The 144,179-nt window shown below is 36.8% G+C and overlaps 4 protein-coding genes across 4 annotated transcripts; 3 read left to right on the forward strand and 1 right to left on the reverse strand.

Annotated features, from left to right (window-relative positions):
- Positions 1 to 13,979: 13,979 nt before the first annotated feature.
- Positions 13,980 to 21,652, reverse strand: LOC149844126 (calreticulin-like). Its single transcript, XM_090002072.1, has 14 exons — positions 21,521 to 21,652; positions 17,219 to 17,326; positions 16,936 to 17,128; positions 16,573 to 16,831; positions 16,435 to 16,491; positions 16,177 to 16,224; positions 15,942 to 16,028; positions 15,806 to 15,863; positions 15,639 to 15,706; positions 15,444 to 15,539; positions 15,311 to 15,355; positions 14,487 to 14,519; positions 14,341 to 14,412; positions 13,980 to 14,235 (listed from the first exon to the last, which is right to left on the reverse strand). The coding sequence occupies exons 1-14, from the start codon at positions 21,615 to 21,617 to the stop codon at positions 14,224 to 14,226; spliced, it is 1,233 nt and encodes a 410-aa protein (XP_089858198.1). The 5' UTR covers positions 21,618 to 21,652; the 3' UTR covers positions 13,980 to 14,223.
- A 21,671-nt stretch (positions 21,653 to 43,323) lies between these two features.
- On the forward strand, positions 43,324 to 43,863 carry LOC149844127 (uncharacterized). The gene has a single exon (XM_090001037.1). It carries the CDS (start codon positions 43,324 to 43,326, stop codon positions 43,861 to 43,863), a length of 540 nt encoding a protein of 179 aa, XP_089857163.1.
- A 10,070-nt stretch (positions 43,864 to 53,933) lies between these two features.
- On the forward strand, positions 53,934 to 115,929 carry LOC149844128 (uncharacterized). Its single transcript, XM_090000334.1, has 25 exons — positions 53,934 to 54,292; positions 58,437 to 58,517; positions 60,906 to 61,005; positions 61,221 to 61,305; positions 61,445 to 61,494; positions 61,602 to 61,667; positions 70,800 to 70,879; positions 76,716 to 76,775; positions 80,163 to 80,262; positions 80,350 to 80,427; positions 81,362 to 81,429; positions 81,555 to 81,623; positions 81,712 to 81,789; positions 81,867 to 81,962; positions 82,382 to 82,452; positions 82,910 to 82,987; positions 83,113 to 83,206; positions 83,350 to 83,448; positions 109,333 to 109,538; positions 109,635 to 109,749; positions 113,930 to 114,061; positions 114,146 to 114,253; positions 114,433 to 114,539; positions 114,623 to 114,721; positions 114,804 to 115,929. The coding sequence occupies exons 1-25, from the start codon at positions 54,248 to 54,250 to the stop codon at positions 115,303 to 115,305; spliced, it is 2,667 nt and encodes an 888-aa protein (XP_089856460.1). The 5' UTR covers positions 53,934 to 54,247; the 3' UTR covers positions 115,306 to 115,929.
- Positions 115,930 to 119,354: 3,425 nt separating this feature from the next.
- LOC149844129 (outer envelope pore protein 16-2, chloroplastic-like) lies at positions 119,355 to 124,469 on the forward strand. The gene is made up of 7 exons (XM_090000335.1): positions 119,355 to 119,477; positions 119,582 to 119,633; positions 120,238 to 120,312; positions 120,456 to 120,487; positions 121,862 to 121,895; positions 123,490 to 123,557; positions 124,326 to 124,469. Exons 1-7 carry the CDS (start codon positions 119,355 to 119,357, stop codon positions 124,467 to 124,469), a joined length of 528 nt encoding a protein of 175 aa, XP_089856461.1.
- Positions 124,470 to 144,179: the final 19,710 nt, after the last annotated feature.

Consider the following 144,179-nt stretch of genomic DNA (forward strand, 5'->3'; position numbering starts at 1 on the left):
GTGCAGAATACTATTCACTCTATAGATTTTGAAGGAGAATCGTGGGAAAGACCTTTTTTCAGGATCTTCTTTCAAAAGATTCGCAATGTGGAGGTATGTTCACTAATTTGACCCTTAGTTTTAAAGTAGGGGTGGCAAAACCTGACACCACCCGCCAACCCGCCTCTTAGGCGGGTTCGGGTTGGGCTTAAACTAACCCGTTTATTAAACGGGCCGGGTTCGAGTTAGGGGTATGCCAACCCGGCTGACCCGTTTAATAAACGGGTTAGGCGGGTGGGTCAACCCACCAACCCGTCGGCCAACCCACCAACCTGTTTACCCGACCCAACTCGTTTATTAAACGGGTTGGCGGGTCGTGTCGGGTTACCCGTTTAATAAACGGGTCGGGTTCGTGTTTGCCACAGCCTAGCCATTTAATAAACGGGTCAGGTTCGGGTTGAGGTATGCTGACCTGCCAACCCGCCGGGTCGACCCGCCAACCTGACCCGATTGCCACCCCTATCCTAAAGTATCTAACTCTAAGAAACTCTCTCTTTATTGCTTTGTTCCAAATGAATGGTGATAAGGCTCCTGGGCCTGATGGGTTCATGGATTGCTTCTTCCAAGTTTTATGGACCATTGTGGGTGATGACATTTCGAAAGCCATTCCTGACTTTTTCTTGAAGGGTCAGCTGCTTCGAACGCTACCCACCTGGTTTGCATCTCCAAGTCACCACATGCTAATTCTTTTACCGAGTTTTAACCTATAACCTTATGCAATGTGTTGTATAAAATTCTTCCATTTGCGATGAAAACTTATTACCGGGTGGATTGGGGATTTTTGGAAAAGGGTCTTTTCCGCTTGGGATTCCATTCAGATTGGATTCAAAAAATTATTGTGTGTTTTCACTACTAATTTTTGCAATCTTATTCAATGGGTCTTCGAGGGAAATTTCCCTAGTTTAAGGGGGATTAGACAGGAGGACCCTCTTTCCCCATACCTTTTCCTTATCGTAATTGAATGCTTGGAGCGATGCATTCAAGCAGATATCATTGACAAGCATATCTAAAAACTGATCATTCCCAATGTCGTGATCCTATCACTTCGCTCATGTTTGCTGAAGATGCATTGTTTTTCTGCAAGGCTAATAAGTCCATTGTTAGCCACTTCAAAACCATTCTGGCAAAATTTGAACAGTTTGTAGGAATGAAGATCAACCCCACTAAGTCTCAATTCATTCCACTCAATGTCAATCAGCGAGATGGTGAATCTTTGTGTGCGTTAATGGGCTAGAACCTTGGATCGTTACCCTTCAGATACCTTGAATTACCGCCCTTTTCAGGGACTCCTCAAGGTGATTGGTGTTTGGATCTTCTTGACAAGGTGAGAAAGAAGCTGGATGGATGAAAATCGTGCACCCTTTCGTATGCTAGAGGATCTGTCTCATTAAATATGTCATGTCTAGCATTTCATTACACTGGATCATGTGCTTGAAGCTGCCTACATGGATTATCAAGCAATTTGAGAGACTCTTCTGCAATTTCTTATGGTCTAATGCAAGCCTACTTCCAAAACTTCATCTTCTCAAGTGGAGCCATCTCTGCCGACCGAAAATGGAAGGAGGCGTTGGTCTTTGTAGAATCAAAGAGATAAATCAAGATCATCTTTCTTACTTAGGGATTTAGTGTATCATAAGTCTAGATGGCCTAGCTTAATGTGCAACAAATATCTCGAGCCGAAAAAGTATGTAGTATTACAAGACACTTACAAGAGGCTTCTATGCTTGAAAAGGCATACACTGGGGTTGGAACAGAATAGCAAAGGATATTCATTGGCAAAGTGGCAATGGTGCTCATGCTAAATTTTGCACAGACCCTTGGAATCACCATAGATTTGTCGAAATTATATCTCCAGAATAGTACAGCCAGATATTTTATGACTTATATCTTACGGTCTTCGAAGCTTCTTCTCTCTATCAAAATATGTATAAGATATGGAACTGGCTAAATCTATCGATGATGACCCCACCAACCATATTTAGCTTGACTGACACTCTTCTTTGGAACAACCAAGACTGCTCTCGAGTATCACCCAAACAATTATGGGAGGCCTTGTGTGTAAAATACTACAATGAGGATTCATGGTGCCAACATATTTGGCCTAAACATTACCTACTGAGAGCAGCTTGGACTTTGTACTTGACCTATAAAAATAGACTAGTTACCTTTGACAGACCACAATGGGTTGAAATTTTCATTGCCAATTATTGCTCACTATGTTGTGTTTGTGAGGAAAATCACCAGCATCTTTTTCTCCAATGTCCAGTAGATAGCTTTTGTGGGCTAGTATCATGGGGAAATTTGGAAAGGAGAAACATCTCACTCTCATAGGTAGTTCAAGCAATGAAATGGTGGTTTCAGGTTCCTTTCAAAATTGCTTAGTTATGGGAATGTTGCATCAATCCTTTCACCTAATTATTTGGTTCATTTGGAAACTTCGAAATAAATTAGTTCATGGAGAGGAGGTCTCTTTATCAGAGGTGACACGCTCTTCATGGACTATCTGTAGGGTTCCTCCTCTAATTGGTACTTTTGATATTTAGTTTTTTTCAACGCCTATGGGCAGTCGTACCAGGAATACATATGCCCTACAAGATGCTTCAAGGCACTATTTGGCAATTGGTGCAGGTCAGTACCCTGAGAACCTTCTGTATCCTCATAAGGAGCTCCTTTAGTTGATTCTCGAAATGAGGTGTCCCATATGGGTTCACTCTAACAACAAAAGATGTACCTCACGCATGACAGCAGCTCAAGGAGGGCAGTCTAGCTTTCAAGGTCATCAGAGAAAAAGGGATACCATCTTACAACAGTGTCGCTTTTAAGTGAGTAACCCGGATATGATGGTGTGTATCATTATGAAATTCATCGTAAGAGATGGGGACTACATTGTATGGAAAGATAAACCCCCCTATGAGCATGTCTGATTGTAAGAGGAGCCTTAATCTCTCAACATGATAATAAAAAAAAACAAGACAAGCTGAGAGAAAGAAAATGAACAAAACTGTTGATTTTGCTAGCACTAGCCATGACAATCTGACTATTCTTGCAGCAATCCTTAACTTAATAGAACATTGTATTATTGATGTTTCTTATAAATCTGAATTGCATTCAAACTTTGGTGGAGATCAAATCATTCTCATAAAATGTACTTGGTAACATCTTTGCACTATGACTAGAAGTAGTTGACATTGATGTTATAATTTTAGCTTTGCTTTTAGGTCGCATTTGAATGTATATGTTGATTAAGTAGGTTGTGATTATTATCTTCAATTGCATGTTATGGGTTCAGGGATATTGAATTTTGTTCTTAATACAAGCAAAATAGAAGCCGAGAAGATACAATTAGAATAGTGGGAATTTGATTTATGACAGGTCTTGAAGAATCTAAAGAATTATTTTGTTTCATCATTTAAGAAGGGTGTTGAAGTGATATTAGATCCTTGTGATGAGATTTTAAAGTCACCACCTTTATAGCTAATGTTTTTTGTTATTTAGGTGTATATACATGTTTTTCCTCATGACAATGTTATAGATCATGGTTTAAAAGCAAGGAACCTTGGATGGCTTCTGCCTGTTCTAATATTTGTCTTTATTGTTCTTATAACATGTTTCTATATATTTTTAGCATATACCACATCAAGAATCACAATTTTGTTTCGTTCATCTCTCATCAAACAAATTCAGGCAACAAGTAGAGAAAAAAAGCATGAACTAAATTGTTGCTTTTGCTAGCACTAGCCATGACATCCGAACTATTCTTGTAGCAATCCTTGGCCTAATAGAACATTATACTGCTGATGTTTCTTATAAATCAAAATTGCATTCAAACTTGGTGGAGATTAAATCATTCTCATTAAACTTACTTGATGAGTTCTTTGCACTATGACTAAAAGTAGTTAACATTGATATTATGATTTTAGTTTTGTTTTAAGGTTGCATTTGAACGTATATGTTGATTTAGTAGGTTGTAATTATTATCTTCAATTATATGTTATGAGTTCAGAGATATTGAATTTTGTTCTTGACATGAGCAAAATAGAAGCTAGAAAGATGCAATTAGAAGAGTTGGAATTTAATTTAGCACAGGTCCTTGAAGATTCTGTAGATATATTCTATGTTTCAGCATTTGAGAAGAGTGTGGAAGTGATATTGGATCCTTGTGATGGTTCAATTCAAAAATATTCTTGAGCTAAAGGTAATCGTAAAAGATTTTAACAAATTTTATGCAATTTATTAAGTAATGCAGTCATGTTTACTTTGTAGGGACAAATAGCGGTTCGTGCATGGGCAAAGAAAACAAGCTCAAAGAACTTTATATTCTATCTTAATAAACATGGACAGACTTTCAAATGGTATTGTTGTAATAGTAATACCGATGTGGACTTTTAATCTCTAGAAGATGATCCTAAAGAGCAGAATTTGATTAAAGTTATAGTTGAAGCGGATGATGGATGATACAGGTAAAGGAATCCCAAAAGACAAACATAAATCAGTTTTTGAGAACTTTGTTCAGGTTAAAGAACTAGACTCCAAAAATTCTGTTAGCATAGGTTTGGGACTTGGAATTGTTCAATCCTTGGTGAGTTTATGATTTTCTTATTTCAAGTTATAAGCATTTTATATTTATCTAGAACTCTATAAATGAATGTAAAATTTTAAATCAATGAATTTGGTTGGATGTCACTTTATTCATATTGTTTTTTCTTTAATTTGTTACAAAATTAATATTTGCATTTCTTATTGCTATATGAAAAGTATAGATGTATCTTATATTTTATTTTAATGAAAATTTGACTCTTTTTTGAAGTGTGTTTAATGGGTGGAGAGATTGGCATTGTGGACAAAGAACCAAGTGTTGAAGATACTTGTTTCAAGTTTAATATGATCATCAAGGCCTCATAGAATTTAGTTGATTCTAAGTTTGAAAGAGAAGATGACAAATTCCTTGGAGTTCACATAATAGATCAACCACATTATCAAAACACCCTTTTCACAGATGAACATCAGTCATTGTTAAGTTTTTGAATCCCATCAAAAGTTAGTGAGTTAACATTTGGTGAAAATTTTGATCTTAAAGTCATTCATGTAATATTACTAATTAAAGGCGAAGGTAGGAAAAGAATTATACAGAAGTGGATGGAGAAGCACGGTTTACAAGTATACACACTAGACCACTAGAAAAAATTGCATTCAACTCTTGAAATAATCAAGCCTAAAATTTGCCAAGTCAATTTCACAAGTTCTGATATTGTTTGCAATGATAGTTGTCGCATTGAGTTTGGTGGATTTAGTCGCATTGACTATGACGCAACTAGTTCTAAAGGTAAGGAAAGATAGTTTTCTATTACTACATCACACACTATGGATGATTGTTTAGCCTCTTCAATTATGAGTAGGGAAAATCTTCGGCGACTAAGCTTTAAAAGTAAATTTGCTAAAATGTTGATTACCCTTGAAATGGTGTGTGAACTTAGAACTGTGCACAATTTTAAGTAACTTCATTTATCAAGTTCAGAAATCTGGTTCTAAAGTTGTTTGGCTGGCTGGTGTAAATACATTAGCCATCATTATAGATCATTTAAAAAACAGTCAGGCCCCAAATGATCTTATATTTCACAAACCTTTACATGGTTCTCGATTATATGCAGCAGTAAGGCTTGTAAATGACTTTGGCAAATGAAGTAGGAGTAATCAAACAATATAAATGTCTGACAATTTACAGGATATACAACATAATGCCAAGTCTTATATAGGGATCCACAATCCATTTCAAGTAATGCACATCCAAGGTCTCACACTAGTAAAAGCACAATAGAAAGGAATATAAATAATAATAAACCTTTGAATGACTTATAAATCTTAGTTGTTGATGACAATCTTGTATTGCTTTATTTAACGATGGCAACTCTTGTTTGCTTGGGTGCCACTGTGAAATCTTTCAAGAATGGTGAAGATACTTTTTATCTAGTTTGTACATTTTTATGATGGTTAAATCATCTTGGTGAAGAGAAGCATAGTAATGTAGAGATATCATAAGTTTATGAGAAAAAGCACTGTGATATCATTCTCGTGGATTGTGAGGTATGGACTTTTTAACATTTTATATAACATATTTAATTTGTTATTGTGTTGTTTACGTTCATTTCTCATGAACTTTATATGTTGTCATACTTTGTTAGTGATATTTGGTTAATTGTTGCTAACTTTGCATATATAAATATGCGATCTTTAGAATTTTATTTGTTAAGGAATTATAAACATAGAAGTATATTAATTGTGTAGTATGTGATGTGTGCTTATTTCTATCAAAGTGTATGCACATTTTATGACCAGTCTTAAGTTTTGCTTTTACTACTACTTTATAATTGATATACTTCTATGTTTATAATACCTTACACTTCTTGCCATATTTGTATAACTAAAATATGTTTAGTAAATTTGTTTACTGGTATGAAACAAGATTTTCATAGGTTTTTTTACTTTTTTTGAAAATTTCAACATACAGATGTGATCTAGACACCTGGTTTCATGGAAACAGACTCAATTGCGATATATAAGAAGGAATTGTTGCTTTTGGTAGTACTAGCCATGACAACCGAATTATTCTTACAACAATCCTTGGTCTTATAGAACATTGTATTGTTGATGTTTCTCATAAATCTGAATTGCATTCAAACTTGATGGAGATTAAATCATTCTCATCAAACTTAGTTGGTAAGTTCTTTATACAATAAGTAGGAGTTAACATTAATATTATGATTTTAGTTTTGTTTTGATGTCACATTTGAACGTATATGTTGATTTAATTGGTTGTGATTATTATGTTCAATTGAATGTTATGGGTTAAGGGATATTGAATTTTGTTTTTAACACAAGCAAAATCGAAGCTTGGAATTTGATTTAACATAGGTCTTTCAAGAATATGTAGATATATTTTATGTTTCAGCATCTGAGAAGGGTGTGGAAGTGATATTGGATTCTTGTGATGGTTCAATTCAAAAATATTCCGTTGTTAAAGGTTATCGTAAAACATTCCTACAAATTTTATACAATCTATAAAGCTATACAGTCAAGTTTACTTTGAAGGGATACATAGTGGTTCGTGCTTTGGCAAAGAAAATAAGTTCAAAGAACTTTAGGTTCTCTCTTATTAAACGTGCAAAAACTTTCAAGTGGGGACTTTCGATCTCTAAAAGAGAATCCTAAAGGACAGAATTTGATTAAAGTTATAGTTGAAGTGGATGACACATATAAAGGAATCCCAAAAGGTAAACATAAACTTTATTTAGGTTAAGAAAGTGGACTCCGAAAATTATGGTGGCATAGGTTTGAGAATTAGAATTTTCCAATCCTTGGTGAGTTTATTATTTTCTTATTTCAAGTTATGAGCATTTTATATTTATCTAAAACTTTATAAGTTAATGTGCAATTTTAAATCAATGAATTTGGTTGGATGTCACTTTATTTATATCTATTTTCTTTAATTTGTTGAAAAATTAATATGTGCATTTTTTATTTTTATATGAAAAGTATAAATGCATCTTATATTATATTTTAGTGTAAACTTGACTTTTTATGTGTGTTTAATGGGTGGGGAGATTAGCATTGTAGTCAAAGAACCAAGTGCCAAAGGAACTTGTTTCAGGTTTAATATGATCATCAAAACCTCAGAGAATTTAGTTGATTCCAAGTTTAAAAGAGAAGATGATAAATTACTTGGGTTCACATAATAGATCAACCACATCAACAAAACACCCTTTTCACTTATGGACATCGGTCATTGTTAAGTTTTTGAATCCCATAAAAAGTTAGTGAGTTAACATTTGGTGAAAATTTTGATCTTGAATCCAATCATGCAATGTTTCTAATTAAATGTGAAGATAGAAAAAGAATTATACAGAATTGGATGGAGCAGCACAGTTTATAAGTATACACACTATACCAATGAGAGGAACTACATTCTACTCTTGAAATAATCAAGCCTAAGATTTGTCAAGTCAGTTCTACAAGTTCTGAGATTGTTTGCAATGATAGTTGTCGCATTGAGTTTGGTGGATCTTGTCGCATTGACTATGACGCAACTAGTTCTAAGGGTAAAGAGCGGGAATTTTCTATTACTACATCACACATTATGAATGATTGTTTAGCCTCTTCAATCATGAATAGGAAAAATCGACAGCGACTGAGCTTTAAAAGTAAATCTGCTAACACGTTGATTATCATTGAAATGGTGTGTGAACCTATGTTAAAACTGTGCACAATTTTGAGTAACTTCATTCATCAAGTTCAGAAATCTAAGTGTAAAGTTGTTTGGCTGGCTGGTGTAAATACACTATCCATCGATAGAGTGCATTTAAAAAACAGCAAGGCCCTATATGATCTTATATTTCATAAACCTTTACATGGTTCTCAGTTGTATGCGACAGTAAGGCTTGTGAATGACTTTAGCAGAAGAAGTAGGAGTCATCAAACAATATAAACGTTTGACAGTTTACAGGATATACAACATAGCGCAAGTCCTATATAGGGGATGCACATTGCATCTAGTTCAAGTAATGCACATCCAAGGTCTCACGCTAGTAAAAGCACAATAGAAAGGAATATAAATAATGATAAACCTTTGAATGGCCTGAAGATCTTAGTTGTTGATGACAACCTTTTATTGCTTAGTTTAACGCCGGCCACTCTTGTTTGCTTGGGTGCTATTGTGAAATCTTCTAAGAATGGTGAAGATGTTTTTTATCTAGTTTGTTCATCTTTATCATGGTGAAGAAAAGCGTAGTAATGAAGAGTTATCAGAAGTTTCTAAGAAGAAGCACTATGATATCATTCTCATGGATTGTGAGGTATGGACTTTTTAACATTTTTACATAGCATATTTAATTTGTTATTATGTTGTTTACGTTCATCTCTCATGAAGTTTATATGTTGTCATACTTTGTTAGTGATATTTAGTTTATTTTTGCTGACTTTGCATATATGAATATGAGATCTTTGTAATTTTATTCGTTAAGAAATTATAAACATAGAAGTATATTAATTGTGATGTAGTATGTGATGTGGTGCTTATTTGTGTCAAAGTGTACGCACATTCTATAACCACTCTTAAGTTTTGCTTTTACTACTACTTCACAATTAATATACTTCTGTGTTTATAATTCCTTACACTTCTTGCCATGTTTGTATAACTGAAATATGTTTATTAAATTTGTTTACCGGTATGAAACAAAATTTTCATAGGTTTTTACTTTTTTTGAAAATTTTAACATATGGATGTGATCGAGACACTTGGTTTAATAGAAACAGACTCTTGGATCATCCAATTATGATATTTAAGAAGGATCTTTTAAGGTTTAAAAATCAACGGCTTATAATTTTCATAAATATTCAAGTATAAAAAATCATATTTCTTCATCCAATAGTCTATTCCTAGCAATTGGACCATGCCAAATGCATTTGCAGGGTTAGATTTACAAAAAAAAAAGATGAAAATCTTGATTCATACCAGCAAACATATTTGGTTGGTAAACATATTCCAGTCTGTCATGGAAGATATAGATTTTATAAGCTGAAGCTAACACTTGCATTTTTATATTTTTAATATTTATGTTTACTTGTTAGATGTCTGTAATTAATAGATATGAAGCCACAAGGAAGATCCTTAATGAAGAAAAGTACTCTTGGTGATGTGCACATCCCAATTATAGCTCTGACAGCCCATGCAATGACAAAAGAGATAATGAACCTCCATTTGATGAAATCTGCTGCTGAAAATCAACTTTTTGATGCCATAAAGAAAGGTTCCATGTGATTGACACCTTATAGCAAATAATAATTATTCCAAGGCTCTCTCTCTCTGTGACCGATCATGGGCAAGCACCAACCGGTCCATGGCTAAGGTTTTCCAAAAAGTCATTACATCATGATTTTGTTGTCATGTCAATTCTAGTGGCTTATATTGAAAAAGAGTGCCCTTGTTGCGCAATGTTTTAATAATAATACCATGTTCATAGAAGGTGCGCTAACTCCAATTGATGCCCTATGCCCTAGATAACTGCATCCATCCTACATTGCATGGATACAAGAGTGGCTACATGGAACACTACCCAATAATTTGAATGGCTGGATGAGATGCTCAACAATATTTTGCTTGCTTATTTCATAAATTTTAGAATGAAAACAAAGGGAGCTTTGTTATTTTTTTCTATTATAATGCTTAAATTTCTTCATGTAGGTTGCCAAATTAACAGTCCGTGAGTGTTGGTTTGGAGGCCTTCAGAATGCTACTCATTCTGTGACTAATACTCGCAACTCTGTTTTTGAGATTTGCTAAGACGAATGCACTGTGAGAAATTGCAAATCACCTCTTGATCTTATAACATGGCCGAAGCAGTTGAGTCTCCAATTGGCTGATTGTGCAAAAGTATGATTTTGTGATTCAGATGTGAGTTAGTGTAAATTACTTTGTGCTTGTGATGAATGTAACTATGATTCTTTCCAAGGAAGGTTGAAAGATTTGTGGTGGCATAGGGATTTCTTATGCTTAATATTGCAAGGAATGCATGTAGCAGTAGAAAGACAAAGATGGGTGTCCCTAGATTGTCGATTTAGGTAAAACAAAAAACTGACCCATTCTGTGAATGAAAGAAATATGGGTTCAAAAAGAGATGGAAAGACAGTGACTTAAGTTAGTGTTAGCCTTTATCATTTCTCGTAAAAATACAAAATGGTGCTTTTGTAATTGAAGCATTTCTTCTATTGAACTAGCTTATAGCTAAAGACTATGCCAGCCACATGAATCTTGTTTTATTATCCATTTAATATATTGATCATTAAAAGCTTGCCATTTGTGCTCTTAAGAAGTGTAGATATTTCTTCTTTCATTTGAAACGTGTTAGATGTGAGACAAAAAGCACAATGATGAGTTTTTTTGAAAAGTACTTTGAGTATGCAAACACTTGGATCCATTGGGATTCAAGTGTAACATGTACTCCCAAGAAAAAAAATCAAGGTTTTGGATTTGTCATTCCCCTAAAGTTCTTATTTGTTCCATTTGACTAAAGAAAATAAGAGCTGAGCAGATTTTCGAAATATCTAGATGCCAACATTTCCTATCAACAAATCCTTGCACTGAACTCTAAATTCTGTGCTCCCAGACTTGCTTAGCTTTCCCACTTTTGATTATTACACGTTTATCTCTAAAGTGGGCGAGTAAAATATCAATTGCTTCTCATCCATGATCAAAGCAAAGCCAGAAGATTAACAAGAAACAAGATTCCAAGACTGTAAATTTGAAGGTTGAGTTGCATGATGCAGTTCAATCTATTAGCAGCACATTATTTTCCAAAAGACTTCACATTTTATGAAGCGTCCTGTATCCTGGGCATTCAGAGGCATAGTTTCGAAACAAAATGGAAGTCAGAATAACAAGGGCTCCGTGTGGTTGGTAGGAACTGTCAGTGCCCTTCTCCTTGTGGTGGGACATTGCAGGTTCAAAACCCAGTGGTACGATTGAATAATAACTGGTGAGGGTCTGCCTAACAAGGAGCCCTAAAGACAATATGAAGAACAGGCAGAATCAAATAAGAAACGACCTAAAGACAAATATAAAAAGATATAAAACCAACATGTTACAAAAAAATTTAATTTTCTAATAAGAAGTGAGGAGTAAGCAAGTAGAAAGTGACAAGAAGCAAGAGGAAAACATTAATGAAGTGCAAAATAATCGATTTTTTAAATGAAGAGGAAGCGAGCTTCTCACGAAACGGAATTGAGTTTGCCATAAGTGGGTTTCCCAAAGCTTTCCCTCATTTTGGGGAAACAAAGAGTTATACGCTTTCGAAGCGCGAGCTTCTCCTTGTAGCAAGAAGCTTCTGATAACTATGTTCAGCAGCCATCCATCTTGGCACGTCTCAAGATGGGTGTAGTGTCCATCTCAACAAATCTTGAGACGAATGGTTATCAGCAGTTGGAGCTGCATCATAAGCATGCAATGCCACTGCATAAAAAATGACCTCTTTTCAAAAATTGAAGCGATCTTGTTGAGTAGTCTATCTTTTGATCGCTGGTGCATTGCTTCACAATATAACCTTTTCATTGTATGGCATTCACCTTGGGCTGGGTACATGTTAAAAACTTAGCAGCTTAAACCGACCTTGAAAGTCGAAAAGTTCTAGAATATTCAACCGTCAGGACCAAATCAGATCCGTCGTGATCCACATCACATAAAAATGTGTGCAGTCTCGTACCCAGCAGCCCAGCCAATCATACGTGTACACCCTTTTAGAGACCAGATAATATCAGAACTCTATCATGTGCTTGTAGTTGCTAAACTCTATCATGTGCTTGTAGTTGCTAAACTCTATCCAAAGTACTTTCCTAGTGTAACTCTATCATTACCTTTTAATTTACGGCTGCAGTTCATGGTACACTTCCAAAGTCATTTCTTTTTTAAAGGCAAGTTGGGGACCTCCAACAGTTATTATTCAACGTACCACTGGGGTTTAAACCTGCTACCCACCACTATGAGTCCCTTTTGGTTACATGCGTTACCAAGATGCTGACACAAACAATCATATTTTTAAATCTAGTAAATTGGTGACACCAGTTTGGAGAAAAGTTGCTCAATGCATCGGGAGACAGGTTGGCGATTTTCATAGCCATTTTCAGAATTGGTGCAAACATAGGTTTAGTCGCAATCAATCACATAGTTGGCTAATTTCACACCAGTTTCTGGCTTTATGCCAACCGATGGTTGCCGCAGAAGGCTGATAGCTTTCAATCGCGGCATATGGCACCCGCTAGCAAGCTGGATTTGCAATCCACAACCATACAGGACAATATATCACCAAAGATCGGAATTAGCTTGGGAATGAATTTGAGATTTGGAACATCCTGCAACAGATCCAAGGCACCACAAAATCATTCTAGGTTGGTCTTGTTAAGATATCACTTGGAGAGATTTGGAACATCATCATCATGCAATAGATCCAAGGCACCACAAAATCATTATAGAATTGTCAAGAATGAACCGAGTTGGTCTTGTTAACAGGCCACTAAAAGGGCACAATATCAGATCAATTACAACGCTCCGAAGATTTCTTTGCAAGTTCATGAGCAAATCAAGTAGCTATATTAGCCAGAGATTTTCTCTCAGCAGTTCTAGGGGGGTGTGGATAAGAGTATGGAAGGAGAAAGCACTGAAGCGGCTTCCAATCATAGCTCATTTATAATATGCCGGTTTTACCTACTACCAGAGAAAACTAATGAAAAAAACTCTTAATCTCTTAAGGAGTGTTTGACTGCAGGATAAAGTTATAGCTGGAAATACCCTTATCCAAGGGAAAAAGTCACTGGGCAACTTTTCCTCAAAAAATGGGAAGAAACTACCCGCCAACACAAAAGGTGAGGAAATTTTCATATCTATTTGACAGCATTGTGTGGTGGTCCACACACAACTGGCACATTCAAACACCACCTTCATTTCATACCCAAAGCCCAACCAATAATCTCATACATGCTATAGTTCAGGTTTTCATCATGCCGTTGACACGGGCAAAGGTACCACAAACTCACCACTCTTAGGTGCTACTTCAGGAAGCATTTCACCATCAACATGATCACACACACACAAACACACACAGAGGACTTGCATTTAAACATCAATCACCAAATACAGTAACAGAATCAGCAATTATCCTGGGGACCGCCTGGCCAAGGGAACAATCCACTAAGAGGGGAAATTCTAACCGGGTCAGTTGGTTTCCTGGTTCGGAGCCTACAGAGATGAGGATGAGCGCAAGTTGGTCTAGAAAAACCATTCCCATCAAGTAAATGACCAAGCCAAAGATACATTAAGCACCTAAAACCACATGCAACAAAAGTCGTGTTTGAATTCCACATATTGTGACAAGAAAAACAAAAGAATGGTAACCAAAAGATGATCAAAATCGCTACTAATTATTTATTCCTATCAAATTTTCTCTCATGGGGTAAGCCCCAAATTGAGGCATATCATTCCATAGATCCAAACTTTTTGCTTCGGGAGGCTCAAAGGCTAAGGCTCTAACTGTTATCTTTAATCTACCAAAACATGATGAGTAGATATAAGCAAAGAACTTCCACTGCAAAGGAAAAAAAATGAGTTACCGCTGCCGTCAAAACCAGATGCTGCTGGACATCGCTCTATAGTTCATCCTGAAAATTTACAACAGACAACCATCAAGCAAGAAGCAAAGAAACATTGGAGGGATTTACAGAGTTTTAGAAATTTAAACATGAAGAAAACACAGAAAGTATTACATGTTTGACATCCTCGGTTTCTGCATCATCAGCCTCAGCATCATCCCCATCGTCAGAATCATCTTTGTCATCCTGTTGAGAGATGAATGTGAGAACGTGGAGAAGGTTTTGAAAAAAAAAGATGCTTATCATCAAAGAGAACTCACATCAGAGCCACCGTCAGGTTCACTCTTGAATGCCTGTGAAAAAAAGAAGTGGGGAAGAACGAGAAATTTACAAGAAAACATAAGATACAAAAACATACAACCACCTTGATGGCTCCACCAACATACTGCTTAGTTTGATTTGGGAAGAACCTAACGGATTCCCGACTCTTCCCCCTAAACAAAATTAATGGGGTAAAATGCTGCCTAACCTAGCGTGTGTCAGAGAAACCATGAAAGGACACTTAAAAAAAGGAAAAGGTGAACTGCGGATGCTGAATTTGAAGCAGGGAAAAGCAGATTTGTCTGTTTTCATACTCCAAATCCAGAATCCTTAGCATGAAAAAGTCAATTGAATCTCTTGGTTCATCCCAATTTAAACTGAAATTACACATGGAGTGCAAGCTGCAGAAATAATTAGAGTTCAAAAGACGACTACGATGTGTCAAATATCCAAACAGGCAACCTGGATTGCAAAAAAGTTTGTTTCGTTTTACTTTTCACTGGAAGGTAACAACATATTACTATCCCAAAAACCAGTCCGCAAACATTATCAGAGTCTATTTTTGCTTACAGCAATGCCCAAGGATCTTGGTGGCACTGCTACAAAGTTATTTTATCATCAAGAAAGACCATAGCTAGATTGCATCATTCTGAGGGAGGATATAAGGAAGGTTGTACACAACATGGTGTTCTGTTTTGCTATTGAACAACGATGGTGGAAAACTAAAAGTTTACAAAAGAATTATTACGAAAACACAATGCAAGTTGCTAATTTGTATAACCAATTAGATGTTTAGAGCTACAGGAAAACAAGGTCACAATACCTCCTCTTCCCTCTTCTCTGACTCGTCAAACGCTGCTTTCTCAGCCTAGAACAAACCACCAAAAGAACACAATAACAATACTACAAGGGAAATAGGAAGGTGAGAAAACAGTGACTGGGGAGAATGATATTACATCTTTTAGCTTTCCCCATGTCTCTTCAGCAAACTTCTTTGCATACTCAGGATCATCAGTGACTAGTACATTGTCAAACAAAGTTCCCGACTTCACCTGGAATCACAACAATATTAACAGCTAGTCAGCTGATGACTGCATACTCATACACTCCACAAACAGACATGAAGAACATGATTTCAATTTGGAACTAACCTGCCACAACTCAATAGCAACATATTTCAAATTAGAGAAAACATAGATATCTGGATCATCCTTGAAGTCTGGCAAGCAAGAGAAGTTAGCAGCAGATTACAACACAAATCTAAAAACAGTATAGAGCAATCTGAAGAATAAGGAACAAGTAGCTAAGCAGGATGGACCTGGATTGTCAATCATGGGTGCCTTCCACTTCCCCTTGTAGTTGGGATTCTTGATTTTCTGTCAGCAAATTAATGTTATATTTCCATATCTCAAACTCTAGCATTATTTAAATTACCATAACAGAGTTCTACCCACCTTGGGCTTCCATGATCCCTTGTATTCAGGGTTCGGAATAGTTGGGGCAGTCCATTCACCATCCTCCCCATCATCCCAGTCTTCGGGCTGCAAGAGAAAAAAATATATAAATAAGTCAAAGGATTGAAAAAACTGCATGTGATATGAAAGATGATGCTTTCCAATATCCTCAGAAAAATGTATCCATTCCAAGCTACTATGCTTTAGAGACTATCCAGCATTCATGACGTCCTACCTTTTTGGCATCGGGATCAGGGATCTCCTTGGGGATGTCATCATATCCCTTGACAAGCAAGAAAATGCAGTTAGCACATTTTGAAGAATGGGTCCACCCACAAGAAGAGGTGCCATAAAACAACAAAGAAGAAACTACAAACAATTTTCCTCGAGATAGAAATTACTTGAGTTAAAATATAATGAGCAGATGCTCGTCATTCAACAATTAGCATGTCTCATTTGAAAATAACAGTCACCCATGAAACTCATATCATACCTCAGGCTTCTTATCTTCAAGGTCTGGAATGAATTCCTTATCATCCCAATCCTCAGGCTGCAAGCACCACAAGACTGACTGAAAAAACCAAATCTAAAAAGGAAAATGGTTTGATACATATGAATGAGATCCACCCACTTTTTTGGCTTCAGGATCCTTGATTTTCTTCGGCGGAAGGATGTCCCAGTCTGAATACAAGCTCCCAGATTGTTTTTCATTGTTGTCAATTAAGACATTGTATGTGGCATCAGAACGAATGATTAAAGTATAAACATGTGTCAATTGGTCAGTCTCACAAGGGATGTCCTTCTTTATAAGATGGTTCTTTCCATTATGTGTAAGAATGACATGAACCTTTTTGGTACTATAACCACAGATGTCAGGTCCAAACATGATGCTGCACATTTACCCACATACCATCAGTCAGCAATAATGCATAAGAATCAAATGGCCAGTGCCAGAGTGGAACTGACGATGGAATAAAATGACCAATGTTATCACCTGTATGGCGTCTCACCACCAAATTTCTTCTGATCAACCTCACCGCTGAGCAACTTCATGTATCCACCACCACAGTCAAGCTTCTGTTCATGCTTAACTGAGAACTGGAACACCAATGTCTTATCCTTGTTGCTGAACTCGGGAATCTCAGCAGATATGGCAAAGAATCTGTAGTCCTCACTTGTCTGGATACCTGCACTCAAGGAGGTAGATATATTCAAATCAACAATTCTCTCCGGTGAAATCCATGAAGTGCCAAAGTAACCTTTAGGAACAACAGTACCTTTGTCATTTGGATCTCCATTCCACTTTCCAGAGGTGTGATTCCATTCACCAGCCATCTTCTCATCTTTTTTCCAGTCTGAATTAACCCATCTATTTTCCCATCCATCTAAGCAATCATGATCAGAAGCATAGAAATGTTATGAATTGACGTGAAAAAGACAAGTTAGATAAAGTGATCAACTAATGAAACACCTATCCTATGTAACCGGAACACGGCACTTAGGGTGTCGTACCCATTTCGAAACGGGTACTGGTACCTGGACATGGCAAATGTTGTGTCCTATATTATATTATATATTTTCAGTATATAATATATTCTTTAAACATATAATATATATTTTCAGCATACATTTTAGATATATAAGATATATTTTAGATATATAATATTTTCTTTTTACTATATATTTAGCCATGTCCCTGTACCCACATTTTGTGGAATTGCCGTACCCGTACCCTATGTCACATGGGTGCAGGTGCGGGTGCGGGGGTGCGGCACTTTAAAAAAACTTGGGTGCGGGTGCGGCAAAAATATAAAAATTATATATATATATATATACATAAATGACCCTGGGTGCGTTGACTGCACCCAGGGTCAGGTTGACCGCATCGGGTGCGGGTGCGACACGGGTGCGGAACCTAGTTGGAGAGTCCCTGTGACATAGCCCACACCCAGGTGACATAGCACCTATCTCAAAGGAGTAAATTTGTTAAATGCAAATATAAAAAATATATATTCAATTAAATAAACAAATAAGTTATACAGAAAAATAGCAAATTACCACAGAAATAAAGTTTTTTTCTTATTGTTTAATATTTTAATCCAAAATATATCCTCAAGCGCTTATAAACATTGAAATTTGAACATACACATTTCTTTTTTTCATATCCAACCAATAATTATGGAGAGTTGGGAACAGCTCAGGCACCAAAGTATGGGCAATGCTCTTGAGACAATTGCTCATGCAGAAAAGACTCAATAATCTTGAAAAACATGTAAAAATCTTTCTAGACCAGGATTAGAGTGCACACAATCCTAATGGGAATTGGAAATATCTCCCTATGTTCATGCATACTATGTCACATGGGTGCGGGTGCGGGTGCGGGTGCGGGTGCGGGTGCTTTCAAAAAACTTGGGTGCAGGGCTGCGGCAAAAATATAAAAAATATATATATATATATATATATATATATATATATATATATATATATATATATATATATATATATATATATATATATATATATATATATATATATATATATATATATATATATATATATAAGTCCAAAAGTTGGACATAAATGAGCCTGGGTGTGTTGACCGCACCCAGGGTCATGTTGACCGCACCGGGTGCCGCACCCGCATCGCATAGCATCGACACGGATGCGGCACCTGGTTGGCCGAATCCCTGTGACATAGATGCATAGTATTGCTTCACTAACATTAGTTTAAAAGAGCAATCTAACTCTTTAATGAATGCTGACCTCTTATATGGTCATTTTTGTCTTCTTTCAAGATTTGCAATATAAATCCCCAAAAAGTGCACTATCATAAAGAAAGGTATAATCAAATGCCATTGCCACTTCATTAAGTTTCAGCCTATGTCACAGGGACTCTCCAACTAGGTGCCGCACCCGTGTCGCACCCGCACCAGCACCCGATGTGGTCAACCTGACCCTGGGTGCAGTCGCACCCAGGGTCATTTATGTCCAACTTTTGGACTTTATATATATATATATATATATATATATATATATATATATATATATATATATTTATTTATTTATTTATTTATATATATTTTTGCCGCACCCCCGCACCCAAGTTTTTTGAAAGTGCCACACCCCCGCACCCGCACCCATGTGACATAGGTTTCAGCATGAAAACCAGTTTTGTCAAGAAGTTATACAGTCCCATGCATTTTATCCTATTCGGTCCGCTATTAAGAGTTGACAGAATTGACCTAATGTGTTTTCTTTGTCTTGATAAGAAATTCTCAACACTTTGATGTTGGCTAAAAGTAGTCAAACCACTGCCCTTAAGATTATCCAGCAGAGTGCCTCGATTTTAATGTTTAGTTGTTGGGTTTTTTAACAATGAGTTCTTTTTGAAACATAAAATTTCAAGGGCCCTGAAAAAAGTTCTTTCAACTTATGCTCAAAAGAGACTTTTTCTGTCTGGTACCCCTTGGATCAAATTTTACATACACATACATGTGTGCGCATGTGCAGACACACACATATACATACATAGATATGACGACTTAATTTCATACCTAGTAGAAAGGTCATTTTTCACATTTATTTACATTTAACAAAAATTATAGAAAGGCATTTCAAAACTAAAATTGGCATTAATAAATGAAAATCTATTCATATCATCAACAGAATCTGGACCATGTAAATCTTAACACTAACATATAAACTTGTCTCCAAGCACCAGAAATCTCAGTATACCACACCATAAATACAAACAAGCCCAAATCAGAAATGGAAAGAATGAATGTGTAGCTTCAGAAAAAAGTTTGAGATCAATAGCACAAATTTTAGAAGCAGAAATGATATTATTTCCTCAACCGTTCTAGATGAATTAACTCCATGAATTTCAAATATGCAAAAGAAATTACTCTATGATGACCTACAGAAGGAAAAAAAGAAACTGTCTTTGCAAACCCAAACTAAAAGACAACCAGATCAACACGAGAAGACATAAAATAAAAAAACAAAATCATTCTCGATCAATTTTGTTCTTCAACACAAAGATTAAAGTTATCCACCTTATGATCACAATTACAGCCAGCATGGCACTTTCCCACCATGATGATTTGATGTTTGTTTCATTCATGGTGGGAAGGGATTACATCAGGGATGCTAACTCAGCACTTTCCCAGGTAAGTTGCATGAAACAAACAAGGCCTTAGCACAAAAATAGAGTTGTAAAACAATCTTAATTTCTTTCTTTAACAAAAACTCAAGATTGAGAGAGAGAGATCAACAAGTGAAGCAACATTTTACACGAATGTTAAACTTCAAAAAATGCCAGATCATTTAGCACAAAAACAGACTGGTCAAACGATCTAATTTCATAAATCATCAAGAACTCAATATCGAGAGAAAGAAGAGAGACTGAGAGATCAACGAGCGAAGCAACATTTTGCACTAAATTTAACGACAGAAAACTCCAGATCATTTAGCACAAAAACAGACTCGTAAAATCTAATTTCATACTTCAACAAAAACTTGAGAGAGAGAGAAAAACGGAGAGATCAACGAGTGAAGCAACATTTTACATGAAATTAAACGGCAGAAAATGCCAGATCATTTAGCACAAAAACAGGCTCGTCAAACGATCTAATTTCATACATCAACAAAAACTCAAGATCGAGAAAGAGAAGATAGACAGAGAGGAAGAGAGATCAACGAGTGAAGCGACATTTTACACGAAGCTAAATGTCATAAAACTCCGGATAATTTACCAAAAAAACAGACTCCTAAAACGATCTAATTTCATACTTCAACAAAAACTCAAGATCGAGAGAGAGAAGAGGACGGAGAGATCAACGAGTGAAGCAACATTTTACACGAAGTTAACCGTCAGAAAACACCAGATGATTTAAGCACAAAAACAGACTCGTAAAACGATCTAATTTCATACATCAACAAAAACTCAAGATCGAGAGAGATAAGAGAGACGGAGACATCAACGAGTGAAGCAACGTTTAGAACAAAAACAGACTCAAAAACGACCTAATTTCAACAAAAACTCAAGATCGAGAGAGATATCAACGAGTGAAGAAACATTTTACACGAAATTAAACGACAGAAAACACCAGATCATTTAGCACAAAAACAGACTCGTAAAACGATCTAACTTCATACATCAACAAAAACTGAAAATCGAGAGAGAGAAGAGAGACGGAGAGATCAACGAGTGAAGCAACATTTTACACGAAGCTAAACGTCAGAAATCACCAGATCATTTAGCACAAAAACAGACTCGTAAAACGATCTAATTTCACACTTCAACAAAAACTCAAGATCGAGAGAGAGAGAGAGACGGAGAGATCAACGAGTGAACCAACATTATATACATTTAGCACAAAACAGCCTTGTAAAAACGAACTAATTTCAACAAACTCAAAATCAAGAGAGAGAAGAGAAACAGAGAGATCAACGAGTGAAGCAACATTTTATACGAAGTTAAACGTCAGAAACACCAGATCATTCAGCACAAAAAAAAAGACTCGAAAGACTATCTAATTTCGTTCTTCAACAATAACTCAAGACAGAGAGAGAAATACCGTCGAATCGATCCTCGAAGAAGACTTCCGCAGAGATGGTAGAGAAGGAGAGCACGGAGACGAAGGCCAGAAAACCAAACCCTAATGTCGTCGCCATTAGAGAGGAGGAAACAGAATGAGGAGAGAAGTTGGAAGCTCGGGAAGGAGGACGCTACCTTGAGTGAGGCGTATTATATGTAGACGTCAGGATGGGGCCCACTCGGTAAAAACCCAATTGGAAAAAACTTTCGCATCCGTGAAAGAAAACAGAAGGGTACGATCATGCCCTAATCCTTTAGAGAAATGACATGCATTTTTCAGGGAATATTCCTGTGATAAAGTTTGACTTAGAAAAACATTGGAAAGCACGTGAACCATAAACGACCTGGGTTCGTACAAAATTTTCGGAATTACCCTTCATACTTTATTGTCGAAACAGCTCTTTTGATCTTCTTAAATGACCACGGCGTTCTTCTTAAAGGTTGTTTACATGTAGGGATATATTTGTCAATTTATAGACTGAATTCTTGTAATTAAAAAGAAAATAAATGAGTGTCTTTTTAGAATTTGTTAAGAGTGTTAACAGACTTTACATTCTGATAAGTAACGAAAAAAAGGAAAGAAAAAAAATATTGCTAAATCACTTTAAGGCTATAGCGTTCATTTTTGTCATTGAGGACAAAAATATCCCTTCCTTTTGTCAAAATCATAGAGTTAATACTGACATCCGAGCACCGAGCTAATCCTGACCGGGATTTTAAACTGATGATAGACGGCAAGGAAGCCATTGTGAAAATACAGGGGCATTATCGTCGTTCATGTGAACAAATTATTTTCAAATTAATTATTTTTGGTATTTTGGATAAGCAGGAGAGCCGTACAAATTTTGGATAAACGAAAATAGACATTTCCAGAAATTTTTTGGTGGGACCCAAAAGACGGCCATGTCTCGATCTCACCTCCAAGGAAAGATTCAAATTTGTAACAAACCTTGGTGGGTCCACATTTATAACACTCTTTTATCCGATGTAACCCACCTCGGTGGGTCCACCTTGACGAGACTCTTTTATCCGATACGGAAAGGTTAAAAAAACTCGAAATTACGACAAAAATTGCAAAACGTATTTATGACTTGCCTTTAATTAATGCTTTCGTGTGTTCTTGTTTCTGATTTTATATATATATTATACGAACAAGCCAAATTAACTACCGCGTTGGCTTTGCTTGCAGTACTTACGGTTAGGGGTGGCAATCCGGTCGGGTTGGCGTGTCAGCATACCTCAATCCGAACCCGAACCCGTTTATTAAACGAGTCGGCTGTGGCAAACACTAATCCGACCCATTTAATAAACGGGTAACCCGACATGACCCGACAACCCGTTTAATAAATGGGTTGGGTCGGGAAAACAGATTGGCGGGTAGCAGGCGGGTTGGTGGCCGGGTTGGTGGCCGGGTTGGTGGGTCGGGTTGGCGGATGGGTTGGCGGGTCGGGTTGGCAGGTTGACCCGCCCGCCTAACCTGTTTATTAAACAGGTCAGCCGGGTTGGCGGGTTGGCATACCCCCAACCCGAACCCGACCCGTTTAATAAACGGGTTAGGCGGGTCGACCTGTTTATTAAACGGGTTGGCTTAAGCCCAACCCGAAGCCGCCTAAGAGGCGGGTTGGCGGGTCGTGTCAGGTTTTGCCACCCCTACTTACGGTCATTGTTCTCGCAACATAAAACTTTGTGGGTATACCCTTGATCCCAAGTAGGAGTAGCATCTGCTCGATCTGGTTATCATAACCGCCTGAGTTTTTGGTTCAGTTTTTAATGGGCTCAGGTTTGAAGAGAAGATCATAGCCCGACCCATTGGCTCAATGTAAAGCGGTACTGGCACACCCCTTACTTTGCCTAATCTTAAAAAGCATAAATGCTTGGAATTATGAGTTAACGAGAGAATAGCAAGTTACCATGCAACTAATTAGGTAAATAGTAATAATTAATAAACAGTAAGTTCTTATCCAACTAATTAGATAAATAATAATAGTTATCCAAGCTATTATATAATACTTAATTTTTTAAAAAAATTATACTATAAAAAAATTAATAAATAACTCAAGCTCATCAAACCGGCTTTATAACTTGGGGGTTAAGCCGAGTTCATCCCACGTATGTAACAAGCCAGGTTTTGGCCCAATACTTGATGGATTGAGGCCTAAAATCATGACCCAAACCCAGTTCATGGCAGGTTGAGTCGGAGACTAATATTTTTTTTTTATAAAAGTCAAATCTCACTAATCAAGATAGTTATAACACCTTGTAAGATTGATTTTATGGTACTAGAAGGTGTACTGGATTCATGGGTATATATTTTTTTTTAAGATACAGATTCAGATTCATTTATTTGATATAATCTTGTAAGACAACTGACTTCAAACCCAATTAAGTTGTAAAAAAGGTGCCCCTCAAGATTGTCAGCCCCTTTTTCTTTGATGAATTTTCATTGGTCAGCCAATAGAAGAATGAGACAAAATAATTCAAAAAGATGACCCCCATTGACCATCAAAGATACCCTTGGCTAATGGAAGGTCATGCTACAACTCCCTCACATATCAAAAGTTCACCAAAAAATGTGAATGTAGTTTTTGCCATCTTTAAAAATTTCTGAAAAGAAAAATGAGAAAAGTGGAGTGGAGAGAAAAGCATTAGCTTGAAGAAGACATTGCAACAAAAAACAATTAACTTTTGAAGAGTTGAATATTGTGGGTTAAAAGAGTTTTGTGAGAGAGAAGTTGTGAATCAATTCTTTTGTGTGAGGTTGGAGAGGGGCGTGTGGATGTGCTTCCTCCTTGCAAATGATCCTTCGAATCCCAACCAAGGATGAGTCTTGGTGTCGTGGAGCTGGACTCAGTTGAACAAGGTCTAGACTTATTGATTGTTAGATGCATAGTTGTCGTATTTCATCTTGGGCGTCTTGTGATTGTTGAACATGCCTGCTTAAAGAAACCAGTTGGACCGTTGGTGGTGGAACTGGTTTTCCTGCTGTAGGTGTTGGATTTAGAAATCCACCGAAATAAAAGCAGGATTAAATACATGTCCTCGTTAAGCTGTTAAGATTAAAAACAAAACAAAACTTAATGCGAAAGCGATACTTGAATTCTTCAGGAACTCTCGCCACCTCATCTTCCTTAAATTCAACTTTTTCTGTAAAAAAAATATACTTGAGACTCTTGTGGTCAGAGAAGACTGTGATAGTTTTAGCATACAAATAGTGCCTCCATAATTTCAATGCAAAAAACAATTGCAGTTAGCTCTAAGTCATGTGTTAGATAATTTCATGCAGGAGTTCTCAACTGTCTCAATGTGTAAATGATTACCCTACCATTCTGCATCAACACGCAACCTAAGCTAATACCTGAAGCATCATTATAGACAATAAAGCCTCTTGAATCACTGGGTATGGCTAAAACTGAGGTTGAGTGAGCTTCTCCTTCAAGATTCTAAATTGTCACACTGCGATGTTCACATATACTTGGCTTCCTTACGCAATAACTTCATCATAAGAGCAGCAATTCTGGTGAAGTCCTTAATGAATCGTTTGTAATAGCCTGCTAAGCTCAAAAAGTTATGAACATCTATGACACTCTTCAGTGGTTTCCATGGCATTACTGCTTCTGCCTTCTTTGGATCTACCTCAATACCATTCTCAAAAATAATGTGGCCCAAAAACATTACTCTGTCTAGCCAAAACTCACATTTTGGTAACTTAGCATAAAGCCTATGTTTTTGCAGTGTCTCTAACATGATACGAAGATGAATTCAGTGTTGCTCCATATCATCATAATACACCAGGATTTCATTGATAAACACGATCACAAATTGATCCAGATACTGACGAAAGACTCGATTCATCATATCTATAAAAAATGTTGGAGCATTCGTCAATCCGAATGGCATCACTAAGAACTTGTAATGTCCATATCGAGTACAAAATGATGTTTTTGTCACATCCTTTGCCTTAATCTTCAATTGGTGATACCTATCTGCAAGTCTATCTTTGAGAACACGTTGACAGTCTTGGGTTGATGGAACAAATCTTTGATCTTTGACAACAGGTACTTGTTCTTAATTGTCACATGATTGAGCATTCTATAGTCGATGCACAATCGCAGAGATCCATTATTCTTCTTGATAAAAATAATAGGAGCACTCCACGGTGAAACACTTGGCTAGATAAAACCTTGCTAAAAAAACTCTTCCAACTGCTTCTTCAACTCAACTAGCTCGGCTAATACCATATAGATGTTGCTTTGGACACAGAAGCTCTATCGAGCACCAAATCTATCGAGAAGTCTACGTCTATCAATGGCAGTAAACCAGGCAAATTGTTAGGAAACACTATCGTGAATTCTCAAATGACCTCTACGTCATGAATCAAGGTTTTCTCATGGTTCAAGGCTACCACGTTGGCAAGGAACATCTGACCACCACAATGCACAAACTTAAAAGCTTTCAATAAAAAAAATGCCCTCACATCATTGGATGATTAAACAACACAAAACTCGACTATGGGCTGACCAAGTCTCTCTTGGCACTCTAAATTGGTGAAGTGCTCACAAAGCCCATCTATTCTGAGAATGACATCAAAGCTCGTAATCTCAAAAAGGATGAGGTTTGCTAGCAACACCTGACCTTTAATCAACACCATAACTCTGGAGAGATGCAGCACACACTATGTCTTTGCTCTTAAAGGTGTGGCTATCGCTACATAGCGGTCCATCTTGACTGTTGGATTGTCCAACAACTATGGCAATGCTTTCGACACAAAGAAATATATCACGCCAGAGTCAAACAACACTCATGTTGAAAAGTTGGTGATGTCCAAAGTACCTTCAATGACCCAATGACTGGGCTCGCTTCGTCTACTGTAATCGCCTCACACATGTTCCACAGTCCTCTTCTACTGTTGGGTCGGCTATGGCTATTGCAGTTTGGGAGGTTGCTGGAGTTGTATCTATTGTGGCAACAATTGTTGCTTTATGGCCATAATGTAAACAAACGCTAGTCTATCTAGGTCATATCATGCATTTGTCTCCGATTATTCAAATGAAGGTTGGTTTCTAGATTCATGTGCCTCTCACCATATGACATTAGTCTTGAACTCTCTATCCCTCAACTGTGACTATCTAGGTAGTGATATTGTTAAAATTGGTAATGGGACATGTTTGCCTATCTCTCATATTGATGGTTTTACTTTCTTTAATGTTGGTACTAATTTTGTTTTACAAAATATATTATATGTTTCTCAAATTAAAAAACAACTTTTATTTGTTTAGCGATTCACTCAAGATAATAATGTTATTTTTGAATTTCAACCATCTAACTTTTATAATAAAGATTTGGTAACAAAGAAAGAAATACTCTGAGAAACAACCAAGAATGGATTGTGTCACATCTAACTCAGTCCCGATAAAGCAGCCTATGTTGAATAGTGAACAACTACCTCACAGTGACATTGTTGGTTGGGCTGCCCGAAGTTGAGAATCTTTCATATGTGAGTTCTAAGTTTAGTTTGCCTTTTATTAATTGTATTGACTATAAAGTTTGTGATGCTTGTCAAAAAAGAAAATACTATAAACTTCCCTTCTCCGATAGTGTGCATGAAATTTCTAAACCCTTATATTTGATATTTGTTGATATGTGGGGATCTGCCCCAATCACTGGTACTTAAGGTTTTAAATATTATATTTGTTTTGTTGATGGTTTCTCTAGATTCACTTGAATATTTTTTGTGAAAAATAAATTGGAAGTGGCTACTATTTTCAAAAATTTTAAGCTCATGTTGAAAACATTCTTGGCTTAAAAATCAAATTCTTACAAACTGATGGTGGGAGATAATTTAAGGCCTTAGATCTATTTTTTAAGATCTCTGAGATTGGACATCAGATTTTTTGTCCACATACACAAGAATAAAATGGATCAATTGAGAGCAAACATTTACATATTGTCGAAATTGAGTTCTCATTCATTGCTCATGCACATGTCCCTACCTAGCTTTGGCCATATGCCTTCTCCACAACAGTACATTGATTAACTATTTACCTACCCCAAACCCAACTCTTAAATCTCTCATGAAGATTTTTCTCAACCAAGACCCTAATTACACCATATTAAAAATCTTTGAATGTGTGTGTTATCAATACCTAAAACCTTACCGAGCTTATAAATTAGATTACAAGTCCTCACATTATAATTTTCTTGGTTACAGTCCTAATTACCATAGATATTTAAGTCTAAATCTCACCAATCAAAAGGTCATTGTCACCCGCCATGTTATTTTTTATGAAAGCTCTTTTCCTTTCCAACACCGTCAACAACCTCCTTTAACCAAACCCACGTTTAGTGTAGAGACTTCCTTTCTCTTACCCATTACTACCCCTCCAACTATATCACTTGAGTCCCCTATTTCCTTACCTCCCTCTGGTATGTCACCCATAAAGTTTGCATCTACCTGCCCTTCCTCACCTCCTTCATTCCCTATCGTGGAGTCTACTACTTCACCCAAACCTATCCTCCTTGACCCTACTCCTCCCCCTTCTAGATGCACTTGTTATATGACCACTCGTGCCCAAGATGGAACACTTAAGCCAAAATTGTTTCAAGCAACCAAACACTCTCTACCTATTGCTATTCTCTTTGAATTATTCACTAACATTGAACCCTCTACTTTTAAACAAACCAAACCCCAGTCTCATTGGTGTGATGCTATGTAAACCAAGTTCTTTGCCCTTCTAAAAAATAAGACTTGGACTCTTGTCCCACCTGATCCATTTCAGAATCTCATAGGATGTAAGTGGCTTTCATCAAGAATAATGCATTGATTTTTTTGAGACATTTAGTGTGCTTGGTTGCCATGAGCTTTTATTAAGAAGAATGCATTGATTGTTTTGATATATTTAGCCATGTTATTAAGCTTCTTACTATTCGTGCAGTTCCTTTTCTAGCTCTTGATCAGTGATGGCTTGTTACCTACTTCATGTGCATAATGTGTTCCTCTATGGTTCTATTAATACGGATGTTTATTTACAACAACTGTTAGGATTTCGGTATCACTACTTCCCTTATCATGTGTGTAAGCTCAATCGAGCTCTCTATGGCTTCAAGCAAGCGCCTTTGGTATGGTACCAACATTTGAGTACTGCTCTTCTAAGCAATGATTTTATTGAATCTCGGGCTGATGCTTCTCTATTTATTTTGTGCAAACCTTATTTGACTGTTTATATGTTGATTATATCTCAAGATGACTATTTATATTTTTTGGTGATTGAAGAAGTTCAAATCACATATGGTCTTCTACTTTCAGAGTGCAAATATGTTATGAATATCTTACATCGCACATCCATGCTTAAAGTCAAACTGATCAACACACATATGGATCCATATGCATGGGTAACATCAGACAGACTATCTTTTCATTATCCGATACTCTATTGCAGCGCGGTGGGTGCACTACAATATGTGACTCTTACTCGTCCTAATCTTGCCTCCTCAGTCAATCATGTATGTCAATACATGTCCAACCTTTTGTCGATCAATAATGCAGTAAATAGGATTTTGTGATATCCATTATGGTCTTCTGATAGGGTAATCCACCTAGGTTTCACTTTTAGTCTTTTTAGATGCTAACTGGGTTGGTTCCAAAGATAATTGAAAATCTACTTCCCGCTATGTTGTGTATCTTGTCCTAACATTATTTCTTAGAATTCAAAGAAATAACATGTGATTGCTTGTTCTAGCTTAGAAGCCGAGTATAGAGCAGTTACAAAATGCAGCAAACAAAATTTCTTGGGTTCATGTTCTGTTTCGAGAACTATGTGTTTCTATCCATCCAACACCTACCCTCTGGTGTGATAATGTGTTTGTAACCTTTATAGTTGTTAACATGTTCTTCATAGTCGCAGTAAGCACATTGAAATTGATGTTCACTTTGCGTGGGACCACGTTGCCGAAGCTAAACTTTGGGTGTCTCATATTCTTTCGTCCGATCTCACCAAATTTCTACCAATGTTGCAGTTTCAGTTTTTACAATCCAAACTCAATGTTTGTCCCAGACCATTGCATTTGCGAGGGGGGTGATAGAATATCATACATAGATCTAATAATTAGGTATGGATCTAGCACCAATAATGTTAAAAAAGGAATCAAGAAGACTCAAGAAGTCCACATGAATCAAGAAGCCTTAACCATCAAGGTGTCCAAGAAAGGCAAACCAACTCAAGATTGTACTATGGGTCTACCATACACCAAAGACTTCTCACATGAAAATTTGTCCAAGTGTTCAGATTTCAGTGGGACTCCTCAAAATAGTGGATTCTTATAGGCCATATATCCTAACCAATTTTCTCTTGTACTATATATATATATATATAAATGGAGCTTAACCCTCACCAAGAAAGAAAAATGTTAAGATAAAGGGTTATGGATGTAGGATCGTTAAGATCTAAACCACATTAAATCATGTGTAGTATGTGTGATTAATTTTCTATTTTACTTATTTTCATGTGATTGTTTGGAGAGTACGCAGGAGGATGCTCAAGAGTTTGAAGAGGTAGAAGATCAGTCCTTAAAAGGAGCAAGTGCATGCTCTGAGGAAGAGGTTGTAGTGATGAACAAGGTTTAATGCTTATAGATAGGTATTTTCTTCACTAGTTATAGTGCAATATGTTTGTAAGATATTTGCGATCATATTCAATGTTACATTGAATCATACATTAAATAATCATATATATGTGTTTGCATTTATTCTAGTAATTTAAACTTTAAAATGTTATATGTGTGTGTGTGTGTGAAGCATGTATGTAAGATACCTATCTTAATAAGCAATTATTGATTAATTTGTCATATACATATTAAACATGCATTTAAGATAACTAGTATGAGTATAGGCATGTATTCATTAAATTATCATATAGTGTGTGTGTGCGTGTGCGTGTGAAGCATGCTTGTAAGATAAGTTTGATTCTTGCATTTTATTGATTAATTTAAGTGTGAATTTGAGTTTAGGTTTTAATTTGAATTTCAAACGAATTTTACATTGTGAATTGAATGTGTAAGATAACTAGTTTGTAAGATTATAATTTGAAGCTCGAGTTATAATTGAAATTGAATTTTATAAAAATGATATCTAGATTATGAACTTTGTATTTTGAAGAGTTTCTAATTAAATTTGGATTTTAAATTTTAAGCTTTGAATTTGGACTTTTAACTAATTTGAGTTTGAATTTAATTTTTAAATGTATTTTAAACTTTGAAAAAAATTTATTTTATTGATTGAATGCAAATTTTATAGTGATTGCAACACAAGCTTAAGAGTCGGAGGATCCAACATGCCTTATGCATCAGCTTTACTAGTTTCAAGCACATTCGTTGTTTTTAACACTATCAAAGCGAGTGAAAGTCTGTATGGATCAAATGCATTTTTAAAATTTCTTGGAGGTCATATCATGGAAAATTTATCTCATAGATTTCATTGTGCAATTATCAAATCTAACAACCAACACATTTAAGATATCTGATTTTGAAATGATCATCACCTTGAAATATATGGCACGCATCCCCGAATTGAAGTGCCATGAGGAGCTAGTGAATGCACCTCAGTTTAAAGATTTCAAGTACCAATGTAAAGTTTTATTGAGAGAACCTCAGGATGCATTCTGATCTTGCATAAATTATGCATTATATATATATATATATATATATATATATATATATATGCATGACCCATCCAAAGATTGCATTAAAAACCCATTCTTGTCAATATTTTTGAGAAACTGCTTTAAAAACAAAATAAAGCTAAAATCGAAAATTTTCAAGCCTTATGTGCATTTTTTAGTGTTTTTATTAGTTTAGGACATTTTAATTTGTAGTTTAATCAGTTTAGGAATTGTCAACTAATACTTTATTTGGTTTAGAAGTATTATTTTCTAAAAACTTGTTTTTTCTAAATAGTCATTTGAAATTCTAAAAATTAATTGGAGTTTTTATAGAAAATTGTGTGTCCTAATATTCTTTTTAGTATAAAAACTAAATTTCAGCCTAAAGGGGTGTCTTTTTTCTTGTAATTTATGCCAGCCTCTGCCTCCCTCCCTATCATCTCTCTTCTTCTCCCATTTCACTCTTGGTCGGTTCCTCCCTCGATTCTTCCTTCTTCTTTGTTTCATCTTACTTCTAAAATTTCCTATCGTTGGCTTCTTCTTATCCCCATCATCGAAGGCACATGCAGCCCGAAAAAAGACTATGTTATTCTTCTCAATCCCTCCATCGAAGGTAAACTACGAGGTTTGCTTCTTCTCCAAGTCTCTTATTGGTTTTTCGCATTTAGATTAGATTAAATTTGATTTGTTTCATTGCATATATGAAAAAAATATTTTCTCATCGCATGCATCATATTGTATTCTTTGCATAGTGCATAGCATCTAAAATAATTTGATTTTTGTTCTATTATCTGCAAATTAGACTAGATATTTATTGCATCCTTCATTGTTGGTAGTTTTTAACTTCTTTTATTTGTATTAAGTTCAATCAATTATTATCGTTAGAATGGAATTTATTTTAGTATTTTTAATCATTCATACATAGATTATAGCATTGTGTTTATTTCATGGAAAACAAAAAGTAAACTAATCACTTCAGGTCGTTAAAGTTATTGTTGTAGATCGGTTGATCTAATCGTAGGATCATATCTAACCGAATCTAAGTATTAGAGATCTTTGAGAAACATGATCAACCAGTGAATCAGGCTGACCAGATTCAAGGAGAAGTCACGGTTGATCTAGTCAGCCCAGATCATGCGTCTTATAGCTTGTGTGAATCCGATATGCCCAGACTACCATTGCAATCAACCGATCCACAGCTTGAGAGTATCTCAAAACCGGGTGCATGTGTACTTAGGATTGTTATTTGTTTTCCACATGCAACGTGTAGTTAAACTTATGGTTTCATTTGTTTCGTATTTAGAATAATGGTCATTCATAGTTAAATTTTTATTTGGTTCATGAGTAATTTTTAATGCAACTCATGTTTTGCATATTCATTAGCTTTGTGTCATCAGTTATTTTTTTAGTGTAGTTTAGTCCAGCCGTGTGAATCTTTATTTTAGAATAAATTTGTCTTTTGTTGCAATTAGTTAATCATACTCTAAGGTGCACTTCCTTTTATTTATTAGTTAGTCATTTAGATTAATTTAGCATTAGGATAATCAGTTTTGTTAAAATCACGTGTTTTTAGTTTAATCAATTAAGTTAGATTCATTTACATTATTGTATTAATTTAGTTAGTTTAAATTCACATTTTTCTTTAATCAAAGTTAGTTAGTTATTTTAGTTTGTTTCAAGATTAGTTAGCTATAGTTTTTTGGCATGTCAAGTTGTTTTTTTTTAATTAGTTAGTTTTATATTTGTTTCAAAGTAGTTAGTTTGTTTTAAGTTGGTTATTTAGTTTGTTACTTAGTTAGTTTATTGGTTACATGATTAGTTTCTTATTTGTTGCATATTAGTTAGTTTTTTAGATTAGGTGGTTAGAATCTTGTTTTCATGATCTTTTATTAAACTAACCTTAGATTTTGGCATAGTTTTATTTGTTTTTTTTTGTGTTTGGTCTTTTTGTTTTGCAGGAAAGTGGTTGTGCTTGCGATAAGCTCTCAAAGGTCCCTGAAAGACCCTTGAAGAGAGCTCTTATCAAGTGAGCAACAAGTACAAGAGCCTACAAATCAAATGCAGGTAGCTCCAGAGGTTCAAAAGGGAAGCAATGAATATCAAAGGGACTAGAGCGCAAGCAACAGAAGACTCATTTTATTTTCTTTTAGATTTACCTTTAGGGTTATTTATTCATTTGTAATTTGGGTTTGTAATAAGGCTGTTTATTATTTTTTTTGAGCCCTCTACAAGAGGGTAGTTCATTGTAATAGCTAGTTACTTTTATTTATTTATTTATTTATTTATTTTTGAAGCAATAAAGCTTGTAATTTGTATGGAATACAAGTTTATTCTCCCATTCTCTAAGTTCGACATGGATCTCACCCTAGTGTGAGTTGGTTTTTATTATTTGGTGTCTGGCTTTCACAAAATATTTTTATCAAAAATATCTCTTTAAAAATCTATTTCATAAAACTCACACCAATTTTTTAGCACCATTGTCGGGGAACGACGATAGAAAAATGGTATTCACTTTATTGCCTCTTGTGTGTCTCATTTTATTTAGTATTGTTAGTTTTCTTTTTGTTATTTATTTAGGATTGCTAGTGTAGTTTTCTACTCATTAATTAGGATTATTAGTTTATTTTTGTAATTAGGATTTGTAGAACCATGTTGCTTGCTAGCCTTAGTATCAGTTTACTTTTCTTGCGTGGCCCACCTAATAGGTTACCCACTTAGTAGGTGATTGTGCATGATTGGTATCGTGCACATAGTTTGCTTTCTGCAAAATATCTGTTTGGGTGCAAGTGTGTGGTGCGTGTTTACTATTCCTACTTTATTTATTTATTTTATTTTGTATGTGTCATGGTTTGTTGTGATTTGATCATGTTTGCGCATTAGTGTGAACACTCCAAATTTTTCAAAGTTTTGTAAAAATGTCCTTTTTGCCTCTGACTCCATCTTCTGAGAAAACCTAAACTAAAATTCAGATATTCTTCAGATTTTTCTGGATTAAATTCCATATTGATATATTTAAATTCAATTCTGGATCCGAATCTAGTGTTTTAAATCCAAATCTGAGCCTCGTTGTCCGATTTCTAAATTAAAATTACAAAAATACCAAAAAATGGTTCTGAATGGCTCGGGCAGTTCATCCGGCACTCTGTTGGATCCAGAACTCTTTATTTCTCGATTTGAGGCGTTAAACCTCGAATATTTTCTCAAAATCCGGATATAAACCCATTTTTTGAAGAAATTTTCCCAAAATAGCCTTGAGTTCTCAGAAAAATTATCTTTTGTAAATATTCTGCAAAAATACAAAAAAAATAGTGTTTAATCTTTGTTCTCTCGTAAAATTTTAGATTTTTACTCCAAAAATACAAAAAAAGATGAAAAATAACAAATCAGAAAATGTGAAGCTCAAAACCTCTTAAAAATATCCTTTTTCTTTAAAAATCATTTTTTATACATAAAAAACACTTTTAGGAAAAACTGTTTTAAGGAGCCCCCTCTTTGTAAAATCTTGAAAATCAAAGGGGCTCCTCTGCAAAATTTTCTTTTAGGGTTTTAAAACCCTTCGTAAGAAAGGAAAAGGGCAAAAATCGCCCTCTCACTCTCACCTCTTTCACCCCTTTTTGCAGAACCACCGAAATCCTCCTCTCCTCAAACCCTCTCTCTGCTTCGCCCATTGCACCAACCGCCTCCTTTCTCGACCACTAATCTACAACAACCTCTCTCTCCTCCGCTCATCTACAACGGAAGCCCTTCCCGAATCTTCTTCCCTTTCTTTAAGAGAGGCAGGACAGGGACTCCATTAGGATCCGCCCTCACCCCCACATGTTCCCTTCTTCGGCTTCTTTCAATTGCTTCTCACCTTCGCACCCCTCGCCTTTTCCCCTTTACGAAACCCTTCTTCATGCTTCTTTCCCTGTGGTGCCTTCTCTGAAAGCCGGACTCCTGTAGAGATACAGGAGCCTCTCCCCGTTGCATCCCATCCGAGGTAGTCTTTCTTCCTTCTCAGTTGAGGCCTAGTCACGAAGGCTCTACAACCGACCTCCCTTTTCCAAATCAAGAAAACCAAGGTACCACCAAGGAGCTCGATCGACTCCAACCCTCCTCGGTTTAGATCACTGCAGCAATCAGGTAATAAAATTCCCTTCCTCCTCTGTTATTCTTCCTAAGTTTTTCTGCTTAGCCCCCCTTTCTTTTTTTCGTTTTCCCATTGACGCATTTCGGATGGTGTTGAGTTGCTTGTGCAACATCAACCCACCCCTATGCAACATCGATAGGAATCTTCAGATTCCAACATTCTCTCCTTCTTGTTGCCATTTTTTTTAGTTTGTTTAAGTCTTCAGTAGTTTTTCTTTTTCTTTTTTTCTATTACCGATTATTAGTGTTTCTAATTTCTTATGCTCATTCTGTTTAAGATGCACATTTCGATTCCTCATTTTATCTTGTGTATAGAATCACCATCGATTTATTTTCTTTTCTTTGATTTCAATCTTGCTTCCGTTTCTATTGTATGTTTATATGTATTTTGATCTTCTAAATTTTGTTCTCCAAATGGCATCGAATCCCTTGTTCCCCTTTGGTATGTTGCTTTGTATATAATCAACATTGTTTTCTCTGTTTTATTTTCATTTTTTTTGGCATCACTAGTTGTCTCTGTGTCATTTAGTTTATCTTTTCTGTGTTTACTTTATGATTCAATACTACAAAACATCGTTCCTGCTTGATTTCTTGGTAGCTTCAAATATATTCTATGGGTGACAGGTACAACAGAGCATCTTATTGGTTGGCGATCGTTTCTTTTGAAGCTTTCCATTTATTGTTATCTATTTTTTATTATAATAGTTGGTTTTGATTCCATCTCTGTTTTAATATCATAAGATGTATCCAACTGTAATTTTCAGCTTCATTTCCTATTTCCTGTTGAATTTCCCATAGTTGTCTTCCTTTAATTTTCAGTTTTGTTTGAATTCATTTGTCTTAATCTTCTGTTGTTAACCTCTGCATTCATCCCATCCTTGACAATGATTTCCTGGAAGTCTTGTGCTCCATATGATACGTTGTCACTAGAAAATATCTTGGTGCATGACCTCTGCACTTTAATTGGTTTTTGCGGAATACCATACCTCCCCAATAGAATTAGAACAGGAAACTATCCCAGTCCCTTTTCCATTACAGACAACCCATATGAGGCCTGGTTGAATAGCACAAAGATGCTCACGATCACCCTATTGTATTATCTCAACCCTCATAATCCCTGCATATTAATGGTGATTATCTGTTTCCACTTTCCTGTTTATCCCCCATTATATCCAACTCTGGGAATTCTATTAAGTTAAGTGCTGAGGGTGCGCGGGTATAGATAAACCACTGTATCTATGAGCTCAGATCAACATGTGATGGTGATTCTTCGATAAGCCGATCTGCTTGGATTGCCCTGCTGAAACGAAATCCAGTGGCTGAGATCAGCTGGTGATATGAACCCCAATCCGAAGTGCCAATCGACAGTATGAACCCAAATGGCACGTCAGTGCTTGAACGCGTGTTCGATTCGTGATAGAGCCCATTCATGATTGTTGTTATTTTTATTAAGTTCAAATGAGAAGCTTGTGTTGGCAAGAGTTGTGAATTGTCTTGGTTCTTGCTAAAAGCTCACCTGCATAACAAATGCAACAAAAGATGAGATGCCAAAACTAGTTCCTTGAAATATGTGTAAGCAGCAGAGTGGAGTTTGTATCATATTTTTGCTCTTTGTTTTCATCAAAAGCATACAATGATTGGGAGTGTGTTGACCTTCCTAGGCCAGCTTGTGATAAATCTGAAAGAAGGTCATATCCAACACCCATGAAAGTACTCATTCAAAGAGTAAAGGCAGAAGTAAGAAAATTAAACCCTTGTGGGACACTTGAACCTCCTGACAATGGTTTACTTATCCCAGAACTTGTACCCATTGCTCATCAAGTTTACAAAGCAAAGACCAACCTTCTTAATGGCTTGTCAAAGATGGTGAATGCAAGTTTTGTTCAGAAGTTCATGTTGGGCATGTTGGCTACAAAATCAGAACATGTACAAGCCCAAACAGTGGTTTCAAGAGTGATATGCATGTCTGGACCAAGGGTAAAAATTGAAGATGTTGTGGGTTTTTCCCTAGTGTTTTCATCTTGATGGCAGGACGAAGAAGTCAAGAATTGTGCACGATGAAAGATTCAGAGTCAAGAGGCTGCCTGCTATCATAAAGTTCTGCATTCAAGCAAGATTAGACTTGCCAAATTTCCCAACTAGAAGAAGAATTGGACCTGTCCATTCCATTGAAGATGAATTGAGCATCAAGACCTTGGAGTCCTGGTTGTCAATGAGAAATGGAGCAGTGGAAATTATGAAGAAATATGTTGTAAAGACCTGTGGGTATCGTCCTGAGGTGCAAGTATGGTCCTGTGGGGCACAAGGGGAGGATGTGCAAGGTTACAAAAGCATCAATTTCACACCAGCCTGCATGTATGACAGGAAGTAATAATGGAATATGAGAACTAAGTATGGCATGCGCCAAACCCAATGGTCATGCTCTGCTAAATGAAGTTCAAGAAGTACTGTGGCAAAGCCCCAGCAATTGTTGAACTATGTATCCAGGGTGGTGCTCTGATTCTTGATGAACATAGGAGCGTGATGAGGCTGAATGACATCTCTCCTGACCGAGAATCTTGTTGCCTGATGAGAGCCCATTTGATGAAATTCAAGCCGATAACCCTGCCATCCTCTCATAGATACGTTCATCTGTGCACCCAGTTCACTATTATCATATATTCTCGCATGTTTATAACTCATCTGTAGCATTCCGGGTACGCGTTGTTTTCTTTTATATATTGTAGATTATATTCATTCTATAGTCTGAATCAGTTTAACCTGTTACTTTTTTTTAGTTTCCTCACCTTTACCTGAGTTTTGCTTTATTTTTACTTTTAGAAGTCATTTTTCTTTATTAAGCCTGTGAATATTAAATATTGTATAATGAAGATTGTCAGTTTATATTTCAAACGATCATCTTAACATTTATCTGGAATTCTTCTTATTTTTCTTCTTTCCCACATTCTCAGCTTCAATCATCATTTATGTGACATGTATATCCTGCATGATAAACTCACTTCATTCACGCAGTGGCTTGCTCAGCACCATTCACTCACACCTCCTTCAGCACTTGTATCTTTGTCATTCATGATGACAACTTCAATATAATAATATTTGTCCTGACTAGCCCTGTCTAAAAGGGGAAACAAGAAATTCTCAAGAATTTGCTATGATCTTGATGACAAACCAACAATGGAAGCAAGGAAATGTTTGGAGCCACCATGATACTGCATTATCTGCCTTGATGCAACCTCTGAATTATTAGCATCAGGTGTAAAGATGGAGTTCAGGAGATGCCCTTTACCTTTATTCAGTTAAACATCTATTGCGCTCCGAACCTTCTTGTGGCTGGAAAATATTGCATAAGTCTATTGTGTTCTGAAGATTTGGAATAGTCGTGCACTACCTATCACTGGCACTCCACCGGTGATATGTGGCATCTCAAAAAGTTTAGCTATTGTTTATGCTTTCTCACTCATAAGAACATCACTTCAACACTCACCTATGCATGTTGTTTACACTAAATCCATTGCCAAACTCTCTGCATTCATAGTACAACACCTGCAACACACACATACATGCAACAACACTCCATTTGACACATCCATCTCACATCTTTTTCTTTTGTTATGTTCTGTTGTACCTATGTTATGAGATCAACTGGCTGGAGCCAATTTATAAATTTGTTTATCAGATAGCGCCAGGGGTCTGTCATTATACTGATCCATTGAGAACCACGTATTGGCTGAAGGTAAGTCATGGTTATTCGGTTTGACTGTCAAAGGTAAGCTGGGATATTTTAGCCATTAAACTTTCTGATCATATAGCCATCTGCAACCTCTTCCATTTTACATCAATGATCTCACTGCAATCTTTATCCTTTATTAGTTCATAAACATCATTCCAGTGCATTATTCATGTTGCATTTTTTTCATCAGTAGGCATGAGTATTTCATTCATCACATCTCAAGACTAAGTGATTTCCTATATGTCAGGTAATGATCCATCTTTTTCGTAAGAGAGAGGTAAAATTGTTAAATTCCTTCCATGATGATATGTTACTTCATGCTAATCCATTCAGTTTTGCAGAGAAATGTAAATATTTTTTCCTAGATTAGAGGTCCCAGTTCAAAGATTATAGTAAATTAACATTAATAAGAATTTTATATTTCCAACTTTTAGATAGAATGAGCATTATAAATATCATAAATTACCTGTTTCCATATCATTTGCTTATTTTACTTTCAGAAATTTACAAATGGGCATACGAATGGCACGTGCACCATTTCGTAAGAGGTAAATTAATCCTAAGTCGATGATTTACATCAATGGCCATAGTCAGGATGTAAACAAAACTTTGGATTTTTATCTTTTATAAAATAACACTGGATCCACACTGGATCCTTTTTCAAAATTCATCATATTTTTCTTAAATATTTTCCTCTTTTATCAGAGTTAGTCTAAAATTGATTCAATACATATATCAATGGCCATAGTCAGGATATATTGAGAATTAATTTCATTTTAAACTCTATAAAAACACCAAAATGTATTTTATCCTTCATTTGAATTTAGATATGATCATTATATAATACATTCAATGACCATAGTCAAGAGTGTATTATATCATTAATATTATTTACATTCATTTAAAGAATGAAATATGATTTTCAAATCCAATTTCAAAATCATTTAAATTCATTCATCATTTAGGATAGAATTGCATCATATTTTCAAAATTTCCTTTTCAAAAAATCCAAGTGATTCTTTTTCTTCTTCATTTCTCAGATCAAATCTTATTTATAGATTCAAATTCAATTCTATCTCATTTTCAAGATTTAAATTTGATTTCAAAGTCCGATTTGACTTTGAAATTTCAAAATCATTTTTGTATTCAAAATTCAACTTTCCAATTCAATTCAAAATTCAATTTCAAAGTTCAATTTAACTTTGAAGTCTCTGCCTTATTTTCAAAATAAAAAATCAAGTTTATCTTTTATCTTCAAATTCAAAATCAAAGTTTGAGACTGATTCTGAATCTCAAAAATCTACATCTTCCAAAGTTTTAAATTTAAATCGGGGTTTTCAAAACCTGGATCCATCTTCGAAAGTCCCATTTGGACTTTCAGAATCCAAATTCAAAGTTATATCCTAAATTCCAACTTAGATCCAGATTTCCAAATCCAATTTTACCTTGGATCTCAGACTTCAGATCCAAAATTCCATCTTGGATTCCAAATCTTGGATCCAACTCCATTTAAAATCCAGAATTCAACTTCATCATCGGATCTCAAATTTCAGATCCAATTCCCATTTAAGATTCTAAATCCAAAATTCAATCTCGTTTTGAATCTCAACTTCTGTTTAGGATCCAGACTTTGGATTCAAATTCCATCTTGAATTCCAGATTTCAAATCAACTTTTATTCTCAATTCCAATTCTTAAATCCAATTCCATTTCTTCCAAATTTCAAAATCCAAGTTCAGATTCCCAAAATTCCAAAAACTAATTTCCATCTCTCAATTCTATTTTGGATTTCTCCGATTTCAAACTTTACAAATGAAATTCAAATTACATTTCTATCCTGATTCAAAATCCTAATTCAAAGTCTATTTATGACTTTGAATTTTCCTTTCTTCTCCATTTATCTCAACTTCAAAACCATTCCTTTTGAAGTTCAGATTTACTTTCCCCAAAGCTCTGATTATTCAAAAAACTTAGAATTTTAAATCTTAAGTTCTAAGTAAACCATTTTTTCACTCTATTATCAGATTCATCTCAAAAACACTTGAGGATTTCCAAAATCATTTTTTTGAAAGAGCATACGTCCTTGCATTTGCACAAGCATGATTCTTTGTCATTTAGACTTAAGATAAATTCTTAGATAATCTTTTAGTAAAGCAAAAAGGCATGAATTTGACCCTTGGTTCGATTACCCCTGGTAAAGGCATCGGGAATGATCGAACCTCGTACCGACGAGCGAATCCCGTCTCTTAGTTTTTCCGTAAATATTTCAAAAACGGAGGCGAGTTATTTTCTAAATATTTTCAAAATTAAGGTCAAGTGAGACCCCGCAAAAGAATTCATCTTTTTCTTCTTTCTTTTCTTTTCTCTTCTATCTTTTTTTATGTCTTTTATCTTCTCCCTTCAAAAAGGAGGAAATAAAGGATAGAAAGGAAAAGAGAAGGAAGAGAGAGAAACCACAAAAGAGAAAAAAATTTGCGATGATCATAATTAGGTAGGTTGAAAACCTTTCTTTAAGATGGTTGCTACACCGGTCTACCCTTAGGTGTATATAATGGTGATGCTCGCTTGACCCCAAGCTTATTGAGCAGGTACAGAACCCTGGGTCTATCATTAGGAGAGTTTGTTGATTAGGCCCCATGGCAGAGGATCAGTAGTTGACCTGTCCCCTTCGAAAGTATTTCATTCTCAATGAATACAGTCTCGCCTCCTGCATCACTAGACTCATTGTAGTAGCAAACCAGTTCGAGATCAAGGTTAGTATTATCTAGATGTTACATTCCTTTTATGGCCTTAATAATGAGGACTCCTACCGTCATCTAGACGAGTTTCTTGAGATCTGCTCTATAGTGCAAATCAATAATTTTGGAGATGACACATTGAGGTTGACGTTGTTCTTGTTTTTCCTCAAGGACAAAGCCAAGCATTGGCTGGAGATTTTAGACACAGTTCAAATTACTACTTAAGAATGAATACAGAGAGAGTTTCTTAAGAAATACTTCCCAATTGGTAAGATGAACCAGTTTCGAAAAGCCATCACCATTTTTTCTCAGATTGAGGCAGAACAATTTCATGAGTCATGAAAGAGGATAAACGATCTTCTTCGAAAGTGTCTCACTTTTACGATGGGCTATCTGAGAAGAATCATTAGATGGTTGATGCAGCCTGTGGGGGCACTTTTATGTTGAAGAGTGAGGATGAAGCGTGGGCCTTGTTTGAGACCCTTAGCGAGAATTCAATACACCATGCTTTAGCCTCACATTCTGAGAGAGTTGCACCTATTCATGATAGAGCAAAGAAGGCTGAGATTTTCGAGATATGGACACATCTTGAGTTGCATAAAAAGATCGACCTGCTGACCTAAAAAATGGATCAACTATTATTGAATTCCTCACCAGCAGTGCAGGTGTGCGCGTTGTATGCTAGCCTAGCATACCATGTCTTTGACTCTCTCGTGGTGCCACATTACCCTGAGTTTGTTCAGGAGTAAGCTCAGGTGGTGCAAGGTTTCGCTAAACTTGTGGCCAATTCTTATTCCTACACCTATAACCTGCGTAGACGAAACCATCCCAAATTCTCATAGAGGAATCCACAACAACCCCTATCCCTTCCTAGAACCAACCCAGGCAAGGCGGTTATGCGTTTGATTTTCAAAGATCTAGCTACCCTTCAGCCCAGCCCTCCTTTAGTCAGCCTTCATCTCAGGAGTCTTCTTCTAGCTAATCCTTCGAGAACAAGATGTTGCAAGCTTTCTCAGATATCAAGGCAAACATGAACTCTCATACGCAATCCATTGCCAAATTAGAGACACATATGAGACAACTCACTGAGGCGCTAAGCAGGCGAAGCGAGGGGACACTGCCTAGTTAGTCAATGGTTAACCCTAGGGGTAAGGAGTTGATGCATGGTTTGCATATGACAGATGCCATCAAGATCTGGCTCAAGCAGTTATAACCCTTAGGAGCAGGAAGTAATATAGAGCGAGGGAGACTGTAGAAGAAAGCGAGAGATCTAGTGTTGAGCAGCTGGTCCCTACTGAGATGCCCCAAGGGCTCCCCCATCTTAGCCTTCCAGATCCTATATACTTAAAGCCCCTTTTTCTGAGGCATTAGAGAAGTCGAAGTCATTCGGCAAGCAGATGATGAAGATGCATGAGATGTTTGATATTTTCAAGCACGTTAAGATAACCCCCCCTGCTTGACGCCATACAGTAGGTCCCTACATGCATAAAGTCCCTGAAGGATTTTGTACACAAAAGAGAAAGTTGTGGTCCAATATGCCAAAAAAGATATATTTTACTGAGCAGGTGATTGCAGTGCTACAACACCAAACTTCACCCAAGCTCAAGGACCCAGGGGCTCCTATTATCTCTTGCATCATAGGAGACATTACTGTTGAGTGTGCTTTGCTCGACCTTGGGGAAAGCGTGAACATCTTGCCAGGTTTCTTTTACGACACATTTGGGTTACAGGAGATAAAGCTGACATTGATGACCCTGCAACTGGCAGATCAATCCATTAGGGTCCCACAAAAGATTCTTGAGGATGTTTTGGTCAAGGTGGAGAATTTCTACTATCCTGTCAACTTCATTATTATGGATATAGAGGGAGTGGATGATGTGAGGCAAATGCCCATTATTCTAGGTCGCCCCTTCCTCGCTACTGCCAATGCATGCATCAATGGTTGTATTAGTGCAATGAATGTCTCGTTTGTTAATAGGAAGATGAAGTTGAACATCTTCAATGCAGCAATGGGCCCTGCAAGAGTGGATGTTTCTTTCCATGTCGATTTTGTCCAGGACCTGGTGGAAGCATAACTAATTTAAACGTTGAGTGATCCACCTCAGGAGGAGGAGGAGGATGAATCACTCATGGGAGAGAGCTATTGTTAGATTGATCAATTAATAGGTGAAGCGCAATGGACCTGGCAGTTCGAACCACTCTCTGACTTGGTAGAGAAGTCTGCTAGACCTTCCATTGAGGTCCACCCAAACTTGAGTTAAAGCCCCTGCCCACCTCGCTCAAGTATGCCTTTTTAGGCAAGGATCGGACGCGCCTGGTCATCATTTCAGTAGACCTGACTAATACTCAGGAGTGTCAGCTTTTGCAGGTTCAGCTCAAGCATAAAGAGGCAATTGGATGGTCTATGACAGATCTGAAGAAGATAGACTCCTTTTGCATCCATCAGATTACCATGGACAAGGGTGTTAAGCCCTCAAGAGAGATGCAAAGGAGGTTAAATCCCCCACATAAAGAAGGTGGTGAAGAAGGAGGTAGTCAAGTGGCTGGCCGCGGGGATCGTTTACCCCATCTCTGATAGTCAGTGGGTGAGCCCCACCAAGTTGTCCCCAAGAAGTTTGGGCTCACTGTTGTGATTAATGACAAAGGAGAAAGTGTTATTATGAGGACTATCACGGGGTGGCAAGTATGCATTGATTACCAGAAGTTGAACAATACAATGCAAAAAGATCACTTTCTATTGTTATTTACCGATTAGATCTTAGAGAGACTCGCAGGTCAGCACTATTTCTGCTGTCTGGATAATTATTCAGGATATAATCAGGTGGTCATTCACTCTGAAGACCAGGAGAAGATTACATTCACCTGTCCTTATGGTACCTTTGTATTTAAGAGAATGTTGTTTGGGCTCTACAATGCCCCGACTATATTTCAGAGGTGCATGATGGCCATTTTCTTCCACATGGTAGATGACGTCCTAGAAATCCTTATGAATGACTTTTCGATGTATGACTCTTCATTTGATGATTGTCTTTAAAAGTTAGCGAGAGTGCTAAAGTGATGCATGAAGATAAATCATGTGCTCAACTGGGAGAAAAACCATTGCATGGTTCAACAGAAGATTATTCTTAAACATATTATGTTCGAGAAAGGGATTGAGGTTGATAAGGCCAAAGTAGAATACATTGCAAAATTATCTTCACCGACCTTAGTGCGGAAAGTGCGATCATTCTTAAAGCATGCAGGTTTCTATAGGCGGTTCATTAAAAAATTTAGTAGAATTTATTGACCGTTATGTAACCTGCTTGTGAAGAACCAGTTGTTTTTTTTTTATGATTTCTTTCTGAAGGCATTTTTATCTTTGAATGAGGCCCTGACCACAACCTTTATTCTTCGATCTCTCTATTGGTCAGTGCCTTTAGAAATCACGTGTGACACTTCTTATTATGTAGTCGGAGCCATTCTTAGCCAGAAGATAACGGAGATCTCATGTCATCTATTACGTTAGTAGGACCCTCTCCGATGCTCAGATGAATTATACGACCACTTAGAAGGAACTGCTAGTTATAGTATTTGTCTTGAAGAAGTTTCATTCATATTTATTGGGCTCCAAGGTTATCGTTTACTCATATCATGCTGCTTTGTGATATCTGATGAGTAAAAAGGATAGCAAAATCGTGCCTCATTCGATGGATCATTCTGCTACATAAATCTAATCTTAAGATTCAAAATAAGAGTGAATGTGAGAATCTTGTAGCAGACCATCTGTCCAGACTGATTATGGAGACATCCACTAATTGGATGTTGTGGTTACAACACATAAGGTGTTGTAACTCACACTCGGCAGCCCAACCCTGCTGGGGCAGCAGTCTGGGCAAGTGTAGGTGGGTGCTTGCTGCCGAGACTTGCACCCAGTTCATTAGGCAACTGGCTTGTTGGCTGCAACCCAACGGTAGCTATTTGGGCCAGCAATAGGGATTTTTTGTTTGGAATTTAAGTTACACCTTAGTCAGCACCGCCTTGCTGTTGTTGTTCCCCAGTAGTGCACATTGACGCAATACCTCATGGATGCACTTTTTCTGTTGCAACAAGGCCTGCGAACATCACCTTGTTTGTTGTATGGCAACCGCATTTTTGGGCAGCGTTCAATGATTTACAACTTTACAGAACCACATCCTATGGCAGTGCTACCCTGTTGTATTCTCTTTGGTACCGTGGCAGCGCAATGCTTGTTGCCCGTCTTCCGCTGAAATGTGTATGGCAGCAGCATGTGCTTGATGCCAAGTGCCTGAAAAAATTTTGTAAGGTGGTTGCACTTGCTTGCTGCCATTCCTTCTGCAGAACGGTACTCTTTGAGCTATTTTGGTGGTTGCAAATTTTTTGCAGACACGACACCCGTGGCAGCACACCTTCTACTGCAAATTTCAGCAATGAGAAGCCTCGTAGCAACACCTTACTCACGGCATCAAGCCTACAATTTGGCAAGTATGGCAGCATATAGTTGTGATCTTTTCTATGCACTTTGGTACCTTTGAGGCAGCACCTTGACTGTTGTGATTGTGGCAGTGAAAGCGTAGTTTGGACAGCATATAGTTGTCATCTTTTCTCTGCCCACATGACACTCAATTGTTTGCACTTTCGCTTTTGCCGAAGTGGCATAACTCGAATCCAAATAAATTGTATTGTGGCATGTCTGAATGTGATGTATCACACACACTACTTGGCGCAATTGCGAATTTTTCCCTATGAGTATGATGTTCAAATTTTAAATTTTTTTACATGTCTTATGAATTATACTATGACACATGCACATATCGCACAAGCGTGATACAGATGCACATTGTCCATAAAGGCATGCGTAAAATAATTATGACTTACTAAAAAATGATTTAGTGTGAATTATGACAGTATATAACAAGATGCTTGACAATGTTGATAGTTTCACATGCACTTTGACACATCATGTCACTGAACTAAAATATGTTGAATTGAGCATGTTTATAAATCAAGTGTCTTATATTTAACGATGTTTTTAGCATGCAATGAATGCTTGAATGGATTTGTGTGGATTTACACTTGACACTTGATGCACACTTGAGACTTGATTCATCCTGAAAATGCAAAGGGGGCTTGTGGTACATGGTAGGGGTATAATTGCCTTTTGATACTTCTTTGAATGTTAAAAACTCCATGACGAGTTATGTATGGTGATGGACCCACCTCGTGAGTCGAACTCACTTGTTTAAGAATGTCATACACCCCTAAATATTGAATGATGGTGTCGCCTTCTTCATTGAAGTGCTCCACTTAGCTTTGTTGTGCTAGAGCACGTGAATGAGCGAGCTAGACCTTGTTGTGTTGTTTGTGTTACCCTGCGGAGACATATGACAACTTCGGCCTAAGTACCTCGGAAGGAGGGAAAGTCACTAATTGAAGCCCTAAAAAGATAAATTGTCTGGTTGCCCATTCACAAAATGGTTCACCTTAGAGAGAATGGATGACACAACCCTTAGTGACCGGTTGATTTTATGACACGTTTTAAAGAGCAATGACATCCTTTGGCCTTCAGTCACTCAGAGTTAGGGAGATCGAGGTTACCTATTGAGGTACCTCAATTACTGCAGTAGTATGGGTTGCAATCTGTTACCTAGGTGAGTTTTTTTCTCGACCACAGGCCGCTCGCATGAGGTTTACTCGATCTGTAGGTACCTCAGTTATCACATAACATAGAATAATAAACGTCAGTGGTATTTTTTACAGAATGTGAGGTTCTTTAGCATACCCGAAGGAGTAATCAAGATAGAACAATTAAGCTAACGTGCTAACTACTAACTTATGAGTTTGATGTTTATGTCGTAATTCGTTTCTTAGTTGTTTAATTGCTTACTTTAATTTCTTAAATACACTATCTAAAGCATGTTAAATACTTGATGTGACACTGTTTAAATAAGATGTTTATCTTCCTTTGATGTTTGACACTATTTAGTTGTAAACATGCTTAACCATGTTCATAGATGAAATATATTGCATGCAAATGTTTCTAACTGTTCCATCATATTAGATTTATTTATGCTTTATTTATGGTTAGCCATGTTGATAGTTGCACATCATACTATTACTGCTTATGTCTTTAATAAAATGGTAAGTTATGGATATTATCTCATCAACTCTCAAGAGTATTGACCCCATTTTATAGGGATGCATGTGATGATTGCTAATGGTGCGATGGCGATCGATGCGCGACGAAGAATTAAATCCACACTTTAGACCTTTGCGATCTTGGCAGTTATTTTTGGGAGACATTTTTGTAAAGGGAATGATCTATATATGTTTCTGTCTCATTTTGTAAACCAATAGTAATGTAATGTTTCTACTTGTCGTTCATCCTGTAACCCGCTCAAAATTTCCAACTGTTTTTTCTTATGGTTTTCTGCTTGCATAATATTTTTTTTTTAAATAAATCTTTAAAAATCTAAGGATCTTTCAAGTTGGGATTTTGAGGCATTACAGTATATGCTTGTTAGAGTTTATTTTGAACCACAAGTATGAATATACATAATTTATTTTTGAAAACTAAGCAAATGAACAACATTAAAAATAAGAGTTCAAAAGTGAAAATGAGCATACATTTAATTGTTTGATGTCTTCATATTCTCCAATAGCTGGGCTCAAACACAAGTTGAAGTGTTTGATTCCCATGGCAAAAAGGATAACGAAAAAAAAATTACTTCTTTATGTAAGTTGATATCTGAGGCCTATTTGGTTCGAGCGAAAAGAGCTTGAGAGGTGTTTACACCTGGTGCCCTAAAGCCATCTGGTTTAGGAGCCACCGGTCCGAAAGCCCGTTAGATGGACTTTATAGAGAGCCTAATAGATATTGACATTGACATTATACATGACAAGAAGAAAGCTATATGTAAAACTATGAAAATTAAAGGCCTAATGACTCAAGCAATTAAGTCTGAGGGATACTTTGTATCTGGTGCCCTAAGGTCATCCTACCTGGGAGTCACTGACCAAAGCTCGTTACATGGGTCACAAAAACTGAAAATTTGATATAGTGTTCAACTTAAAGAATAAAAAATTATGAAAAATTATGAAAAAATTGAAAAAAAAATCAAACGCATAAAGATAAAGTTCACTTCTTAGGAATAACTTTTGAGAAACCTGTGCAAACAACATATAACTGAGGAGAAATAAATAATGACATGTGTGTATTCAATTTTTCAAGAATAAAACATAAATGATGACGATATTTATAAAAGTAAAGGAAAAAACTTGTACTTTGTGGTGGCACGTAAAGACTCTAATTATGTTTCGAAAGGGTAATGACATGAAATATTTATGAAAACAAACTCCTTAGCTGCTTAATGTTTCTTGAATTTAAATCTTTTGTATACATACAAAAGATGTTTATGGGTAGCATCACTACAAACCCTCACGAGTCCTTACTCGTCCATTGGGGTAACCAGGGGTTTAAAGGGCTTGTTGCATACGCTAAATGTAATTGTAATTCCTACAAAAGTGAGTTATGTTTTTGTTTTGTTTTGTTCATTTTTGTTTTTTATTATTCAGGGTCAGTTTGCTCAATGACTATCAAACGATAAGCATGAGAGAATTTGATCATGCATAAATTTTGTATTTTATATACATATTTTTATGCATGATCTATCAAAATATTACATTAAAAACCATTTTTGTCAACATTTTTGAGAAACTGCTTTAAAATCAAAATAAAGCTAAAATCATCAATTTCCAAGTTTTCCCTGTGTTTTACAGTGTTTTGATTAGTTTAAGACTTTTTAATTTGTAGTTTAATCATTTTAAGAATTGTGAATTGATATTTTATTTGGTTTAGAAGTCTTCTTTTCTAAAAACACAAATTTCTAAGTACTCATTTAAAATTCTATAAATTAATTAGAGTTTTTTCTAGAAAACCATGTGACCTAATTTTTTTTAGAACAAAAACTAAAATTTCAGCCAAAAGGGGCATCTTTCCTCTTGAAATTCATGCTAGCCTTTGCGTCCCTCCCTCTCTTCTCTCTTATTTCAGCGTTTCACTCTTGGTTGGTTCCTCCCTCGGTTCTTCCTTCTTCTTCTTCGTTTTATCTTACTTCTAACCTTTGCTATCGCCGGCTTCTTCTTATCCCCATTGTTAGAGGCACGTGCGACCCGAAGAAAGATCGTGCGTTCTTCTTCTCAACCCCTCCATCAGAGGTAAACTGCGAGGTTTGCTTCTTCTCCCCTGTCTCTTTATTGTTTTTTTGTATTTAGATTAGATTAAATTTGATTTGTTTTGGTATGGAAAAAAATATTTTCTCATCGCATACATCATGTTGTATTCTTTGCATAGTGCATAGCATCTAGAATAATCTCATTCTTGTCTTATTATCTGCATATCAGACTAGATATTCCTTGCATCCTTCATTATTGATAGTTTTTAATTTCTTTTATTTGTATTAAGTTCGGTCGGTTATTATCGTTAGAATAAAATTTATTTTAGTGTTTTTAATCATTCATACGTAGATTATAGCATTGTATTTAGTTCATGGAAAACCAAAAAAGTAAACTATTCACGTTAGGCCGTTGAAGTTATTATTGTAGATCGGTTGATCTGATCGTATGATCAGATCCAACTGAATCTAAGTATTAGAGTTCTTTGAGAAACCCGATCAACCAGTGAATCAGGCTGACCAGATTCAAGGAGAAGTCACGATTGATCTAGTCAGCCCAGATCATGCATCTTATAGTTTGCATGAATCTGATCTGCCCAGACTACCGTTGCAATCAGTCGATCCACAACTTGAGAGTATCTCAAAACTGAGTGCATGTGTACTTGGGATTGCTATTTGTTTTCCACATGCAACGTGTAGTTAAACTTCTGGTTTCATTTGTTTTGTATTTAGAATAGTGGTCATTCATAGTTAAAAATTTTTTGTAACATGAGTATTTTTTAATGCAACTCATGTTTTGCATATTCATTAGCTTTATGTCATTGGTTATTTTTTAGTGTAGTTTAGTCCAGCCATGTGGATATTTGTTTTAGAATAAATTTGTCTTTTGTTGCAATTAGTTAATCATACTCTAAGTTGCACTTCCTTTTATTTATTAGTTAGTCATTTAAATTAATTTAGCATTAGGATAATCGGTTTTGTTAAAATCATGTGTTTTAAGTTTAATCAATTAAGTTAGATTCTTTTACTTTATTATATTAATTTAGTTAGTTTAAGTTCACATTTTTCTTGAATCAAAATTAGTTAGTTGTTTTAGTTTGTTTCAAGATTAGTTAGTTGTAGTTTTTTGGCATGTCAAGTTGTTTGCTTTGAATTACTTAGTTTTATATTTGTTTCAAAGTAGTTGGTTTGTTTTAAGTTGGTTATTTAGTTTATTGGTTACATGATTAGTTTCTTATTTGTTGTATGTTAGTTAGTTTGTTATAGTTTGTTAGATTAGGTGGTTAGAATCTTATTTTCTTGATCTTTTATTAAAATAACTTTAGATTTTGGCATAGTTTTCTTTGTTTTTGTTTGTATTTGATCTTTTTGTTTTGCAAAGAATCGGCTTGCCATAATCCCTCAAAGGTCCCAAAAAGGCCCCTCAAGAGAGCCCTTATCAAGTGAGCAATAAGTACAAGCGCCTACAAATCAAATGTAAGTAGCCTTGGAGGTTCAAAAGTGAAGATCAAAGGGACTAGAAATCAAGCAACTGAAGTCCTTTTTTATTTTCTTTTAGCTTTAGGGTTATTTATTAAATTTTAATTTGGGTTTGTAATAATGCCATTTATTATTTTTTTTATGCCATCTACAAGAAGGTAGTTCATTGTAATAGCTAGTTTCTTTTATTTGTTTATTTATTTTTAATGCAATAAAGCTTGCAATTTGTGTAGAATACAAGTTTATTCTCCCGTTCTCATAATTTGGCCTGGATCTCACCTTAGTGTGAGCTAGTTTTTATTATTTGATATCTGGCTATCACAAAACATTTTTATCAAAAACATCCCTTTAAAAATCTATTTCATAAAACTCACACCACATTCGAAGGTAAAAGGTTGAAGTTACCATGTTTGAGAAAGATATATGATAACAAGGCAAGAAGAATGAATGAGAAAATGCCCTATGTTTGATGGAAGGTAAGTACTAAGGTAGAGAAGGAGTTTAGGGCGTTATTGTTATACTTCTTTGATACTTATTTATTCATCGATAGTGGTGGAAAGTCGATCTATGCATCATATGTGTAATTAATATAAGACCTAAATCACGCTGATGAATTTGCATTGGGAGCAACTTCACTTGCACACTTGTATATAATGTTGAGTCAACTTAAATGAAAAAATAAAATTGACTGACATGCTGGCAATGTTGGAGGTATGAATATTGATTTGATTGATATGAAAATATGATTATGTTATATTTATGTACTAATTCATGTATTTATCCTTAGAGGTTTAGATATGGGAGCATATATCCATTAAAAGACACCTTGGATGTGACCCAATCTCTTAATTTTTACATATTGCTATGTGGACCAGGTCACACACTCAAAAGGGAGAGGATGAGAGAAAAAAAATTATGTGTGTTGACTGAAGCCCATGTAAGTATATGTTGAAAAAATAGTTATATTTTTATAAATAATATTTTATAATACTAACCATGAATGAAAGTTCTTTTAACTGGTAATGTGGTGCCCTTATAAAGAAGATGTAGCACCAAGACACCCTTTTTCTTGATCAGGGAGAGGGGAGATTAAAGAGAGGGGCGGGAGGAGATCAAAGAGAGAAGGGGAAGGCGGATCTCAAAAAGGGAGATGAGAGATCATAGAGAGGGGCGTGTGGAGAGGAAAGATCAAAGAGAGAAGGGAAAGAAGGATCTCGAAAAGGAGGCAAGGAAAAAGAAAAAAGGGAAGGGATTAGGTTTCATAAAAAAAACTTTGTTGGCACAATTTATGTGGTTGTGCCAACAATGAAAATCTTTGCTAGCTCAATATTATATTTCACTAGCAAAGAGTTTTTTTAGTTGACGTAGTATAAACATGCGTCAACAAAGACTTTTTATTGCTGGCACAATGTTGTATTGCACTATCAAAACATTCTTTACTGGCTCCAAAATTTTTGCACCAGATTTTTTTTTTTGGTGGCGTAGTTCTCTGCGCCAGTAAATGTAACTTTACAATGGCGCCACCACTTAGGTGCACCAACAAAAGTTGGTTTTCTTTTTTGTGTGAACAACTCCTTTTGAATCAGTTAAAGTCAAGTCAATTTGAATCCGCCAATTTAGTCCGATTTTAACAACATTTTCAAAACCATATTGGCACTATCGAATATGGTTTTGGCTTACCAAATGAGACTAAATGGAGTTGGATTTGATAGTTGATACCCCGCTAAGGTCTTGATGAGTTGATTATGGGCATGTTTGAAAGCGAGAAAGATTATGGAAAGTGATGCAAAATAAAAAAATAGTACAGATTTTTTGACCCTTCCAAATTAGAGACTTTTTTGCTAAAAGTGTTTTTTAAAAAAAACATAATTTTTGATAGAAAACATTCATCCATGAAGGGGTGAAGGAATGTTTTCTATCAAGAAAAAAATCATTTCTACACTTTCCACCACCCATCTCACCACATCGCACCACCACCACCACCATCTATCTCACCGCCACCTCCTACCATCATCATCACCCTCCTCGTCCATTCTCTCATCTTTTTACATTTTTTCACCCTCATTTTCTTATACTACACAAACAAGTGAAAAACTATGAAAAACTCTAGTCAAAACGTTCTTTTTCAATAAGAGTTTTCCTCCCCTCCAAACCTGCCCTAGCTATATCCCATAAAGGGCTGTTTGATCTTTTGATTTGCATGGGATATGAACTTTTTGTTTGAATTAGCAAACTGGGGTTAGGCAGACGCCGACTGGGATACATCAACAGATATAAACTAACACTTTACATTGTTGAAGACACATCAACGTATATAAACTCTAACATGAAACCAATCAGGCGGTTTATATGATGGGATGGGAAACTTTAGAATGAGAGAGAACTGAGGTGGACAGCATACGGTCGGTGGCCGGAGGGAGTATTTGAAAATTTTCAAACATTGGGTGCTTCCCGGAAATTCTTTCACTATAAAAAAGAAACTCCCCGTTCTTTCCGCGTAAGGAGTGAAACACTAACGACAAGCGAGCCAAAGAGAAGAGAAAGAAAGAAGAGAGAGAGAGGGTTTCTTGCGTCGTTGATGGCGGGTAGATTGCTCTCTTAATCACTCCCATCCTTCTCATCTCCTTCCTCCGCCCTCACTTTCACACCATTCCCTTCTCTCAATCTCTCCCCGTTTCATTCCCTCGATTCGCCGCCCACTCTCTCTCTTTGGACATTCCCTTTTTTTCCGGTCTCGTTCCGTATCGAACCCACTATCTCAAACTCTCTCCCTCTGTGAGAAATTAGTGATTTATCGGGAAAGAAGAAGATGGGTGCTCAAGGGAAGGCGTCCCCAATGGCGGATTCTATGCAGGTAGGCATCTTGAGCCCTCCCAAAGGTGCATGCTTGCCCTAGAGTTGTGTAATCGCCCTAATTCTGTTCTTTCATGGGTTTCTTTTGGTGGGTTTCTCTCGTTTAGTGTGCGCCTTTGCCTGTTTTGCATGTGATTGGCTTATTATGGGCTGGGTTGCGATCTCCGTGAGCGCGTGGTTGGGATTTCTTGACTTGGGTTTTGGTTCGCTTAGTTGTTTCTGGGAATTGGGTACTTGATTCAGTATTTCTCTCACATTGGGTTTTCTTCCCTTTTTGCGTGTTTTGTTTGTGGTATTTGTGCTGCAGAGTATATTATCGCTTTATATTCTTTTGTGGGATTAGTGCTTGGTTAGTATAGGAGGGTTTGTTGGGCGTTTATACGTGCAATTAAAGTTGATCAGTTATTTTGTTCTCGTCTCCTAAAAAACTGCTAATTGAGTTCCGTATTTCTGTTTTTTTTTGTTTGATTGGCAACTTTTTGATGGTTTGCCATGGTTTCATTTTGTGCTGAGCGTGGTACTACAGCCGCCCAGGACTTCGTTTTGAACATTAAACTTGACTCGGTTATTGTTAGTTCCTGGGTCTAGTATCATGTAGTTAACCCCACTGCAAGGCTTGTTCTGGTCTGACATGTTTTGGCACTTGTTTTGGCTCTCACTGAAAGGTGATTGACCTCTGGTTATATGAGTGAGTTGTATCACTCAATTATTTTTTTGGCCTTTGTTGTTTATTGGATGCTCGATCTTTGTTAGTGATGGCTCAATTGTTATTTGTTTGTGATCATATTGGTCCTTATCGATTAAATCCCATAATATCGCAAAATGTATTTATTTTACTTTGATTTGAATATTGTTTTCAAATCTTCTTTCTTATTGATATCAGTTTGTATTGGTTACAATAATTTTGCCTATCTTGTTTCTCCACTTTTCCCTCTTATTTGAGTGACTTTTTTTGTTGGATAAGATATTTTGTTTTATCAGTTTTTACAACCATGGTTGTGGTGAGTTATGTGCACCCATTGTAGTTGATAGTATTGATTGCAGTCCCTCAACCATTTGTGAGGTGAGGGATGTGCACCTCTTGTAGTTGTAGCTGGTATTTATTGTCAGTTTAAATAGCTGGTATTGCTGGTGCATGGTTATTGCTAACATTTGTGTTTTTTCTCTTGTCCTATGCGCTGATACACTTGAATTTCGCGGATGTTGAGTTGGAGGTGATTGCTTGTCGTGAGCAAACTATTGTTGAGATTTGTAAATGTCATTTATCTTTTTTAAAATCTCTTAGTGTATTTTTTAATCTTTTTCACTGCTCGTCTGTCCTTGTATGAAAAATGGTTATCCCTTGAAAATTTTACATATATTTTGTCTTCATTCTCTCCTTAATAAAATTATTATTTTTATGTGTGTTCTCTTGGTCCTTAGCATAGTGACAAATATTGCGAGATTTATGAAAATCTTGCGACAATATCACAAGAAATTGCATGAAAGTTTAAAATGGTAATTTTTTGCAAGTTTTTTAAAATATTGTGAGATTTACGAAAAACATAAATACCGCAATTTAAATATGATATTTACATTTTAAACGACTATTTATCATGAAAAATTTGTGTATTTTTATTTTAAATAAATTGTATTAATATTTTTTTATACAAAATAAATTTTATATTTTTTAATTAAAATTTTTATTGTAGATATTTTGTCAAAAAAATGTGAGATTTATGAAAAATTTTCAATTTCTTGCGAGTTTTTTGAAAAACAAGATTTTGCTGAAAAAACGTGTCACTATGGTCCTTAGTGGCTTTTGTGCTCGAATCAGAGTTACTATTTGAGGAAGAGGGAGCACAATGCAACTCGGGAAGCGGAAGCGGGAAGTGAGACATTTACAAAATCTTAGGAAGCGAAAAGCGCGATACGACTTAGAAACAAACCAATAATCATCTCAAAAGTGAGAAGAGAAGCAAACCGAAAGCAAAGGGGAAGCAAAAAAAAAAAAAAAGAAAAAAAAAGACAAAAAAGTGAAAAAGAAGGAGAAGCGAGCTTTTCATTTTTTTGGTGCTTCCTAGCATGTTTCGGAAGCACCATGTTTCGCACTTCTGAAACGCGCTTCGGGGAAGTGTGTTTCCCCATGTCCTATGGTGCTTCCATTAACCCTGGCTTGAACCGATACTTGGGTTCTGTGAGTGACTCTTTTGCCTCTTGTACATGAACCTTATTGGGTTATCATGCATTATTATGTGCATTAAATATGCTTTAATTGCATGTTGAATATATATCTTGAGGATATTTAGATTTGTTTCATGATGGTTATCTTGCATTTTTTTTTATGAATTTAACTAGTTCTTCCTCTTTTTGTGAGCTCTTACATTTAATATACTTGTCATCTTTTTCTTAGTATAATTAATGAGTTGTGTCTTTATTTGAAATATTTACCTAAGCCTTTGTGACATTATTTCAAAATTATTTATATCTTATTGATATTTTATGTCTAATATTTGCTTCTCTTTTTAACTTTAGTGATCAAAATTCTACTATGTTCAAAATTCATGTTTTCTTAAGAAAATATGCTGTTTTATGGTTATGATTGTCTAAACGAGAAATTCTTAAAAAATTGATTTCAAAGTATTCCTTGTGTCTATCTTAATGACTATTGTATCTTGCTTGAATTGTTGCTAATATTTATTTTTTTTTAAATTATTGATTAAGGTGCATATCTTACTCATTTTTAAAATTGTTTAGTTTATAGTACGTTTATGTTTTGTTATGGATCTTAACTATCCTCTCTCCACATATATATATATATATATATGTATATTCTTGTCCAAAATATATTTGTTTTGAAACTATATACATATAACATATAACTATTTTTTAACTATTGTGTTAAAACGTTTTCTTTTAAATCTATTTACTAATGATATCATCCTTTCCATAGTTGGAACCTTTGTTTTGTTCTCTCTGTAGGTTCTTAAAGATGATATGGGTTGAAAAAAATTATGTTTCCGATGCATCATATCATCAAGATGTTGATAGCTGATGAAGCATTTGGTGAAGATTATCAATGAAGACTTGGATCCTTTCCTTTGTTTTTTATTTTCAAACTTTCGGTAATCACACCGTAGGTTTGAGGGGGAGTGTTAAAATGTATTGGTTCACATATATATATATATGTATATATATATGAGTATATTTGTGTGTGTGTGCGTATATATATATATATATTCATTTATGAGTATATATATTCGTATATTTCTATATATGTATATATTATATAATTTTAAACTGTTTTTCTTCTCTTTGTAATAGGTAATACCCTTTAGGGGTATTGTGATAATTTTGTACATGTAATAAGCTCTGCCCTTTGGAGGCAGAACTGACCTATTTTTTTTATTTTGTTTTTATATACACTTTTGTAAAGGCAAGTTTTGTTTTTTAGTCAATATAGCTGTTGGAAATCTCCAACAACTATATTCAGTTTTGTCTTTTAGTGAACAACAGATATATTTCTAGCTGTTGGAGCCTTTCCCAACAGCTATATGGGTCTTCTAGGTCCTATTGTTTGTATATAAATAAGGACCTCGTGTCCCATTAGATGTAATGCTTTCCTAAGCATTCTATCTCAATAAATACTATTATTTTTTATGTTTTTATTGTTCTTTTGTGTATGCTCTTTGGTGCCTCTTATGATCTCATGTATTTGCCATTGATTGGCTTGTGTATTGCCCCTTTGTAGACTTGTGATTGTACACTTTTAGGCTCTTTGTAGCCATTGTATGCACTTAGGTGCCTTTGTATTGCCCTTTGTAGGACTTGTTATTTGTGCTTATGCACATTATGGTTTGCCTTCCGCTTGATTTCATTACAATGTTTTCCCATATTGTAAAACTTATTTTCTTTTAGCAACACTTTTCCAGCTGAACCTTTTGTGGAACTTCAGGGATCTTCCTCTTAGCTGATTATTTCACTTAAGGATGCTTCTTGAAGTCAAATTTTCTTCCAAAAGCAACCTTTCACTTTTTTGTGTTCTATTTTTTCTTTCATTTTGCTTTTCAATTATTATTTCCTTTATCTCCATCAATTTCTGTGTTATACTTTTGTTAAATGGGATGCCAGATGGCAGAATTTGGCTGACAAGTTTCTTTCTCCAGCGTGTCAAGGTCTATCGATTGAATGAAGAAGGAAAGTGGGATGATCGTGGTACTGGACATGTTAGCGTTGATTATCTAGAGGTTTGTGTATATTCTGACAGATCTTTATTTTTATTTTCCCCCTTCCATTTCTTTTTTGGCCATGCCTATATCTCCATTGGTTCTCAGGCCTTCTCTTAGATACAATCTTATGGTAAATGTGTGAGACCCTGTATATGTCTGTATCTTAATGTTGTCATCATCATGATTGCATTTCTCTTGTTGATTACTGTGTACTGTAATCTGCTTTTATGACAGTGCATGATTGGGGATCCGTAAAATGTGCACTGCAGGTAATAACAGTCTTATTGAATCACTTGGAATGCAACTTTTGTTGCTTGGAACAATGGAATGATTAGGTGGCTTTCACAATCATTAAATCTTGTTCTTTGTTTTCTTGGATATGGATGGTAATAGAGAACTCAAGGCAGAAGAAATGTTATCTATTGAAGTTTTTTTAAATTTTTTTCACCTCTAGTCAAGCTTTAGAAGATTGCGTGCATGCTAATTAGCTATATTGCATTAAAAAAACATCTGGGTTGGGGCTTCTCAAGGGCATATCCATGGTTATCCATTGAGACTTTTTATCTTCCAGTTGATCCATAGTACCCTATCAAATGTTCATCCACTTAAAACTATTGCATCTCGTGTTTGGGCATACAATGGGGGAGGCTTATTGAGTTTCTCCAAGGATATGCTTCTACAAAAAAATCAAACTTCGTTAGCAGTATTTATTTTTGTTGAATCATATGCAGTATGCATCCTTTCCCCTTTGAAGAAACACAATGACAGTGAGATCTGCTCTCTGGAGTAGCTAGAAATTACCATTCACCAGTTAGGACTTTATTGCTGTTGTATCTTGTACCCAACTAGTTATCGTCATCCCCCATATTTTGGATGTAAAGCTCGATGTGTAGCTTACTCACTTTGAAGGTGGGAAAATGCTTCATATCACTAATCTACATTCCTTGAACATCTGAGTGCTCAACTGATCACCATGCTTCCATATCGGGAACAAGTGAAAAGGGATAACATTGTTTAGAGTATCGAGAATATGATGGTGGCTGCTGACAAGAAGTTTTGATCTTATCTACATAAAAGAAAAGTAGAGTACAGACATGATCGATAGCCCATGTAAAGATTCTGTGGGTCAACAAGCAAAATAGGACATTATCATGTATATCCATATCATCAGAAACCCAGTATTGGGTTTTGGAAGGAGCTGGCATCCTGCTCCAGTATAACACAGTGATCATCAAAGTCATAAACAATAATTAGGTCACCAGAACGTTACAATGCCAAGGCCCAATAAGAAAGAAAAGGCTGGGTTGACATAGGAGTGAGCTGTTCAATAGAAGTCCCACAAAGGCATTTTGCCAAATGAGCTATTGTTGGACAAGTTGGAGACTTTCCAATAGCTAGACGTGTCCATGACATAAGGGTTCCATGCTAATTGGAGATTCTAATTTAGCGAGGGTGAACCTAGTCTATGGGATTACAGTTGTCCTAATTAAAGTAGAAGTCTCCAAACGGTGATAAAAAAGTTTTTTATTATCTGTATAGAGATGTGGTGGATAGATGAAAATGTGTCCAAGTGTTCTGGCAATCTCTTTTCATATTTCAGAAAACTGGTCTAAAAGCAGGCCGCGCAAAAATATAAGGGCATTCAAATATTCAACGATATATATAATATCTGAAACTGGAAATCATGATTTTCCCAACTGATAAGCGAGCTACACAGCCATTTAAACACAAATGCTGCATTGAAGTCGGCAAACTCGTTGGTGCTTGATCTGCCTGTAAACAGCTCAGTGTATTTGCTGTTTTGGGTCTCCCAAGAGGATAGCACTTCTATCCTCCAGTTGATCTATACTCATGGTTGGTATGTTGGAGTGTGTGCAGTAAAATATTGGTAATACTGAGAGTGTCACATTCCCTAAAGATGCCCATATAAAAAAATGACGATTTTTGCTCTTAGTGGTGAACATTGAAGTTCGGAATACCAATGTCATTTGTGTAGTTAAATGCTGCCATTTATGTTGTCTTTTGTCCTTGACTTGTCTTGATGTAACTGATCTTGCTGTATTTGATTACTAGAGGTAGAGGTCATGATCAGTATTCTTGTAAAAGGCCAGCTTTGGGACAAAAGTTAGGAACCAACACATTATTTTCCATTAATGTGCTCTTTGTTCGTCTATTATGAAATTTGACAATTATTTTATGTTCCTGGTACTACTTGAAGTTATTAGTCAGAAAATAATATTTTGTGGCCCATATTTATGTGTTCATTAGAAAGCGATTTTTCTCATCTCTTTTGGCTGTTCTACTTTTCTGCTAAAAAGAAGGAATTGGAAAATATTAGTATATGTTGCTTTGAATATTAAGAAGAGACTACTATTTTCTAAAATATTGCTATGCATCATCCAACAGCGGTCAGAAGATCTTGGGTTGTTTGTCATTGATGAGGATGATAACGAGACATTACTTGTACACCGTATCTCATCAGATGAAATTTACCGGAGACAAGAAGGTAGCTGCTTTCCTTCAATTGTGTTCATATTTGTAAGATTGGGTGCTATCTGTCTTTTCTGTTGGTTCATACATGTTCGTTTACCTCTAATATATTTTTGTTAGATCTCTCAGAACTTGTGCGGTTGTATTATGCTAAGGCTATCACCTATTTTATATATTCCTTGTGTTTTTGTCATAATCTTCTTTTATTCTATCATTTTTAATTTTTTCTAGACACAATTATTTCTTGGAGGGATCCTGAATTATCTACAGAGTTGGCTCTTAGCTTTCAAGAGAGTATGGGCTGTTCTTATGTATGGTAATGTTCTCTCTATTTCTCTATGGCACGAAGTCTTTGTTTCTTTTTACCATACTATATATGTATTAATCTTTGTTTCTTTTTACCACAATATTTATGTTTCGTAACTATTTTCATTGTGATTTTTATTTTCCCATAGGGACCAAATATGTAGCATTCAGAGGAATATGCAGTTTAGTGCACTCAGTAGTAAGTCTTGCAGCTGGCATTGCATCATGAGTTATGATCTTTATGACCCCTATAGTTTCAAGCTTTACGAATTTTGCTAAGATCATTTAATTTGGTTTCATTTATAGATCTGGAAATGGGACCTTGTCCAGCAAAGGATAGTTTGGAGAATTCTAGTGCATCTCATATTAATGGTACATATTTCTCTTGTTTATTCAAGTATGCGCCACTTTTGCTGGTCCAAGTATGGGTTTTCATATTGGATGTTTTGTTAGCCGATTCTAGGGCTCGGCCATCTGTGGGCTACCTGTGGCCTAGCCTGTATTGGTTGGGTTTGGGCTGTAAATTTAAGCTTTAGCCCGGCCCACTTAGAGGTTGGGCCAGCCCATCTCATGTTGCCCGCCCATTCAATTGGGTCGATCCATCAGGCCTAGGTTGGACTTCAGACCATTGAACTGGCCAGTGTTGGGCTCACTTTCCTTTTATAAGTTGGGCTTGACCAGGCTGCAGCACATTGGCACTCTAGTTGGACCAAAATTCAGGCTGGGCCATTGCCCACCTGTCACCAATTCTTGGATTGATAAAATATTTATTGGAAAGATAATTTTATAGACACAAGACTGTTGGCCTTTTTTGGCAAGATAATATTTGGTGCACTCTTTATCTACTGGCAAGCTGTTGTGTTGATCTGTGTTTGATACCTTTGATGGGGGTGGCCAGTCATGTACTTCAAATGTAGATTCTATCTAAACAGTCTTAATTGATGTTCATATTGCTCTTGTTGGCAACAAGGTTGTTAAAAGCGTCAAAGCGAGGCGAAGGGTTACAGCCTTGATGAAGTGAGGCATAAGTATCAAGGTGTTGAAGTGCAAGTATCACAACAATGAGTAACACAAGATAAAAAAAACATGCAACTATATAATAAAATGAAAAGTAAGCAAATAATTGTGTATTTTACCATCAATAACCTGTGAGAGTATATAAATTTTCACATAAAAAAGGATCACATTTACACACACACACACACAAAACACATGCATATGAACAATTTTTCCACTTTAAACACACAACTAAAAGATCCAATTAGGTTTTAAAGTAAGATTGAGAACAAAACTAACATAGCATATCTTAACTAATTCGAATAGTATCATTAGTTTTTAATCAAATCCCAATCCATAAGTAAATTGAAATATCCATGACAAAATTTTCAATCAATATGTAAGATAAATTAAAATGAAAAATTCAACTTTAGTAGACTTATTGTTTCATCATGACATTGCTTGAGTTGCATCTTCATCACTTCCTTCAACACTATCATTTGAATCATCCATATAAGGAATAGGCTCTTCCACATCTTCTGTTTCATCATCATTCACACTCATTTTCCAACTCTTCAACTTTTTTTGCTTTGCCTCCATCAAAGAATACTGAGCTTAATTATTACTTTAATAATAAAAAGTAATTTTCTAGATCATATAAAAATATCAAAACGTACCCTTTCTAGTTGACATTTCTTTTGAAACTGCAAATTTTCTTTTCAGTTTTTTTATTCCACTTGAACCCTCAAGAGGAGTGACAACTATTTCATTCATATCAAAACTTGGATCTAGACAAGAATCTTCTAATAAATAAGGATATGTATGCCAAACTAGTTCTTTTTTCACAACCCATTCATCATCAGAATCAAGGTAATCAAGAGTTAATGGATCATCAACCATTTTTCTTCTTAGACGTCTTTCCTTCAACTTCATATTATACATAATGAATACTAAGGATTGAGTTTTTCTTGCTCAAGATGATTTCACTTCTTTGTATGAACTTGTAATTATATTTTTGCAAATATTAAGTAATGATTCCATTGTCATTATAATAAAATAAAATATCAAAGAGGTTGACTAATGTACCAAAAAATTAGAAAGAGATAAATCCGTACCAAGAAGAGGAAGACTAAAAGACACATAAAAGAAGATGAAAAGACAAAAAGCATCCACCCTTTTTAGTTTTTCCTGTCTTTTTTGGGTTTCTATTCTAATGTTTCGCTTTCCATTCTAATTTTGGAGACTTGGAGTTACATGATGACAATTGAGACTTTCCAGTCTAATTTTGCCAACGTGAATAGTATTCACTGAATATGTGATATGTCAAACAGTCAAAGTTACCTTTTTATGGACATGTATATGAGGCATGTGCTTCTCCATAACTCACACACCTTGAGTGCGGTGTGCGCCTCACACACTAAGGCACACACCTTGAAAAGACGTGTTATATTTTGTATTGGGTTGGATCTGAAATAGAGATCTAGACCCATATTTATGTGTAAACTTGTGTTCTGCGCATGTGCAGAATGTGTTTGTAATTTCACTCTTTTGTAAAGGGTATTTATGACCCTTGTAATATAAAACAATATAAAAGGTTTTAGGGTATGCCAATCTGTGTGGCTGCCGTCCAAAATATTTCTCTTTCTCTCCTTTTCTTCATATTTTCTTTGCTGAATGGACTTGTGGTGCCACATCAATTTCTAACATGGTATCAGAGCACGGGGTGGTGTTTTCTTCCAAAGGTATGCCCAAATAGATTTGTGATTTTAATTTCAAGTCAGAAGAACTGTTTTTCTTGCTTTTCTTCCTTCATCTTTGTTCTTCGATCTTTCTTTTCTCTCTTTCTCTTTGTGTTTCCTATTTCCCAGATCTGAGTTTGATATTGTGTTTCTGTCCAGATCAGATTTGCATCTGAATCTGCGCTTGATTCTGAGTGTTTGTTAGTCTCAGATCTGCGTCTGATTTGAATTTTCCTTGATATCAGATCTGTGTTTCCCTTCTTCTGAATCAAATCTGATTTTGCAAACCCTAAATAGATCTGCCTGATCCTTTGTTTGTTTTCAGATTTGTGTCTCCATTGTTTTTAATTTCAGAACTACCTCTTACCTACATCTGATTTTGTATTTAAATCTGCTTCGTCATTATCAGCAGATTGTCTTTTATTTTTCCTGCACCTGTCACCTTTGATTTACTGCAAAATGAAGACAACTCCTGTTGTTTGATTCAATCTGCGTCTCTGATTCAGCCTGATCGCATTGTGCTTTTAAGAAGTCACGGTAAAACAACTCCTGTTGTTTGGGATACGTTTGATATCACATATCAGACTAATCTATTGAGAACCGATTCCAAAAAAAAAGGAAAAAGAAAAAAGAAAAAAAGGAGTTGTTCCCTCAACATATTGTTCTACCCGTAGACTGTAGTCTGTAGTCTGGTCGACTAACTTACTGGTTGGGCTGAATTCTAAATCAAAACAAACTAAGTGTTTTGCTTACTCAGTTTGGACCTACAATTTCTCAACATATTGTTATATTTACCTCCTTAATCATGGATTTTTCTTCTTCTCATGCTAGTCTTTCCTCAAATTTCTAGAGTCATCTTGTATCTAAAAAATTAAATCATTCCAATTTTCTGACTTGGAAAAGGCAAATCGTTCTTTTTATAAGGAGTCAAGATCTGTCTGGGCATATGGATGGATCAATCCCTACTCCGCCACAGTTTATTTCACAAGAAATAAAGGATGACAAAGGAAATACATCAGTTCAGTTGATACGAAATCCTGAGTTCATGGCTTGGATGAAGCGAGACTAAGCCTTAGTGGCCTACATTACTTCAACATTATCTGAAGAGGTCTTGATATCCATTCCTGATGATTGCAGTGCGGCAGAGTTACAAACTAAGCTTGTTCAGACATATTTCCAAATATCAGAGGCTAGGGTCTTATTTTTGAAGCAGGAGTTTCAAACTCTCCAAAAGGGCACTATGTCTATTATGGAATACTTAAATAAAATGAAGACAATCACTGATCAACTTGCTATTGTTGGAAGTGTAGTTACTAATAAGGAAATAGTGCAACAAACTTTAAATGGCTTGGGAGAAGAGTATCTTGTTCTTACCACATCCCTGTCCTGTTTACCAGAATTACCATGTTTTGAAGATCTTCAAGCTAAGCTTCTACAATATGAGATGCATTTGAACCGATTGGCTACTAGGAGTGAACAATCCAATATGCAAAATGTTTTGATCATAGATATGTTTCAAGGTGGTGTGCGTGGTGGGAACGATTATCGAGGTGGAAGAGGTCATGGATGTTCTGGACAAGGAGGTCATGGGCTTCTTCCCACTCCGAATATATCCGACAATTCTAATTTTAATATGGGAAATCGAAATGTCCCTACATGCTTCTTGTGCAACAAAAAGGGGACACATCAAAGCAAATTGTTGGTTCAACCCTCAAAATAAAGGCAAAAACAACAAAAGGGAGGGAAAAAGGAGAACTGAGGGATCCAAGCCTTCTGGAGATGTACAACAACTTTTACTTGTAGTTTTTTCACAGATGAGCATTAAGCATAATGATCAGGGAGAGTGGTATGTAGACTCACATAAGCAACTACTCATGTGACAGGGAACCCCGGTAAGCTCACTAACCTATCTCCTTATTTCGGAAAAGACAATGTTGTTACTGGCGATGGAACACATCATCGAATTACTCGTACTGAAAATGCACAAATTCCACTATCACCTTCTAGTCTTAATTTGTCTTATGTTCTTCTTGTTCCTAACATAAAAAAGAATACTATTTTTGTATCCAAGCTTGTTGATGATACAAATTCTTCAGTCGAATTTACACCCTCTTCTGTGCATGTCAAGGACCTTCAAACGAAGGAGACGTTCGCTAGAGGGGAGCGACGAGGGAATATGTACATCTTCAACAAGGATCCTTCTACTATCTCTTTTGTCTTGAATCCATCTTCTACCTCGAAGTCATCATTGTAGATTTCAGAGTCAAGTTCTTCGAGTGTTTTGAGTCTGTCTCGATGTAGGCACGATCGTCTTGGTCATTGTAGTCGTAATTTTGTTGAAAAGCTTGTGTCAAATAATCTTGTTCCAGAGACCAGTTTGTTTTCTGAATTTGATGTTAAGAAGTGTTCTAGTTGTCAGTTCTGCAAGAGTCATGTTCTTCCATTTTCCTTTATTAATAAAAGAGCTTCAAGACCTTTTGAAATCGTGTACTCTGATGTGTGGGGACCTGCCCTGTTTGTTCCTCTTCTGGCAGTCGATATTATGTCCTTTTTATTGATAGCTATTCCCGCTATACTTGGATAATGGATACACTTTATGAAACATAAATCTGAGGTCTTTAAATTGTTTTAAAATTTTTGTGCCATGGTTAAAAATCAGTTTTCTACTATTGTTATACATTTCTAGTGTGATGGAGGAGGTGAGTATTCCTCAACCGACTTTATTGAATTTCTTCGAAATAATGGAATAAGTCGGCGAGTTTCTTGCTCACATACACCCCAACAAAATGGAGTGGTTGAACGAAAACATCGTCATATTGTTGAAATTGCCATGAGCATGATACATGACAACAATATTCCCATCAGCCTTTGGACAAAAGCCTTTCATACTGCTATACATGTGATCAATTGTCTGCCTATGACTATCCTTGCAGATCAATCCCCTTATTTTGTTCTTTTTTGACATCATCCTGATTATAATGATTTGCGAGTTTTTGGCTGTGTTTGTTATGTGCATATCGACACATCCCTAAGGAACAAGTTTCAGGATAAAGCTTCCAAATGCAGATTTATGGGGTATGCAGACGAATACCAGGGGTATAGATGCTACGATCCCATTACCAAACGTGTTAAGACCTCTAGAAATGTTGTGTTTGATGAACAAAATTTTGAATTTGAGCTCTCATCTCAGCACAGTCAGCCTCGCAATACCGAATTATATGATCCCTGGATGAATGCAAACTTGTTTGGCAGTGAGAGAGAACTTTGTCAGTCCTCTTGTGAAGGAGTTGAGACAAGAGAGGAAAATCATCAAGTTCAACCCATGTCAGAAGAAGCAACACCTTCAGCGTTTGAAGGTTTCAACAAATTTTCCGGCCAAGTGTATATTAGAATGGATAATGATGCATCTTCTGACAGTGCTGAAGAAAGCATGAATCAACCCACTATTAGAAAGTCTGCAAGAATTCGCCATCCAATTCAGAGATGGGTGAGTTATGACAACTTTTCTATGGATTTTCAATTATTCATGTCACAGATTGAGAGGCAAGATGACCCTGTTGCCTTTCATCAAGCCATCACATCACACAAATGGATTGAAGCAATGAATGAAGAAATGAAAGCTCTACATGAATGTCAAACTTGGGAGATTGTTCCTAGGCTTGAAGGTAAAAATGTTGTAGGATCAAAGTGGGTTTACAAGATCAAATAAAACCTGATGGAAGTATAGAACGACATAAAGCGAGACTCATTGCTCGAGGTTTTACTCAAGAGTATGGACAAGACTATGATGAGACTTTCCGTCCTGTTGTTAAAATGGGAACTATTCGTATCATCCTTTCACTAGCAGTAGAGCATAGATGGATGTTGAGTTAGTTGGATGTAAAAAACACCTTTTTGCATGGAGATTTGAAAGAAGTGGTCTACATGGAACAACCCCCCGGCTACGCTGAAGGAGATTCTCAAGCGTATGTGTGTAGGTTGAAAAGAGCTCTATATGGGTTAAAGCAAGCATCTAGGTCTTGGTTTGAAAGTTTCTCTTTCAAAATACAAAAGCATGGCTTTCGTAAGTGCTTTCTTGACCATTCCTTGTTCATCTATAGAAATGAAGATGTAACGACCTTGTTACTCATATATGTTGACGATATAGTCATCACTGGTAATTCTGATGATCACATTCAAATGGTAAAAGATTTGCTCATGCAAGACTTTAAGATGAAGGATCTTGGGAAGTTAAGATATTTTCTTGGGGTTGAAGTGGATAAGAAGGGTGATGTTCTAACTCTTATACAACGTCCACATTAGACTTATTGATTAAGGCAGAAATGATAGATTGCAAACCTTTGACTACCCCTCGTTCTCTAAATCAAAGGCTAAGTTCACAAGATGGAGAAATATATCATGATCCCAGTAGATATTGAAGCATTGTGGGAATGTTACAATATGTGTATGTTGTTTGCTGATGATATTGTTTTGATTGATGAGTCTAGAGCTGGGGTTAATGCTAAGTTAGAATTATGGAGACAGACATTGGAAGCTAGAGGTTTTAAGTTGAGTAAGAGTAAGACTGAATATATGGAATGTCGGTTTAGTAAGCAACGAAGTAGTGATGGGAGTGTAGTGAAGCTTGGTGAGCAAGATATACCGGTGAATGATTATTTCAAATATTTGGGATCCATTATTCAAAAGTATGGAGAAATTGATGGAGATGTAAATCATAGGATAAAGGTTGGGTGGATGAAATGGAAAAGTGCTACTGGAGTGCTGTGCGATCGTAGAATGCCATTGCGGTTGAAGGGAAAGTTTTATAGGACGACTATTAGACCCGCTTTACTATATGGTACGGAATGTTGGGCTGCCAAGAGACATCATATTCAAAAAATGAGTGTAGCTGAGATGCGAATGCTTAGATGGATGTGTGGAAATACAATAAAAGATAAGATTCAGAACAAAGAGATACGTAAGAAGGTAGGTGTTGCACCCATTGAAAATAAGATGCGAGAGAATCGTTTACGGTGGTTTGGACATATTCGGCGAAGGCCTAATGATGCTCCAGTTAGAAGATTGGAGAAATGGGAAAATATATTAGTTAAAAGAGGTCGGGGTAGGCCTAGGAAGACTTGGATGGAGATGATAGGAAAGGATATGAATGCTTTGAACCTCACCGAGGACATGGCGTTGGATAGAAATGATTGGAGGAAAAGGATTCATGTGGAAGACCCAAAATGAATTTCTTTTTTGGTTCATATCGCTGACCCCAATTGTTTTGGGATGAAGGCGTAGTTGTTGTTGTTGTTGTGGGAATGTTACAATATCTTACGTTCACTAGGCCAGATATTGTATATGCTGTGAATCAAGTGTCTTAATTTATGCACGAACCGAGAACTGGACATGTTGAAGCTATGAAGAGAATCTTGAGATACCTGAAGGGAACTATTGGAGATGGGCTTGTTTATCAAAGAACTTGGTCAAGCAAGAGGGGTCATGAAATACTTACTTATACTGATGCCGATTGGGCAGGTGATCCAGATGAGAGAAGGTCAATTTCTGGTTATTGCATATTCATCGGGAATAACCTAGTATCATGGAGTAGTAAGAAACAAAAGACTGTTGCCAGATCTAGCACAGAAGCAGAATACCGGTCCATGGCAGCTGGGACAGCAGAAGCCACTTGGGTAAGGCACTTGCTATAGGATCTAGGAGAAGTTATCACGAGCTCATTATTATTGTGTGACAACCAAAGTGCCATCAATATCTCTTTTAATCCGATTCATCACAGCCGCATAAAGCATATTGAAATTGACCAACACTTCATTCGGCAAAAGGTGGAAGATAAGGAAATCTTGTCTCAACACATTAGGACTGAAAATCAAGTGGCTGATTTGTTTACAAAAGGGCTAACCAAGCATCAATATTGGTTCTTAAAGAGCAAGTTGTCCATGGTCAAACACCATGCACAACTTGAGGGAGGGTGAAAAGACGTGTTATATTTTGTATTGGGTTGGATCTGAAATAGAGATCCAGACCCATATTTATGTGTAAACTTGTGTTCTGCGCATGTGCAGAATGTGTTTGTAATGTCACTCTTTTGTAAAGGGTATTTATGACCCTTGTAATATAAAACAATATAAAAGGTTTTAGGGTATGCCAATCTGTGTGGCTGCCGTCCAAAATATTTCTCTTTCTCTCCTTTTCTTCGTATTTTCTTTGCTGAATAGACTTGTGGTGCCACATCAATTTCTGACACATCTCATATACACTAATGCCTCAATGCTGCACCTCGAGGCATGAAGGCTCGCCTCACACATGAGGCGTAGGTACTTAACAACATTGGATGGCAATGTTAGATATTTTAGAGTCTTAGATATATAATGATTTGGACGCCCCCTACTGCAGCTAGCTGAGCAGCCCTTAATCAAGTTCAGTTTATTAAACAAGATGAATTGTAAAATAAGTTCTTCAAGCTGTATATGAACCTATTTCATGAGTCAGGATGAGGTCATTATTCAGCCAAGTTCTGAGTGGCTCATTTCTTCCCAGCCCTATGGGGATGCTTGAACTTGCACAAAAGAAATTTCACTCTTTCAATTTTTCTGACATTCCGTTTTTTGTTAGGCAGTTTATCTGAGCAAAGCATTAAAAAACATATCTTCATATACAGCCATTTTCACATGTGCATTCACTCGGTTATGAAGACATGCCTTTTATTTTGGACATGGATGTTCATCAGATATAGAGGTGAGTGTTGAGCCTTTTCGTGTTTCTTTTTCAGATGAGGCATTTCACAACCTTGGTGGTGAATTACGTGAATTACCACCAGTCGAGCTGTCCAATCTCCCTTCAATTTTAAAGGTCCCTTTCTCTTTAGCTGATCATTGGAATTTTCGTTTTCTGATTCTGGCATTATTAGTAGATGTAACTATATACTGTTATCTAATTAACAAGGGCTGCATTTGCTTGTGCCATGTAATGGAATGTGTGACCTGGTGTTAGATGCCTGTTTTCTTCTTATATCATCGTATAGCAATTGTTATAATAGTTCGTTTCAACTCTCTCTAGAGCGTATCCATTATGTGCGTATATGTGTGTTATGTGTATACAACTTGATTCTTTATCTATTTTCTAATTGCTGATGATTGCCTTATAGTTTTATGAATAAATGGTGGAGGTCCTGCTATTTTTTCATGGAAAAAGAAATGAAAACTAGAGCTTGTTTATTATCCATTTATAATCATATATTGGATAACCGATAAACTGAAGCTTAGTGTTTCCTACATGCTTTATATCTTCTCAGATTACTATATCTTATTTGGAGATAGCTAGGAAAGGCATGCCTGCCAAGAACGGTAGGTTGGACATGGGCTCTGGTTTCTTATTTCCTTATCTATGTTCAAATAGCAGTGGTCTTCTATAATCTTTCACTAGATTGTTATCCCTGTTTGTGATTTAGCCTTAATTTTTGGCACTCAATACATACGATTTTTTTATGACACACATAAATGATGTCTATGATGATGTCATGATTCGAGGTGGTCGACCTTGCGGTTGCACCTTTTCAGGAGTGAACTGCCTACGTGAATGGTTCAGCCAACAGTCTGGTTATCCAAACATACATTTGCATCCACAAGCATATGAATATAGAAACCCATCTACATTATATGGATTTGTACTTATATGTCCAATTATTATAGTTATAGATTGCCATGTTTTCTCTCATTTCCATCCTGGGATGGACACTGGGGCTCTCGGGTGCCTGGCCTGGGACAGGCAGGGTTTGGGGCCATTGGGCTGCATGTGCTGCCTGAAACCTTGTTGGACCTGGGCCTGGCCTAGCCTGACTGCAAATTGGTCCAATGGGACCTTGTTTGGTCCAAGAGCCAAGAGGTAAGATGATTGTGTCATAAAACCACAGGGAACCCAAAGCACAACCAAATGAAAAATAAAACGGGACTAAAGCATAAACGTAATACATTTTGCAAAGACTAAATGGTGACATTCTTACATGCACAAGAACACCAATAACTAAAATAAATAATAATTTTATTAATGATAAAAAATATAAAAATTACAAAGTAACCTCACTACAGCACTAAAGCACACACCCTACACAAACAACCACATACTAGCCGTTGGGACAGTCTAACTGCTTAGTTTGACCCAACAGCCAGTCCAACAGTAAAAAAAGTAGAAAAAGAACCCTAATCTATCCTATAAGTATACAATAAGTATACCTACTCTAACTAAATAGGTATGCTTAGTGTATACCTTAATACAAGCAATAGGTATACATTTAGTATACCTAGAATACAAAACAAAGCGAAATCAATAAATATGATACACAATGCCCATAAGTATAAAAGAGTATACTTAGGTATAAACAAGACAAGTACATATTTTCCAACACCCTCCCTCCTCAAACTTACAGAGAGTCACGAAAGTTTGCAAAAATAATACAAGGGATAAGACTGTCTTTAAAGGCATCAAACAATAATCTTTATGGTGTGTCCTCCAACAACAATCTATCTTCCAAAAGAAACTCCATGATCATTATTAGGAATCTAATCTTCAAATCTCCAAGGAGCTTTATCCCAATCCATGGCTTTGTTTAGATCCTGCATTGGGATAACAACACAAGGCAACAACTACAACAAAAGGATTATAACACAAATATAGTCAAAATTTAAAAAACACTATATATAAAACAAAATAAATAGTCATAATATTAGATATATATGCATACGGAGAGAGGATGGTCAAACATACTAAAAAACTCAAGAAAATACAATATATAGAAAATACAATAATCATTTTAAATCACAATCATTTAAACAATCACGAGGAAAAAATATTTACAATAATCATTAAAACAATAGTTAATAGTAATAATTTAAATCATGAATATTAAAGAAAAATGACACTAGAAAACTTAATTCAACATATTTCAAAAATAATTAAGAGATATGATAATCCATCAAACAAGAACCACGAAATCTGAAGATAGCTTTGAAACCATCAACGTATCTCGAAAGGTAGAAACAAAATATCAAATTAATAGAGATCATATATCAATATAGACTATGAGACTATCAAGAGACAATCATGCTCAAACAATATTTCAATAGCTTAGGTAGCTATATCATACGAACATATAAATAATCAATAATTCTAAACAACTATAACAAATTGTCAAGAAGTAAAAAGAATCATATAAGAGCAAGACTACAATATCTCAAAGAAATGCAAAAGCTCAAATGATCACAACAATATAAATTTCAATAACAATACCGATACCAATATGAAATAAATATAAATACGTTCAATATACACTCAATATCAATATGCAAAGAAGGCATATTATAATGCATAATCTATGTCACATGGGTGCGGGTGCGGGGGTGCGGCAAAAATATAAAAAATTATATATATATATATATATATATATATATATATAAAGTCCAAAAGTTGGACATAAATAACCCTGGGTCAGGTTGACCGCATCGGGTGAGGGTGCGACGCTGGTGCGGCACCTAGTTGAAGAGTCCCTGTGACATAGTGCATAATGCATGCAAGTGAAATATTTAAGAATAACTATTTCCCATATAATGGCAAAAGAGCAGCTTAAAAGATTAGAAAGCATATGAAGAGATTTTAGCTATGTCACACGGACTCTTCTAACAGGGCACTGCACCCGCGTCGCACCCGCACCCAGGCGGGTGCGACAGCCTGGGTGCGACACTTGGACATAGCTTCCTTTGTGTTAGGTGAAGCCAGCCACACCGAGGTCCATTTCTATCCAAAAGTAGATTTAGTTAACCCTAATCAAATCCATTTTATCTATATTATATATATAAATACATAAATGCACACAAATACACAGTGTTAACTTAAAACTGTTAAAAATTATATATATATATATATATATATATCCTCCCCGCACCTCCGCACCCATGTTTTTTTAAAGTGTCGCACCCGCACCCGCACCGCACCTATGTGACATAGGATTTTAGAAATCCTATATGCAACAAAATTTAACATCAAAGGGAAATAAGAAGAGCGACAATTTCCACAAATCCCACCATGATTTTATAAAAACAATAGTTTGGTCACTACAAGCAATCACCTCCCTATCCTCCAACTCAACATCCGCAAAATCTGAGTGCATCAACACATAGTACAAGTGATCAAAGCAAATGTCGGCAATAACCATACCAACGACCATGTACTAGCAAGACCGACTTTCTAAACTGACAACAAAAACCAGCTAAAATCACTAAAAGTGCACATGCCTCACCTCACAAATAGTTATTAAACTGTAAACAACACCATCAGCACATAACTCACACACATGGTTGTAAAACAGATAAAACAAAATCTCTTATCCAAAGAAAAATCACTCAAATAAAAAGGAGTGAAAACAAGAGAGATAAAAAAAGAACTTGTAATGAAAACAAATTAATGCCAATAGGAAGATAGGAAAGATGATTTTGAAAATAATATTCAAATCAAGGCAAGAACAATAAATTTCATAATATTCAAGAATATGGGATGCAATTCGCAAGGACCAACATGGTCACAAACAAATATTAGATTAACCATCACAAATAAAGATCAATTCGAGCATTCAATCACATCAAATCATATATGCCAAACAAATGCATGATACAATACACTTACAGAACCAAAGATCAAACGTCAATTAGAGCCAAATCGAGTGCCAACACGACACTCACAAACCGGCAATCTAAACTAACACGACAACAAGGTGCGCACAACTCACCCTAATAAACAAGGATATGTAATTCCACAACAAATGAGGTGCACACAACTCACCTCAAACAAGCCACAAAGAGATGAGTGATGGAGCAACAAATAACGAATGTGATGGACTAAACCAAGGCAAGAAACCAAAAAAAGAAAAACCTCAAAAAAATTATTTCAAATCGAGGTAAACCAAAGGGTCCAGACTCCAAACAAATTTGGGAAACTAGTTCCAGATTAAGACAAAAGCCTGAAAGAGATCTTTTGGAGAAATCCAAGTATGCATGAGATAAGAAGCATACATCCATGTAATGCAATCACATGCATCATCATAAACACATTAGAATAATATATGAAGAAAAAATTCAATTACAATACTTTAAGAACCTATAAGAGCTCTTTCATGACATAAAATCTTGCATTCATGCACATTTTCACAAGAGAATGCTCACAAAAGAATGATAATGATTAAATCTCACAATATGATTTGCATATAACATGCATACATGAAAGGGCCATGATTGGCAAACCAAAAAAGAATATATCCATAGATTCTCATAGAACTCCCAAGAATATGATGTCAAAAAGGAGAAATTCAAGACATCAAACACCTTGAATCAATCCCAAATAGGCTCATAGAGCACAAGGCAATATACATACACCATAATCCTCATGTTCATGAAAGAACGATAATTATTCATGCACATGTATTCTAAATTCAAGACTCATAAATGCTTAAAGGACGCATGACATGAAGAGGATGCGTGCATCATGCATTTCAAGTTCCAATAATTATGATTAAAAACTTTTGAAGGAAGAGATAAACCTCACAAGAGATTAATCATATAAAGCTATCGTATAGGAGCTATACATCAAAGGCTAGTAACTATATATAGAATCATAAAATTTCCAACAGAACAAATCATGCATTGAGACAAAGACACATGCTTTGCAAGAAAAGAGACCACAAATCTTTCACATTTTGATCATAAATGTAAAGAAATGACAAATATAATGTACTAAATATCAAACAAAATAAAAGATTCAGGAGGATAACATGCAAGAGTACATATGCAGATGCACCTAACAAAGGCCAATAAGAGACATGAATATTTCCAAGAAGTACAAAACTCTTAAACAGCCACATACTAGCCTTTAGGATAGTCTAACTGCTAGTTTGACAGGCCAACAGCTAGTTGGACTAGCTTACAATAATAAATACAAAAAAGCAAAAAAAAAAAACAGAAAAAGAGAGTAAAAAAAGCACCCTAATCTTTCCCATAAGTATACAATAACTATACTGACCCTAACTAAATAGGTATACTTAGTGTATACCTTGACTAAGAGCAAAATACAAACAATTACTCTGCATTTAGTATACCTAGAACACAAAACAAAAAGAAATCAATAAATATAATACACGATACCCATAAGTATACAAGAGTATACTTAGGTATAAACACGACAAGTACATATTTTCTAACAGATTGTACATGAGCTTGGGTCTTGACATGGCAACATTTGGACGGTTGGATCCCTTTCAAGCTATGATAAGAACTGGGCTGAGCTAGTGGTGGTTCAGGCCTTCCCCTGGCCTGTCACTGTCTGCTGGGCTTGACATGACAATACAACATAATCTGCATCCCCGTTTCATCTCACCCATGCTGATGATGTTCTTGGTATTACTGCCATCTTCTTTCTCTGAGAGTGGTTTTAATGGTATGTACTGGTGAGCGATTCTATGACTTTTTAAGTGTCAGCTTTTCAAATAAAAGTTTTAATTCTAATTAATATGCTCAATGGTGGCAGCTAAATTGCCTTTCTTTTAACTTCTGGTACAGTTTGTTCATGAGCCAGCTCTTTGTGCCTTTTTTTTTTGAGGAAATGCTCCTTGTCCCTTTCTGAAAAGAGCAGAATCTCTTTTGTGCAGATGATTGTGGAGGGTTGTGCTGCAGATCAAATTCATGTTACAGAGCTCATACTACAAGATGTAAGCTTCTGCTAAACCTTATAAAAGTTCATAAATATGTTTTGTGAGAATGTACACAGGACCTGTTTGACATGTGTCTATTCCTGCATGGAGATGGATCATTACTTTATCCTTATCATTTAAAATTTTCAATATCATTATCCAATAGTTCTTGAGTGTATTGTATTCCTACTAAGTTTATGCAGCTAACAAAACATAATTTCTCCTTTGTCTCATAATTTTTGAATCTGGATGTGGATCAGTTGGATGAGTTTTTGCTTGGCCATATTATTTGGCTTGAATATCATGCTTTTGCCATTAGGATGACATGTAGCTTCTTACGTTGTTTTAGCTATGTTATGATTTTGTCTCACACACAATATGAATAACAAATTATTTGCATTCTCAAGTTTCAGTGTAATTAAATTGGGAATTTTGAATACGAAAATTTGGCTAGAATTTATCCATATCCATGAACATTTGAATGAAAGTTTTAAGCTTACAAATTTCCATACTGTTGCATATGGTATGGGTTCTTCCAGCTGATGACTAGGTCTTGCCTCTGCTGACTTGGAACCATAGTGACAAAAATTATTCCCGGAAATTTCTTGGTAGATTTAAATTTTTTTTGCTTGCCGCATACGCACTCTGTTCAAAATTTTTAATGTTACTTTTCTTTATGGCCTTGGGAACACACACACACACACAAGGCTTGCTGCTGAAGAAAGGTTGCCAGGTAGGCACCCTCTAAAGTTTTTTTATGGGATGAAGAGATTTGAATTAGGGCAAATGTACAAAATTTCCCTTGTATAAAATTTATTTTCATTTAATATCACAACAATACCATGATAATATTTTGACATATTAGAAAATACCAAGATTTTGAGAATCTCATGAGAATATCAGGATTTATATATATATATATATTATATTCTTAATTTATCGCAAAAATATTGCAAGATTTTCAAATTCTCATGTGACTATGTTTGGAACTATGGTGAGTTTTGGCTAGCTGTCTTTGCAATGTCTTGCTTTTAATCCTTCCTCAAATTATGGTTGAGTTGCAAAATGAGCTTGTTTGGGGATATTTCAGTAAGTTGACCAACCTTGGTGTATCATTTCGCTATTTTATTTTAATTTACTCAATCTGACAAAAAATGATTGTCTATGTTACCGCAACATGATGTTTGTGCCGCCGTACCTGTATTGACATGGGTACAGGTACCAGGCGCAGTGCGGGTACGGTTGGTACCCAAAAAAAACAAACAAAAAAAAATCGCCCCCTAAACACTTGACTCTCTCTCTCTCTCATGGTTGCCAAACTAGGAAGCGGAAGCAACAACGATACTGAAAGCAGAAGCGATAAGCGTGAAGTGAGGCATTTTAAAATTTATAGGAAGCAGAAAGCGAAGTATCAATTTGAAAGTGAAATGTGCATAAAAAATGAAGCAATATAGTAACTGAATAGGAATCAAACAAGAAACAAATAAAAACTAAAATAAAATTGTTCTTATATTTCATGAATTTTCTCTAAAAGAGTTAAATTTTTATTAAAATCTAACAATGATGGTTACCAATTTAAAGAAAGTATCATGAGAAGTGAGTGAAAATGTGAAATAAATACATTAAAAACATGAAAAGAAATGCGCGAAAAGCATATAGGAAGAATAGACCATCCATGTGGGAAGCATATAAGAAGCGTGGGGGAATCAAGATTCCCATGAAGTTTTGGAAGCGAGTTTTCGGAAAGTGCACATCCCACCTACCTAAGAAGCTTCCAGTAACTCTGGTCTTGCTCCCCCCCTCTCTCTCTCTCTCTCGAGGGAGAATCAAGAGAGAGAGAGGGAGACAAAGAGGGGGAAGATGAGAGAGGGTAATAGAGAGAGAGAGACAGAGGAGGGGAAGACGAGAGAGAGGGCGACAAAGAGGGGGGAGATGAGAGCCAGAGAGGGGAGGGGAAGTGTGAGACCAGAGAGAAGGGGGACATACCTCCTCCTCCTTCCTGCAACAAACACAAACAGAGAGAGAGAGAGAGAGAGAGAGAGAGAGAGAGAGAGAGAGAGAGAGAGAGAGAGAGAGAGAGAGAGAGAGAGAGCAAAATTCCCGCTTTTATAAGGGGGCTTCGTTGACCAGGTTCTGACAGGACCAAACCTGGTCAATGAAGTTAAAAAAATTATGTGAATGGATGGTAATATGGATCCATACATAATCCAGACCCAAACTCTCTTTTTCTATTTTTTTATTATGTATTTATGTGATATATATATGGCCGTGTCCCAGTACCCGCACCCAGGTGACATAAATATCTGGGTTTAAACATCGAAAAGAGGGTTTATAGTTGCAGATTTTCTCCAGAATTGTTGAAATCTAGTTGCACACAAGATATCATGTGTGTTAGTTTGTGAAAAGGTGAAAATGGTTAAGATGCTGATAGAAAGGCGGCACAACATTTGTTTCAGTTGAGAAGCATTAATAAAAATAGGGCATGTTACGAAAATGTGTAGTCAGCTGTCAGCATGTGTTCTGGGTGAGATTTTGTTTCATACAGTTTCTGTTAGACAAATATCTTAAATGATTTGAGGATCCAACATCATTGACTGCCATAACTGATAATTGGTGGGAAACAATGAATCTATTAATGGATCTTTGGATCACTTTTAATTTAAACTGCTAGCTTGCTGTTTTGATGGCTGCATATTAGGTCTAAGCTCAAATTCTGGATCTCTTCTTTCTTCATTGGATGCCTTTTTTTTTATTAATGCCCCATGGTTTATCTAATGGGGTGCCACATGATGCAACATACTTGTAATTTTTCAGTTTCCTTGTTCATTTATATTACCCATACGTGATGCCCCACTGGGGACAGGTTTCTGATATTAATAAAAGTTTCATGGCATTGACGCCTCAGCATAAAGAGACTTGGGGGTCATGATTGGTGTTCTTCATCGTCTTCAACATCAAACATGGGATTTTCATTGGGCCGATATCACCATTTTTTGTAGAAGTTATATCTGTACTCAATCACCTCCATGGTTTTCTAGAACTTGAAGATTCACTTCCAAAACTGTATGAAAAATATATTGGTTGACTACAAACTGATTTTTCTTGGGAAGATGCTGTATCCATTAGAAACAGTCAACCGATTGACTAAGTGCGGTACAGTTTCCATGGTCATGTACTAGCAGAATATGAGTGATGAGTGTGTCGCTCATTTTGTTTGAAAGGTTCAGGTAGAGTTGAAACTATTTTTTATAGTATCTGGCAATTTTATTTGATTAATTTTTGCATGATTTATATCAATACAATGGCAAGTGCCTTAGTTACAAGTGTATCGATTTGTAGTTTCTTCTTTTCTCCCTTTTTCAAAAGCATCTGATCACTTCTAACTTTTCTTTGTCATTTTTGTAGAAGGATTTTTTCCGCAAGCTGATGGATCTGTTTAGGATATGTGAAGATCTTGATAATATTGAAGAGCTCCATTTGATATTCAAATTGGTTAAGGGGATAAGTTAGTAATCACATAATTTATTTGTCTGCATTCTTCTTCGGCCTTTGTCAAATTAGCTGACAAAAGTAACTTAACTGTTTTTTACAGTTTTACTCAACAGCCTCCCAATCTTTGAGAGAATGTTCAGTGATGAATTTATCATGGACATCATTGGTGCTCTTGAATGTAGGTTCTTTCTGCAAATTTTAAATTTTTATTGCTTTTTTTTGGTTTTTACTTTGGATACTTGTTTTTGTGGCAAGAAGAATCATAGAACTTTTAATGTTCTTAGCCCTTCTGTGTCTTTTGAATGTCTTTCTGATTTGATCTACAAAAATTCATACCAGTTTTTGGCTCTTTTCCATGACCTTGCTTTCAACATGGGTTACAATTTTGTAGCCATTGCTGCTTTTAAATTCTTTTTAGGTGTTATGATGGTGTGATGAGAAGTTACAGTTTAATGCCCCTCTTTGGTGAGGAAGTGGGTTTTGTGTCAGACTCTTGAAAATAATTTGTCAAAAAATCATATATAGAAAGTTAGTTGCATGCGGGCATTGAACTGGGTAGTTTGCAAGTTATACAATTAAGTTCATTAACAGCTGGGTTTGGTTCATTAAGATAGAGAATATGTTATCTTCAGATACATATCACATTTATCAGTGCCTCAAGTTTCTGCCTTTGCTTCAGCTAAAAAAGAAACAAAATCCTTGAGCTTGGCTCTTGGAGCTCAGTTCGAACTCAAGCTGAGCTCTGCTGCTCAAGCCCATCGTTGATCAACTGAATCAAACTTGAATAGCTTGAGTTTGAGCTTGGTTTTAACTCTTGTGCAGCTCTTATATGGTTAACATTAATGGCACCAGGGAACTATGGGTATGTTGACCAATTTTGATTTTACCTATTTGGGGTCATTTTGGGCTTGTTGATTCTTTTTTATCTTCCTGTTTTCCTTTTACCCTTTATCGTTGGTATTACTGTTGCGTTCTTGGCCCTTTTCTGATAGCTTGGTATCTGATTGCCTCATTCAACGACATTTTATTGTTTATGGATCAATATCTTTTATCACATTGTGTGGTTTGTTTTCCTGAATCTGTGAACTGAATTCCTTTTTACTGGCATACAGATGACCCAGAGGTTCTTAAGAGACAACAACATCGTATTTTTCTGAAAGAGCATGTGGTATTCAAGGAGGTAATTTATATGTATATGTTTGCTTGCGGTTTGATGTTCTTATCTGGTCATGGTACATGTACAATTAAGTTTCAATTCTTATCTCCACAATATACCAAACACTCTTGGTTTGTCATTCACAATAGGGTATCCCTATAAAATCTCCCTCAGTATTATCCAAGATACATCAGACTTACAGGATTGGTTACATCAAGGTAAATGCACTTTCCTATTAAGCAAACATTTGTGAAATTTTTTGGGGTGCTTTGTTTGACATCTCCAGATTCTTTATGTAAATTTCAGGATGTCATTTTACCAAGGGTGTTGGATGAGGCGGTGGTGGCTAATCTCAATTCAATGATTCATTCCAATAATACTGTGGTGAGTTCATGGAGTGTTGAGCCAAGATAATGACTTGCAAAATGGTTTCGTTGTCTGACATGTTTTATGTTCTCTAGGTTGTATCTTTGTTGAAGGATGATAGCAAATTTATACAAGAACTGTTTTTCAGATTGACATTTCCAGATACAACTGCAGATTCAAAGAAGAACTTGGTAAGTTTGATCTGTTTTTTATTCATAGTTGCCTCAATTTAAGTTAGTTGTGCTACTGTTGAGAAAATCTTTTATGCTTTTAACAGTGTTTCCTTCCATAAAACCCACTGTATTTTGTGTTGCTAGCAAAACATGCGGAAGCTATAATGCTGTTATAAAATTCTTTTCAAAACATTTCAGAAAGTTCCTGTAAAACCGCCCATCCCTTTTTTTATTTCATAATTTGGTAACATCTCCACTATCATGGGTCTTCAACTGGTTTCAGCTTGATTTAATCCAAGAGGTCATATTTATGAACCATATGCTTCAGCAGTCTTCATCTGTATACTTGCAAAGTGGTACCTATATAAATGGCTTTACCTGTCCTTTCTCTGTAATGACTAGCTGTTTTTTCTCCCCCCATAAAAATCTCCTTCCAGGTGTCATTCTTGTATGAATTCTGTAGTTTGGGAAAAAGCTTGCAGCTGGTTCAACAGGTGCGGCTATTTAGGTAAGGGATTGAGGGGTTATTTGTTGTCTCTTCTTATAATTTAAGTCAGAACTATAGTGGACTGATGGTTATATATTTGATTGTGCTGATACGATTGTTTTCTTCATTGTTAACAATGCACTGTTCAAACACATTCTTTGCTTGTCTGTCATATATATGCTTGTTCTTCTGGCTGCATTTTATTCTATTAAAGCAAATTTGACCCATATGCTTTGCCGTTTTTTTCCATTTCTTGAATCTTTTTGAATTTAAAATGTTTTAGTCCCATTTTAGTATGTCACTGAACTTCTTCCATTTCATGTATTGCTAACTATGGCTTCCAAATATATGAAATTTAAGCTGAAGGGTTGCAGATTGAGGAGAATATATTATCATTTTTTAATGATATTGTCCAAGACTTTCTTATGCTGTTTCACCATGTTTTCATGGGATATGGAGGTGATTTAGTCTCTTGCAGGGATCTTGTAAATGAAGGCGTGTTTGACATCATTGCTGGCATTTTGCAAAGTCAAGATAAGGCACTTGTTTTGACTGGGTAATATTCATGTGTTATGTCTCATCATTAAGACTCTTAAGCTAATCTCAGTCTCTATTTTGTATTTCGTGTCAAGTTCTTCATGTAACTAAGTTATGTAATCTGAATATTTGTTGTATATGCAGGACAGACATTCTTCTCATAATTCTGAACCATGACCCAAATCTTCTTAGGTCATATATCACTCAACAGGAAGGAAACATCTTCCTTGGACTCTTAGTATGTGTAGTTTTATTTTTTATTTTTAGTTATTGTTTTCTTTTCCATGAAAATGTGTAGTTGGATGGTTTTTCTTGTCTCACTGACTTGATATTTTATGCTTGTCTTAATAATGCTGGACTGACATGCGAATTGCGTTGCAGGTCAGAGGTATGACTACAGACTTTGGGGAGGACATGCATTGCCAATTTCTTGAAATATTTCGCATATTGTTGGATCAATACTCTGTTGCTGCATCACAGGTGGAATTCTGATGCCCCTGATCCTTTTCAAGTGACTAGATGTTGGACATGATCCTGTTTCAGATTAGATTACATGTTGAATGTTCTTTTGATTTATCCTTTTTCAGTTACTAGATATATTTGACTATTGTCAGACGTTCAAATAATTTACCATTCTTTTGTGATTATTGCAAGTTTATCATGATTGTGTCTGTTATGTGGTCTCTAAGTTAAAGTATCACTGGGCTATGTCCAGTTAAGAATTTGACAAGGTTTCTGGGTGTCATTAGGGGTGCACATCAGGTCGGGTACCCGGCCTGATAACAGTCGGCTCGTGCCAGCATCTGAATACCCAGCCCGACCTGATAAGATATTTTGTCGGGCTCGGGCATTTTTCCAGCCCCAAGACAGGCTCTTATAGTCCCAATCAATGTTGTGAAAAGCGTTGAGGCGTAGCCAGGCGCTCCACCAAAATCTGAGGCGAGGCGTAAGCCTCGAGGCATAATTAAAAAAGACTATAAAAAATATCCAAAATTATAAATAAATAAAAATTGCTTTATTGATAAAGCAACCAACAAGTAATAAAAAAATCTCAAATAAATACTGAAAAATATGAGATTATCATATAAAAGTAACATTAATCCAGTTATGATTAATTATTTTGGTTGATTGGATGACATGTATTCATTTTTGGTGCTACTTAAACCAGGCTTTGTAATGCTTGCCACCCAATCAATGTTGTGAAAAGCGTTGAGGCATAGCGAGGCGCTCCACCAAAATCTGAGGCGAGGCGTAAGCCTCGAGGCATAATTAAAAAAGACTAAAAAAATATCCAAAATTATAAATAAATAAAAATTGCTTTATTGATAAAGCAACTATCAAGAAATAAAAAAATCTCAAATAAATACTGAAAAATATGAGATTATCATATAAAAGTAACATTGATTAATTATTTTGGTTGATTGGATGACATGTATTCGATTTTGGTGCTACTTAAATCAGGCTTTGTAATGCTTGCCAAGTTGTACATGCGTTTAATCTTGTGGTTTTTGGTGTTTGACGCAGAGCACCATTAATGGATTCAACATATCTTTTGATTTTTTTTTTCTTTCTCAACCGAATGTAGAAGTTGTGCACGACTTGCCAAATCAATTCAATGACCGACAACTTTTAAATTTTTTTCTGTCAAAGAGAAAAACCATTAGGAATTGATTTAGGATGATGACTCGCTAGTGATTTATAGTCAAAGAAGAAACAGAAAATACAAACTGAGAACAAGAATGGGGAAAAAGTGAAACTTACCCAAAATGTACAAACTACGTGTTTCAAATGAACAAACTCGTCTCCTCCTTTCTCTCCGGCAACAAACCCTAATACACCCAAACAAATTTTTGGCCCTCGAACTCGTCTCCTCCTAACTCGTCTCCTTGGTTCTCCGTTTTTTCATAAAATAACAGGGCCCTCAACTGCGTGTTTCTCAGAAAATATAACATTAGGGTCGGGGGCACTGTTATTAAAACTTAATTTTTGGTCAAGTGAGGGTTTTGACCAGAGTTGCCAGTCGAGGAAGCGATACGGGAAGCGGGAAGCGAGGCACTTCTAAAATTTTAGGAAGCGAGAAGCGCGAGACGACTTAGGAGCGAACAAGGAAGCGTCTTAGAAGCGACCTAGGAAGCGTCTCGAAAGCTACTTAGGGAGCGAACCAGAAGCGACCTAAGAAGCGAAGAAGGAAGCGACATAGGATTCGAGTGAGAAGCGAAAGGGAAACGAATAAGAATCGAAAGGGAAGCGAAAACGTAATTATATATTTTTATTTTATCAAAAAATAAGATTTATGTCATCATTGACAAAATAAAACATGTATATAGACAATTAATAATATAAGTTGTAATTATCTAACAAATGTATCATGTTGCAACGGTCAAGCATTTAAAAAATCATACATCAAGAGAAGATCATAATTCACATTCTTATTGCAACCATTTAACAAATGCATGCAAATACTAAATAATACATTAAGAAAACAAATAAATTTGATTAAAAAACGTATCTTTTTCAATGAAAGAATTAAATGACTTGTTATTTGATGTTGTAAATCTTGTCATCTCTGCAAAATAGAAAATGAGAAATCAATAAACTCAAAGATTACATAGAGATATGGTTAAAATTTTAAGCTATAAATTTCTAAATTGTAAATTATAAGCTACAGAGTTCTAAACTCTAAACTTAAAATTAACATAATCCAATACTTCACTTCATCATGCAAGATTCAAAATAAAAGTATACCAAAAAAAGATTACTAGACCATGACAAAAAAGTAACATAAAAGTTTTTAAGTTGGACTACTCCAACTACATCATAAAAAAAAAATTAATAATTCAAGAGTTCGTTAATCTGTCATCTTTCTCTTCCCCTTCAAGTCAGCAATAGATCGCGAACTTTTTGCATCATCACGTGCTTCTTGTCCTTCACGACCATGTCTTCTGCTCCTTCTTTCATTTCCTATAATGAATACGTTAAAAAATTAAAATGTTTAAAAACTATAATTTAAAATATAAAAAACACAATATCAATATACCTTGCCTAGGTCTCCGGCTAAAGAAACGATTAATCCGACCATGAGGAACTGATGGTCGTTCTTGTATATCTGCAGTTCTAATAGCTCTGTTGGATTGATTTGTATCCTCTTCAACTTCATTTGTACATATGATTATTGGAGGTAATAGAGCTCTTGGTTGTGCATCTTTATGTTTGGATTTGGAAATAGTGTTTGATTGCTGTGCACTATCATCCAAATCTCTCCAACGCATGTCCTCTAATCTCAACGTATTTTTTTCTACAATAGGAAGTTCTGGATTGATATCTCATTTTCGACTAGGTCTTTCTTTGTAGCGATTGTTGCACCTTTTTATAACAAGAATATAAAATATGAATGATAATAAATAATCAATGATAGAAAAAGAGAAAAAAATACCAAAACAAAAGTACAACATGATTTAATCATACCTGTCAATCAATCGAAAATTGGAATGAATATACACCAAGGTATCAACACGATCTTCATTGAGCCTATTTCTTTTAACATTGTGAATGTAATTATAGGTGCTCCACACTCTTTATGCAGAAGATGTGCTAATAGGTTGAGATAAAACCTTAATGACTAATGCTCTCAACTCATGTGCATCACCACCATAAAAACGCTACCAATTAAGCACCGACATTGTAGGATTCATTGCATCTATTCTTGCTGCATTTCAGCTAAATCTTTCACTTCTTGATGCAAAAGCCACAAGTTGTGACCTATAAAGTGTAGATAACTCTTCATTTCCAGCAGATATCACTTCGAGCACGAGCATTGCACCATCTAAGATATCATTATCCTTTTATGCAAAAAAAATGTTTAGTAACTATAACAAGAAAATGCAAATGAAATAAAAAAATAATTAAATCATTAAACTTTAAACTTTATTAAAAAGATAGAATAAAATGTTTACCAGGAGAAACTCGTTTGACTCCTCCTGCTGCTGGGATCTTGAGATACTTTGACTCGTAATATTTTTGAGTAAGCATGTGGGCTAGACTGTGGAGAGGCACATTCATTCTATCCCATCTATTTGAGACAATCTTATGAATCTTTTCATACAAATCTGGTTGTCCTTTTAGATTGTCTTTGATTTCCCCCAACATGTTGTCCATGCCTTCATACACTTCACCAATTATAGGGCCTTCCTGATCACAAAATTTAATCATCTTATATATGAGTTTTGTAATCAATAATGCTAAACGTACAAAATCCCAATATTCTTCGTCAAGAACAGTTGTTTCTGTTGTAACAACCCCTTTTTTCATAGTTTCATCCGTGCATGACTGCTTCCACTCGCTTCATCTATCTGAAATTACTGTGAGCCTCAAGCTCTCCCTCACATCAAGCAAGCGCTTCAAAGTAGTATAATGTGAAGCAAACCTTGTTTTTGCAATCTTTATTAACTCTATTTTTCATTGCTTCTAAAGATTGTTAGTGCCTTTGAATGATTTGTAATATACTTTACAATTTCTTTACTCTGCAAACATGTTTCTCTCAACCAATGAAACTCATGTGCCAAATCCTTAAAGATCAAATTAAGTGTCTGCACAACACAAGGTGACAAAAAAATATACTTATACGTTTGTTTTAATTCTTCACATGCTAATTTGCAATTTGATGCATTGTTTGTAATCACTTGCACTATATTAGAAGGCCCCACAAGTCTAAATCCCGTCTTCAAAAACTCGACAATGTTTGCAGCTGACTGTTTCACATTAGAAAAATCGCTTGCATATAAGAACATCGAGTCAAAACAGTTTGAGCCAAATATATTTATCAAGTGTTTGTTTTTGATATTTGTCCAACCGTCTGAGACAATGAAAACTCTTAACTCCTCAAAGTTTTCTCGAAATTCATTTTACTCTCTGTGAACACACTCTTTCTCACTGTCAAGTAACGTTGTTCGCGCTTTTTCATATGATTGGGGTTTATATCCAGACACTTTACTAACTACAGATATCATCTCTTCCCAATATGGTGATCGAAGCACATTGAAAGATATGCCATTTGCACACAAAAATCTGATCGTTTTGTGATCTACGTCATCTTTTTCTACCTTTTTAAAGGTATCACGAATATCAACTGTTTTTCGGCTTCCACTAGATGATATAGTCATACTAATAGGCTTCTTCGGATTATCAATTCTTAATCTCCTCAACTTAAATGCACTTGATGAAACCTCCACTCAGCGAACTTGCCTCTTAATTTTTTTTTGCCAATTATGCATTTTTTGCAACTACAGGTCAAAAGACAATCCCAACACTTTGTCCCTTTGGAGATCCCATAAGATGTGCAAAAACTCGAGTACATGACCCATGATAAATATTTTTGCAGTGCCTGCACATAAAAACCTGGGTTCCACCTTGCTTTCCTTGCCCTTTCTTCTTTTGTTTCAATACATAACGCCATAACACTGTTGTTTTATGCATGCTAGGTGGTTCATCATCTTGGTCATCTTCAGAATAATAGTCATCCAAGTCATATTCTTCTTCATCTTTCTCATCAAAACAATTTTCATTTTTGTCCTCAAACTCATATGGACAATCAGAAGACCTCTTGCCCTTTCTTGCATTGTCCTTCCCAACACCACTAGACGATTCATGTTCCAAATTGTACAAAGAATCATCATCATCATCATAATTATCGTGATAATAGCTTGTGATGGTCATTAATGAAGCAAAGAACATGCAAATATACCTGCATCATAAAAGTATATGAATCAACCTAAAACACTTTAAAACTTTAAACAAGCATCATTCATAAAGATGAAAGATCTATCTATAATGTACTATTATGAAGCAGACAAAAATAAAAAAGAGAAAAAGAGAAAAAGAGAAAAAGAAAGGAAGTTCTTTTAAAAGATTGCATTTATGAAAAATTGTTAAACAAAGACAACATCACAATGAAGAAAGACAAAATTCAAATTGACACTGAATGGGAATTGGGTGAGGTAAATTTTATCTCAGACAAAAATATGCATTTCAGATTCTCAACTCTCAAGTCTCAATAGATTAAGACCATTAAAACGTATATGGTTGTCTTTATACCGAGACAAGTTCACAAGGACAAATGGATGACAATAAAAAAGAATGTAGATAACAAAAGAGCTCGATTATGCAGCACACCAAGTACCAATTCTTACTACCCATGGACAAGTTACCTTCAACATAAAACTTGTAGTAATTAATTTGAAGTCATTTTTTATTCTAAACACAGAAAGTGAAAACTCAAATGGCTCAACAAATACATTTTTGCTAATCTAGAAATCTAGACACACTAAAAAACAAGTAGTGGTCGTCATTTAGAGTGAACAACTCCTTGTAATAAGGAAGAATTCAACTTTTGAAATTTCAAGAGTCAAAAGAATTATGCTTCACCACATGGAATCAGCCTAAAACAAAAAACAAACTATTATTAACATTAAAGGATGCATAGTGAAGAACACAAATCAATGAAATCATTACTCTCATAATTTACCAATTACTAAAACAAAAAAATAAACATCATTTGGAATCTGGACCCAACCCAACCCACTATGTCTCTTAAATACCTAGTTTGGGTTGGATCCATAAGAATCCAACCCAAACCAAAAGCCTCCATCAAACCATCCTCTCACCTACTCGGTTTGGGTTGGACCCATAAGGATCCAACCCCAAACCACTCTAACCCCCATTTATAACCAATCTCAGTTGGTTGGATCCAAGTTCCAACCTATACCATAAGGCACCCACCACCATCTATAACCCCCACTCTTTGTGTTTTTTTACCCTCTCTCTTTGCTTTCTTCTTCTCCCTCTCTCACCCTCTTGGTTTATCCCCCTCGGCGCGCACGCCTCACACACCACCATCTCAACCTCTAGTGAGCCCCAACCCATCGTTGGTCATAGGCGGAGCTTGGGGGGGGGGGCAGAACTGGGCTGTAGCCCAGTCTTGCCTCTCGGTCCAGTTAAATTTTTTTTTAAAGCTTAGTCCTAGCCCAACTCCGATTCCATATGAAATAGATTTTTATCCATTTTTGTAGCCTAGCCCAGCCTTGATAGATTTTTATTAATAATTGTAGCCATTTTTTATTTTATCTAAAAAAAACGGACTATGACACCATTTTTTTGTTATACACCAATTGTAGCCGAAAACTCGAGAGAGAGAGAGAGAGAGAGAGAGAGAGAGAGAGAGAAGCGTGAAAAAACAAAACCCTAAGCCCCTTTCGATTTTATTTTTTCACGGGTTTTGTAAAATACCCATTTTATCCTCAATAAAAAACATATTCATGTGTATTTTTTTAAGGGCAAATTCGACCTTTCCACAATAGCATCCCCCTTTAAAGGGATACGCGTACCCCTTTAAAGAGGTACACGTCTCCCATTAAAGAGGTACGCGTCTCCCTTTATCGGGGTACGCATCCCCCTTTAATATCGGGGTACGCGTCCCCCTTTAAAGGGGGGGCGCGTACTTCTTTAATAGGAAGCACACCCCTCTTTAAAGGGATTCACGTTCCCCTTTAAAGGGTACGCGCTTCCCTTTAAAGTGGGACGCGCTTCCTCAATTGAATCTGCGCTTCCTCTCGCGTTTCGGAAGCGCATCTCGGGGAAGCGCGCTTCCCCTATTCTATAGGCGTTTCCGGTAAGTCTGGTTTTGATCCTCATTTGACCAAAAATCTGAGGCATATACGCCTCACCTTGAGGCGCACGTCTTGGGGCATTTGCGCTTTATGCCTGCGCCTCAAGGCACAAAGGCCCTCGCCTTGAGGCGAGGCACGCTTTTTGCGCCTTGAAGCGTGCTTTTAATAACACTGGTCCCAATTAAAATTAAAATATTTTTACTTTTTAGCCCATTACCTTTTAGGTAATATGATTGGGTTATGGATAATTAAATCCAAAGCCTGACCCATTAATTAAGGCAATCAATCATGAATGTGGAAAGGTAAAAGTTCTTATCTTTATAACCAATGAAGAGCTCCTCACCCTCCTCTCTTGGTTGATTTGTGATTATTCCCTGAGGTTTCATTCATGCTTGATGCATGAGAAAAGATTTTCATTCATGCTTGATGCATGAGAAAAGATTTTTTCTTTCTTTTTATGGAAGCATTCCCATTTAGTCCCCCCCCCCCCCCCCCCCCCTCCCCCCTCTCTGCTCAGTGCCGTCGTTAATGTTTCCTTTCTGGAAAAGGAACCTGACAAGGTCTTTTTGAAATATTATTTAAGGTGGATTAGTCCCATATTTACTAGAGAAGGGTAGCAAGCCTCATCCAAAACGTATAAATAGGGTATCCCACCTTTCTTTGCACATTAATCCATGGATTGGTTTATTCAGGCTGACCCGACCTGGTCCTAATTATTTCGGCGGGTCTTGGTCTATCGATTAAAACCTGAGCCCCATTAATTTCTGGCCTAGACCAATCTAATAATTACTGGGTCGGGCTTTCAGCAGGCCAAATGCTTATCGGGCTGATCAGATCTTAATGGGTTGCAAAGTGGGACTGCCCGGTCCGATATCCACCCCAAGGGGTCATATGCTATTTCCTTGACTCAATGTATGTTTGAAGTAGTTCTGTCATTGCTCTTGGATTATTCATATTTCTTGGTTGCAAATGTGTTCTCGTCCCTTATTAAAATGTTAGTATGTCAAAAAGTGGACCTTCGTGTATCTTGTCCTTGAACATGTATTCCATCTGCATCATGGGCAGTATCTGATTTGCGTGCATGATGTTCCTATGGTGGAGGTGGATTTCAAAAGTGCCTCTTTTGGCAAATATTCTTGTGTCCACAATCTGATAACAGATATTTTTTTTTAATGTTGCTGATTTTGCTTCGTTGTCCTTTCCTCGCATGGTTAACGTCTGTTTAAACAGCGAGAACCTATCCGGGTGAGAGGAGGAAGAGGGTCATGAAAAAGGTGCAGGATCCGACCCGATCCATGTCACCGTCCATGTATGTAAACCATGTATTTAGTTATCGGGTCTGGATATACCCGACCCGACCCATAGTGTAATGTAACATTAAATACATGTTTAGGTCACGATTTCTTTTACAGAAATCGTGACAGTCGCAGTCGATCTCTCTCCTTCTCTCCCTCTCTCTTTCTCTTCTCTTTCTCAATACAGGATCAAAAGGGAAAACTTACATGGTATCAGAGCGAAGATCCAGCTAAGGGTTGAAGTGGATTCCGAAGGTGCGGCAAATCAAGGTTTGAGGTCTATTCCTTCCTTCATTTCCTTCAGTTTTTTTTTCCACGATTTCAATCTCCACCTTCCTTTTTTTTCTACCACGATTCCTTTACTGTTTTCCATTTTTTCCCCAAATCTTCCTTTAGTGGATTCACATCTCACGTGAATCCCTAATCTGCCCATTTTTCAAATCTTCTCTTAGTGGATTCACATCTCACGTGAATCCCTAATCTGTTCACGCAGGATTCACGTCACGTGAATCCCTAATTTGTTCACACAGGATTCACGTGAACGCTGTTCATCAAAAGGTCGTGAATTTCACGTGAATCTACTTCACGTGCATATTCTTTCTTATTCAGATCTCTTTTCCTGCATAACCCCAGTTGACATATAATCTGGGATTCCAAAAAAAAAAATTTCTTTTTGCTGTCCAGCCTGCTGTGCGATAGTTCATTTCTTTGCTCTCTTTTGACTTTTCTCGTATCATTTGAGTTACGAGTGGTGAAAACACAGTTTTTCTTCTGACAGTTCTGACAGCTTCTGGTCGTCCATCTTTGAGTTACTCAGCGCAAAAAAAAAGGCGATCAGCAAACTTCTCTGACTGCAGACTGAGCACTCTGTGAATACTCCAAAAAAAGGGGTTTCCTTTCTTGTTACAACTCCTTTTTCATGGATCTTCATTCCTCTTCATCCAATCTTTCCTCAAGTTTTCTCACTCAACTCGTTTCTGAAAAGTTAACTACCTCAAACTTCTTGATTTGGAAGAGACAAATCATTCCTTTTATAAGGAGTCAAGGTCTCTTAGGTCACCTTGATGGAACCACTCCCGTCCCACTCGAATTTGTTACGAGAAAAGAAAAAGACGACAAAGGAGTAAGTTCAATTGTGTATGTCAAGAATGTTGAGTACCTCAACTGGGAAAGGAAAGACCAATCAGTGGTTGCATACATAACTTCCACCTTGTCCCAAGAGGTCCTTGTTGCCATTCCCGACAATTGTACTGCTCTACAACTTTGGGAAAAATTGGTTCAAACATATTCACAAGTTTCGCAGGCGAGAATGGTTTTTCTCAAGAGGAAATTCCAGATGTTGAGAAAAGATTTCATGACCATCATGGAATATCTGAACAAGATGAAGACTATCACAGACCAACTTGCAGTTATAGGATGCGCGGTGAGTGACAACGATATGGTACAACAGACTCTGAGTGGATTGGGATCCGACTACAACATGATCGTCACTTCCCTATTGTGTCTTCCTGCCCTTCCTACCTTTGATGAGTTGCGAGCAAAATTAATTCAGTATGAGATGACTCTGAAAGGGTTCTTTGAGGAATCTCACGTTCACACAAATTCTCAAGAAGTTTTTTGCCACAGGGGTAACTTATGGTAGAGGACGCGGACGAGGAGGACAATGGCAAAGTGGACACAGAGGGCGTGGTTTGCTTCCCATTCCAAATATGTTAGCTCATGCGCACGGGTCAAGATCCATTCCTACCTGCTTCCTTTGTAACAAAAATGGACATATCAAGGCGAATTGTTGGCATAATCCAGAGAATAAAGGAAAGGGTCCACAGACAGAAAACAAAAGGAAGTTCTCAAGCAGTGTAGAGATTAAAGATCTGCTGATATCTGCCTTGTCAGAGTTGAAATTGAAGCAGAGCGATGAAGGCACCTGGTTTGTCGACTCAGGGGCAGTGACTCATGTAACAGGTGATGCAGGTAAGATTTCTAATCCCATTCCTTATTTTGGAAAAAGTAAGATTGTCACTGGAGATGGATCCCACCATCCTGTTTCTCATGTTGGAAAAACTGTCATTCCCATGTCAAATTCCACTCTTACTCTTTCTGACGTTCTTCATGCTCCTGACATTAAGAAAAATATTGTCTCTGTTTTCAAACTTATTGATGATAATAATGCTTCAGTTGAATTCACTCCCATCTCTGTGCAGGTCAAGGACCTTCGCACGAGGGAAACATTCGCCGAAGGAAAGAGACGAGGCAATATGTATGTCTTTGAAGAAGCTCCTTGTCATGATGTCCGCCCTGTCCACCTGAATTCAGAGTCTTCATTAGAGTCGTGTTCATCCTCTTCTGCTAATGTTTTTAGTATTTCTGAATGTAATAAGCCATTCTTATGGCATAGTCAATTAGGACATTGTGGGGGTCATTTCATTGAGAAACTTGTATCTAATAATCTCATTCCAAAAGAAAGTCTAAATAGGGATGAGAACAATCACAAATGTTCCAGTTGTCTTTCCTGCAAGAGTCATGTATTGCCTTTTCATTCCATTAATAAGAGAGCTTCAAAACCTTTTGAGATAATCTGTTCTGATGTTTGGGGACCCGCCCCAGTTGCCTCTGGATCTGAGAGCAAATACTATCTAATCTTTGTTGATAGCTATACTCGATACACTTGGATATATTTCATAAAAAATAAGTCGGAAATCTTCTCTTTGTTTCAAAAATTTCTTTCCTTTGTCAAAAATCAATTTTCTGAGTCCATTCAATTTTTCCAATGTGATGGAGGTGGGGAATTCTCATCCCGTGATTTTATCTCTTTTCTTCAAAGTAACGGAATAGGAAGAAGGGTGTCTTGTCCTCACACCCCACAACAAAATGGAATTGCTGAACGAAAACACAGGCATATTGTTGAAAGTGCCATGAGTATGCTTCATGACAGTAATCTTCCCATCAACTTATGGACAAAAGCTTTCCATTCTGCCGTGCATGTGATAAACAGACTGCCTATGGTTATTCTGGAAAATAAGTCTCCTTATCAGTGTCTTTTTGGAACTTATCCTAGTTATTATGATTTGCGTGTTTTTGGATGTGTTTGCTATGTGCATATCGATCAGTCCCTGAGAAACAAGTTTCAAGACAAAGCCCAAAAGTGCAGATTTGTGGGATATGCAGATGACTACAAAGGATATAGGTGTTATGATCTCACCAACAAACGTATCGGAACCTCAAGAAATGTTGTCTTTGATGAACAAAATTTTGATCACGGAGCTGACACAACAAATATGTCACCTGAAATTTACTATCCTTGGCTAAGCTCAGAACTTTTTGCTGGCTCCAATGAAACATGTTCCTCAGATTGCGTGCAACAAGAAGAAGAGGTCTTTGAGGACACTGGGACGTCGGGGTCACATAATGTCGAGGAAGTACCGGCCAGATACAAAGGCATTGTCTATTCCAGACAGAAACCGACAACATCAAGCCTTTTAGATCATGTCTCAGTCGCCAATCCTACTCCTTCTAATACCCTCGCAGTCAGAAAATCAAATCGCATACGACATCCTATTGACAGGTGGGTTAGTTATAACAACTTCTCCTTGGATTTTCAACTGTTTTTAACATCCATCAATAAGGATGAAGAGCCCATGTATTATCAGGCAGCATCTTCTATGAAATGGGTAGAAGCCATGAATGATGAAATGCAAGCCTTGCATGAATGTGGAACATGAGAAGTTGTTTCCAGACCACCTGACAAAAATGTTGTCGGATGCAAATGGGTCTACAAAATCAAGTACAAGCCAGATGGAACCATTGAACGATATAAAGCAAGGCTTGTAGCAAAAGGATTCACTCAAGAAGCAGGGCAAGACTATGATGAGACCTTTAGTCCGGTTGTAAGAATGAGAACGATTCGAATTATCATTTCCTTGGCTGTTGAACATGGATGGAAGTTGAGTCAGCTTGATGTAAAAAATGCATTCTTACATGGGGATTTGAAGGAGGAGGTATACATGGAACAACCCCCTGGATATCAAGAACAAAATTGTAAAACCCATGTATGCAGGTTAAAAAGAGCCATCTACGGCCTGAAGCAAGCATCTCGCTCTGGGTTTGATAGTTTCTCATTAGAGATTCAGAAACATGGATTTTCACGTTCCATGATGGACCACTCATTATTTATTTTTAAAAGCCAATCTGTGACTACTCTATTATTAATTTATGTCGATGATATTATCATCACAGGAAACTCTGCGGACCACATCCAAAAAATAAAAGACTTATTAGGTCAAAGGTTCAAAATGAAAGACCTTGGAGTTCTACGCTATTTCCTTGGTGTAGAAGTTGACAACCAGGCTCATGGATTGACACTCACTCAACACAAGTACACCGTAGATGTTCTCAGCAAGGCAGGCATGAAAGACTGCAAACCTCTAGGAACTCCGAGTGTACTTCATCAAAAACTTAGCGCTCATGATGGAGATCTGTGTGATGACCCCACCAGGTATCGCAACATAATAGGAATGTTACAATACCTCACATTCACTAGACCTGATATTGTCTATTCAGTCAATCAAGTGTTTCAATTTATGCATGCGCCACGTACTGGACATATGGAAGCGGTCAAGAGGATCATTAGATATCTGAAAGGGACTATTGGGGATGGATTGATATATTTACCACAGTCCCATGGCCAAAACAAGCACGAAATTACTGTATATTGTGATGCAGACTGGGCAGGAGATCCCGACGAAAGAAGATCTACATCAGGATATTGTGTCTTCATTAGAAGAAATTTGGTCTCTTGGAGCAGCAGAAAACAAAAAGCTATAGCTAGATCCAGCACTGAGACTGAATATAGATCCATGGCTGATGCCACTGCCGAAGTCACATGGATCAGGCATCTTCTAACTGAAGTAGGAGAAAAGATCTCCCACACTACCTTGCTCTGTGACAATCAAAGTGCTATCAATATGTCATTCAATCCAGTACATCACAGTCGTGCCAAGCACATTGAGATCGACCAACACTTTGTGAGACAGAAGGTTGAAGAAAAAGAGATTGAACCTGAGTTTGTCAGTACTGAAAGACAGGTTGCAGACATATTTACCAAAGGGTTAACCAAGGATCGCTTTTGGATGCTTAAAAGCAAGTTGTTCATGGTCCAAAACCATGATCAACTTGAGGGAGGGTGAAAAAGGTGCAGGATCCGACCCGATCCATGTCACCGTCCATGTATGTAAACCATGTATTTAGTTATCGGGTCTGGATATACCAGACCCGACCCATAGTGTAATGTAACATTAAATACATGTTTAGGTCACGATTTCTTTTACAGAAATCGTGACAGCCGCAGTCGATCTCTCTCCTTCTCTCCCTCTCTCTTTCTCTTCTCTTTCTCAATACAGGATCAAAAGGGAAAACTTACAGGTCAGTGGGAAGATGGGGGCAGTTGCTCTAACCGATTTGTGACTGTTAGCCTGACTTGGTATGTTGCTATGAGCAACAAAGGCTTGTGTAATAGACTGAATGAGTGATTTGGAATTGGTAAGGTTGTCATTCTATATATACAACACATATTCCTTATGTTAATACTCTTTATCATGTCATTATCATCAAGGTGCCTGCAACATTTATCCCAAGTTCTGACCCTCGTGGATCATCAAAGGAATACATTATGTTCCTTATATTCTGTTTGTCTATATTGCCTTACTGAAAGGCACAGACATCTAGTCTGTCTAGGGTTGGAGGGTACATGTGGCAATGGAACCATTCCTATCAGGCTCATGAGGACAGAAGGTTCTGTTAGGTTTCTTCTCAGAATGGGCCTTAGTTGTCAAAGGCGGCGCCCTAGGAGCAGCCCCACCGCCTGGGCGACCAGGTCTGGGCGGTGGGGCCCTATATTGCCGCCTAGGTCACCTAGACTCTGCTTAGGCTGTCGCCACTTAAGCTTTTTTTTTTGAAGACATCATTTGTTTTCTTCTTTGAGGAGAGGAAGAAGAAAAAGAAGACAATATACATGTTATTATATATTTTATATTTTTTTATTTATTTTGGGTACTGCCTAGGCCCCGCCTAGGCCTTTTTAGGGGCTCACCACCTAGGCTCTTCCTAGCGCCTATGACAACTAAGGAATGGGCAAATGTATAGCCTTACACATCATCTCTGAGAAATAATCAGCTACCAAAATCCCTTTGAATATGCAGTCTTGCTGTCCTTGACCCCCACTTTCATGAGATCTTCATATCAACGCCTTTGCTTTTGGGAGGTGCCTTTCCTCCTTCCTTAAAAGTTGCCTTAATAATAAGCTTATTTCTTTGTCTAATAAGGACATCTAAATGATTGTATTGGTTTCCACTCTCTATTTAAATTTATGTAGGTGTATGTTATGATTTTTAACATAAAATGTACCATAGAAGACGAGAAATTACAATTATAATGACTTGCATGAGTAAACCTTAAACTAGTAAAGTGATGCTGATGCCTTTTCTTTATTTGGAGGGATTGCTGGTGTCCGAGACCGAGCTTTTGGAATGAGGCATTGCAATGTTGAGCTCTACTGAGTGAAAAATGCGAGTGTAGAAACGTGCATTATGCATTGGGATATCTAATACGTGCATTGCTAGCATGACACGCAATGGACAACAATATCGTTATTGGTGCGACGATGTGTGGCAGCACAGACATGGAGTGTTTTGGTTAAGCAGTGCCACTGGATCAGAGGATGTTGCCTTTGGAGATTTGGTTAAGTACCTCTCGACTTGGATGAGTTCTCACGCACAACGTTTGGTGCACGCGATGGTGCATGTGGGTTAGGGCTAATTCTCTGAGGGATCACCTTAGACTATTCCAACCTAGTATGGTGACTCGGGGCTAGGCGAGTGAATGCCTAAGCGTCAGTGAGCAGTCTGGATTGTGTTGATTGCTATGACGTATCAACTATCAGTTGGCTGCAAGATTGGGCGGTCTTTGGAATAACTTCTTCCATCCGTTGGCGTATCTGTAAGGCTTTCCTGATGATGCTGTCAGGAGGTCACGTCACACCTTGAGAGGTGCGACATTGCTATTGGATGTCGGTTGCGTTCAGAGGGGCGTGAGCGTCGCCCCCCTCTTATAACTTGGACGATGACCCCTTTGTGCCTTCATTGATGCACGATGCCTATGTACTTAAGAAAAGATGCGCATAGCTAGTGCTTTGGGCTAGACAATTATGCATAGAGTGATGCGTTTGATAAGCTTTCGCTTAGGCAGCTGTGCATGGGATGATGCACAATGCCAATGAAACGATTCATCACAAAGAAATGAGTTTGTGTGCTTTTAGCGATTAGACTAGGTAGTTTGGCGCTATACGGGCTCACAAAAAATTTTATGCCCATGTCAATGGTGACCATGCCTTTGGGTCATTGTGTCACTCTAAGAGGGTAGTGTTCGTTGGATAAGTCCAAGAGATGGTTTGTCTCGTGTATGCGTATGTGTTCTGTTGAAGCGTGGTGAACCGAGCATAAAAGCAAGTTGTTGACATGGTGATTTGGGACATCTTGTTGATAGTAAGCAGAAGCGAAGGTTGTTGCTTAGTTGACTAAGGAAACCAAGATCCTCACCATTTATGCATCAAGCTCACTGGTGGAGTATGGCATTTGCCTTGTGCACGATGCATAGAGTGAACATTGAATTCGGTTGGATAGATATGACTTGTATGTTCTCTCCCAAGCGTCTGAGAAGGACGAAGTTGTGAGTTTGCATAATACCCACCTTTTGAGCAAAGATGTTTTTTGTGTTGGTCTCTTGTGTTTGGCGATTATTCTTTGAATTGTGCTTGTGGAAGAAGCCGTTGTTCTTGGCTTGTCGGTGTGGTTCTTGCGGGAATGTGTTTGTTGGCTTCAGAAGTGAGTTGCAACATATTGATTTCAAATGAGAGTTGCAACGTTGGGCCTAGAGTTGCCTCTGTTTGGACGAGTGACCAGGAAGACCGCTTTGAAGGACCATTACATGGTGATATGAGAGTAGGCATCTCTCACTTGAGGACTAGTTTGGACCATTGAAAACTACAAGTTGCTACCTTAAAAGAACAAATATTCCTGCGGCACACATCAGTGGTTGCTCTTTTCTGCGAAGACCACAAAAGACTTGGAATTGCCCTTGTTGGGATTAAAGGGTCCCCATCTATGAGCATGAAGATGACAAGTTTGCCGTGCAGGCGAGGATGTCCCGCTTGTGTATGAGACTACACTGGTATTCCACGAACGAAAAATGCTTGGTTGTTGAGGGAGCGGAAGACTATTGTCTAAGTGACTTCAGATCCATTGAGGTATAGAACTCGACGTATTGAAGGTTGCGATGTTGGCATGTTGAAACTAGGGTGAGTTTATGAGGATAAAGAAAGGAGGAACCAAAGAAAAGTGCGAAGGGAAACTGACAACTTAAAGTGAAGATTGTTCTTACCTGCACCAACATTGTCGAGGACAACAATGGCTTGGGTGTGGGAGAATGTCCCGAACAAAGCTTTTGGAATAGGGTATGTGCAATGTTGAGCTCTACTGAGTGGAAAATGCATCGAGTGTAGGAATGCACAATATGCGTTGGGGTATTCGAGACGTGCAGTGAAAGCATGGCATGTGATAGACAATGCTATTGTCATTGGTGCATTGGTGTGACAACACAAATGTGAAGTATTTTGGTTAAGCAGTTCCAGCAAATCAGAGGATGTTGCCTTTGAAGATTTGGTTAAGTACATCTCGACTTGGATGAGTTCTCACACATAGCGTTTGGTGCACACGAGGTTACATCTATGTTAAGGATAATTCTCCTAGGGATCACCTTAAGTAGTTCCAACCGAGTATGGTTACTCGGGGCTAGGCAAGTGAATGCCTAGGTGTCATAGAGTAATTTGGGTAGCGTTTCTTGCTATGATGTATCAACACCGTAAGGTTGGGCGATCTTGGGAATAACTTCTCTATTCTGTTGACATACAGAGCTAGTGGCTTGGGCCAGCCAGTTATACATGGAGTGATGCGTTTGATCAACTTTCACTTAGGCAGTTGTGTACTAGGTGGTGCGTTGTGCCAATGAAATGATTCAACATACGGAAATGAGTTTGTGTGAAGCCTTTGACTGTTAGGCTGGACCAGAGTTACTAGTCGAGGAAGCAGGAGCGGGAAGCGATACGGGAAGCGGGAAGCGAGGCACTTTCAAAAATTTAGGAAGCGGGGAAGCGTGGGACCACTTAGAAGAAAATTTTGAACCGTCTCGGAAGCGAACCAGAAGCGAGGGGGAAGCGAAAAAATGAAAAAAATGGGTTAGCGTGGGGAGAAGCGCGCTTCCCAAAAAAGGGGGACGCTTCCACTCACGCTTCGGAAGCGCGACGTTTCATGCTTCCGAAGCGTGCTTCGGGGAAGCATGCTTCCCCTTTTGCCTAGGCGCTTCCGGTAACTCTGGGCTAGACAGACTGGGCAGTTATGCACTAGGTGGTGTGCAGTGCCAATGAAATGATTCAACACACGAAAATGAGTTTGTGTGAGGCATTTGACCGTTAGGCTGGACAGACGGGGCAGTTTGGCCCTGCACGGGCTCACAAAAAATTTTATGCCCGTGACAGCTGAGGCCATATGTTGTAATATTGTTACTTGGATACTCATTTGGTAGAAATCCTTTGTAATAAAACAAGATGTGCACGAACACAATGCCAACAAAGGGCTACAAAAGTGCACAAACACAAGAGGACCTCTAATGGACCAATTACAATCCCACAAAAGAGATACACAAAAATAACAATTCACAAGAGAGCAACAATGTAAAAAATATAAATGTATTACTTCACACAACCAACTAGTTGTTGGGCTAGCCTCGAATGTCATATTTATGACCGTTGAGAGCAGCCCAACAACTAGTTGGGCTGTCCCCAACAGTCATAAACAAAAATATAAAAAAATAAAAATAAAAAGAAAGAGAAAGACTAGCCTTATAGGCTGATCCCTATTGCAACATGGATTTACTGATATACCCTTGATGGGTATTTCAGTTTACATAAACATAAATATATATCAATCATAGATATCGGTGATATTTTGAAAATAGCGTGATATTATCGCTTTAAATTTGGCAAACGATAATATATGTAAAATAGCACGATATTTTGAAAATATCGCCAAATTGATAATATCGGGATATTATCATGAGAATATCGATAAAATAGCACGATATTTTGAAAATATTTCCAAATTAATAATATTGTGATATTATCATTAGAATATCACAATATTCTTGTGATATTATCACAAGCCCTACTTTTTTATTTATTTTTTATGTTTTAAATATGTTCTTTTCTTTCTTTTTACATTTTTTACTTATTTCCTTTATTATTTATGTATTTTTTCGAAACATGATATTTTCTTACTTTTGTTATTTTTTATATTTTTGAAACCCTAATAACTTTTTGAGATTTTTTTGAGATTTATCACCAAACCTATAATATCGCGAGAAATAGCCTCTTGAGATATAGCCAATACCGATATTTGTGACTGATATATATATTTTAACACTCAAACTTACGGTGAGATTACCGAAAGTTCTAAAGAAAAAGAAAACGAGGTAGAAGAAAAACTTTGGTAAAAAAGTCCACAATTTGAAATTCAAACAAAACATATGGTAAATTAATCATCTCCTTCAACTGTTATTCGTGAACGTAGTGACAATCCATTTCGATGTGCTTTGTTCGTTCATGGAATGTATGAATGTTGGCTATATATATATGACATTCTTGTTATCACAACATAACTTTAAAAGTTTCGAAATATCAACTCACATATCTATAAGGACCATAATTACACAACCTCTGTTGTTGTAGCCGTCGCCCTGTACTCAGTTTTCGTGAAGGACAAAGACACTTTTTGTTGCTTTTTACACCTTCAAGATCTAGGAAAATCACCTAAAAATACACAAAACCCATAGTTTATTTGGATCTCCTCCCCGGTGAGATTCAATATATGCAATAAGATTTAAAAATGAGAAAGAGGATAAGAAAATCATTTTAGATATAGTGTTTTTAATGTATTGAACTATTCTCAACACAACACTCATGTAAATTGAATTAGGCGCATGTTGAAATTGACTTGCAATATGCATTGCATGTGCAATATCTGGTCTAGTAATAGACAAGTACATCAATGATCCAATAATTTGCCAATAAGAAGTTGGATCATCCAATAAGACTCCATCTTCAGCTAGCAGATTTTTCATCTGTGATCCTCGAGCGTGCAACAATATCAGCTGCAAATTTGATTTGGGACAAAATATTTCCCCTTGGCGAATAAGCTACTTCAATATGCCCAGTCAACTTCACAGATTGGAGATCTTGGACCCAACAACTGTTAGATGAGAAAAAGACTTTGCACCCATAATCGAGCATTTGAGAAACCGAAAAAAGGTTTAAATCAAGTTTTGAAATAATTCTTAACATTTGAAACATTTTTTTGAATCACTTGAAATTTTGTTAAGCTTCTTATACTTTTTACTTTTAAAAAAGTTCCATCGACGATTGTTACACATGAAAAATATGAATTAATGCAATTGGATAGTAAAGATTCATTGTGTGTTATATGAAAAAAAGACTCTTGAATCTAAAATCCAAGAGGACTTCCCCAAAGGAGAAGAGGAAGAAACGGTTGCACCAGATGTAGGAGTGACTTTTAGGATTTGTAAAACGGCCTCCGCAATTTGGGCAATCGTCAAATCATTGAGGTTGCTACCTTTTCTTGCTTTTTTACGTTTTGAAGGTTTTTCACTCACTACGACCACCTTTCTTTTGAGTTTGGGTCTTATATGCCATGGTTCATTACAAAAATGACAAGCAACCTTTCTTGCTCCTCCATTGTACTTTTTCTCAACGTGAGGAGGTTTATAGGTTTTTACAGTTTTCGAGTCTTGATACAACAAAAACCTCTGGTTTCCTCTTGATACACTTGAGCAAGAGCATCACTTATAGGAGTAGAAGTTTTATGAAATAGAGATGACCATACTTGCTCAAATTCCAGTCTAAGGCTATATAATAAGGAGAAAAAAATTCTCTTTTCACTTGTTTTTGCCTCTTTTAATTGTCGAACATTCCCACTTAGGTTCTATCATAGCCAATTCATCCCAAATAGGAGATAAAAATTTCTTTAACACTTTGATCTCTTTGCTTGTTATTATGCACTTTATCTTGAAGGTAATATAATCGAGCCATGTCCTTTTGAATGAATGTGTTCTTTAAGAATGCCCATGCATCACATGCTTTTTTGAATTTGATCAATGTTGTGAAGAGCGTTGAGGCGTAGTGAGAGGCGCTCCACCAAAATCTGAGGCGAGGCGTAAAGTGTAAGCCTTACAATTTTTTTTGAAAACTTAAAAAAAAAATTATAAAAATATCTAAAATTACAAATAAATAAAAAATGCTTTATTGATGAAGCAACAACCAACAAGAAATAAAAAATCTCAAATAAATACTGAAAAAATATGAGATTAACATGTAAAAGTAACATTAATTCAACAACTTGATCTATGTAAGTATCTAAGAAATAAATATGAGTATTCATTTAATAAAAAATTAACATTAACAACAAAATGCATATTAGCATTAACATTATGTCATAATTAGAAAATGCATGATAGCATTAATAACCAAATGTTAATATATTTGTCCAAAACTCTTCAAAATGAGAGTGTTAACATTTACAAATGCAAATGAAAGACCGCAAAAAACATATAAATGCCTATAGCCCTATGATATGAATTAGGGCCTAGGCTCTTCTTGTGTCTCGTCATCATCAATATCTAAGTCATCTGAGGAATCCATATAAATAGGTTCTCCTTCATCCTCATTCTCTAACTCTTCATCATCTGCACTTTCTTTTTCCATATCCTTGGCCACTTTTTTTGCTTTTCTTTTTCCTTCAATAAAAATTCATGTATTAAATGCTTATTTTATCAAATTAAAAAAATACATTTATATTTATAGCAAGATAAAAAGAATATAGCTTTACCTCGATCGCTTGAAAACCTGTCTTGCCTAAAACCACTTTGTGAATCATGAGGTGAAGTGACTTTTTCAATAGGCACATGCTCAATGACATTTATGTCGAAGTTCAAATCCAACCATGAATCCTTCAACCAATTGGGATCACTTGGCAACACTGTATCTTCCTTTTTTACAATCCACTCATCGTCTGAGTCTATATGATCTAGACATATAGGGTCTTTGGTAGCCCCCATCATATTTCTCTTTCTTAATTTCATATTTTACATTACAAAAACCAATGCATTCATCTTCTCTTGTTCAAGTCTATTTTTCCATTTTGTATGTACTTATAATTCTAAATAATTGATAATCAATTATAAGATAATTACACTTATAAAAATGTATTTCAAAAATAAAATAAAAAACCATAAACCAATGAGAAAGTATTCCAATTCCTCTCATACCCCGATGCACTGCTAGTCAAACGTAGATTTCGAATTGCAAAATTCATCAATTTAGGATTTTCGTGCCCAAATAAACTCTACCAATAAAACAATAAAAAATTGATAAAAATATTAAGAATGTCACAATTAATAAAAACATAAAGAAAATATTAACAAATAATAACATAATCGCAAACTTACCAGGACTTTTTAATTTTCTTGTTGTAGCGGCTACCTCTCTACCAAACAACTCCTTTGCCTTTTTAAATACATCGATTTGTATTATAATTTTCAACCGAACATTCGCATTCGAAACCAAATTTTCAACACAATCATAAAAGCCACTCATATCTTCTCCATCCAGGGAAAAATAAGGATTTAAATAATAGGCAGCCTCATGCAAAAGCTTATGAAGTTGCAATTCCCATCTTTTATCAATGATATCCCAAATAAGTTTATATTTTTTTTCAACCTTGTCAAGGTTTTAAGTAGTTTTCTCATTTGCTCTATCCATTGATTCGTACAAAAATCCCATAGTAAGCTCATCTGCATCCATTAATCGCAACACTTTCACGAGAGGCAGTGTAGCTTTAATTGCATATGATATGGCAATCAAAAACTTATAATCATTAAGAACAATATAAGAAATGCTCTTAACATCAGATTTCTTATAGTAATTAAATGATCTAAAATTTGAAGAAAAGAACATAGACTTCAACTCTTTCTTATAACACCCAATAGTATGAAGCGTGATATATTTTGTGGCAAAATGAGTGACGACTAGACATTGAAGTTCTTTCCTCTTTATGAACTTTCTCATCAAATTTAAGACTATAGATATATTTTATATTTTTTTTTGCCTTTTTCACTGTATCTTTAAAAATTGATATCTTTCCAATATCTTATAACATCAGATCCAAGCAATGCATCACACATGGTGTTCAAAAACATGTTTTTTCTACTATTAACATATTTTCAGCTGCTATATAATTTGGTGCATTATCTGTAAAAAATTGCATCATATTACTTTCACCAACTTCTTTAAGAACTTCTTCAAACAACTTATACAAATTTGCACCAGTTTTTTTTATGAGTCTTATGTCAACAAACTTCAAAAATACTGTCTCAGCTGAGCTTTTCACAAGAAAATTAATTTTCTTCCTTTTTCATATGTCCAACCATCTGCCATAATGTTGCAACCAACTTTTGGCCATTTATTTTTAGAACTCTTTCAAAATTTCATAAGTACAATCTACCTCCTTCAAAATTCACGTTCTGATCTCGTGGTAAGAAGACGATTTGAACCCTTACTCATAATTTGCAATAGCTTCTACCATTGCACCAAAATATGGACTGTTGCAAAGATTAAATGATAATGTATTTGAATAAAAAAATCTACTAATGATACAATATACACTTATTCTCTCATCTCTTTTGAAAACAATGTTTATTGTGGTTTATTGTGCTTTTTTCACAAAAAGGTCCATGAGACCACCTGTGTTTGTTTTTGCAACACTACATGATCCACTGGTTTCTTTGTTCATGTTATCACATGTTGATGATCCAAAATAAACACTCCCGATTTTGAACTTGTTTTGTTTCTCTTGTTTGTTTTGCTGCTGATCCCTTAGATGATTCTGAAAAAACCTTTTCACATCAGGTTAAACCGTTTCACATGTACTTAAACCATATTTCGTGTCAGCTAAGTGATGTTTTAACCTATAGATGCCTTCTGTAGTTTATTTATGACAATAATTGATGTCCTACGAGTTTGGGATCTTTAGTGAGATTTGAAACTTTAGCTCCATGATCTCATCCTACATCTCTTCCTATTGTTCAACTGCAAAAATGCATATAAGAAAATATATATTAACAAAGAAATTTATATTACAAATACCATTCTTTGATAACAAACACATTCAAAATCTAGATAAAAGAACATTTAAGGTTCTATGAAATCATTCTCATGGAGCTGAATCATTTAACAACAAAGGAAAAAGACCCAAATACTCAAATATGTATCAACAACTTAAAACACTACCAAATATGCAGCAATCAAAATTGCATCAATTATGTAGATGAAAATAACATGTATACATCTATTGAGAACGGAAAATCAAAGTGCATATAACATGTGTAGATAAACATGCGGTGTGTGTATGTGTGCTTTGTTTGTATGCATTGTCTATACCAGTGTTGTTAAAAGCGTTGAGGCGTAGCGAGGCGCTCCACCAAAATCCGAGGCGAGGCGCAAAGCGTAAGCCTCAAAAAAAAAAAAATTTAACTAAAAAAAACTATAAAAATGATCTAAAATTATAAATAAATAAGAAATGCTGAACCCATCGATAGACAGAATCGGCATTTGGTGAAGATCGACATTTGAATAGACAGAATCCGACTTATGTGCAAGACTTTTTTGCTGATTCAAAAATCAATAACCATTAATAAAAACATGGTTTTTTTGTTAAAGAACACTGTCAAAATAAATTGAAAATCATGTTTTTTTTTGTTAAAGAACACTATCAAAAGATTGATTTCTATTAAATCAACCATGCTGAACCCATCGATAGGGCCAGATTGATCAAAATAACTTAGTACCAATGAGATCCCAGAGGGAGTTATGACCACAGAGGATGATATAGGGATGAGTGGAGCCGGGTTCCCCATAAACGTAGGTTACACGGTTTCACAAAGAACAAATGACAAAAGAAGAAGCTGGGGAAAAACACACAGATCTTACCTGTCACCGGAATGCGCAGAGGTCGCCGGAATGGACGGCGGTGGCGGTGAGTCGCTGGCCGATGGCGAGTGGTGGCCGGCGGGTCGCCGATGGCTTCTCAGCAGAGGAAAGAAGAAGGTGGAAGAGTGGTGGCCGGCGGCGAGTGGTGGCCAGCGGGTCGCCGATGGCTTCTCAGCAAAGGAAAGAAGAAGGTGGAAGAGTGGTGGCCGGCGGCGAGTGGTGGCCGGCGGCGAGCAGTGGCGGGGGACGAGAGGGGACGGAGTGGAGAGAGAAGGGGCGAGGGCTTTCCCTCGCCCCGAAGCATATGTCTTTTTTAAAGACATATTCTCGATCTTTCGAGAATACGGGGCCCGGATCCGGGTCGATCTCGGGTCTGGGCCATCTGATTTCTTAATGCGCGCCTCAGTTTGAGGCGCGCCTCGCCTCAAGGCGTACGCCTCAAGGCGCATGAGGCGTACGCCTTGAGGCTGCTGCGCTTTTTAAGTGCGCCTCAAGGCGAAAAGGGCCTCGCCTCGAGGCGAGGCGCGCTTTTTGCGCCTTGAGGCGCGTTTTTAACAACACTGGTCTATACATTTGTATTGGGTGAGTGACTGTGTGTGTATTACTGTAGTGTATAAATGTAGTTGAGTTCAATTTGTAAAAGTGCATTAACTGTTATCTTTAATAACTCTAATTGTTGATATTTTATTGGTTTTTACTTCACAATTCATACATTTATTTCTTTATGTTGTATTTATATGAATTGTCTTTTGTTCTTTGGTTAAATAATGACATCTTCTTTGTTGGATCAGTTAAATTATTGCGTTGTAGTCATTGCTTGAAATTCGTTTTATAATTTAGTTTAGATTCTTCACTTAATGTCCAAATTATTTATTAATAGGACATGAATGATGCATCTTTAATTTTTTTATTTGGTCCTTTTTTTAATATTTTTTGTGAAGCCTTGAGGCTTACGCCACGCTTCATGAGTAGGTCTTACGCCTCTCTACGCCTCAATGCTATTCACAACATTGGTATACACATATATATATATATATATATATATATATATATATATGATCTATACAATATATTTTAATATCTTGTTGTTATTAAACTTTTCCCCCCATCTAACATGGTCTTCTAAAAGTGTTGGTCATCTCTTTAATTTATATAGACATAAAGGAAGAATTTATTCAGAGTCTACTGGCAGTGACTGATTGTTGATTAGTTTACTAATGCTTATCTTTTTCTGTATGTTGAGCAGAAAGATGCGATTTTGGAGGTTTTCTATGAAAAACACATGGACCATTTAATAGATGTTGTAGCCTCATCCTGCCCCCCAAAAGCGACAGCTCTAAGTGTGGGTACTTTGGCTGGTTTTGATGCTCGGGCTGTCACTCGGCCTGAGATTCTCCTGAACATTTGTGAACTGCTCTGCTTTTGTGTGCATCACCATCCGTATAGGATAAAGTAAAGTATTGATATCACTTCATGCTTAGCATTGTTTTCTTCAACATGTTGGTCTAATCCCAAGCTGACTTATAAACATGGTTTCCATTATTGCAGATGCAATTTTCTTCTCAACAATGCCATAAAGAAGGTACTATCTCTAATTCACAGAAAAGAGAAGTACTTAGTGGTTTCAGCTGTTCGCTTTCTGCGGGCAGTTATCTCACATAATGTAAGTGATTTGACCTTCATCTTTCAACTAATTCTCATGTCAACATGGCATAATGTTTGTTTGTGTTAGAATTCCCAATCTGTATTTCTTTAACACTTGCTTATATTATTGACGTCCGGGCAAACACCAAGGGCCAAGACACTGAAAGAGAGGTTGTGAAGTAAAGTTTTATCACTGCTTCACTCAAACTCAAGAGCATGCAAAGAGATGCACAATCCACATATTCTTACATGAAGCACAAGAAATAACATGAAATACTAAGAGATCTGTAGAACGGGAGGGGCCATGAGAGGCAGCTACCCATAAACATGTGTAATATTCCAGAAACAAAATATCTAGCTGTCTTGTTCTTAAAGCGAGCAATCGGGAAGCGATCAACTCAGTGGTCATTGCTATGTATGAATATGTCCGTGCAAATCTCATAGGCAGGAGGATACATTTTCTCGCCAGGGCTCATCTTCTCTTGATATTATCTTGCAAAATATTTGCATTGCCAGTCTGTCTCTTGGAGGAACTCTCAAGAGAGACTTGATGGTGGAGTGCATGTGCATGCACAATTGCACATACACACACTATGGTGCAACACCATTGATTAGCTATATCCAGTAGGCTTGGCTAAAAGTATGATTTGTAAGTTCCATGTTTCGTATATTGCCATTTTCATTGTGTACTGAAAATGGGTCTCAGAGTTCTTGATTTCCCAATGTCTGAGCATATCAGACATGAACTTGTTTGATCACATTTTTGGTGGAAACGTACTTGCTGCCATTCCTTCTTGTTGTTGACTGTTTCCAGACACTTGTTTGGTTTTAAAACTTTTTTCAAACTCTTATGGTTCTGTGACAATCTTTTGCATTTGCAAGCCTGTGTCTATAGGGGTTTTTGGTCTTTTGCTTTGGCTTTACTTTCGATGTGCCCATCACGAGGGCACTACCAACTATCTAGCACAAGTCTTATGAGATCTTGTAGACATGTTTATGATGGTTTTTTGTTATTGTTTTTTTTTTTTTGTGAAAGTGCGTTTTCGATCATTGATTCTTTGATTGCTTTAAAATTCTGTTCAGAAGTCTAGACTCTAAAACCCCTAATTTAATAAATGTTCTCCAGTAAAAACAACCGTGGAGGTCACATCTTATAATCTGATCCACACACCCATTACCAATGTTTAGAAAATCAATAGGGCTTCTACTGCATAGATGGTACTACCGATAGTACCGAAAAAGTCTATTCATGTATTTTATGTGTGCCTGTTCCTGCACGTTTGTGTATCTGTTTATTGCTTCAAGTCTTGTGGTGTGTGCATATGTTTTTTATTTGTCTATTGCTTTAACTGACAATTATGTGGTTGTATCTGAGAGTCTAGCTTGTTTGTTTTGCCTTCTTGAGAGAATTATTAATATTTATCTGGAGAGAGCAAGATGGAGGGAGCAGAAAATGGACTCATCCTGCATGAGGCCTAACTGCCAGGACATCTCTCTCTCTCTCTCTCTCCATTGCCACCCGGCATTAACTATGACAACTGCTGACCAGTGACCACCAACCTCCCACCCTTCCTCTTCATCTTCTTCCTTTTTCATATTTAAATTCTTATTCTTCTTTTTCCTTGTTTTCCTCTTCTTTCCCTTCTCCCTCTTTCTGTTCTTTCTCACTACTAGTTGGCTATGTCACAAAGGTTCATCCACACGAGGACATGTGATGAAAGTATGACTCACAAGTTTGATTTTTTTTGGAAAATAGGACATGAAGGACACAATTTTTTAATTTTAAATCAATAAAAAACTATTTTTTGATATTTAATAAGAAATACATGTTTTATTGAAAAACATTAGTGTTCAAATGTTATTAAAATTATGAAAATAATGTCATAATCATTGGTGCCCGTGTCGGTGTGTCTGAGAATGTTCGATTGTGTCATCAAGGACACAACCCCAAAATGGTGTATTCCTCTGACATAGCTAGTTGGCCACACATTATTAGGAGTGATAGATTGCTGGAGAGCTATGTTACATGGACACTTCTCCCAGGCTGAAGTGTCTCTGTCAGACACTTATCGACATTGACACTGACACTCCTGGACATGGCACCGACTCACCGTTTTTAAAATCAAGTGTCCAAAATTTTGGACATGCGTGTCGAGTGTTCGACACCTTAAAATATGTTTAGACACTCCGTGTCTAGCGAGTGTCCATACAAGTGTCTTGTTTTGTGCATCATGGACACTTGGACACTTGTGTTGAGTTGCTCTATGTTCTACCTTAGAAGTGTGGTTGTTGATTAGTCTTGATGATATGTTTTTGTACTTACAATCTTACATGTTTATATTTTGCGACATTTGTATAAATCATGGTTACCAGTCGAGGAAGTGGGAGCGGGAAGCGGAAGCGAGAAGCATAACACTTTCAAAATTTTAGGAAGCGGGAAGCGTGGGATGATTTAAAAGCGAATCAAGAATCATCTCGAAAGCGACCTAGGAAGCGAACCGGAAGCGAAAAAAAAAATACAAAAAAGAAAAAGAAAAAAAAGGGGAAATGCGGGGAAGCGAGCTTCCCAAAAAAAAAATCAGCGCTTCCCAGCGCATTTCAGAAGCGCGACGTTTCGTGCTTCGGGGAAGCGCGCTTCCCCACTAGGCTAGGCGCTTCCGGTAACTCTGGTATAAATCATCAAGGATCAGATTACAAATGAGAAAGGAATGTGCATTTTATATTTTATGGTTTTGTTTGCATATTCTTTAAATCTCTCTTTTTTCTCTTTCCATATATATATATAGCCGTGTCCAAGTGTCTAGTTTTTTAAGACTCGCCGTGTTTGACACTTTTTCCCTTGTTCAACAATGTCGATGTCCAAGTAACATAGCTGGAGAGGAAAAAGCGAGAGGTAAGATTCAGACATGGTCATAGGCACGTCAGTGGGCATTTTTGTCCACTTTTTTTTTAAATGTTTTACACTAATCACAAATATCAACAATGTTTTGAACTTATCTTAAAAAACCAATTAAATAAACTAAATGAGACAGTTTTTAAAAACTCATGATACTTTAGGCAAAAAATGTCAGTTTGTAATGGCCTATTTTTTTTAGTGGACAAAATTTTAACCAACAGGATTTGATGCATTCAATGGAAGGGTGTAAGGCCTCTTTTATAGGCAATAAAGTAGCCTCCCTCTCCTTCCTTCATTGATGCAGGATTGAAAACAAAAGGCCACTTACTACAATTTAAATTAATGAGTACTTTTTTGCTCTCAATACAAGACAGAGAACTAAACTAGGATTGATGGTGAACGAGCTTAGGGCCTTTTTGAAATGAAAAAGGAAAAAATATGAGGATCTGTGACCTAAAACATGTTTTTGCATTTTATTTTTAATTTTCTTAATTATATACATATATAGCATACATGCATACATATGTGTATATATCTATGTATATATATGCATATACATATCCTCATATCCTATTTGTTACAAGATTAACAATTTCATGTTTCGTGTGAGATCCACATTCATGTACATGTTCACTTCTTTGTGACAGTATGTAATCGAGGCCTTAACTTTGGTCCTCGATAGTACCATATCCTCCAGTAGAAGTCATGGTTTCAGGTCGTAAATTAGACTTCGTAGATTTGTTTGGCAGTGTTTCTTTAGCAAGAAATATGCTTATGATCTAATTGTTTTGATGTAAAATTCTAATATTTTTTTGTGTGAAGATTTGGTTCATAATGTGTCACTGAACTTGGAACCATTTAAAATCTTATATAGATATCAAAATATGTGAAATTAATGCATGTTTTTCACTAAAGAAGCTTTGAAGATCTCATCTATAGACAGTATAGTATGTTGATGCCAACTTGATGGCTACAACTTGAGATATGTGTGTGTTTGTGCACCCATGTGTGTAAAATCTCACCCTTTGAGTCCTAAGAATACTCAATGTTTTTCAGCAGATTCATTGCTGTACAAGTGATTTAAGATTGAAAGGTTCTTATCTTCCACTGTATGGTTGAAGAATTAAATAAGACTAATTAATTGGAATAGGCATAAGCGTAAATTGGGAGATTTCAAGTGCCACTTTGTAAATATTTTTGTGATGTCTATATGCTAAGGTTTGTGCCTCTAAGTGCATACGTTTGTTGTCCTTTTGTTTTGAATGGGTGAGTGAACTGATGTTGAAGTTCTGTATGCTTGTAGGATGATGGCCTTCTTCATCATATAGTTAAGAACGACCTTTTGAAACCTATAGTGGATGTTTTTGTTGCGAATGGAATTCGCTACAATCTGCTCAACTCTGCAGTCATAGAGCTTTTTGATCATATCCGTAAGGTGTCTATCTCTTTTATTCTGTTTCTGTATTCCTTATGGTTCAAATTTGTTGGTTTTCCTTCAGCATCATCCTTTTTTGTGCAGGAAAGCCTTAAACCCTTGATTACATACACAGTCGAGTGCCTTTGGGGCCAGTTAGAGAAATTTGAGTACATAGAAACATTTAGATCACTAAAACTCAAGTACGAGCAGGTGAGGGCCCTCTTTAGTATAGAAATTTGAAATTTGAAATTTGGGGAGGATCATGTAATGCAAATAATCAATAAGATGGAAGTTCTAGAATCAATAATGATTATGCACTAGTTTCTGTTTATCTTTTAAATTATATCTGGTTTCTGAAGGATAATGTTTGAGTTTCATTGCTTTGTTAGGCACTGGAAACTTGCCAAACTAAAAACACTAAAGGTGACGTGGACCCAAGAAAGAGGATGGATGAACGTGCTCTCGAGAAAGAGGAGGAAGATTATTTTAATGACAGGTATACTCCTACCCCTACCTGTCTCATGACTAAAGATTTCTTCATGTTCTATGTTTTTCTTAAATTTTTTTATTTTTCTTCAGTGATGAAGAAGATTCTGCCACAGCCCATGTCTCCAGTGCACGGAACCAACCAGCACAATCTGACCTGGTAAATGGGATGAGTACAAGCTATTCATCAAGGTATTGCTTCCTGTGTGTGTGTGTTGGGGGGGGGGGGGTTGTTAAAGACCCCACTGTATTAAACGTGCATGAAATGTTACAGGGCGGGGTCGATAGGGCTGGTTGACTATGAGGATGACGACGACGATGATGATTCCCCACCTCGGCATGGGGATAAGCAGGCGGTTTCTACCATTTGCAACAGCGCATCTGACTCTTGTGAAAAGCGGAAACCAAGTGTCAGAGCCAACTCTAAGGATGAAAGATTAGATATGACAAAAAAGCAAAGATTAAACCGAAACTCAGACAATCGATCTGTCAATGTTGTTTCAGATTGTTTGATGTGTACCCCAGTTGAGTCCCCTAAAAAGAAGATGGTTTCTGCTAATTCTCATCAATCTGCTTCTAAGAGCACACATTCAGAAGAATCTCATGGTGAAACGGCAGGTGCAGTTCCGAGAGGTTGCAATTGCGTATCTTCTAATGCTGATATCAGACAAAGTAATGGAGAGGATCGATCGCTGGCTCCTGTCAGTAACTCTGCATCTGAGTTGGCTGTAAACGGAGCTAAAGTTGCGACCTCCGAGCCATATCCAGTCCGATGACATCTATAATCATCGAGCATGTGGTTATCAAGTTGACTTTATTTGGGGTTCAAAAACATGGAACAAGATGCAGCAGCTTCCAATTTTTTAGCACATAAAAGAAGAAACAAAAGGAAAAGAAGATGTCTGCCTTGGTGGCTAGAGGGAAATAAAGGTTGCAACTTTTTTTTCGCATTGCTGTCATGGTTTAATCATCTAATTTATCAGTAAGCAGACGTACAAGAGAGGATGCATCACTGCAGCTGCTGCCATTATATCCACCTCAGCGAAGCGTGCATTCTCGGCATGTTATCTGGCTATTGTGATTATCTCATCGTTGTAAGTGCTGCTGCTGCTTGATCACGTTTTCTTACAAACATTCATTTCCCTTTTCTTTTTCTTTTTTTTTGTTTTTTCCTTTGCTTTAATGGGTTTTTTTTCCATCCAAGTTGGGAGCCCACGTGGCATTTTCCTTTTTCTTTCTTCCTTCCAATTTTCAGTGTTAGGGTGTTGGGTCTTTTGGGAGATTAGTGATAGCAGAAATAACGATATGGGCTTTAGGCTTTTAGCTGTGTAACAATTTGTAGACCATGTACATTGTTGTGGTGAAAAGTGGGAAATCTCATTGGGGTCTTTTAACTCTTTTCTTTGCTCATTCTGTGTTTGAATAATGATGTGGTGGTGGTGGTGATTGAATCCAAAAGAAGAGTGCAGGTGAAAATTTGGATGTTAATAAACAGTTGGGATCTTAAAGGTTGTCAACTGTTAAGCCCCTCTGCATTATCCCTTAACCATTCCTTCTCTGTTAAACCTCTGCGTTATGTCCCGTAAGCTTTTCTTCTCCTATCCTATATGCTTTAGTAGTGTCCATGCTGGGCGCTCCTCCAAAAATGAGCATGGGTTGGAAAACCATGGCTTCTGCTTCCAGGATCCGGATCATCCAAGAAACCGGTGGTTTGGGTCTGGTCTGGCCCGACATGTTACTATGAGCAAGTTCAAAATTTTGGAGACTGGATTTTTAATCAATAAAATCTATTTTTGATGTTTTAGTATTAAAAATACAATTTCTTGAACTATTGTGGAAATAATAAAAATTATTGAAAATGTTAAAATAATGGTCGTGCTAATCTGTGTCTGTAGTAGCATTTCAATGCGTGTTTGGTTGTTTCATCAAATACAAGTGGTCCTGTGACAGGTTTAGGTCCAAGCTGATAACCTTACGCTGCCTATTGTTGTTTGGGAAAAGGATGTTGACGCATTTGAGGAGTTGAGTGATGGTTGTGGTGTTTACTCTTTCGTATTTGCACCTAAAAGCAGGAGTTGACATGCCAATTTCGGGAATCGGTTATCTTTCACCATTCCAATTTCGGGAATATCTCGGGAGATTTTTAAAATGTGTTTTTCTCGAAAAGAATTCTGGAAAATCTTGTCAAGTTGAAAATAAAAGCACACACACACACACACACACACACACATATATATATATATATATATAAGGGATAATTTCCAAACAGAGATTAGAACGAGTATCTTGATTATGAACTAATGTGGTCGAGCTTTCTTAGGGCATGTTCGCAATGCCATGTGAAAGTTGGATTCTCTCAAGTGCTTATGACCGCAAACACAATCACAACACTTTCTCAAGTTTAATGAAACATGAGAAAACACAAGTTATGATTGTGATTCTCACTTGAGAATGCCTCTCCCTTGGAACTGTGAAAGTTGGTCTCAAAACTGACCTTGTTACAACAATCACAGCTTGAATTTTCTCAAAGAGTGATCAAAGTAAACATGCCTTTAGATATAAACTAAATTTGAATTATGATTCAGATCTAGATCAACGTTAGTAAGATCTATTTGAAATTTTTAGTGGTGATCCCTTGTTTCCTTTTCTTTTTTAACTGGACCTAGTCTCACCACGAAATTCAAATCTAATTACTACTCGGCTACATCACCTATAAGTTGGATCTTGACCTGTATTCTCTTCTGATGCTTAAATTGAGGATCCAAATCTTAGCTGTATCACAATTAGGATGCACATGAGCCGAGCTTGGGCTAACTTGGCATGAAAATCGGGTTGTTCAAACTCAGTTGGAGCCTGAAAAACTTTTTCCGGCTTGAGTCGAGCTCGAGCACAACTTGGCTCAAGCTGAACCTCTTTAATTTAAAAAAGTTTTTAAATTTTGTGTAAAATTCTTGATGGCCGATGACTTATCCATTAAAGCAAGACTTCTTTTTATGACAACATTATGAATAAAATACATATATATATATAAAAAATCTAATTTTTTATATAACTATGTGAGTCAAGCTTATACGAGCTGGACTACTTGTTCAAGCTGAGTCGTTTACGTGTACCGAGCCTGAACCCTTGTTTAAGCTCCTTTTCTAATGAGTTTGAACTAATTTTAAACGGGTCAAGTTAAATTGGCTGGTTGTGCATAGGTAGGGATGGCAGTGGGGCGGGGCGGGGGACAAGGTTTCCACCCCCGCCCGCCTCAAAATTTCATCCTCCACCCCCGCCCCGCCTCCGCGGCGGGGATGGATTTTATCCTCCACCCCCGCCTCCATCCCCGTTTCATACCCTTCATCCCCGGTCCAAACGGGGATGAGGCGGGGCGGGGATATTGCGGGGAAAAGTGGTCGGGGCGGGGTTGGGGCGGGGATTAGGCGGGGATCGTGGCAGGGACGGGGCGGAGAAAAGTGCACGTCCACCCCCGCCCCGCCTCCGCGGCGGGGATGAATTTTATCCTCCACCCCCACCTCCATCCTCGTTTCATACCCTTCATCCCCGGTCCAAACGGGGCGAGGCGGGGCGGGGCCCCGCTTTCCCCCGGTCCACTGCCATCCCCATGCATAGGGGTGACAATCGGGTCGGGCTGGCGAGTCAGCATACCTCAACACCAATCCGACCCGTTTATTAAATGGGTCGGTTGTGGCAAATACGAACCCGACCCATTTATTAAATGGGTAACCCGACACGTTTAATAAACGGGTCAGGTCAGGTAAACAGGTTGGCGGGTTAGCGGGCGGGTTGGCGGGTCGGGTTCGAGTAAACGGGTTGGCGGGCAGGTCGGGGTCGGGTAAACGGGTTGGCGGGTCGGGTTGGCGGGTCAGGTTTGGGTAAACGGGTTGACCCACCTGCCTAACCCGTTTATTAAACGGGTCAGCCGGGTTGGCATACCCCTAACACGAACCCGACCGGTTTAATAAACGGGTTAAGCGAGTTGACCCGTTTACGACACGAATCTGTTTAAGCCAAACCCGGCTAAGAAGCGGGTTGGCGGGTCGTGTCAGATTTTGCCACCCCTAGTTGTGCATCCCTAATCATTAGTTTGCACATGATATTAAACTGGTTATGTTGCGACCTCATACTGAAAATAGAGCCCAACTATCAACGGTACAAGAAAATGACCAAAATGCTCATCAATTGAGGTTAGGAAAAACTCCCAAAAAGGACCTGTATCAGGCTGGTCCAACATGACCCAATGGCGTGTGTTGTGGGTCGCAAATGTGATGAAATGCAATTTTCAGTATAGCATAATCAATTAAAACCACTTAGTTAACAAGTTTTAAGCTTTTCTATTTTTTATATATTTAAATTAAAAGATTTTATGTAGTTGTTTATTGTCAGCTTAACCACAACCCAAATCGGACTAGAGACGACCCAACCAGACCCGTTTGGATCACTGGTCCATTTTGTAAAGTAGAGGGGTATTCTGGTCACTCAGATAAGCAAGAGGTGGTCACAGGTGCGCGGCGAGTAAGCCAGCGATCTCGCGGGGACAAAGCTACGTGTCAAAACATATAAATATTTCTACTTTTACTCCTATATCGGACGGGCGAAATCATGTTACGGTCTTACAGATTGCTGAATTAGGAGGTTAAATCTGTCTTTTATGAGAAACCAAACTCTATAATATAACTATCGGAAAGCTTCAGTCCGCTGCATTCTTCTTCTTCTCTCTCCGATTTTTCTTTTTTCGCTATCTCGTTTCTTTGCTTTTGGTTTTGTTGAAGCGTTGGGTCAAGGCGAAGGCGTGGGAGGCGTCGATCGGGGGGAAGGAAGGATGAGCGGCATTGGAAGCCGATCGCTCCTGGACGAGCTCCGGAGCTTCGACAAGGGAGGGCTCTTCGACCTCGGCCACCCTCTCCTCAACAGGGTCTCCGAGTGCTTCGTCAAGGCCGCCGGGGTAACCCTCTCTTCCTGTCCTCTTCCAGTTTTCCGACTTATTTTCCGGCGACCTCTCTCTGTCTCTCCCTCATGTATTTCTTCTCTTTCCGGTGATGATTTCAGATCGGCGCTGTTCAGGCAGTCTCCCGAGAAGCGTACATCGCTCTGGTGGAAGGTAAAAGAAGCGGTTGCCGTTTCTTTTGTATAGCGGAGATGTTCTCGTCATGCTAGAACTGAGAGAGAGAGAGAGAGAGAGAGAGAGAGAGAGAGAGAGAGAGAGAGAGAGAGAGTCCCTATTTAGAAATTTGAAATCTCGCGGGGGATCGATCTCCAGATGAATTAGCGCCTCGTTAAATAATCATGCATAATTAGGGAAGTATTGATGAAATTTATGTCACAATGACACGCAATCTTTGGTGACGCATTAGTTTAATGTTTTTAAATATGATTTTATTACTTGTTAATAATATTTCAAAAAACAATTTTCATATGTTAAAACATAAACTTTTTATTGATTAAAATATTAAAAAAACCGTGTCATTGTATCTTATTTTTGAAAAAAAAATCGAACTTGCGTGTCAAACTCGAGTCACGTATCAGGTTGTACCCGTATCTTTGTGGCAAAGGATGAGATACGGTGGCTCTTTCGAGCAAGTTGACGAAAATATCCTTCTTGTGGTGTCGCTTCTTAATTTCACTTGATCGGGGTTATAATTGTAGTGTGTAGCAAATCTATAGGCATTACCCGTCAAGAAGGTGACTTATTCTCGTGTCAGGAGGGTGTGGCGACGCCGGCGGTTGCGATCCGGAGCTCATCAAGACCAAACGCCACCCTCGCTTCCCCGACGTGAAAGGTGAGAGGCTCAAGAAAGGAGAAGCAAACAAAGAAAACTTAGATCTTCTCTTGTTTTCCCTTGCTGGAGAATGCCGTTTTCCGGCGACCTCTGGAGCTTTGACCTTTTGCGTTTTGTTACATGGCTTTTCTTTCTTTTTGCAGGAGAGACATGCGCGAAGTGTCTGGAGGCCTTGGTAAGAGCGAGAATCTCTTTTGCTTTTGAGGGTGTTTTCGTAATTTTCTTGTGCACTCGTAGGGGTGGGCATAGGCCCGACAAATAATTAACAGGTTCCATGTCTGAAACTAATTATTTTTTTAGTTTTTATAAAATTAATGCAACTAATTAGGTAAATAATAATAATTAGTCAAGGTGTTTGTCATCCTAGGTGGTCCGTTGAGCATAACAACGCAATCAGGAGCGGATGTGACCCAAACAATGCAGCGATATAATACATTTTCTTTCACTAGAACAAATCATCGTCCTACTTCCTGAACTGAAAAGAGACTTCCTGAATTGAGAAGAGATTGAAGTTAATGCATAATTAATTATTTTTTTATATTATTAATAACTACTACTACAACAACAACAACGCCTTCATCCCAAACTAATTGGGGTCGGCGATATGAACTAAAAAGAAAATCATTTTGGGTCTTCCACATGAATCCTTCTCCTCCAATCATTTTTATCCAATGTCATGTCCTCGGTGAGGTTCAAAGCCTTCATATCCTTTCTTATCATCTCCATCCAAGTCTTCTTAAGCCTACCCCGATCTCTTTTAGCTAATATATTTTCTCCTAATAAATAATAAATAATTCAAACCGGTCGAGCCGGCTCAGCCCAGTAGACCACGAGCTAACCCAAACCCCACCCACACTTATATAAACCTGGCCCAATAACTAATGGGGTCAGGCTTGAAACATTAACCCAAACCAGACCCATGGCGTGCCGGTCAGTTTGGTTCATTGGGCCGCCCAGCCATTGCCCACCCCTACTCCGAGGGTCAGTCATCCCCTATGTCTCCCTAGTAAATCTTATGATGCAAGTTGTTTGGATCAATTCTGATCCTAGAGATAAACTGAGCATTCTTGATTTAACAAGAATATACCATAGCATTCTATTTTTTTCAACAAAAAATATGATTTTTTGAATCACTGCAAGGACCGCGACGACAGTTAAAGCTAGCGCCACTAGCGCCACTAGTTCTCTGATCGTGGGGCCCCTTGGGGTGGATTCTCCGTGTAAATATAAAAAACAAGTCATTGGTTTTTTAATAGGCAAAAAATCCTGCTGGATTTTGACAATTTAAATGCGGATTTTCACTAAATGAATGAGGTAGATCACGAGTCTGATTTGATCAAAACAACTTGCATCAATGAAATCTTAAGAAGGGTATGATAACTACTGTTAATGACCAATTTACTCTTAACAAAAGTAACAAAAACCTTATCTTAGTTCCAAGCTATTATTTTTGTAATGAATTCATTTGTGGGAATTTAGGGAGCTTATGCTTGTTCACACGCTTCAAAAGATAAATTTATCTTTTTTTTTTGTCGTCTCATGATTTCAGGTGAAAAATACGGGCAAGGAGTCGCTTCAGTGGGGTACGTGTAAAAGTATTATGCTTCCCTGTGTTTTGTTAATTAGGGAGAAACAACCTTAAAATGTGGGTGATGTGTTGCAAATAACGTTATTTTGGTGGCAATATTTTGTGACGATACATTCGTGAAAAGAACGCTCGTTTTCAAAATATCACCTAGTTTGAAAACATCGTGTAACGCGATATCAACACATTTTTGTTTTTTTTTAATATTTTCGGTAATTTTTCTTTTTAAATTTTTTAATAATCTGATATTCTCTCGGGAAATTGTTATTTCTTAATTAATTTATGGTTAGATATTTCTTGAGGAGATTTTCTCCTGAACAAGGATTTGTGAGATTGGGAAGAACAAGTCACACTCGATTACGATTCCGAAAATTTTATGGTGGATTCTCAAATTTTTAGTCGGTGGATGAGTGGATCCGGGTCGAACGTTTCAAGAAGACGCAATAATGGGTTTGAATTCCTATCTACATTCCTGACCCAGATCCACCCAGAGTTCAGGCTCGTACGGGCTATAGGGGAATGCTAGGATGCCCCCAAATTAATAGGGATGTAAACGGGTCCAATTCGGATCAGATGTGGTAAATACCATATTCGTCGGATTTTGGTGGAACCAATTTGAATTTGGATTCAGATTTGGATTTGGATTGTGAAAAGCTCATATGGGCCTGGTCATGGTTGATCTGAATCCGAATCTGAGTTTCAAGCAGTGAGAGTCTGAAACTGAATATGAAATAGAAACCGAATTTTGTATAGTACTTTCCGATCCTTGAAAATAGATTGAGAACATGTATTTTACAAGTGAAAATACAAGAACTTATTGGATTCAATCCTGATCCAAGTATCAATCCAATATGTTGATCTGTATCTGAGTTCGAACGGACAAGTATGGATCCAATTAGATTTCTAATTCTATTTTTAGATCCATATATTGGATTCGAATCACGGTCTTACCAGATCCGATCTATTTCATTTACTGGATTAGCTTTCGGTCAAGGGTGGGCCAGGCTTAATCGGATCTCAGTTTTGGGCTTCGCTTGCACCCCAACTCTGCTTACCCTGTGATGTGATTAAAGTTTTTATAGTCGAGTAAATCTTTGGAAAATGTTGATATATAGAAAAATATGAAAACTGGAAGAACATTTTAGAGTACAAGTATATTAAAAACTGTTTTATCTGGTTAACACTGGGAGTAAAACATGATATTCTATTATAAACTGTTTTATCAGGTTAATACTGGCATAAAAACATGATATTTTCAAAGTGGGCAATATTTTAAAATACCGTGTTATTTTGTAAGTGTACTGGAACTTGAAAATATCGTGATAAAGTTGTGATACTTTCAAAATGTGGCCGATCTTTTACAGAGGTTGGAAAAGGTGATTTTCTAGTAGAAACTGTTTTATCAGGTTAATACTGGCATAGAAACATGATATTTTCAAAATGAGGAATATTTTAAAATACCACGTTATTTTGTAAGTGTATTGGAATATGAAAATATCGTGACAAACTCGTGATATTTTCAAAATGTCGTCGATTTTTTACTTGATCTTTGTGGTGTAAAATGCACTCTTGATTGATTCATTGGATGGCAGGTCTAGCTGCAGGCATGTACTCAGGGCTCACCTATGGCCTGAAGGAGGCAAGAGGCTCTCATGACTGGGTAAGTTTTTAATAACTAGTTCACATGCAATGATTAGTCGAAGAGTAGAAAAAGAAAAAGAGGGTACTGATGTGTGGGGGTGATCTAGGGCTGGTATGCTGAATGAACCGAACAAGGACTGTTTGGGCTCAGCACTTTTACGGCCAGGCGGTGTTTGGGCTAGGCTTGTCTTGCTTGTTTGAATTGAGCCGAGCCGAGAGGGCTTGTTCAATAAAGCTCTTTTTAATCAAAGGGTCGTTAGCATGCATGATAAATACCATAGGCTTAGTGGGGTGGGGCCTTGGCTGCTAGATGAGAAGCCAAGGTTCCATTCCCATGGGCGTCACCCCTTGCACAAGCCAATGCGTATCACGACGACCGCAGGCTGAGCAAGGGATCAATTGGTTATTAAACAAAGCAAATTGTGTTCATGGGATGGTACTATTGGTCACCAGATTTGTGGGTCTGAAATGCTTCACTGGGTTGTAAGGAATGACTCCATATGTCAGGATAAACCTCCCAGAACTATGGTCTGCTGGATGAGAAAAATTTGAACCATAATCACCCAGCTGGTATGGTATGTTAGAAATTTTTGAAATTTGGAACCAAGAGGAGTGAAGACCCAGCCATTGCTGGTGCACGCTGGTTGGCTGATCCCTTCTATTTTTTTTTATTGATTGGAGTTCACAATTAACATGATCGAGTTCATGAACTCCCAACAGTACTTTTGTTTCTCTTTTTTCTTGCCTCAATCACAAACTGAAGGCAGGGATCTGCAATGGGTTGCAGAAGAACAGTGCGGTCGCAGGGGCGATAACGGGTGCAACACTGGCGCTTACAACGGATAACACATCGCATGAGCGGATAGTGCAGTGCGCCATCACCGGGGCTGCGCTCTCGACCGCAGCCAACCTCCTTTCTGGGATCTTCTAGGTTTGATGGTGGTCCACTTAATGGTTGTGGACTTTTTTTTGCTTGGAACTGAATGAATTTCTTGGTCTTGTTGATACTTATGATCCTTTAAAACTGTGGCTAGAGGAAAATGAACTTTCCTCTTAGCATTTTGAGAATATAAGTTTGTGGAATATGGCAGTGTTCTTGTTAATGCATGACAGTGTGAACAAGAGAAGGGGAAATATGCATCATATGTGGCTTTTTTCATGCATGCAAGTGAGCCCCGGTGCATGTGTGAAACATTTTCTAGTTTCGTTGTTTTTTTTATTGTTTTAAATGATCAGGTGATACTGCATTGCTCAAACACTTTGTGCCTGTGGTTTGATTTGGGAGAATGGGGCTCACAGTATTTTTTTTATCTCTTTCACAATTTTTTCTTTCATGAAGCTCTTCCAAGTCATCTTCGCCGCTCCTTATATTTGTGTATATTTATGTTAGCTTTGGTGGCTCAAGTGACTCTTTATAAGGAAGAAGATGACCAATTTTGCATCAACAATTGTGACATCATCTGAACTGTTAGGTTAGATTCAATCCAGAGATGGAAATTTTAATTTTAAAATTCAAGCTCTCATAAATGATTTCCTCCCATTCGGAATCATTTATGAGTTACCTAAATGTATAATAATTAATTTATAATCATCATTATTGAGATGTCATTTATGATTATTAAATTTAAACTGTCAGATTGAATTTAATCCTTCAGCCTGCACGAATTTGGCAATACATAGTGATAGTAAGAGCTTTTCAAAATTTATCATTATTTTATTACGTTTTTATATTTTCTTAATTTTTTAAAATTTATATATGTTGAGCTTTTCCAATATTTTTAGAAAAAAGAAAAAAATTAATTTATTGTGGACTTTACTTCATTGATATCTTTATTTGTGATGTTGATCGTTGATTTGTAATTTGTAATAGGGGTCGGTATTATTATGTACAGTTTTATATGATAAATTAATCACAGTTTATTATGGTGTAACAGTTTTATAATAATCACAGTTTGACCTACATAAGTTTTTACATAGACGCATTAGACATGCGTGAGAACCATTATGACAATTAGGGTACTGTTTGGATGACACTGAAAACCAAGTTAGTAACGTGGTTTTGGGTGTCAAACCAGGTTTAGAGCCTAAACCTGTTTTTTTTTCACTGCTTGGATGTATGAAACCTGGTTTTTGAACCTCCAAAACCAAGTTTGTAAAAACCTGGCTCCAGCCTGTTTTTTTCACAAACCTGGTTTATTGGGTGGGGTGGGAGCTCTGTTTAACCCTCCCCTTGCCTGGTCATTTCCGGCTTGTGTCTGTCCGGAAAATGACCGGACTAGTACCTGCCTGGTCGGGCGGTGCCAGACCGGCCATTTCTAACCGGCCGGAAATGGCCGATCTTTTTCCGGGCACCAACCGGCGGGAAAATGGGTGAGATGGTTCTGTCGTTGCAAATTAAACCATCCCGGCCATTTTTTAGCCGGTGGGTGGCCGGAAGAAGGCCAATTTTAAAGTTATCTTTTTTAAATGGGCGTTCATGTACCGGCCATTTTTTCGGCCACCCACTAGCTGGGAAATGGCTAGGATAGTTCCGTCCTTGGAAAATGGTCGTCCATGTACCTCCATCCCTGCCCCAATCCCCGTTTCATGTCTTTCATCCTCGGCCCAAACAGGGCGAGACGGTACAGGACAGGGCTTCATTTCTCTTCGATCCACTGTCATCCCTAAAGAGTATTTTAGCATTTTACTAGCTGAGATCGGTGATGGGGGCGAGGCATAAGTCCATCCATCCTTGCAAGGGTTTTGATTTTAACCTTCATTTTTTCCTTCATCCCCTTTTATGTCCTCCATCTTTGTTTCAAACGGGTCAAGGCAAGGCCCACATCTGAAAGCATTCTCATTTCTCAAAATGACATTTTAAACAAGTGAATCTTCAAGTTATTATGAGTTTGCTACAACATGTGTGTTTATTTGTTACTGTTGGCCACTCAATTTAGGTAGATCTGATTCTCAAAAGCAAAACCTGATCTTTAGATCTTATTTAGCATATTCTATTTACTGTTTTCTTAGGGCGGTGGTGCACGTTGTTTCGTCCCAAATAATGGAGAGGGTGGTGTATGTTTCCCCCGATGATTCACTGAATCCCATGTATGTGTTCGGGGCTTTGAATGAGCACCACGTATACAAGCACATGGGGCTCGTATTCCCGTGTATATTGACATAACTTTGCATCGGACTCTGGTGTTGTTGCAAAGACTTAAGTACCCTTTCTTGCTATTTTTCTCATAAAGTGATGGTTTGAGAAAATGACAAAAATGCCCTTCATTCAAAAATGAAAAAACAAACAGTTCAAAAAAAGGACAAACATGTCCTCCATCCAGAAAGTCGAAGATGATGTTGACTCTTCAAAGTCTTCTTCTTCTTTCTCCGTAAAACACTGGTTGGGGCTTTGCCAGAGGGTGGCCAATGGACACCCCAGACTGACGGCATGCTTGGCTGCCAGCCAATGGCCTCACAGGTGTTTCCTCTACATGTTCTATTTTCTTTCATTTGGCCACCGCTGGTGGGGTGTAGGTTGGTCGGGATCTGCCAAAGTCTGGCTACCGACGTCACTCTTAGCCACCAACCAGTGGCTCAGTCAGTGCTCCTTTAACATGGGTGGGTATCAAAACCCTATCCTTTACACCTCCATCCATAAACCCATCATGAGTGAGAAGGGGTTTGAACAAACTGGTTCGTCTAAAAATCGGTTTGTCTCGTCTTCGACTCACTATTTCTCTCATATCTATCTGGTTCACTCTTTAGAAACGGATTCCATTAATCAAAATCAGTTCTCAATCCAAAATCAACTCCAAAACCTATATATATGTGTCAACCTAAATTGCTTCAAATGCCTACCTAAATCTCTCAGGTCAACATATGAGTTATGGAGCCTGGTTCAAAGAGAGGGGGGGGGGGGCTCTCCCATGGTGCCGGTTCTGATTTCTTATGGATCTGACCTGACTTGTTTAGGTTTAGCGTTGTCGTCCTTGCCTTGTATATATTCTCTCTTTTCTTTCTTCCTCTTGTAAATGTTGAAAAGAGTAATAAGATTTTTCTTTAGGCGGTCGTGGTTTTTTATTCTCTCTCAGATTTGAGGAGGTTTTTTCACGTAAATCTGTGTCTTTGCTATGTTTAGTTTAATCGTTCTTGTTCTTTGTTTCCTACAACTGTTTCTTGCTTGTGGTTTTCTTAATAACTGGTATCAAAGCAAGGTTCGTCGAAGCAAGAATGAAAGACTTATATCAAAGCAAGGTTCGTTGAAGCAATAATGAAAAAGGGAAAGATAAAGATCGATCAGTTCGACATCAAGGATTTCGGTTTCTGAAAGATGCAGATCGAGGATCTGCTGTATCAAAAGAAACTGTATCAGCCTCTATCAGGAAAGAAACCAGAGACGACGGAGAAAGAATAATGACTATTGTTAGATCGACAAGCTTTAGGTGTAATTCGTCTCACCCAGTCTCGCAATGTTGCGTTTAACATTGTAAATGAGAAGACAACAACGGATTTGATGACGGTATCGTCAAACATGTACGAGAAGCCATCCGCCTCTAACAAAGTGTATCTGATGCGATGATTGTTCAATCTAAAGATGGTTGAGGGTGCCTCTGTGACAAATCATATCAATGAGTCCAACACCATCACGAGCCAGTTGAGTTCGGTGAACATCGATTTCGATGATGAGGTAAAAGCCTTCATTTTACTCTCCTCTTTACCCGAGAGTTGGGGTACGATGGTAATTGCGGTGAGCAGTTCATCTGGCCAGAAGAAGTTGAAACTCTTGAAAATCCGAGATATGATTCTCAGTGAGGATATTCGGAGAAAGGAGTCAGAAGAATCCTCAAGCGTTGCCTTGAGTTTCAAAGGCAGAGGAAGAAACTTCCAACGGGACCAGAGTTCAAACCGTGATAAGTGAAGGCCAAAGGAAAGGAGTAAGTCGAGACCTCATGGTAACTTTGTGTGTTGAAATTGCGATAAGAATGGTCACCTAAAACGAGATTGCAAATCCCAAAGAAAGAAATGAAACCAAAACCAAGAGACTGATCAGTCCATAAATGCAACGGTTGAAGAAACAACATTTGAGGACGCTCTGATCTTGAGCGTGGATAGTCTGATCGAGTTGTGAATTCTAGACTCAGGCGCCTCATTTCACTCCACTCTGTGTAAAGAGTTTATGCATAACTTCGTGGCCGAAAAGCTCAGTAAGGTTTATTTAGCTGATGATGAGTAGTTAGATATTATGGGGAGCGGTGATGTGTATATTAGGACTGCTTGTGGGTCCAAATGGATATTACATAATGTTCATTATATACTCGGTTTAAAGAAAAATCTGATCTCAATAGGTCAGTTGGATAATGCCAGATATAGAACGATATTTGGTAATGACTCTTAGAAAATTGTGAAAGAGATCTTAGTTGTTGCACATGAAAAAAAATTGGGAACCCTTTACATGATTGATAACAATAGGGACATTATTGCATCCTTGAGTTCGGAAGCAGATGCTAAGCTATGGCACTGTAGACTTGGCCACATGAGCGAGAAAGGAATGAAAGTGTTAGCATCAAAGGGGTTACTGCCAGATTTGAAGTTTGTACATGCTGGTTTCTGTGAAGATTGCATGCTAGGCAAACAAAAATGGGTCAGTTTCTCTAAGATCGAAAGAGAATCGAAGGTAGAAAAACTGGAGTTGGTGCACACTGATGTTTGGGGGTCAGCCCCTGTCTGTTCCCTTGGAGGCTCACAATACTATGTGACCTTCATTTATGACTCCATCAGGAAGGTATGAGTTTATTTTTTGAAAAATAAATCTGATGTGTTTGTCACCTTTAAGAAGTGAAAAGTGGAGGTGGAGAATGAGACCGGGTTGAAAGTCAAGGGCTTATGGTCTGACAATGGGGGCGAGTATGACAGTGCAGAGTTTAAAGCATTTTGTGCAGACAATAGAATTAAAATGACTCGGATTGTTCCAAATCGACCACAACAAAATGGAGTCGCTGAGAGGATGAACCAAACTCTTAATGAGCGTGCAAGGAGCATGAGACTGCATGAGGGTTTGCCAAAGGCATTCTGGGCTGATGCAATCAACACTGCAACTTATCTTATCAACCGAGGTCCCTCAGTCCCACTCGATCTAAAGCTGCCGGAAGAAGAATGAACGAAAAATAAGGTAAATCTCTCTCATTTAAGAATTTTTGGTTGTATTTCCTATGTACACATTGACTCTGAGAAAAGGGATAAACTAGATGCTAAGGCCCTAAAATGTTATTTTATTGGATATGGTTCAAATTACTTTGGTTATCGCTTTTGGGATGAACAAAGTCAGAAAATAATAAAAACTAATGATGTAACATTCAATGAGAATATATTCTACAAGGATAAGCCTGATGTAGAATCAGATGGTATAGAAAAACAGGGAGAGATGATGAGAGAGATTGATTTGGAGAAAATCTCAACATATATATATATCTTTGTTGAGAATTCTGAGACAATTGAGGTAGACTCTAACATAGAGCCAACCACTCCTGCACCTGAGTTGAGGAGATCTGCTCGAGTACCTAAACCTTTGACTCTATATTCTTCATCTTTACACTATTTACTGTTGACTGACTCTGGTGAGCCAGAATATTTTTCTGAAGCAATGCAGGTGAAAGATTCAGTTAAGTGGGAGTTAGCAATGCAAGATGAAATCAAGTCTTTGCAAAAGAATGAGACTTGAGTGCTAACCAAATTACCAAAGGAGAAAAAAACATTGCTGAACAAATGGGTGTACAGAGTGAAAGATGAGCCTGATGACAACAAGAGGTATAAGGCAAGATTGGTAGTTAAGAGATTCTTGCAAAAAGAGGGAAATGACTACACTGAGATATTCTCTCCCGTGGTGAAGTTGACTACCATAAGGACAATTCTTGATATTGTGGATGTAGAAAACTTATACCTAAAGCAGTTGGATGTGAAAACAACTTTTCTCTATGGAAATTTGGAAAAGGAAATCTATATGGTGCAACCAGAAGGATTCAAGGCTCTGAAAAAAGAAGACTTGGTGTGCAAACTAAAGAAGAATTTATATGTCCTAAAATAAGCCACTAGGCAATGGTATAAGAAGTTTGACACCTTCATGTGTAACTGTAGGTTCACCAGATCCGAGTTGGATCATTGTTGTTACTACAAAACAGAAGTGTTCTCTGCAATGACAGTCAGAGTGCTTTGTGCCTTGTAAAGAATCCAGTATTTCATTTAAGGACAAAGCATATTCAATTGAAGTATCATTACATTCGAGAGAAGATAAATGATGGGACATTGTCATTAGAGAAGATACTTGGTGCTGAGAATCTAGCAGACATGTTGACAAAGGGCGTGACTACTGAGAAACCGAGGCTGTGCATTGCCTCAGTTGGACTCCTTAATTGAGCATGAAGGAGGGTTGCCGTTCCAGAGATGCAAAGAAGATTTTGAGAAGACAAGATAGATGAAGGACTTTTGTGTATCAGTCTCCAAGTGGGAGATTGATGAGTTGTGGAGCCTGATTTAGAGAGGGGGGGGGGGGGGGGGGTCCGGGGGCTCTCCCCCGGCGCAGGTCCCGGTTTCTTATGAATCCGACCTGACTTGTTTAGGTTTAGGGTTGTCACCCTTGCCTTATATATATTTTCTCTTTTCTTTCTTCCTCTTGTAACTATCGAAAAGAGTAATAAGATTTCTCTCTGGGCGTCCATGGTTTTTTACTCTCTCTCAGATTTGAGGAGAGGTTTTTTCATGTAAATCTATGTCTTTGTTGTGTTTAGTTTGATTGTTCTTGTTCTTTGTTTCTTACGGTTGTTTCTTGCTTGCAGTTTTCTTAACAAGACCCAAACCCAATATTGTTATTTTAATCCACCAAATCAGTCTCAATACTCTTATTTTGACCTACCTACCCCCAGGTCAAGTGGCAGACTCTCCCTAAAATCGTGGTCAGGAGAAGAAACCTCAATATCGGGTTCAAGAGACAAAAGTAAAGTCGGCAAAATTTTTGTATCCTTAGAGTCTCCCTAAGACCGGATATCTAAGATTCTCATTCTTTTGATGAGAGATCCCAGAATATATATTACACTATTCTTATTCATTATCTTTTTAGTTAAGGTCATTTATTAAATTTTGCAATTCAACATGCAAAAGCAAACACCCAATCTCACATCTACTTCTGCGAGAGTTATCACGGAGCTCCCACCCGTGTAAACACATAGAACATTGCAATATAGTATAATAAAAATAAATATGATTTTTGCGATGCATTTAAAATACATAAAAGAAGAGCAAACCAAAGCTCGAGGCCCACCAGGCTCATGATGATTCATTTTGAATATCGATGTATCGTATGCAAAAATCATAACAATATGCAACAAATTTCTTTTATCAAAACTAAAACTTGACGTGCTACTTTTCATACACATTCATAACCATACAATCATAGAATTAAAAATTCAAACACCCATGAATTAAATTAAATGTACATAATTAATTATAATTGTTCAATTAAAAATCAAAATAAAATATCAAAGTCTCAAAATGTCAAAATTATAGGAAAGATCTGGCTTGGTTCCCAATAATAACCTTCAGCTATTGTATGAAAGTCCTACTCACTTTCTGAAAAATATTTAAACCAAAGATCAGACATACAATGTCTCAATAGAGTAGATCTATACTAAACAAGTAAAGTAAAAATATGAAAGCAAAAATTACATCTAACTTCTCATAATGAATCTAATTAAATCTAAAATAATTCAACATGCATCTCAATAATTCAAGTAAACACACTAATTGCCAAAATATCAAATATGTATAATTCATTTCAACCTAAGCTGGTAAAATGCATGAATAGTTAAAAATGCATGTACTTATCAATGCAAAAGCCATTCATATACATGAACCAATTCTTATCTTTAATTATATTTTCTTTCTTAGACGATGCATGGTATGTGTAACTAATGCACACACATTTAAGTTTCACTTCTTAGCTCTATGGGTACAAACATAGGCAAACACCTAGATCAGGGCCATGGCGCAGACAGTGTTTTCATATAGAGGTGACTTTAGTCTGACCGAACAACTTTCACCAGTCCTGGATGAGGGATGACAAAAATGAGAGAGACTCCCAACACCTCTATCCCGATGCATCAGAATTTCACTCATGAGTTTATTCCTCCTATGCTGCAGTCTATTGCAGAGGGTTTTGATATCTTCGTGGGTGAGGAGAAGCAACCTTTCGTGCTTAAAATAGAATTCCACAAAGCCAAATGTAGAACTTACCCTTTCATTGAAAGCCCTTACTTTAATGTCGCATGTTTAACTTATTTAAATTACATGTCTTACATGCAACATTATGATTGAATCCATCAAAGAGGATTCAACCATTTTTCAACAATTGATGCATATATTAGAGCATTACATTAGGAAACATATTCATTTTCATGCTTTGCAAACACACTTGCATGTACATAAGTAATGTGATAAACATTCATAACTTGCATGCATCCATATATTCACTTCATCATCATAGAGATATGTGTATCATATGGAATGCACCACTTTTTTCTCTGAATTCTCTCAGGTTTTGAGTTTGTTCAACAGAATTTATCCTCAAAATTTTTGTTCTATATAATATATATTTGAAGATCATGTACCATGCGAGAATGACTTTTCACATACCTAACTTTATTCATTGTGGAATTTCCTTGCATTATTTTTTTTCTCATCCTACTTTTTTTATTATTTCAAGCAATTCCCTTAATATTTATTCTTGACATGTATAATTGTATAGAGATGTAATTGGACAATACCTTCTTATTTTTTTTGTATTTAATTTAGCTTAGGTTAGCATCTATTACATATCATATATTTCATACTATATAGAATATACTATATTAAATGAGAAGAGAATAGGATGGTCGACCCCCATGGGGGTTTCAACCTTTCCATTTCCCAAGATTTCAAACTTGCTTGCTTGGCAAGCAAGTTTGACTAGTCAAGTTTTTTTTCTTTTCTTCTCTTTTCTTTTCTTCTTTCTTTTCTATTCCTTCATCGGTCCAGACCTTGCTGGACCCTTCTAGACCTCTCAAAAATGGTGCAACCCCTTATGGGGTCTATTTTTAAAATTTGAAAAGTTTTGACTTTTCAACCCTTGTTTTGTTTTTTTTAGTGACTTTCAATTTAACCTCTATTTAAAGTTTATTTGTATTTTTATTATTTTAAACTTTAAATTAGGATACCATATAGGATGGGATGACCCACCTATGGACTCCTCCCATTTTATAAATTCTAGTTAATTTTTGAAATCCATTCCATGAAATTCAAGTCAAATTAATTTTCAATTAAATTAGATTTTTCATAAATTAATTCAAAATTCACATGAAATGCTAATACATATATTTTAATTAAATTCCAGCCTAATTAAATTTTATTCATATATATTTTCAAAGTTTTAAACATTTAAATCCTTTATTTTAATTAATTCTACTAAGGTGAAAATCCAAATTGTAAAAGAAATGATTTTAAGAAAATGTTCTTCAAATTTTCTAGAACCCTAGGCATGTAGGGGTTAGATTCATTTTTAATTATTTTTATCTAAACCTTATGAATCTTCCAAGGCATTCTTTTTAACCAAAATTTAATATTTCATTTCGGCACATAATAAGAAAATTTAAAAAAAATCAAGAAAAAGTCTAAAAAAAACTTGAATATTACATGCAACCCCCCTAAAAAAAATTTCATCCTCGAAATTTGATTAGGGTTACGTACCGAACAAGTGTGGATATTTAGCTTTCATACCTGTCATGAGCTCCCAAGAATACTCCTCGAGCCTATGGTGTTGTCATCATACCTTCACGAGCAGGATTGTCTTGTGTCGCAGCACTTGTTCCCATCGATCTAATATCTCTATCGGACACTCCTTGAATGTGAGATCTCTCTTAACCTCGACCTCATCATACTAAATGACATGAGCAGGGTCTGATACATACTTTCTCAACATTGACACATAAAAAACATCATGGATATTTGAGAACTGAAGCGAAGCGTTAATCTATAAGCAACGCTTCCTATCCTCTCGAGGATGAAGAAAGGTCCTACATACCTCGGACTCAATTTTCTTTTCTTGCGGAACCAAAATACGCTATTTGTTGGTGATACTCTAACAAATACATGGTCACCAACTTTGAATGAAATCTCTTATCACTTCACATATGCATAGCTCTTCTGACAGCTCTGTGCAGTCCTAAGTCTCTTATGAATCAACTGCACCTGATCTGTATAGTACTATAGAACTATGAGTGATTCAACAGCTTGATCACCAACCTCGCTCCAACAAACAAGGGACCTACAAGGTCGCCCATACAATGCCTCATATGGAGCCATGCCAATACTCGAATGGTAATTATTATTGTAGGATAACTTGACTAACTTTAGGTGCTTAATCCAATCGCCTTTTCACTCTAATGCACAAGATCATAACATGTCCTCCAGTGTCTAGACAGTCCTCTCCGACTATCCATCGGTCTGTGGATGAAATGTTGTACTAAACATAAACTTTGTTCCCAAAGCTTTCTTAAGTTGCCCCCAAAACTTTGACGTGAATATAGGATCTCTATCTGAGATGATCGAAACAGGCACCCCGTGTAGCCTAACGATCTTGTCGACGTACAGGCCGAGCAAACTCTCAAAAGTCTGATTCACCCTGATTGATAAGAAGTGTGCCGACTTTGTGAGGCGATCAATAATCACCCAAATGGTGTCGTACTATTGGCATGTCTTGGGTAAACCTACCACAAAATCTATGGTAATGTCCTCACTTCCACTGCGGGATCTCAATCGACTGCATCATGCCGCCCAGTCTTTGGTGCTCTATTTTGACCTACTAGCATATTAAACATCTTGAAACATACTCAACAATATCCTTCTTTATGTTGGACCACCAATAGTTCCTCTGCAAATCTTTATACATCTTGGTGCTCCCTGAATGTATAGTGAATCTAGTGCGATGTGCCTTGTCTAAGAACTCTTTCTTCAACTGAGGATCCTTTGGCACCCAAAGTCTCTGGCTATACCAGATACTTTCATCCTCCTCTAAGTGCAATGTTGATTGATCCTACTTACATACTGCAATAATTTTCATGAATCCGGGGTCATCCTTCTGCTGGGTGATGATTTTGTCCATGAACTCTATCATTACTATTGTACTAGCAATATGAATGCGACCTGATTCCGTACCAAATGATCTTCAAGTTATCATGTCCTTAAGCAATCTCCACTCACTGCTGATAAAACTTGCAAGACTTCTAGCCTTCCTACTCAAAGCATCAACCACTACATTGGCTTTGCCTGGGTGGTATGAAATAAAGAAATCATAATCTTTAAGAAACTCTAACCACCGCCTTTGCCTCATATTCAGATCCTTGTGTGAGAAGATGTATTTGAGGCTCTTATAATCTGAGAAGACCTCAAGTTTCTTGTCGTAAAGATAATGTTGCCAAACTTTAAGTGCAAAGACTATGGCAACAAGCTCTAACTCATGAGTGCGGTAGATTCGCTTATGCACCTTCAGCTGGCGTGATGCATAGGCGATAACTTTTCCTTTTTTCATCAACATGCATCCCAATTCAGTATCTGATGCATCGCTGTAAACCACAAAGCCTCCCTGTCTTGAGGGTAATGTGAGTACCAGAGCTATAGTAAGTCTCTTCTTTGGCTCCTGGAAGCTCTCTTCGTACTGCTGGGTTGAAACAAACTTGATTCCCTTACAAAGGAGCTTTGTCATAGGTGAAGTGATCTTCAAGAAAGCCTGAATAAGCCGTCGATAGTATTCTATAAGATCGAGAAAATTTTGAGGATACGTATTTTGAATTTTCTTATTATGTGCCCAAAAGATACCACAACTTTGATACCAACTGGTGCAGCCTTATTCCTAGGATCTTATGGTCTATGGCTTTCCGATGCTACAAACTGTGCATGCCCATACTTTTCTGTTTTGACTATCACAGTTCAACGCTCAATCCGAAAACAAAGCTCAAAATTTCATAGAAGTTGTAAAATTTTAGCTTTTCAATATAATAAACCGTTCATAAAAAATCCTCCGAATGAAAGAGATACAAATGATTTACCGATCAAATGTCATGTCGAAAATACATATTAACAGAAAATATGCATTCGGGTAAGCCAAGATAGGCCACTCAAATTCATATTTATGTTTTTTCTCCACATGAACATATCAAATAAAACTTCTAACATAACATTATATGAATTTTTATATAAACTACTATGGATGAATCCCATTTTCGTAGCTGTTAGGCCAAAAAACTAATTTGTCTCTTCAAACCCTATTTCCTCAGAATTAGTTTGGATATTTTTGCAATAACACACATAACAATGCATATTTTTCTATGACAAAAGTAATGAAAAACATGCTAAACACTATAGTACATGTATATAAACATTAACTACAGTTTCTAACTAGAAACTTCAACAAGAAATCGATAAACATTACACTAATTTCAAGAAATCAAGATTTTTATTTCTAACAAACCATAACATGCATTACATAATATCTATTCATTTTTAATTTTAGTAATTTGACCACTTTAGGGGTGGAATTGATTACTTCTTGGAAAAATCAGAATCAACCCTCTTTAATTAAATCAAATTTGGATTTTTATAAAAGTTCTTTCTTTAATAATAACTTGAATCGAATTTGAAAACCTGATTTTGATAAAAATAATTTTTGAGAGGGGTTTTCTTTCAAAACCCCTATCTATTAAAATTTTAAACATACCCAACACCATTCCCATGTATGAGGGGTTTGGTACAGGGTTTATTCTTATTAAAATTAGAGTAACTTGTGCCTATGAGTTCCGATTTACATGTAGAGAATAGAACCCCTACCTCATTTACGAAAATACCTCTTTTGATTGCGTAGACGAACTCTACAAGAAAACCAGTCATCCACATCATATGGTGACCACATCATGACAACCTTCACGCTTTAAACACGTACGTAGGTTCACCCTCTCAGTTGAACAAGAGAAAAACCACAAGGAGATGGAGGAAAAACGAGGAGAAGTAAGAAGGAACAAGAGGGGAAAACACAAGGCAAAAGAGAAGAGTGGCAAATAGGGGGGGAGCCCCTCCTATGTATTTATAGGGTTTAGGGTTAGGTCAAGGCTGGGATAATCTCAGCCCTTGATTTAAATCCTAATTCCTTCCTTTCCTCTACCTCTTCACGTTTCCTAATCTTTTTTTTTGCATTTGTATTATATTTTTATTTATTTTATCTAAACTTTGCCTCATATATATTACATATATAGTCTATACTATGTATATGATGTACTCAAATAATTAGAGAGGTATGGGCTGGTCGACCCCCATGGGTTCAACCTTTCCATAATGCAAGGCATGAAGCAAGTTTGACTAGTCAAGTTTGTTTTATTATTTTTTTCTTTTTTTTCCTTTTTTCTTTTTTTCCTTTTCCTAACTCACCTTCCCTTCTCCTTAATTGATCCAGCCTTTCCATCCTAGAAGTGTAAGACTTGCAATTTTCTAGCAAAAGTTTTGAATAAATTCATGAGAAATTTTCATGTGAAAATAACATATAAACCCGAAATACAAACTGAATCTATTTCTATGAACCAGTTATACTTAAGATATTCATATCTTCACAAATATATGCTCAAACAGGTAGGGAGCTATAACTTTCTCCATAAGTAAAATCAAGAGATTTTTACGAGCCAACTCTTTTAGTTATATCGATACGAAGAGAATGCCGTACTCAGAATTTTTCAGAAAAAAATCACCGAAAACCCTAAATTTTTGTGAGACCCAAAGAAATGTTGGTGGGATCTATAAAAATATTTCTCAGAAAATATCTTGTGGGACCCATAAAATATTCCATGTGGGCCCCACACAAAGGAACCACTTAGAAATATTTTTAAAGCCAAGGGCAAAAGTGGAAATGAGATATTCTGGATTTTTTTAGAAAAATCCAAAGAAGAGGTGGGCTTGAGCTATAAATAACCCTCCCCATTCTCTCTCTTCACATAAAAATTGTTTCCCCTCTCTAGAACCTCCCCTACCTAGCCTACTTGGTTTGATCTTGCCTGACCTGGTCTGAACCTACTTGACCTAGCTCAAACATAGTTGACTTGACTTGAACCAAGTTTGGTCTAGTCAAAATCAAAGTCCCTTTTGGCCCTAAAACCTATTTTGATTTCACTTGACCTAGACCTAGCCTACTTGGGCTAAATCTGAACTTGCCTGGCCTAGTTGACTTGGATCAAACCTAGTTTGTTTCAAACCACTTGGGTTTAGCAGCTTGACCTGCTCTACCTCATTCTCAACTAGGTTAAACTCATCTGACCTAGTTCAGTCTTTTGAAAGGAGGTTTGAACCCACTTCAAAGCAGATAGAGCATACCAAAGTCGTTCTTCATCGATCATAGGATAAATTTGATTCAACGATCAGTCTCTTTCAAGTATTTACTTATTTATGTTGTGATATATACTATATATGTTCTAAAGTAGTATCTAATCCTAGTCCTTGGTTTATTCCCTCTAGGGCACTTCGATGTTCATGCATATGCCTTGCGACTATCATTGGATATTTTACTATAAAAGCTCCTGCTTAAGGCAATATATATATATATATATATTTGAGATTGCCATTACATTAAACGATGCCAAGTCTCTTGCTTTATGCATATTACATATATATGTATTCTTTTATGCTTTAAAGATTACCGTCACATTGAACAATGCCAAGGCTCCTGCTTTCTGTAATTTAAATTATGCTTTTAAGATTGTTGCCACGTCGAACGATGCCAAGGCTCCTACTTTTTGTAATTTATATTATGTTTTTAAGTTTGTTGTCACATCGAACGATGCCAAGGCTCCTGCTTTTTGTAATTTAAATTATGCATTTAAGTTTGTCATCGAATCGAATGACGCCAAGGCTCTTGCTTTTTGCAAATATATATGTATTTGCTTTTTGCAAATATATATGTGTTTGCTTTTTGCAAGTTATTTAGTTTGATTTCTTCCATCAAACATTAAATATGCACTCATTTACGCTACCGCATTATAAAGCACATGCTTCTTCTTATATTGTATATAATGCGTATAAATGAGCATTCAAATAAAGATCAAACTCCAATTCGCCAATGCGATTCTATTGCCACTCATCGATTAAGATTTTGTTTAACGAATGAAGCCCATATTGGAAAGGCTTTGCTTTTGTGCAAAACTATTTTTTTGTAAAAAACTAAGTTACTTGCGCATGGCCTAGCTATGGCCCAAGGTTTCAACAGACCTCGATAGATGTGAAGTACGCACAATGGTGTGCATCTAACCCTGAGTTAAGCGTAACGATTTCTCCCTCAAAGAGAAAAAATGCTGCTAAAATTTCTGAAAAGATACTCACCGAGCTTAAAAGAAATGCATGCTTTCTCCATCAAAGAGAGAGAGAGTGTGTTGCTAAATTTTTTGAAGAAGCTCAACTAGCTTAGAAATAACGTATCATGTTAATCTGTCATACAGAGGAGGTGCTGCCCAAGTTCTCTCAAATACTTTCTATAAAGTAGAAAAGGTCGTTACACTTCTGCCATCAAAGCAAGAGAAGTGTTGTTAAAATGGTTGGCCAAAAAATTGCCTAAATTGGTTGAATGACATGATAATGCCATATTTTTAAAATGTTGCCAGAATGGCTTATTCCCATGTTTGCTTGCAAGGGCACTTTACTCGTAAGGGCCGAAGGGCCAGAGTAGTTGTTGCGCCTTGACTAGGTCAGGTGCTCATTGTGGTGATATATGCTAAGCAGTCGATCCATTGAGATTGTGTCATATGTATTCTCATTGAGATACTGTTATACAACTAGACTCATAAGGGTCAAAGAGTCAGAGTACGTTATCCACCCGAAAGGGGTGAGGTGCTCGTGATGGCCATTGATGCCAAGAGCGGAGTCAAGCATGCATATGAATAAGACTTAAGGTCGCAGAACCCCATGGTTGATGATCATATTAGGAGAACACTGAATGGGGTTGGGTACATAATTCTTCTGTGCGGGTTGCACTGGCTTTCCCGAATGACATGCGAATATCCGATAAGTAAAGGTTAAACCGGTGGACCTCGTCAGGACTATTGCTCATCATGGAAGACGATGATGGTACGACCATGAGTGACATGTATTTGATTATGAACCTGATAGAGTTCAAGGGACCTCCTGTCACTCAGGGGGTATAAAGGTTGTGATTATCCTTAAATATCTAAGGATTGAACCTGATTATTGCAATAGATGATGCATTTCAACTAGCCTGATAGGGTTATTCCAGTATGAGTTCTACTGCCCTATCATGAATGGGGTCAACATGCCTCTGGAATATCTAAAATACATGAAATAATCAACCCCCATAACGTCGAGTTGATGCTTGAATAAAATTTCTCTCATGTACTAGGGGGTGAACTGCTAATATCGAAACAATGCATTAACTCTAGGTTTAGTGATGTATGAATGTATGAGTGAAAGGACGTTGTTTTGTCAAGTTCTGTATAACCTTGAGAAATGTGTCATGATCGGTATACTACTGGACTGATAGGGCAACGACCCATGTTGTATCCGCGCGATAAATTAAGCTCGAGGAGCTCGTGCTTAGATTCGTGGGATACAGATGTGTCAAGTCATGGTAAATTGAGCTTGACATCCTAAATGAGACCTTGAAGAGGTCTACGCTAAGTCGTGAAGACTTGAGCAAGATATTCAAATCACAACCCTGAAGAAGCTCATGCCAAGTCATAGAGACTTGAAAGAAATGTTTGACTCGAAGCCCTGAAGATGCTCTCATGATATACGCTAAGTCATAGAGACTTGAGCGTCGTTGTTGTGAGCTGTGACTCTGAGTGGTCTTTGCATTCCTTATTCTTGTTTGAATGTGTGAATAAATGTTTTTTTACTAGACCAGCAGTGGTTCTGACTTCATTTTATGGGTATTTTAGGTGTTGAACCTGTGTTGCGATATGCAGAGTAAGACAACATCAAGTTTTAGGGTTTTTCTAGATAGTGTTGTGCCGCTTCCTTTATAAAACTCAATACTGCTTTTCCAAGCAGTGATGTTTGTAATAAATAAGTAGATTTTATAAATAGAACACCTTGATGGTCAATGAGTGCTTGGCCACATACCTGTAACTTACCCAGAGTTTTAAAAAATCGATGACTCATTATCATTTATTTTCACTGCTAAAATCTTTTCTAAGTTTAGCTGCAAAAAAAAAAATCATAAAATTTTTAACTTAGCTTTGTTTTGGAAATTCGGGGCATTACAAGAAGGCTCTAGGATGGGATGCCCCCTCTTGGGAGACTTTCCTATGAATACGATAAGTTTTGACTTTGGTTTTCTCCTTTTAGTTTTTGGTAAATTTTAGAACCTTATGAATTTAAAGTGTTCAATTCATTTATATTTTTTTAAAGTTGAAAGAGAGGTGTCATATAGGATGGGATGGCCCACCTATGGACTCCTACACCTTTATTTAATTTAATTGAATTGTATTTTCCATTCTATATAATTATTTCCTAATTAATTAAATTTAGTATTTTTTTCAATTCTTTTAAAACTAGAATTTAGATTTAAATGGAATCTCTAAATACAAACTAATTATTTTCAAATGCATATTAAATTCTTTCAAATGCTAATTTATCTTAAATATTTAAATTCTTTGCTAAAGATGCTATTTTCTTAATAGTGCATTTCGAAAATGATCTCTGCTAGGGTCGACTAGACCCCTTGGCATTTTGAATGCATTATATATATTTTTGTAAATTAAATTTTAAACTCATGAAACTAAATTCAAATTTATTGAAATTACATTACATACATATCAAATTATACTAAATTTATCTGAAATCATATTCGATTTTATTTTGATGAAATTTACCAACTATTTTATTAAATTTTATCTTTTCATAAATTTGATTCTGAATGCAAATTTCACTAAAATCAACTCGAATAAACTTTAATTTTTCATAAGATATTTCTTATAATTCATTTTAGGCTAATTTAAAATTTTATATTTCTTCCCATAAAAATATATATTAATTTTTATTTATTTATTAGAAATACTCTAAAGAATCACAAGTATTACATTCAAATTCAATTTAAATTTCAAATTCAATTTCGATGAAGATTCAAATTATTGTATAATTCAAACTTGAATTAACATTCAACTAAGTCTTGATTTAGATTCAAATCTAATTATAATATTTGAGACAAATTTATTAAATCTGAATTTGATCTTGATTCAATTTCCCAAATCGAAAACCAAATTTGATAAAACTCCAAAAATTGAAACTGAAATCCAATGAGACTCCAAATTTAAATACAGACTAAATTTGAAACTGGGCTAATATTGAAATTCAAATTTCATTTTATTTAAGTTCAACTTAAATCCATATTAAATCTAATTAAAAATCAAAACCATGATTCAGAATAAATTCTCAACTTGAAATTTATTCTGAATCCTGATTAATGCTAGAACTATAATTTAATTTTCATCTTAATTTTAAATAATATTTTAGCTTTTAATTCACTGTTAGTTCTCGTAAAATATTGAAATTCGTGGGTTTTACAAGCAAGCTTCAACAAAATTGTTTTAAGGTAGGAGACGACCATGGATTTTCCATCATGTTTTTTTTCTTGAATAAAATTTTTTATCAAAAGAGAAGACCCTTGGCACGATTTTTCTAGCCCTATTAAAAACTCAGTCCATGCTGAGTTAATGTGGGGAGAGTGATTCCAAGACCACCACTCACATGGCCAATAGAGAAGCACTATTTAAAAATAGCCTTTACCTCTTATTTCAATAGTCAAAATTGGCCTTAAGTCTTACACAAGTTTCCAAAAACTCTTACACCCATTCACATTTTTTTGTTGGAGCCTCATAAATCTTCTCAAATTTTTTGAGCTGGTCAACGCTTGATTCAAATGGATCTCAAACTATCTTCATACACCCTCTAGTGCCCAAAAGTGATCCTAACGAACACCAAAACTATTTAAATATGTAGAATCTGACATCTAAAAAAGATAAAATAAAAAAAAAGATAAAAATAGAGAAAATACAAGAATGATTTCAACATTCACAAAAAATGGATTCATTAAATAAAATAATTTTTTTGACATGAATGAAAAAAATTCTAAAAAAATTAAATGCGAAATAACCAAAATATCTCTCGACCCCAAATGGACCTAAAATGGGTTATTTGACATGGGGTCGCGGGTCTTGTAATTTGAATCGAGTCTTTGCTCATTGCAACTATCTTGATGCTCTGCATCACTCTTCCTTTCCCGCCTTTTTCCTTTTGATCTTTCTTCTTCCTCTTTCACCAAGCAAGAAGGTCTGTAAAGGGCTGCAGCTATAGTACAAAAGGGAGAAGGCAGAATATAAAACCCGTGAAATTTAAGGAATTTTAAATGAATAAAAGTGAAGCATTTATGTCAAAATAATAGGATTCTGTACTATGCAATACAATTTTGATGACGTGAGGGTTACTTGAACGAACCTGGTAACAAACACTAGAAATGAGACTTGGATCTAGATTTTAACAAGATCCGATGATCCGACCTGGTTCACGGGGCCAAATGAAAAAATCCAATGGTTTCAGG

This window comes from Nuphar pumila, chromosome 3 (assembly GCF_984573655.1).
Source record: "Nuphar pumila chromosome 3, dmNupPumi1.hap1.1, whole genome shotgun sequence".
NCBI classification, from domain to species: domain Eukaryota; kingdom Viridiplantae; phylum Streptophyta; class Magnoliopsida; order Nymphaeales; family Nymphaeaceae; genus Nuphar; species Nuphar pumila.

Coding starts and splice junctions, on each gene's coding strand:
- LOC149844128 (XM_090000334.1), top strand. CDS start 54,248: ATGGGTGCTCAAGGGAAGGCGTCCCCAATGGCGGATTCTATGCAG. Junction 82,453..82,909: donor CAACAGGTGCGGCTATTTAG/GTAAGGGATTGA, acceptor AGTCTCTTGCAG/GGATCTTGTAAATGAAGGCG. Junction 109,750..113,929: donor GGGCAGTTATCTCACATAAT/GTAAGTGATTTG, acceptor GTATGCTTGTAG/GATGATGGCCTTCTTCATCA.
- LOC149844129 (XM_090000335.1), top strand. CDS start 119,355: ATGAGCGGCATTGGAAGCCGATCGCTCCTGGACGAGCTCCGGAGCTTC. Junction 119,478..119,581: donor GCTTCGTCAAGGCCGCCGGG/GTAACCCTCTCT, acceptor TGATGATTTCAG/ATCGGCGCTGTTCAGGCAGT. Junction 120,313..120,455: donor TCGCTTCCCCGACGTGAAAG/GTGAGAGGCTCA, acceptor TTCTTTTTGCAG/GAGAGACATGCGCGAAGTGT.
- LOC149844126 (XM_090002072.1), bottom strand. CDS start 21,617: ATGGCGACGACATTAGGGTTTGGTTTTCTGGCCTTCGTCTCCGTGCTC. Junction 16,225..16,434: donor TTGAAGATAAGAAGCCTGAG/GTATGATATGAG, acceptor TTGCTTGTCAAG/GGATATGATGACATCCCCAA. Junction 14,520..15,310: donor CAGAGAAGAGGGAAGAGGAG/GTATTGTGACCT, acceptor TTTTTTTCACAG/GCATTCAAGAGTGAACCTGA.
- LOC149844127 (XM_090001037.1), top strand. CDS start 43,324: ATGCCAAAAAAGATATATTTTACTGAGCAGGTGATTGCAGTGCTACAA.